The 144,179-nt window shown below is 40.2% G+C and overlaps 1 protein-coding gene across 1 annotated transcript; it reads right to left on the bottom strand.

Moving 5' to 3' along the window:
* Positions 1-65,087: 65,087 nt before the first annotated feature.
* On the bottom strand, positions 65,088-135,832 carry LOC137250567 (uncharacterized). Its single transcript, XM_067783613.1, has 6 exons — positions 135,722-135,832; positions 120,666-120,783; positions 117,807-117,952; positions 69,606-69,688; positions 69,422-69,541; positions 65,088-65,364 (listed from the first exon to the last, which is right to left on the bottom strand). The coding sequence occupies exons 1-6, from the start codon at positions 135,742-135,744 to the stop codon at positions 65,183-65,185; spliced, it is 672 nt and encodes a 223-aa protein (XP_067639714.1). The 5' UTR covers positions 135,745-135,832; the 3' UTR covers positions 65,088-65,182.
* Positions 135,833-144,179: the final 8,347 nt, after the last annotated feature.

The raw sequence follows: 144,179 nt of genomic DNA, 5'->3' as shown, positions 1-144,179 counted from the left end.
ATATTTCGACTTCAGTCTGAAGTCATCCTCAGGAATCTTAAGCTACGCTTTGAAGACTTTGGAGATTTTGAAGTCTTCAAAGCGTAGCTTAAGATTCCTGAGGATGACTTCAGACTGAAGTCGAAGAATTGAAAAATAAAAACAAAATAAAATACACATCCAAGTGTTTTATTTAACAAAACCCGGCCTTGAGCTCAACCAAAAATTTCAGTTTTTATTTAAAAATTATATCAAAACTAAACATCCAGTTAGGAGTGTATAATATTATACTATTCATGGAAATCATTATACATAAAACATATACAGAAAAGTAAATTAATAAAAGATAATACAATCTAAGATAAGTAAGTAATTAATAGTTTTATAGGTGGCCAATTTAAGCAAATTATGTTGAAAAATATTGATAAATAATTTGTCTATAGTTCCTTTGGTTTATACGGTTCTTTGTGGCAGCCGGTATGGAATTCCAAGTGCGTATAGTATTTACAAAAAAGAGTCTTGTTGAAGCCACAAAGTCGAAATTCGGCACGATTAAATCATTCAAACGACTAGACCTAGGAAAAACAAGCTTTTCATATAGATAAGGGGGCGTTTTTGTGGCAATCAGCTGAACAAGAAAAATACAACTTCCCATTTTCAAATAAGCATGGATTTCACAACCAAGAAGCTTAGTTCTCCAAGCAGAAATATGGTCATACTTACATAGGCCATACACATATCACGTTATGTGGTTGAACGCAACATCAATTGTATGAGCGGAACAGGAATCTATTTTATTGCATACCAACTCTGAATAGGTTATTATCGGCAACAATAGTTGAGCTGCAAGTTTTTTACGTATGGCAACTGGCGTAAATATTGACGACTGTCTTAGATTTCAGAGTGTGCAGTATACCCCCCCTACCATGAAATTAACATGATCAACGCAAGTAAGACTGGAGTTAACAACAAATCCCAGGTTTTTAACCTTGTTAACAATATTAGTCACGTTGTTATCAATATGTATGATAGGTAGATTACCAATATTACCAATAACGATATACCTGCGTTGAGGCAGAGACCATCTGTGCTTGGCTCTAAATAGTATTTTTTGTGCAATATACAGTTTTAGTGTTTTATTTCAATCATTAAATGTGAGGAGTGATGAGAAAACATATTGAGTAAAAAGTGTTAGGTCTGGAGAAAAAATTCGTTATGAGTGCGGAAATTGTGCTAAGTCATAAAATAGCTGCTGGGTTGGCAGACATGACTTTTATTTAACTTTTTTAAAGCTTCTACACTCAAAAGCATTGCAATTAAGGTATTTTCATTCACAGTTTTGGAAAAAAGAAGGTTATTTCAAAAGTTATTAAGTTTTTTTCGTCTCCTGTAAAATTCGTAAAAGTTGCTTAGCACATTTTCACATTAAGCTAACGATATGTAGTTTCCCTCACGTGTTCTATATAAAATTTCTTTCCACTTTTGAGTTTCAGTGATTAGCTGTTCATTAATAAGTATATCAATTGTAGCCTCTTTTTATACTCAGTTGAGCAGAGCTCACAGAGTATATTAAGTTTGATTGGATAACGGTTGGTTGTACATATATAAAGGAATCGAGATAGATATAGACTTCCATATATCAAAATAATCAGGATCGAAAAAAAATTTGATTGAGCCATGTCCGTCCGTCCGTCCGTCCGTCCGTCCGTCCGTCCGTTAACACGATAACTTGAGTAAATTTTGAGGTATCTTGATGAAATTTGGTATGTAGGTTCCTGAGCACTCATCTCAGATCGCTGTTTAAAATGAACGATATCGGACTATAACCACGCCCACTTTTTCGATATCGAAAATTTCGAAAAACCGAAAAAGTGCGATAACTCATTACAAAAGACAGATAAAGCGACGAAACTTGGCAGATGGGTTGATGTTATGACGCGGAATAGAAAATTAGTAAGATTTTGGACAATGGGAGTGGCACCGCCCACTTTTACAAGAAGGTAATTTAAAAGTTTTGCAAGCTGTAATTTGGCAGTCGTTGAAGATATCATGATGAAATTTGGCAGGAACGTTACTACTATTACTCTATATGCGCTAAATAAAAATTAGCAAAATTGGATGAAGAACACGCCCACTTTTTAAAAAAAAAATTTTTTAAATTCAAATTTTAACATAAAATTTAATATCTTTACTGTATATAAGTAAATTAAGTCAAAATTCAACTCCAGTAATGATATGATGCAACAAAATACAAAAATAAAAGAAAATTTCAAAATGGGCGTGGCTCCGCCCATTTTCATTTAGTTTGTCTAGAATACTTTTATTGCCATAAGTCGAACAAAAATTTACCAATCCTTCTCAAATTTAGTAGGAGCATAGATTCTATGACGGTAACTGTTCTCTGTGAAAATGGGCGAAATCGGTGGAAGCCACGCCCAGTTTTTATACACAGTCCACCGTCTGTCCTTCCGCTCGGCCATTAACACAATAACTTGAGCAAAATCCGATATATCTTTACTAAACTTAGCCCACGTACTTACCTGAGCTCACTTTTTCTAGGTATAAAAAATGGGCGAAATCTGACCACAACCACGCCCACTTTATCGATATCGAAAATTACGAAAAATGAAAAAATGCCATAATTCTATACCAAATACGAAAAAAGTGATGAAACATAAATAAATATAACTTTGGAAAAAACTTTGTAAAATGGGTGTGACACCTACCATATTAAGTAGAAGAAAATGAAAAAGTTCTACAAGGCGAAATCAACAGCCCTTGGAATCTTGGCAGGAATACTGTTAGTGGTATTGCATATATAAATAAATTAGCAGTACCCGACAGATGATTTTCTGGATCACCTGGTCCACATTTTGGTCGATATCGCGAGAACGCCTTCACATATACATCTAAGGGCCACTCGCTTTTAAAACCCTCATTAATACCTTTAATTTGATATCCATATCGTACAAAAACATACCAGAGTCACCCCTGTCCCACCCTAATGGCGATATCTCGAAAAGGCGTCCACCTATAGACCTAGTGCCCCATCCCTCTTAAAATGCTCAGTAACACCTTTCGTTTGATACCCATATCGTACAAACATTCTAGAGTCACCTCTGGCCCACCCTAATGGCGATATCTCGAAAAGGCGTCCACCTATAGACCTAGTGTCCACTCCCTCTTAAAATGCTCAGTAACACCTTTCGTTTGATACCCATATCGTACAAACATTCTATAGTCACCCCTGGCCCACCCTAATGGCGATATCTCGAAAAGGCGTCCACCTATAGACCTAATGCCCACTCCCTCTTAAAATGCTCAGTAACAGCTTTCGTTTGATACCCATATAGTACAAACGTTCTAGAGTCACACCTGGCCCACCCTAATGGCGATATTTCGAAAAGGCGTCCACCTATGGAACTAAGGATTACTCCCTTTTAAAATACTCATTACCACCTATCATTTGATACCCATATCGTACAAACACATTCTAGAGTCACCCTGGCCCACCCTAATGGCGATATCTCGAAAAGGCGTCCACCTATAGACCTAATGTCCACTCCCTCTTAAAATGCTCAGTAACACCTTTCGTTTGATACCCATATCGTACAAACATTCTAGAGTCACCCCTGGCCCACCCTAATGGCGATATCTCGAAAAGGCGTCCACCTATAGACCTAATGTCCACTCCCTCTTAAAATGCTCAGTAACACCTTTCGTTTGATACCCATATCGTACAAACATTCTAGAGTCACCCCTGTCCCACCCTAATGGCGATATCTCGAAAAGGCGTCCACCTATAGACCTAATGCCCACTCCCTCTTAAAATGCTCAGTAACACCTTTCGTTTGATACCCATATCGTACAAACATTCTAGAGTCACACCTGGCCCACCCTAATGGCGATATCTCGAAAAGGCGTCCACCTATAGAACTAAGGATTACTCCCTTTTAAAATACTCATTACCACCTTTCATTTGATATCCATATCGTACAAACACATTCTAGAGTCACCCTGGCCCACCCTAATGGCGATATCTCGAAAAGGCGTCCACCTATAGACCTAATGCCCACTCCCTCTTAAAATGCTCAGTAACACCTTTCGTTTGATACCCATATCGTACAAACATTCTAGAGTCACCCTTGGTCCACCTTTATGGCGATATCTCGAAAAGGCGTCCACCTATAGAACTAAGGATTACTCCCTTTTAAAATACTCCTTACCACCTTTCATTTGATACCCATATCGTACAAACACATTCTAGAGTCACCCCTGGCCCACCCTAATGGCGATATCTCGAAAAGGCGTCCACCTATAGACCTAATGCCCACTCCCTCTTAAAATGCTCAGTAACACCTTTCGTTTGATACCCATATCGTACAAACATTCTAGAGTCACCCCTGGCCCACCCTAATGGCGTTATCTCGAAAGGGCGTCCACCTATAGACCTAATGCCCACTCCCTCTTAAAATGCTCAGTAACACCTTTCGTTTGATGCACATATCGTACAAACACATTCTAGAGTCACCCCTGGCCCACCCTAATGACGATATCTCGAAAAGGCGTCCACCTATAGACCTCATGCCTACTCCCTCTTAAAATGCTCAGTAACACCTTTCGTTTGATACCCATACCGTACAAACATTCTAGAGTCACCCCTGGCCCACCCTAATGGCGATATCTCGAAAACGAGTCCACCTATAGACCTAATGCCCACTCCCTCTTAAAATGCTCAGTAACACCTTTCATTTGATTCCCATATCGTACAAACACATTCTAGAGACACCCCTGGTCCACCTTTATGGCGATATCTCGAAACGGCGTCCACCTATGGAACTAAGGATCACTCCTTTTCAAAATACTCATTAACAGCTTTCATTTGATACCCATATCGTACAAACACATTATAGAATCACCCCTGGTCCACCTTAATGGGGACATCTCGAAAAGGCGTCCACCGATAGACCTAAGGCCCACTCCCTCTTAAAATGCTCAGTAACACCTTTCATTTGATTCCCATATCGTACAAACAAATTCTAGAGTCAGCCCTGGTCTACCTTTATGGCGATATCCCTAAATGGCGTTCATCCATAGAACTATGGCCTACTCTCTCTTAAAATACTCTTTAATACCTTTCATTTGATACACATGTTATACAACCACATTCCAGGGTTACCCCAGATTGATTTTCCTTTTCTTGTCTCCATAGCTCTCAACTGAGTATGTTATGTTCGGTTACACCCGAACTTAGCCTTCCTTACTTGTTGAATTAGATTTTGTAAAGATCGCCATTGAATATAACATTTAATGTGATCTTGAGTATTTTCGTGTGCTGGCAGTTTATCGTATAGCTTCTTCCCACCTGCAATTTCGAATATCTGCCAGGACAACAAATTTTAGGTCGATTTAAAGTATTAGTGCTTAACAGACGATATGGTAGGCAATAAAAAGCATTGCTATTATTCCGCATCAACCAGTCACGCTCCACTTTCTCTCCATTTGGCAAGATTCTGTTTAACAACGAGGTAGGAAATGCCTCGTCCTGACGATCACGTGGAAAATACAGGACACTTTTTCGTCGATGAAATATTTCGTTCACTTCTTCAGATCGCAAAAACTCATTATTCACGGTACCGATGTCGAAGTCGTTTAAATAATCTGCACTTTGATACAGAGTTGGTGGTATTGTTGGAATACTTTTTCAAGATGAACCTTCATTAGTGTTGTGGGTTTTAGACCACTTAAAATGAGAACACCACTATTTATTTTTGATTTGAAATTTTATTATAAAATATTTTTATAGTTTAACTCCCGAAAGTATGCTTATGTAAGTGTCCGCACGAAACTTTACGATTTCGGATTCATGTAAACATATATTTTTGTTTGATGTTTTTATTGTCTCCTCACTGTTCGAAGGCCCAGGCAAAAAATCATTAACAATAGTCGAACGGGATGCAGAACCTGAATGGTTTTGTGCCAGCTGCCAAATGAAATATTTATTCTTAAATTTTAAGGAAAAGAACTTTTCTAATTATTTTTCACACTTCACTATAATATTAAAACGAAATGCTTTTGAAATTCGGCTTAAAAATTGCACATGGAAGAACTAAAGACTCCGGAATTAAAAAAAAAATGTCTTAGTACCTCTAAATCGCGGCCCCTCAGAAACGACAGGCCCGGGGGCTTAAAGGCTTGCCAGTTTTCTATATATCCTAATATGGCCGAAAGAGATATCCAATATTTCGAATAGACATCCTTCATATACGTATACAATATTTGGCATAGTGAACCTAGGTATAAAGAAAACGGGTTGGGGGTGGGTTGGTTAGTCGGGCAGCATTGGGAGATACCGGACCCAAATAGCGCTCTAGGCGCCATTTTGATATACTTTCAGTGTTTGGTGAGGGTGGGGTGGGAATTATAGAAGGTAGGGTAGAGATAAAAGGAGAGCTGTAGAAGGATGGATATGGAACTTAAGAGCAGCATAAGATAGTGTTAGGGGCCGAAGTGAGGAAAAAAGGGTTTTTAAAAATGTTAAAGCAACACACACAACAGTTGTGACAGATCAAAATCCGCAGTCTGCTTGTTTCTCGTTTATTGTGAAATTTTGTTTTGTTTATTGTATCTTTCTTGTTTGGGTTTTTGTGTTTTATTGTTATGTTTTTTGGTATTTCTCTTTTTACACTTGCCTTGTTGTTGATTTTAATGCTATTTTTAAAGTGATGGTGCTTGTTATTTTGATAATGTTTGTGTTTGTTTATTGCTATTTCTGTAGATGTTTTTGCTATTGTTGTTTTTCTTCTTAGCTTGTTGTTTTAATTGTTCGTTCCTATAGCTGTTGGTAATATTTTTCCCACTTTTTGTCTGTTTGAAGCTTTTGTTTTTTAACGATACTCCGATACTCTATTTAAAATATTTTACCATCTTTATGAATTGAGATGTTTTTCTTTGTGACACAATCAATCCAAAACGGCTTAACAGATTTTGCTGATATTTTGAATTCAGATAGCGAATAGCCTGCAAAAGATCTCCTGGCTATATTCTTTCTCGAAAAAGAGGAGGTCCCACGCCTTAGTCATCCGAACTATTTCGAATTGATTTATAAATAATGTCGGCATCACTTCTAATCTGTTTTGGGATTATTTTTGAATTATCTCGGGATCACTTCGGTATTATTAACATTAGTGATTTTGGGATTATATCCGGACTATTTTCAAACCATTTTGGCATCATTGCGGGACTCTCTTCATGGGGTTGATTTCAAAAATACTGTACTATTTCGGAGCCATTTTGGCATCATGGTGTGACTATCCCAGATCTTATGGGCATTGTTTTCGGAAACACTGGAAAGTTTCGAAATCATTCCGGAACCGTTTGTGAATTATCTGCGGATTAATATGGGGTTTATTTCGAATATATTTCGGGATATTTTCACGATTATTCTCGGTATGGTTTCAGGACTATCTTCGGAGCATCTTTATCATCATTAATTGGCGCTTAACCACCTACGCAATTTTAGCTGATTCCTATCTGGGATAATTCTGGCCCCATCTGTGGATCATTTGGGAAATATCTTCACATTATTTTAAAATTGTTTGAATTATCATATTGCGATGGTGTCGACGCTTTCAGGATTGTTTTTTTTGGACTATTTCACTATCTTTATAAAAATCATATTGAGACTATATCCCATCTCCACTATTTACCTTCTTTTTCCTTGGACAGCCAGAGTTATTTGGAAAGAGAATGCACTGGAAAAATGCCTTGGTGTCAATTAAAAATTATTATCGCAAAGATAGCAAGATATTTGAAATAAAATACGGGTCAACTTTTGTCATAACTCCATTTTAATAATTTAATAAAATAGTATATAAATAAATATTGATAACAAGAAAAATTATATAAAAATAAATAAAAAATTTTAACGACGTCTTAAGCCACCAAAACCTCTAAAGCTTTCTCCGCCGAAATATCCTAACCCTTGACCGCCGAAACCACCAAATCCTCCACCGAAACTAGATGCCGACGCCGAAGCGCTTGCACCACCAAAACCACCAGCCCAACCACTGTTAGGCCATACTTCAGAGGACGCGATATATGAATTGGTACAGGCAAAAATTTCGTCACATGCACTGGAACTGGAACCGGTACCGGTACCTGCACTGGTGCCAGTTGAGAATTGTTTATAACATTGCTTGTGGCAAAGGCACCTGCATAACCACCTTCAAAGCCGCCACCACCGAATTTTTTGAAATGCGCTCTTATAGGTGAAGCAAATATTCCGACGAGCAGTTTTGCAGCAAGCTGGTGATTTTCTGAGGGTGAAAAAAATCATACATTACCATCATTTATTCATAAAAAAAAAACGAAACAAGATATGATCAAGATCAGAGTTCGCAAATAACAGCTCCGGAAACCGATATTTTCAATTAAAACAATTATTTAACGAGCACTCTTTGAATGTCGGTTAAATGCCTGTACTTATCGTTTCGGTTTCTGCATGGCTCAATTATATGGTTGGCTCATATCATCAGCTGATTTTATTTTTTTCTTTTCACTGGCATAGGGATTGTCAAAAGCAAATGGCAAACGCAAAATGTACCAAAACAAATTGTCAATTCGTTTTTGCCGTCGGGCTAAATTTTTTATTAACAAATATTTCACAACATTTTAAGTTTATTTTTAGTAAATGCATCTAATTTAGCGTCTTATATTCCCTCCATTCCATTCGCCTAACACCAACACACAGATTTTGACAACCTGAACAAAGGTATGTTGTTGCTGTAGAATGAGCCAATCATATAGTTGAACCATGAGTTTCTGACAGAGAAGCAAAATAAAAGAAATGGTCAGTGAACGAGAACAACCGATTACCGATAAAATACGCCCTGTTATACTGTGTACAAAAACACACCAAATTGGCAATTTATACCATTTGGCAAATTTATTACGCAATTTATCATATAATAAAATGCAAATTTAAAAAAAATTGCGTAATAAATTATTTCAAACTGCAAATGCAACCTTGTAAAGTGTGTTTATTGAGTAGATTTAAACGTTGATCGATTTGTTAATGAAAAAATATGGTTCCTTTATAGAAAAGTGTCGATTTGTTGTCGGAAAGGTATTGAACTTTTATCGAAAATATATCGAATTGATATCGTAAAAATATCGAAAGATTTCGATTTTATTTCGGAAAAATTTCCATTTTTTGTCAAAATATATCGATTATATATCGAAAATATTTCTATCGAAAAGTTACCGACAAAACATCGGTTTCGAAAACAAGTCGATATTTTTGCTATAACAATTCGATATTTTGAATATTTCTCACACAGCAAATATACTTTTTTTGGAACCAATCGATAACAAGAATAAATATTGATTTATCATCGGAAAAATATTAGTTTTTTATAGAAAATATATTCATTTGTTGTCGAAAAGTTGCGATAACAATTCGATATTTTACAGATAAATCCTCGAAGAAAAATTAAAATTTTTCCGATGGCAAACCGGTAATTTATCGATAACTAATCAATAAAAAATCGATATACTTTTGATAACAAATCTAGATTATCCGATAATAGTAAGACTTTTCGTATTTGTAAATGATTTTTTTCAAAATTATGCAAAATTTTTTATTATTAGTCACTATTGATCCAAAAAATATCCCGAAGCGATCTTAAATTAGTCCAAAAATAGACGACGAAATGTTCCCGAACGACTTCCTGAAAGCATTACTACAAAAAGTCTCGTAATGATTGTAGTAATTGAAACCACGTATTATTATTTTAACAAAACTTTAAATTATATTTTTTAAAACGCCTAAATGTATGCGTCTATTTTATTTTTTATTTTTCACAATAATGAAAATTTTTGAAAATTGAAAAATCAATATTTGAAAATTACAAAGTTCAAAGTAACTAAAATATAAAGTTAAATAAAAACAAGTAAGGAAGGCTAAGTTCGGGTGTAACCGAACATAACATACTCAGTTGAGAGCTATGGAGACAAGAAAAGGAAAATCAATCTGGGGTAACCCTGGAATGTGGTTGTATAACATGTGTATCAAATGAAAGGTATTAAAGAGTATTTTAAGAGAGAGTAGGCCATAGTTCTATGGATGAACGCCATTTAGGGATATCGCCATAAAGGTAGACCAGGGCTGACTCTAGAATTTGTTTGTACGATATGGGAATCAAATGAAAGGTGTTACTGAGCATTTTAAGAGGGAGTGGGCCTTAGGTCTATCGGTGGACGCCTTTTCGAGATGTCCCCATTAAGGTGGACCAGGGGTGATTCTATAATGTGTTTGTACGATATGGGTATCAAATGAAAGCTGTTAATGAGTATTTTGAAAAGGAGTGATCCTTAGTTCCATAGGTGGACGCCGTTTCGAGATATCGCCATAAAGGTGGACCAGGGGTGTCTCTAGAATGTGTTTGAACGATATGGGAATCAAATGAAAGGTGTTACTGAGCATTTTAAGAGGGAGTGGGCATTAGGTCTATAGGTGGACTCCTTTTCGAGATATCGCCATTAGGGTGGGCCAGGGGTGACTCTAGAATGTTTGTACGGTATGGGTATCAAACGAAAGGTGTTACTGAGCATTTTAAGAGGGAGTAGGCATGAGGTCTATAGGTGGACGCCTTTTCGAGATATCGTCATTAGGGTGGGCCAGGGGTGACTCTAGAATGTGTTTGTACGATATGTGCATTTAGGTCTATAGGTGGACGCCTTTTCGAGATATCGCCATTAGGGTGGGCCAGGGGTGACTCTAGAATGTGTTTGTACGATATGGGTATCAAATGAAAGGTGGTAAGGAGTATTTTAAAAGGGAGTAATCCTTAGTTCTATAGGTGGACGCCTTTTCGAGATATCGCCATAAAGGTGGACCAAGGGTGACTCTAGAATGTTTGTACGATATGGGTATCAAACGAAAGGTGTTACTGAGCATTTTAAGAGGGAGTGGGCATTAGGTCTATAGGTGGACGCCTTTTCGAGATATCGCCATTAGAGTGGGCCAGGGTGACTCTAGAATGTGTTTGTACGATATGGATATCAAATGAAAGGTGGTAATGAGTATTTTAAAAGGGAGTAATCCTTAGTTCTATAGGTGGACGCCTTTTCGAGATATCGCCATTAGGGTGGGCCAGGTGTGACTCTAGAATGTTTGTACGATATGGGTATCAAACGAAAGGTGTTACTGAGCATTTTAAGAGGGAGTGGGCATTAGGTCTATAGGTGGACGCCTTTTCGAGATATCGCCATTAGGGTGGGACAGGGGTGACTCTAGAATGTTTGTACGATATGGGTATCAAACGAAAGGTGTTACTGAGCATTTTAAGAGGGAGTGGACATTAGGTCTATAGGTGGACGCCTTTTCGAGATATCGCCATTAGGGTGGGCCAGGGGTGACTCTAGAATGTTTGTACGATATGGGTATCAAACGAAAGGTGTTACTGAGCATTTTAAGAGGGAGTGGACATTAGGTCTATAGGTGGACGCCTTTTCGAGATATCGCCATTAGGGTGGGCCAGGGTGACTCTAGAATGTGTTTGTACGATATGGGTATCAAATGATAGGTGGTAATGAGTATTTTAAAAGGGAGTAATCCTTAGTTCTATAGGTGGACGCCTTTTCGAAATATCGCCATTAGGGTGGGCCAGGTGTGACTCTAGAACGTTTGTACGATATGGGTATCAAACGAAAGCTGTTACTGAGCATTTTAAGAGGGAGTGGGCATTAGGTCTATAGGTGGACGCCTTTTCGAGATATCGCCATTAGGGTGGGCCAGGGGTGACTATAGAATGTTTGTACGATATGGGTATCAAACGAAAGGTGTTACTGAGCATTTTAAGAGGGAGTGGACACTAGGTCTATAGGTGGACGCCTTTTCGAGATATCGCCATTAGGGTGGGCCAGAGGTGACTCTAGAATGTTTGTACGATATGGGTATCAAACGAAAGGTGTTACTGAGCATTTTAAGAGGTAGGGGGCATTAGGTCTATAGGTGGACGCCTTTTCGAGATATCGCCATTAGGGTGGGACAGGGGTGACTCTGGTATGTTTTTGTACGATATGGATATCAAATTAAAGGTATTAATGAGGGTTTTAAAAGCGAGTGGCCCTTAGATGTATATGTGAAGGCGTTCTCGCGATATCGACCAAAATGTGGACCAGGTGATCCAGAAAATCATCTGTCGGGTACTGCTAATTTATTTATATATGCAATACCACTAACAGTATTCCTGCCAAGATTCCAAGGGCTGTTGATTTCGCCTTGTAGAACTTTTTCATTTTCTTCTACTTAATATGGTAGGTGTCACACCCATTTTACAAAGTTTTTTCCAAAGTTATATTTTGCGTCAATAAACCAATCCAGTTACCATGTTTCATCACTTTTTTCGTATTTGGTATAGAATTATGGCATTTTTTTCATTTTTCGTAATTTTCGATATCGATAAAGTGGGCGTGGTTATGGTCAGATTTCGCCCATTTTTTATACCTAGAAAAACTGAGCTCAGGTAAGTACGTGGGCTAAGTTTAGTAAAGATATATCGGATTTTGCTCAAGTTATTGTGTTAATGGCCGAGCGGAAGGACAGACGGTGGACTGTGTATAAAAACTGGGCGTGGCTTCCACCGATTTCGCCCATTTTTACAGAGAACAGTTACCGTCATAGAATCTATGCTCCTACCAAATTTGAGAAGGATTGGTAAATTTTTGTTCGACTTATGGCAATAAAAGTATTCTAGACAAACTAAATGAAAATGGGCGGAGCCACGCCCATTTTGAAATTTTCTTTTATTTTTGTATTTTGTTGCATCATATCATTACTGGAGTTGAATTTTGACTTAATTTACTTATATACAGTAAAGATATTAAATTTTATGTTAAAATTTGAATTTAAAAAAATTTTTTTTTAAAAAGTGGGCGTGTTCTTCATCCAATTTTGCTAATTTTTATTTAGCACATATAGAGTAATAGTAGTAACGTTCCTGCCAAATTTCATCATGATTCCTTCAACAACTGCCAAATTACAGCTTGCAAAACTTTTAAATTACCTTCTTGTAAAAGTGGGCGGTGCCACGCCCATTGTCCAAAATCTTACTAATTTTCTATTCTGCGTCATAACATCAACCCACCTGCCAAGTTTCGTCGCTTTATCTGTCTTTTGTAATGAGTTATCGCACTTTTTCGGTTTTTCGAAATTTTCGATATCGAAAAAGTGGGCGTGGTTATAGTCCGATATCGTTCATTTTAAATAGCGATCTGAGATGAGTGCTCAGGAACCTACATACCAAATTTCATCAAGATACCTCAAAATTTACTCAAGTTATCGTGTTAACGGACGGACGGACGGACGGACGGACGGACGGACGGACGGACATGGCTCAATCAAATTTTTTTTCGATCCTGATTATTTTGATATATGGAAGTCTATATCTATCTCGATTCCTTTATATATGTACAACCAACCGTTATCCAATCAAACTTAATATACTCTGTGAGCTCTGCTCAACTGAGTATAATAATAAGAACCCTACATTACTCCCCCTTCAAGAAAATTTATCATTAAACAAATGTAACTCTCTTTTTATGTAAATTCTTGGTGTTGTTTGTGTCCGTTGTTTCAATTATTGCAGGTTTTAATCTATCAATAGGAATAGTTTTAATATTATTATCTATTTGAAGTTTAAAACATTTTTGGTCTTTTTCCACAATTTTGTAAGGTCCTTCATATGGTTGTTGTAATGAATGTTTATTAATGACTCGAACAAAATCAAATTTACAAGTTTGAAGATCTTTTGGAACATAAATTCCAGTATCAGCATCTTTATGATGACTTAAATTTTATCTAACATTTCGAAAATGTTCACGTAAATTACTTAAAACCTCAGTTGATGAGAAATTTTTAGCTGATGGCACAACAGGTTCCCCTGCCAAACGTAAATTCTGACCGAAAACCATTTCCGCTGGTGTAGCCGAAATATCTTCTTTGTAAATAGATCGCAAACCAAGTAATATGACAGGTAACTCGTCATACCAATTATTTGTGTCCTCTCTAGCTATTATAGTAGTCTTTAATTGTCTATGAAACCTTTCAACGATACCATTTCCTTGAGGGTGATATGCGGATGTTGTATTTTGGTGACTACCAAGTAATTTAGTTAACTCTGAAAACAATTTCGATGTAAATTGGCTACCTTGATCAGTTGTTATCTTTAACGGAACTCCAAATCGAGAAATATATTCTCTAAAAAACTTATTTGCAATTGTAATTGCTGAAATATCTTTTAATGCATATGCCTCAGGCCAGCGGGTACATATTTCAATAATCGTTAAAATATAGCGATGTCCTTTTGAAATAGGTAATGGTCCAACTATATCTAAATGGATGTGTTCAAATATATTCTTGGGAATTTGAATTTTGACAACAGGGGATTTTGTATGACGATAAACTTTAGACTTTTGACAATTAAGACACTCTTTTGACCAAATATTAATATCCTTATTCATATTAGGCCAATAATATTTTTTAACTATGAGCCGTCGTGTAGCTCTTGTACCCGGATGTGCTATTCCATGTAAAATATCAAATACTGTCTTTCGCAAATTACTCGGTACAAATGGCCTAGGAGTGTCTCCTGAAATTTCACACCAAATATAAAAATTTAAAATGGGAATATTAATTAGTTTTAAATTTAGATATTGAGATTCAGATACAAGTTGATTTAAGTCATCATCTTTTTGTTGTTCAGTTTGTAAAATTTTAAAATTCAGTTCTGTATTATATATTGCATTAACCTCAAAAGCTCTAGATAGCGTATCTGCTACAACATTGGATTCTCCTTTAATGTATTGTATGTCATCAGTAAATTGTGCTATAAATTTCAAGTGTCTCGTTTGTCTGGGACTTCGTTCTGTTTTTGAATTTAAAGCAGTAGTCAAAGGTTTATGGTCTGTATAAACTGTAAATTGTCTTCCTTCCAACAGATATCTAAAATGTTTTATATTTAAGTAAATCGCCAATAACTCCCTATCAAAAGCACTATATTTTATTTCAGTTGGAGAAAGTATTTTAGAAAAGAATGCAATGGGCTCAATTTTATTATTGTAATTTTGTTGTATAACGCCCCCAATCGCTGTGTTAGATGCATCTACTATTAAAGATAATTTAGCATTTTTGTTAAAATGATTTAACAATATCGTAGATGCAAACTTATCTTTAATGCATTCAAAAGCTTCATTCGAATTCTCGTCCCATACCAAAGTTTTGTCACGTTTCTCACTTACTTTGTTAATTAGCTCATAAATTTTGTTTGTAAATTCTGCTAGTTTTGGAATGTATCTATGATAATAATTTACCATACCAATAAATTTCTGTTTGCTTAACTGATTTTGGACGTTCGAAATTGCGAATAGCTGATACCTTTTCATCGGAAGGTCGAATACCTGTTCCAGAAATGTTATGTCCTAAAAAATCTATATTTGTTACACCAAAAGTACATTTACTTGGTTTAATGTTTAAACCGTACTCTGTAAGGCGTTGAAAAAGGATACGTAAATCTTTTAAATGTTGTTCTTCCTCTTTACTTGCAATAAGTAAGTCGTCAATGTAAGCATATACAAAATCTAAGTCACCTACTACCTCATTTATAAATCTTTGAAAGGTTTGTGCAGAATTTCTAAATCCGAAAGGCATTCTCATGAATTCAAACATACCGAAAGGAGTTGTAATAGCAGTTTTATAAATATCTTCTTCAGTCATAGGAATTTGGTGATATGCCCTAACTAAATCTAATTTTGAAAATATATTTTTATTATGAAGGTATTTAAAATCCTGAATGTGAGGTAAGCGATAACGATCAGGAACAGTTACAATATTCAATCTTCTAAAATCACCACATGGACGCCAATCATTCATCTCTTTTTTAGGTACAAGGTGAAGTGGTGATGCTACTGAAGAATTTGAAGGCCGACAAATGCCTGTTTTAACTAAGAAATCAAACTCCGTCTTTGCGACTTTGTGTTTTACCGGATCTAAGCGCCTGGGCTTAGAAAATGGAAGACTACCTTCTGTTACAAGTCGATGTACTGTTGTATGTTTAACAGGTTTAGTATAATCTGGCTCTGAAATAAGTGACGGAAACTCTTTTAATAATTTTGTAAATTTATTGTCAACCACAAATAATTTAGGTAATGGCATATCACAAAAGTAGGATACTGTATTAACTGAGAGATTGGTTAATGGATCTACTAAACGTTTATGTTTAATGTCTATAAGAAGACCATATTTACAAAGAAAATCAGCGCCGATTATTGGCTTGGCTATATCCGCAATCAAAAATGTAAAGGGAAATTCACGTCTTAAACCCAAATTTACGTTTAAAAGCCTTTCCCGTAAGTGGCAATTGTTGAGCCATTAGCTGCAGTGAGAATTATGTCTGAACGTTTCGTACGAGGAAATTTAGACGCGGGTAATACCGAAATTTCTGCTCCACTATCAATTAAAAAATTTTGTGTGTTTTTTCTATCAAAAATAAATAAGCGACGCGTCGAAAATTCTAAATTTCCGTTGTTCGTCGCTGCAAAACGGAAGAATTTAGTTTGTTGAATCTTTGTTTTTGTTATAAGAACAAGGTTGTTCACAACTTCTAGCATTATTTCCAACTTGTAGTGAAATCTATACAACCAATTTGGATTATTACGCGAGTTAGAACGATGCCTAAAAGAATTTCTAAAATTATTCCTAGAATTAGAACGCGACCTAGATTTATTCCTATACACTTCTGTTTTAATTTCTGCTAACTCCAAAGAAAGTTTCTGAAAACTTTCACACATTAAAGAAGTGGTTCTAACTAGATTTTCAATAACTGAATTTGTATTTACTGAGATATTGTATTTACTGAGAAAACTTCTTTTTTATTCATAACTTCAAAAATGTTATCCGCTAATTTTACTAATTTATTAATATTATTAGAACTTGAGCTAGCCAAAATTGCATTTAAATTTTTGGGAAGTTTTCTCAACCAAATTCTCTTTAAAATATTTTCACTAAAATTTGAACCGGCTAACAAAATTAATGACCGATAAAATTCAGAGGGCTTGCGATCACCCATTTCAGAATCATATAAGATTTTGTCAAGCTTTGAATTTTCACTAAGAGAATGTCTTTCTATTAAAACTTTTTTGAGTTCACTAAACTTGTTAGTGAGGGGAGGATTTTGGATAAAATCTAAAATTGTTACTATTACGTCTTGTGGAAGTGCTGTTATAATGTGTTCGTATTTGGTATTCTCTTGAGTTATATTTTTGGTGCTAAATTGTGTTTCAGCGTGTATAAATCACGCTTCTGGACAACTAGTCCAAAATTGTGGAAGTTTGACAGATGTAGCACAAATTTCGCAATTATTTTGATCAATAAGCGAATCATTTAAATTTTGTGTGAGTGTAGAAGTGTGTGTATTGTCTCGTGGAGAATGAAACATTTTAACTAAATTGAAGAAGGAGTTTACAAATTTAGTAAAATATTAAATATCAATATTATAAAAAATATTTATATTTTATAATAACTGTTTAAATAAACAATATATATGTATTTAATTAGCGAGCTTTGCTCATATTGCTTTATACAATGGTTTTTGTAATTGATATTAGAGAAAAATTGTAAGTTTACAAACGGCGATGGTTACTAGGACATGTTTCTGAATTTCACTTCTTCATCAGCTAGCTTTTCGGGAGCTGAGCGTTGAACTCGAATCTCCAACATTCATATCAGTGCAAGCCTTTAGCTGCTACGCCACATGAATGTTCCGTTGTTCGCTGTATAATTGGTCTCTAAGAGTTGCCTTTTTGTTTATATGCCTTTTGATCACCATGTAGGCACATACACTCTGTATGTAGTTTATTCCTAATGGTGTGGATATGATTTTTAGGCGCGCTTTTGAAAGCTTAGTAACATTTGTTCGGATTTTTACAGTATTTGATTATAATACTTCCGCTGTTACTATTATATCAATATGATCATATGTATTTAATTAGCGAGCTTTGCTCATATTGCTTTATACAATGGTTTTTGTAATTGATATTAGAGAAAAATTGTAAGTTTACAAACGGCGATGGTTACTAGGACATGTTTCTGAATTTCTCTTCTTCATCAGCTAGCTTTTCGGGAGCTGAGCGTTGAACTCGAATCTCCAACATTCATATCAGTGCAAGCCTTTAGCTGCTACGCCACATGAATGTTCCGTTGTTCGCTGTACAATTGGTCTCTAAGAGTTGCCTTTTTGTTTATATTCCTTTTGAAGAAGTGAAATTCAGAAACATGTCCTAGTAACCATCGCCGTTTGTAAACTTACAATTTTTCTCTAATATCAATTACATAAACAATATATATATATTTAACTTAGAACAAACCAACCTCAAAATTCTTCTTCCAAAATTTTGTTCCCTTTTAATTGTGTAGTTGCTTTAAAATTGATTGATGAAATTTGACGATGGTTTTAATATTGTGCAATGGCTTTAAAATTGATTGATGAAATTGGACAATGTATTGTGCAATGGTTTTAAAATTGATTGATTAAATTATGCAATGGCTTTAGAAAGGATTGAGCCTCTGACAGATTGATTGATGCTGGTTTCACTATTTTGAAGCATTTGTATTTGACAAATGTGGACCTCCTTTTTAATAACTTTCGTTAATTTTATGTGATTTAATTAAGTTAAATATTTCAATAGAACGTTTCATTCGCACAAACGCATAAATGACTTTTGCTCAAAGAAATCATAGGTTCCAAATCAAAAATACATAGCAGGTGTTAGAAGCAAATGTCGATTATGATACGACTTAAATTGACTATATATATACTTTTCATAGAGTTATATTGTTTATTTAGTTTTTTTTTTTAATACTTATTGTATAATTTGTGGCGGTGTGCACTATATTGCGATTTTTATCGAATTGAACAGCCGTCTGAATTATCTTGGTCAAATTGACCTCAAAATAAAAACGTTTTTGATAATTCCACCACACCAAGTTACTGCAATGAACAAGAAAAATCGTCTACTTTGCAAAATTTTAATTTAAGAATGTTCCATAATAACTACAGTTGCGTTTAGGAATCCCGTATAATTTATATATTTAAAATCGTTTTAAATATTTGTATGATCAGACACACACTTTTTTAAAATAGGCAGAGATCGCCAATGTAGTAATTGAAACCACGTATTATTATTTTAACAAAACTTTAAATTATATTTTTTAAAACGCCTAAATGTATGCGTCTATTTTATTTTTTATTTTTCACAATAATGAAAATTTTTGAAAATTGAAAAATCAATATTGAAAATTAAAATATTTATAATACATTTGAAAATTACAAAGTTCAAAGTAACTAAAATATAAAGTTAAATAAAAATAATAAGAACCCTTCAATGATCTCAAAATTATCCCGAACAATTAAGAAATTGTTAAGAAATAGTGGCCGCGATCCGGACAAAGACGATATGCTGTTCACCTTGAAAAATAACAATTATTTGCATACCCTTATAATGTTAATTTTATCATAACAGAAGAGAGATTCACCATTACCGAAACCTATTACGGTCGCAACTTAACAGTTTTAAAAAGCCTAAAGGGCCCATTACTGATACTTAGCATAGACTTGACTCGACGCATACAATCTGGCATCATAATCAATAAATGCCAATTTGTTTGACAAAATGCCAAAATGAAATGGAAAGAAACAAATAGCATTTAAAATGTAAACGTCACTTAGAACTTACATCAAAATTCACCAGACTTCTAAATCGAGTTAAGTGTTGCTAAGTTTTGAGTGATCAGTAATATGTAATGTTCATTTAACAGAACTGTGACAGTTCTCAAGCCAAGTCAAGTCTATGCTAAGTATCAATAATGGGCCCTTTACGCAATAAATCACTATACACGATCTCAGTGATAGTGAGAAAACGTTTGAAAATAAAAATTAATCACTGACAAAGACCGAAATAATTAAAAACAAAACATATCTCACTGAGAAAGCCTTTTATTCTTCTTGTATAAAAGTTGTTATCCGCAATCACCCGAATTGCCTTTTCTGGTTAACCGTTAAATGTAATCGCTAAATGAGATTATAAGCTCGAAGCTTCTTCACCCGAGCTGTATGACAACGTGTATTAAAAAAAACTGTTTTGAATTTTTTCATCATAGTGTTCTTGTGAGGCTGATTCTGCAGTTTTTGGACTACAATTGTTCTAAATATTTCGATAATTTTCTCAAACACATTTTCATTTCGATAACTACTTCCGATTTGCCACCGGTAGATGAAAGAATTATATTTTTAGTATTAAATGTCCAAAGCAGATAAAACCCAACATTTATTCACGTACAACATTTCGCCGTCAACTTACGAAGCTTCCCATCATAAAACACGAATCCGGCAACAAAGCTTATTCACCAAAAATTTAAAACTGAACTGCACACAAAATGCGTATGAACTTTTATATTTCAGAGTCAATTTTTTGGCCAAAATGATCACTTATCTTTGACAATACAAATAGAACGTCAAAGAGGCAAGGGAATTCCGATTTAATAAGTCAAAGATGAAAATTTCCTGTTAGTCAAGCAGTGGCACACTGGCCCATATGGCCTTCACTAGCGGTTAAAAGTAAAAATTTTAGGTGTAATCAAGCGAGCATTTTTCATTTCCTATTGATGATAATGCCCAATTTTAGTAGTAAACTTTGTCAAAAACTGAAAAGCTAATGGAAAAAATGTATTTGTAAAAATTTTTAGGCAATTCGCAAAGTCTGCTATCCATCGTGATTTGTCATGTGTTCTTTATTGATGTTTCGGATATAAAATAAAAAAAATATAATTCAGCAGCTTGTGTACATTATACTGTAACGAATTTACTGCAAATCCTTCCTCTGTTGAATAAATAACTCCAATATTTAATAACGCAGAATGGCCTTTATTCAAGTACTTCACAATAAATAACTTTACTATTGCTCGACAGATAGCGTGCTTAATCGAAACTGATTGTAGCGCCTACGGTTGCTGCCTTATATACTCTTTGATTTCCTCATTGCATCTTCTAGGCGCTTCTGTTCTAGAATCTACTAGTTGGTTATCTGCTGTAATTATAACTACAGATGTACGTGTATAGCTCTCATATGTGCGTGTGTTTGTGAGCGACACTTCCACAATTATAATTGCATATCGCAGATAAGATATCTGCACGTGTTTGTGCGTTGCTTCTCCGCTGCGTGTACGTACATATGTGTAGACATAATGATTGATTCGTTTATGTAGATACATAATGATTGATTTATGGATGTGCATACATACAATCACTGCTTAGCATCGGCTTAGAGATGGCAGTACACCTTAGTGTTGCTAATATTCGTAACACTGCCCTCCACCTAAGTCTGATCGTCCCGATCAGACAAATCTCTCGATCTAAATGGTGCTAACATCTCTAAATGAACCACCCTTCTATTTCGTGGTTTCCCAATGGTTTAATTGCGGTAGATGGAATTACTGATCTTCTTCAGTAAACCACCAACTCTACACAGAGGAAAATGAAATAGCGCAGTCTTTGAATGACTATTTCATTGATAGTATATTGGAGATTAGCATGAATATTCCTACTTCTTTTAGTAATGAAGGTACTATAGATGAGCAAAATGGCCGTAATGTTTTTAAGTTTCAGAAAGTTTCCACTTCAGAGATAGTTGATATAGTAAGTAAGTTTAAAAATAAAATTGGAGGGAAGAAACTTGTGTCGGAAGGAGTCGTTAAAGATTCCATAACGTATACAGGTTTTTTCTATTCTCAGCTTGTTAATGAGAGCTTAGATAAAGGTCTCGTTCCTAGTTTATGGAAATCTTCTATAGTTGTGCCATTAGAAAAAGTGAAAAATACCATCAAAGCTGAGGAGATAAGACCTATTAACACGTTACAATGTGATGAAAAAATTTTGGAAACAGTGGTAAAAAATCAGCTGGTAAAATATTTAGAAGATAATGTAATTATTATACCTCAACAATCTGGTTTTCGAAAAAAACATTCATGTGAAAGTGCTTTGAATTTGGTTTTAGCTAACTGGAAAGAAGACTTAAGCAGGAAAAAACACATATTAGCTGTGTTTTTGGATTTAAAGCGTGCATTCGAGACGATCGACCAAAAATTAATGCTGAAAAAGCTTTCTTGCATTGGCGTTTCTGGTATAGAACTAAAATGGTTTCAAGACTTCCTAATTAACAGATACCAAAGAACAGTGATTGGAACGTCCGTATCGGATAAAAGGGAGGTACCTGTTGGTCTACCTCAAGGGTCTGTGCTGGCACCCATAATGTTCAATATATATATTAATGATATAACTAGCTCCATTAAGCACTGTGAAATAAAATTGTTTGCTGATGATACATTGCTGATGATAAGTGGGAACAATATTACTGAAATATATGCTAAGCTACAAGAAGATCTTAACAGCGTACATGGTTGGTTATGCGTAAACAGACTAAAAGTGAATGTCAATAAAACGAAATTTATGGTTATATCTAGACGCAATTTTCAAAACAATGAGCTACAAAACTTAAATATAAATAACGAACTAATTGAAAAAGTCAGCATTATAAAATACTTGGGAATAAAAATAGATGATAAGCTGAATTTCAACGAGCACGTGGATTATACGGTAGGAAAAATAGCGAAAAAGTTATATTTTACACAACGAACCTGCAAATATTTAATAGAAGGTATAAAATCATCGTCTACAGATCTATAATCGAACCTAATTTTATTTATTGCCCAACTATATTTTTCATCTTGCGAGATAGTCAGATATACAAGCTACAAAAGCAACAGAACCGCGCTATGAGATTCATTCTCAAAAAACGGTATGACACATCTATCAGAGACATGCTATGCTCTCTTAATTGGCTTAGCATTAGACAGCAACTTTTTTATTATACCATAAAATTTATTAAAAACATAATAGAAGGAACTTTGCCTGCGTATTTGAGGACTAATATAAAATATGTAAAAGATGTGCACTCTGTAAATACTCGTAATAAAAATGATTTTAATCTGCCGGCTTATAAAACTGAAGCAGACAAATGTAATCTGTATTATAAAGGTCTTAAATCATATAATGAACTACCGATTGATATTAAATCATGTCATTCCAATAAATTTAAACAAAAATTGTACAATTATTGCAGAACACTACCAATTTAGTGCTGGACAGGCGGACTTCCATAGCATCGATAGAAGTGCAGCGAAACTATACTGCTGTGTAGCGCCAAGACTTCCAAGCTCTTGTGCGCATACAAAAAAGGTTGCCGAAGCACATACTGAAACGCATCACTCGATTAACTCAGTGCATCGCCGTGCAGATGTTGCCTTCGCGCTTTACTAACATGCGTAAAATGCCTACATACTACATTATCGCAACGCTTTGTTCGCATGATCTGGAAGTCTCCCATCCATAGTACTCCAAGGTAGGACATAGATGTAACTATTCTAGATTGCATAGTCCAGAAGACAATTATAAACATGTAAAATAGATTTAAGTTAGGCTTAGGAAAGCCGTAATAAATAAATACATTACATTATACATTACATTACATTCACAACTCTGTATGGGCCTTCCCAACTGCACCGAAGTTTGGATGGAACACCTTTCCGCCGATGAGGGTTGTATAACAGTACCAAATCTCCCGCCAAGAAACCTTCCGAATTATTGTTCTCATCGTACCTGTGTTTCATCTTATTACTCATTACCCTGGTTCGTTCCCTCACACTCTGTTGTTTGGCCAATGAACTACTTTGTAGAGCTTGCGCTTGACGGATTTGCTTTGCATAATCAATATCGTTCCGACGCTTCACAACAGTAGTGTGCCCTGCTTGAAACCACCCTTGCATTCTTTCTGCGAAATCCTTTCCTTCGTTTTAGTACGTCCGTTGGGGCTTTTCAATACCAGAGTTTCACTCACAGGTACCTTCGGTTTTGATTTGTTTGGCCCATTTGTTCCATCAACCTTTGCTCGATCTACTTTCCTTGACTTTCGTGGTCTCTGTCGAATCTCCTCCACCAGCACTCGCTTACTGCTGACCCCTTTTTCCAAACTGAAGTTAAGTGGCACATCCTGGTTTTTATATTGTATAATCCTTCTATGCATATCGATCCTGATGTCATAGTCAACTAAGAAATCCACTCCCAATATGACTTCATCAACGATCTCTGCCACAACGAATTTGTGTACAACCATGACCTCCCCAATTAAAACTTCACATACCACTTCTCCCCGGACTTGGTTATACTCGCCAGTAATCGTACGCAATCTTGCTCCAGGGAATGGCTTTACTTTCCTGTTGACCAAATCAGATCGGATCAAGGAATGAGATGCGCCCGTATCTACAGTCAGTACACGCCCCTTGCCATCCACATTTCCTTTGACGGTAAGACTGCTCGATTTCCTTCCAGTTTGCGAGATAGGTATCACACGACATTCAATAACTGGGGCAAATTCTCGATCTTTACATTTGACTCGCTCTTGTTTATCTCCTCCAGCTTTGCGTTTACGACCAGCCAAGTTGGAACTACCATGACCGGTGCTGCAATGACGTGCAATGTGACTTGGGTTACCGCACTTGAAACACTTCATAACTCTGGCATTGTTTTGTTGTAATCCCTTCAGTGCTTCCAAAATTGTGTATACCCAATCTGGCCTTTTAATTTCCACGCGAATAGCTTTGTATGCGGGCTTACTCAAAAGTGACGCTGTTTCCTGGGTCAGTGCATGGAATACCGTTTCAGCAAATGTTGGCTTTGGGTTCGCGTATGTGGCTCGCTTCGTTTCGACGTCCCGTATGCCGTTAATAAAGCTCTGAATCCTTACCCTTTCAGTGTATTCCACGGGTGCGTCCGCATTTGCAAGATGAGCCAATGTTTCAACATCCGAAGCAAACTCCTGTAATGTCTCATTTGCTTTTTGGTAACGGTTTTGCAACTCAATTTGGTATATCTGTTTTCTATGCTCGCTTCCATAACGTCTCTCAACAGCGGCCATCAATGCTTCATAGTTGTTCCGCCCTCCTTCGGGAATCGTCTGTGGGATTTCGGCTGCTGGCTCCTTCAATGCTACGAATAGAGCATCAACTTTATCTTCAACATTCCAGTTGTTCACTGCTGACGGCTTCTCAAATTGAAGCTTGAATACCCCGAAAGGAACAGAGCCGTCAAAAGATGGAGTTTTTACCTTCGGATTGCTCGCTGGAACAGCTGGGCGATTTAGTTGTAACTGTTGCCTAAGACCTTTCAACGCTTCTATCTCGGCATCAATTTTGTCCTCGAGTTGTAAAATTTTTGCATCCTGCTCTTCCAGTTTCGCAAAGAGCTGCGATGATACCTGTTCCGAAATTTTTGTCGACATTCCAGATATACGTGCGTCTTGCGCTTGTAGTTGAGATGACATATATGTCTTCTGTTCTTCCAATTGAGATCACATTTGCGACGCCATTTCTGAAATGCGTGTTTGTACAGATATTGTGCTCGTCACTTTCTGCGGTGTTTCGTTTTTTTCTTCCATTTTTGTTGTTGTTTTGTCGCTATCATAATGAAAGACATACTCCTCAGCATTGATGATTCTTTCAAATACCATAGCTAGATACACTTAGTCGTTTTTGTAGCCGGGATTTATCGCCAAAAGTAGCCAATCCACGGACTTCCAACTCCTCCTTCAGTTGCTGGATCGTCAATTCCCTCAACTTTGCCATGTCCAAGTTGTATTCCCAATCTTCGGAATTTATTCAACAATCCCACTTCTGACACGAATTGTGACGAATTTACTGCAAATCCTCTTATTTGCAACCTTCTGCTAAGTTCGCATCACTAAACTGTTGAATAAATAACTCAAATATTTAATAATGCAAAATGGCCTTTATTCAAGTACTTCACAATAAATAACTCTACTATTGCTCGACAGATAGCGTGCTTAATCGAAACTGATTGTAGCGCCTCTACGGTTGCTGCCTTATATACTCTTTGATTTCCTCGTTGCACCTTCTAGGCGCTTCTGTTCTAGAATCTACTAGTTGGTTATCTGCTGTAATTATAACTATAGATGTACGTGTATAGCTCTCATATGCGCGTGTGTTTGTGAGCGACACTTCCACAATTATAATTGCATATCTCAGATAATATATCTGCATGTGTTTGTGCGTTGCTTCTCCGCTGCGTGTACGTACATATGTGTAGACATAATGATTAATTCGTTTATGTAGATACATAATGATTGATTTATGGATGTGCATACAATCACTGCTTAGCATCGGCTTAGAGATGGCAGTACCCCTTAGTGTTGCTAATATTCTTAACAATACATATATCGTGTTGTTTTTTTTTTTTTTAATTTGTTAATTTTTAAATGATTTTTTAACTCTAAAGTTTTTTCCGCGCTTCGAAAAAAATGTGTTCATTAACAAAAAAGACATTTTTTCATTTAAAATCAGTTTTTTACTTCTTAAATTTTTTCTATTTTACAAAAAATTATAATTATATATTGCCAAAATATAAAAAAACATATTTGTTACATATTTTGAGTTTTTGATTTTTTGTTTGTTTGTTCATTGAAAAAAAAAGAAAGAAAAATATATACTTATATTATGAATTCTGAAGTTTTCTCAGATTTGAGGACAAAAATTGTTCATTGTCAAAATGAAAACAAATAATTTTTTTATTGTTATATGTAAGCATTTTTAATTGACAAAACAAACACAAAAAAAATATTTCTATTTAAAAAACAACATGACTGAATTTTTTCCTTGCTGGGAAAAGAAAATTGTTCATTGTCAAAATAAAAAATAAAAAAACTTTATATTGATAAAACATTTTTTACTTCGTATATCTTTTCCGATTTAATAAAAATGAGTTAATTGACAAACGCATTAAAAAAATGACTAATTAACAAAGAAATTGTCGCGAAATTTTTACGTATTCCGAATGAAAATTCTTCATTGATTAAATAAGAACAAAAACAATCTACATTTTTTTAACCATTTAAAATTTTTAGAAATATGTGATCCGACCTATGAAAAGGTAGCTTATGACTCAAAAAAAAAGAAAACTACTAAGAAAATACATTGTTTATCTTTAACAGCTGTTTCTCACAATTTGGGTCATAAGCTACCTTTTCATAGGCCGGGTCACATATATTTATTTTACGAATATGTGGATCATTTGGGGATCCATTCGGGATAATTTGTGTATTGTTTTCGGGATCCCGTCAGGGCAATTTCGGGACTTATTTTGGTCTATTTCGGGATCATTTTGGGACCCTTTCGATCTCATTTCCGTATAGTTTACTGGATCCGTCCGGAATCCCGTCGGGGTTATTTTGGGACCATTTCGGAACTATTCCGGGATCACTAGGGGATCCTTCCCGGATTATTTCTGGATGGTCTTAGGGATCCCTTCAGTGTAATTTCCGGACTAATACGGGACCATTTGGGGAGCCTTCCGAAATCATTTCTGGACGATTTGCGGGATCCCGTCAGGGTAATTTCGGGACTTTTTCGGGATCATTTAGGAACCCTTCAAGAAATATTTCTGCATGGTTTTCGGATCCGTCTTGGATCCCGTCAAGATCATTTTGGGACTTCGTCGGGAGTATTTCGGGATCATTTCTGGGAAGTTTTCAGGATCCATCCGGGATCCAGTCAGGGTTATTGTGACTATTTCGGAATCATTTTGGGTCCCCTCCGGGATAATTTCTGGATGATTTACGGGATCTGTCCAGGATCCCGCTGGAGTTATCAGGATCATTTTGCGACCATTTCGGAAATGTTATAGCTAAATGTTATAGCTATGATTACACTCTTTGTAACCAACTAAATACCCGAAAAAGCAACATTATTTTCATCTAAAAATTCCCTTTGGTTTTAGCTAATTGTAGTTTCACCCCTTTGTTCTATGAGTAGTAATCCTATCACCCCTGACATATCAATTAATTTAACTTAAAAACAAAATGTATTTTCTTTATTTCGAAATAAAAAGATGATAAAAATATTTTAAGGACTACCTTTATATAAATGGACCAAAAAATGGAAGGCAATTTTTCGTTTAATACAGACATAGTCTTGTTGAATTTTGACTGAAAAACTTTAACAATAGTTCTTGTAAAAGAATTTTGGGATTTAAAATTATAAAGGTATAGCGCGTGTTTAAATTTTAAATAATCAATTAGTTAATCCCAAGTACATGGTTTACCTTAAATTGAAAGATTGCGCTCCACCTTTATAGGTTTAAATCCCAAAATTCTTTTACAAGAGCTTTTGTTATAATTTTTTAGTCAAAATTCAAGAAGACTATGTCTGTATTAAAGGAAAAATTGCCTTCTATTTTTTTGTCCATTTATATAAAGGTAGTCCATAAAATATTTTTATCATCTTTTTATTTTCAATTTTTTAGTACTGCCTACAAAAAGACAATTGCAATTTTGATGAGTAATTTCAGTAATTCCTAAGTGAAAATTCTTATCTTTATTTATTTGTTCAAAATAGATACCAGTTCTTTGGCGTTGCTCGGCCGTACTACGTCTACATCTATATTCGGCTTAGGTGACTGTAGAAAGATGTATGTGTGCTACATATAAATCGGAAAATTATTACAGCTGTTCGATGTTCTTGATATTGATGGAGCGGGTGAGTTGGACAAAGAGGATGAATGTGGTGAATGGTTCTTGTTGGCGATTATTCGACTCCAGCCGAAGCCGGATAGTGCAAAGCACCCGATGTTGGTGAATATGATCACAATTGTTGAGGGAGTAAGTTCAACACAATTGATGATGTGGTGAAGAGAATTCCACCTCGTTTGTCAGCTACTTAATTTGCACAGCTGAAAATCGTGGTGATACTCACATACGCCTGAAAGTCTAAAAGAATCGTGGTGAAAGTCGCGTATGCCTAAAACTATGCACGGACGTGCATTGAGTTGGGCCTTCAACGAGGTGGGATTCTACAATGCCTGCAACACTCAGGAGGCTAGCCATGAAGGTATGGCCTAATCTTCTAAATAGTTCAACTTGTGCGTTACGTAGCTCAAATTTTTTGATCAAACATTGCACTTTCACTGAGTTTTAAACTATATTTCAGGTTTCAAGTCTCTAGATATCCAGGAAGTTGGTTAAAAATCGATTGCAAGATTCCCAATTTAAAACTATTTTTCTCAATATTTCGATCCATGCGCCACCTAGCGGATTTTTTTTGATAAAATATTGCATTGTTACCGGGTTCTGACTTACTGCCCAAGTTTCATGTCTCTAGCTCATCGGGAAGTTACTCGAAAATCGATCGCAAGATTCCCCTCGTTTCTCAGGGATTTGTAGTTATCTCACTTAGCCCCCCACCTTAGCGGAATTTTGTTTTTTTGTAAACTGTATTGTCACCAAGCCTCGAACTGTGCGCCAAGTTTCAGGTCTCTAGGACACAGGGAAGTTAGTTAAAATGGATTGAAAGATACCCAAATCAAAATTAATTTTCTTAATATCTCGATCCATGCGCCACCTAGCGAATTTTTTTGACCAAATATTGCATTGTCACCGGGCTCCGACTTACGGCTCAAGTTTCATATCTCCAGCTCACCGGGAAGAATCGATTGCAAGATTCCCCTCGGTTTTAAAGGATTTGTAGTTATCTCAATTAGCGCGCCACCTAGCGGAATTTTGTTTTTTTTTGTAAACTGTATTGTCACCAAGCCTCGAACTTTGTGCCAAGTTTCAAGTCTCTAGGTAACCGGGAAGTTAGTTAAAAATGGATTGAAAGATTCCCAAATCAAAACTAATTTTCTTCATATCTGGATCCATGCGCCACCTAGCGAAATTTTTTTGATAAAATATTGCATTTTCATCGGGTTCTGACTAACGGCTCAACTGTCATATCTCCAGTTCATTTCCCTGCGTTTTTTCAGAGATTTTCAGGGATTTTCGTTTATCTCGATTCGTCTGTCACTTGGCGGTATCTTGTTTTCCACGAATTGTAGTGCCATCGGCTCGCAAACTATGTGTTAAGTTTCAAGTCCCTGGATCACCGAGAAGTTAGTTAAAAGTCGATGGCAAAATTGCCATTTTAAAATTAATTTTCTGTATATCTCGATCCGTGCGCCACCTAGCGGATTTTTTTCACTTGCATTGTAATGTCTCCCAGATCTGAACTATCTTCTAAGTATCAAGTGTCTAGCTCAACGGGAAGTTACCGAAAAGACTTTTCCGTGGGTCAAAAATTCGTATGGAAATGAGGTTACAAACATGAAAGGGACTTAATATATAGTATAATAATAATAAAAAAATTTAAAAACAATTTTTAAGTTCAACGGTTTTATTGAAAACAATACTTACATGAAGTAATAATAATACTAAAAGCTAGAAAATAATTAGGTAGGTTCTAGGTACTAGTCATCACACTCCTCATCAATATAGGGCGTTGATCAGATAATTAAATAAAAGCGTTGAGCACGTGAAATTTCTAAAAGTGTGAGGCGTAGCATAACCTGAATAAGGTACAGTTGGTCTTATATATGACTATCAATAGAAATTTGACGCGTCCAACGCTTTTATTTAATTGTCTGATCAACGCCGTAGATTGATGATACCTACTTATTTTCTAGCTTTTAGTATTATTATTACTTCATGTAAGTATTGTTTTCAATAAAACCGTTTAACTTAAAAAATTTGTTTTATTATTTTAGTTTCAAGTTTTTAGTCTTTATTTAATTGCCTATTATTTCTCTTTCTATTTAGTTCATTTAGTGACTCAATATTACAAGGATTTTTTCCTGACAATTTGTTACAATCTAAGTCCTGAATACATAATCCTTCGAAAGGCTTTACTCTACTCTGCGCCACGTATGCTTGTCCCACCTCCAACTCCAAAATATTTTGATGTCAGTTCTACCGGACTGTATGTAATATTTGTTCCACATATGAGCCAAATCGGACATCATAGGTCGCTTTCTATTCATGTATGTATTATGGTGTTCCAAATATGGACCAAATTGGACCACAAATACGTTTTTTTGAATATCTCGATCTTTGCGCCACCAAGCGGCGATTTTTTGTCATAGGTCGCTTTCTATTCTTGTATGTATTATATGTTCCAAATATGATCCAAATCGGACCACAAATACGATTTTTGTGAATATCTCAATTCTTGCGCCACCTAGCGGAGATTTTTTTTCATAGGTCGCTTTCTATTCTTGTATGTATTATGTGTTCCAAACAGACCTGTTAAATTTGAATTAGCATTAGTAATCAGTTAATTAGATGCCTTTTGTAATGGCCAATGATTATTTCAATTGTTTTCCGAAAAAACAATTACTAATTAATTACCATTAGAAAGAAATAAAAAATAAATCATCTTTTTTCCGATTATTGAAAAAAATCAAAAAAATCAAAAATAATGAAAAGTAACCAAAGTGATTACTTTTGATTACTTTTGATTTTTTCGATTACCTTTGGTTTTTTATACTCGGTTGAGCAGAGCTCACAGAGTATATTAAGTTTGATTGGATAACGGTTGGTTGTACATATATAAAGGAATCGAGATAGATATAGACTTCCATATATCAAAATAATCAGGATCGAAAAAAAATTTGATTGAGCCATGTCCGTCCGTCCGTCCGTCCGTCCGTCCGTTAACACGATAACTTGAGTAAATTTTGAGGTATCTTGATGAAATTTGGTACGTAGGTTCCTGAGCACTCATCTCAGATCGCTATTTAAAATGAACGATATCGGACTATAACCACGCCCACTTTTTCGATATCGAAAATTTCGAAAAACCGAAAAAGTGCGATAATTCATTACAAAAGACCGATAAAACGACGAAACTTGGTAGATGAGTTGAACTTATGACGCAAAATAGAAAATTAGTAAAATCTTGGACAATGGGCGTGGCACCGCCCTCTTTTAAAAGAAGGTAATTTAAAAGTTTTGCAAGCTGTAATTTGGCAGTCGTTGAAGATATCATGATGAAATTTGGCAGGAACGTTACTCCTATTACTATATGTACGCTTAATAAAAATTTGCAAAATCGGAGAAGGACCACGCCCACTTTTAAAAAAAATTTTTTTTTAAAGTAAAATTTTAACAAAAAATTTTATATCTTTACAGTATATAAGTAAATTATGTCAAAATTCAACTCCAGTAATGATATGGTGCAACAAAATACAAAAATAAAAGAAAATTTAAAAATGGGCGTGGCTCCGCCCTTTTTCATTTAATTTGTCTAGGATACTTTTAACGCCATAAGTCGAACAAAAATTAACCAATCCTTTTGAAATTTGGTAGGGCATAGATTTTATGGCGTTAACTGTTTTCTGTGAAAATGGGCGAAATCGGTTGAAGTCACGCCCAGTTTTTATACACAGTCGTCCGTCTGTCCTTCCGCATGGCCGTCAACACGATAACTAGAGCAAAAATCAACATATCTTTACTGAACTTAGTTCACGTACTTATCTGAACGCACTTTATCTTGGTATAAAAAATGAACGAAATCCGACTATGACCACGCGCACTTTTTCGATATCAAAAATTACGAAAAATGAAAAAAATGCCATAATTCTATACCAAATACGAAAAAAGGGATGAAATATGGTAAGGTAATTGGATTGCTTTATTGACGCGAAATATAACTTTAGAAAAAACTTTATAAAATGGTTGTAACACCTACCATATTAAGTAGAAGAAAATGAAAAAGTTCTGCAGGGCGAAATAAAAAACCCTTAAAATCTTGGCAGGTATTACATATATAAATAAATTAGCGGTATCCAACAGATGATGTTCTGGGTCACCCTGGTCCACATTTTGGTCGATATCTGGAAAACGCCTTCACATATACAAATACCACAACTCCCTTTTAAAACTCTCATTAATACCTTTAATTTGATACCCATATCGTACAAACTCATTCTAGAGTCACCCCTGGTCCACCTTTATTTCGATATTTCGAAAAGGCAAACACCTATAGAACGAAGGCCCACTCCCTTTTAAAAATACTCATTAACACCTTTCATTTGATACCCATATCGTACAAACAAATTCTAGAGTCACCCCTGGTCCAGAAAGGCCCACTCCCTCTTAAAATACTCATTAACTCCTTTCGTTTGATACCCATATTGCACAAACGAATTCTAGAGTCACCCCTGGCCCACCTTTATGGCGATATCTCGAAACGGCGTCCACCTGTGGAACTAAGGATTACTCCCTTTTAAAATACTCATTAACACCTTTCATTTGATACCCATATCGTACAAACGCATTCTAGAGTCACACCTGGTCCATCTTTATGGCGATATCTCGAAAAGGCGTCCACCTATAGAACTAAGGCCCACTCCCTCTTAAAATACTCATTAACTCCTTTCGTTTGATACCCATATTGCACAAACGAATTCTAGAGTCACCCCTGGTCCACCTTTATGGCGATATCTCGAAAAGGGGTCCACCTATAGAACTAAGCCCCACGCCCTTTTAAAATAATCATTAACACCTTTCATTTGATACCCATATCATACAAACAAATTCTAAAGTCACCCCTGGTCCACCTTTATGGCGATATCTCGAAAAGGCGAACACCTATAAAACGAAGGCCCAGTCCCTTTTAAAAATACTCATTAACACCTTTCATTTGATACCCATATCGTACAAACAAAGTCTAGAGTCACCCCTGGTCCACCTTTATTGCGATACCTCGAAAATGCGTCCACCTATAGAACTAAGGCCCACTCCCTCTTAAAATACTCATTAACCCCTTTCGTTTGATACCCATATTGCACAAACGAATTCTAGAGTCACCCCTGGTCCACCTTTATGGCGATATCTCGAAAAGGAGTCCACCTATAGAACTAAGCCCCACGCCCTTTTAAAATAATCATTAACACCTTTCATTTGATACCCATATCATACAAACAAATTCTAAAGTCACCCCTGGTCCACCTTTATGGCGATATCTCGAAAAGGCGAACATCTATAAAACGAAGGCCCACTCCCTTTTAAAATACTCATTAATACCTTTCATTTGATATCCATATCGTACAAACGCATTCTAGAGTCAACCCTGATCCACCTTTATGGCTGTATCCCTAAATGTCTCCCACCTATAGAACTATGGCCCACTCCCTCATAAAATACTCTTTAATGCCTTTCATTTGATACACATGTCATACAAACACATTCCAGGGTTTCCCTCGGTTCATTTTCCTACATGGTTATTTTCCCTTATGTTGTCACCATAGCTCTCAACTGAGTATGTAATTTTCGGTTACACCCGAACTTAACCTTCCTTACTTGTTATACTCAGTTGAGCAGAGCTCACAGAGTATATTAAGTTTGATTGGATAACGGTTGGTTGTACATATATAAAGGAATCGAGATAGATATAGACTTCCATATATCAAAATAATCAGGATCGAAAAAAAATTTGATTGAGCCATGTCCGTCCGTCCGTCCGTCCGTCCGTCCGTCCGTCCGTCCGTCCGTTAACACGATAACTTGAGTAAATTTTGAGGTATCTTGATGAAATTTGGTGTGTAGGTTCCTGAGCACTCATCTCAGATCGCTATTTAAAATGAACGATATCGGACTATAACCACGCCCACTTTTTCGATATCGAAAATTTCGAAAAACCGAAAAAGTGCGATAACTCATTACAAAAGACAGATAAAGCGACGAAACTTGGTAGGTGGGTTGACGTTATGACGCAGAATAGAAAATTAGTAAGATCTTGGACAATGGGCGTGGCGCCGCCCACTTTTACAAGAAGGTAATTTAAAAGTTTTGCAAGCTGTAATTTGGCAGTCGTTGAAGATATCATGATGAAATTTGGCAGGAACGTTGCTACTATTACTCTATATGTGCTAAATAAAAATTAGCAAAATTGGATGAAGAACACGCCCACTTTTTAAAAAAAAATTTTTTTAAATTCAAATTTTAACAAAAAATTTAATATCTTTACTGTATATAAGAAATTAAGTCAAAATTCAACTCCAATAATGATATGATGCAACAAAATACAAAAATAAAAGAAAATTTCAAAATGGGCGTGGCTCCGCCCATTTTCATTTAGTTTGTCTAGAATACTTTTATTGCCATAAGTAGAACAAAAATTTACCAATCCTTCTCAAATTTGGTAGGAGCATAGATTCTATGACGGTAACTGTTCTCTGTGAAAATGGGCGAAATCGGTGGAAGCCACGCCCAGTTTTTATACACAGTCCACCGTCTGTCCTTCCGCTCGGCCATTAACACAATAACTTGAGCAAAATCCGATATATCTTTACTAAACTTAGCCCACGTACTTACCTGAGCTCACTTTTTCTTGGTATAAAAAATGGGCGAAATATGACCATAACCACGCCCACTTTATCGATATCGAAAATTACGAAAAATGAAAAAAATGCCATAATTCTATACCAAATACGAAAAAAGGGATGAAACATGGTAACTGGATTGGTTTATTGACGCAAAATATAACTTTGGAAAAAACTTTGTAAAATGGGTGTGACACCTACCATATTAAGTAGAAGAAAATGAAAAAGTTCTACAAGGCGAAATCAACAGCCCTTGGAATCTTGGCAGGAATACTGTTAGTGGTATTGCATATATAAATAAATTAGCAGTACCCGACAGATGATTTTCTGGATCACCTGATCCACATTTTGGTCGATATCGCGAGAACGCCTTCACATATACATCTAAGGGCCACTCGCTTTTAAAACCCTCATTAATACCTTTAATTTGATATCCATATCGTACAAAAACATACCAGAGTCACCCCTGTCCCACCCTAATGGCGATATCTCGAAAAGGCGTCCACCTATAGACCTAATGCCCCCTCCCTCTTAAAATGCTCAGTAACACCTTTCGTTTGATACCCATATCGTACAAACATTCTAGAGTCACCCCTGGCCCACCCTAATGGCGATATCTCGAAAAGGCGTCCACCTATAGACCTAGTGTCCACTCCCTCTTAAAATGCTCAGTAACACCTTTCGTTTGATACCCATATCGTACAAACATTCTAGAGTCACCCCTGGCCCACCCTAATGGCGATATCTCGAAAAGGCGTCCACCTATAGACCTAATGCCCACTCCCTCTTAAAATGCTCAGTAACAGCTTTCGTTTGATACCCATATCGTACAAACATTCTAGAGTCACACCTGGCCCACCCTAATGGCGATATTTCGAAAAGGCGTTCACCTATAGAACTAAGGATTACTCCGTTTTAAAATACTCATTACCACCTTTCATTTGATAACCATATCGTACAAACACATTCTAGAGTCACCCTGGCCCACCCTAATGGCGATATCTCGAAAAGGTGTCCACCTATAGACCTAATGTCCACTCCCTCTTAAAATGCTCAGTAACACCTTTCGTTTGATACCCATATCGTACAAACATTCTAGAGTCACCCCTGGCCCACCCTAATGGCGATATCTCGAAAAGGCGTCCACCTATAGACCTAATGTCCACTCCCTCTTAAAATGCTCAGTAACACCTTTCGTTTGATACCCATATCGTACAAACATTCTAGAGTCACCCCTGTCCCACCCTAATGGCGATATCTCGAAAAGGCGTCCACCTATAGACCTAATGCCCACTCCCTCTTAAAATGCTCAGTAACACCTTTCGTTTGATACCCATATCGTACAAACATTCTAGAGTCACACCTGGCCCACCCTAATGGCGATATCTCGAAAAGGCGTCCACCTATAGAACTAAGGATTACTCCCTTTTAAAATACTCATTACCACCTTTCATTTGATACCCATATCGTACAAACACATTCTAGAGTCACCCTGGCCCACCCTAATGGCGATATCTCGAAAAGGCGTCCACCTATAGACCTAATGCCCACTCCCTCTTAAAATGCTCAGTAACACCTTTCGTTTGATACCCATACCGTACAAACATTCTAGAGTCACCCTTGGTCCAGCTTTATGGCGATATCTCGAAAAGGCGTCCACCTATAGAACTAAGGATTACTTCCTTTTAAAATACTCATTACCACCTTTCATTTGATACCCATATCGTACAAACACATTCTAGAGTCACCCTGGCCCACCCTAATGGCGATATCTCGAAAAGGCGTCCACCTATAGACCTAATGCCCACTCCCTCTTAAAATGCTCAGTAACACCTTTCGTTTGATACCCATATCGTACAAACATTCTAGAGTCACCCTTGGTCCACCTTTATGGCGATATCTCGAAAAGGCGTCCACCTATAGAACTAAGGATTACTCCCTTTTAAAATACTCCTTACCACCTTTCATTTGATACCCATATCGTACAAACACATTCTAGAGTCACCCCTGGCCCACCCTAATGGCGATATCTCGAAAAGGCGTCCACTTATAGACCTAATGCCCACTCCCTCTTAAAATGCTCAGTAACACCTTTCGTTTGATACCCATATCGTACAAACATTCTAGAGTCACCCCTGGCCCACCCTAATGGCGATATCTCGAAAGGGCGTCCACCTATAGACCTAATGCCCACTCCCTCTTAAAATGCTCAGTAACACCTTTCGTTTGATGCACATATCGTACAAACACATTCTAGAGTCACCCCTGGCCCACCCTAATGACGATATCTCGAAAAGGCGTCCACCTATAGACCTCATGCCCACTCCCTCTTAAAATGCTCAGTAACACCTTTCGTTTGATACCCATACCGTACAAACATTCTAGAGTCACCCCTGGCCCACCCTAATGGCGATATCTCGAAAAGGCGTCCACCTATAGACCTAAAGCCCACTCCCTCTTAAAATGCTCAGTAACACCTTTCATTTGATTCCCATATCGTACAAACACATTCTAGAGACACCCCTGGTCCACCTTTATGGCGATATCTCGAAACGGCGTCCACCTATGGAACTAAGGATCACTCCTTTTCAAAATACTCATTAACAGCTTTCATTTGATACCCATATCGTACAAACACATTATAGAATCACCCCTGGTCCACCTTAATGGGGACATCTCGAAAAGGCGTCCACCGATAGACCTAAGGCCCACTCCCTCTTAAAATGCTCAGTAACACCTTTCATTTGATACCCATATCTTACAAACAAATTCTAGAGTCAGCCCTGGTCTACCTTTATGGCGATATCCCTAAATGGCGTTCATCCATAGAACTATAGCCTACTCTCTCTTAAAATACTCTTTAATACCTTTCATTTGATACACATGTTATACAACCACATTCCAGGGTTACCCCAGATTGATTTTCCTTATTTTGTCTCCATAGCTCTCAACTGAGTATGTTATGTTCGGTTACACCCGAACTTAGCCTTCCTTACTTGTTTTTAATTATTTTTGATTGTTTTTAATTTTTTTTTTTTTAATTATTTTTGATTGTTTTTCCGCTTTGTTGAAAGAAAAATTCTCCTTTGTTGCATGCACGGGATAATTTAAGATGCAATAGTAAATCGTAAGGGCTTATCGAGGCGAATATATACATACTGTAACGAATTTGCTGCAAATCTTCTTATTTGCAATCCTCTGCTAAGTTCGAATCACTAAACTGTTGAATAAATAACTCCAATATTGAATAACGGAAAAATGGCCTTTATTAAAATACTTCAAAATAACACTCAAACTGTGCAACGAATAGCTTAATAACCAAACTCATATCTTAAAGGAAACTGACTTTCAAAATAATAGTGCTATTGCTCGCTAGATATCGTCTTACTCGTAACTGCTTGACAATTCAAATCAAACTGAATTACTTCTTACTCGCCTGCATCGCTTTTATAGTTTACGCTGCATACTTCTAGGCTCTTCGATTTCCAGAAGTTACTAGTTGTTTCGGCTACAAAATCGCCAGCCACAACTACGTGCACAAATTATTGCTCTCTCTTGTGACAACTCAGATAAGGTATATGCATGTGTTTGTAGTTTACAGTCCCCCACACACACATAAGCGTATAAGTAAATTCATCGGTGTGTGACATCTCATCTCTCGCTGCCTTGTATGTAAATGTTGCTCGTCGGAATGTGTACATATGTGTAGACGCAATTATTGATTCGTTTATGTAGATACATAATGATTGAATTATTGATGTGCATTCACGTCACTGCTTAGATCGGCTTAGAGCTGGCAGCACTCCTTAGTTTTGCTAATATTCGTAACACTGCCCTCCACCTAAGTCTGATCGTCCCGATCAGACAAATCTCCCAATCTAAACGCTGCTAGCATCGCCAAATGTACCACTCTTCTACTCCGTGGTATCTCAATGCTTTGTATGCGGTAGATGGTATCACTGAGCTTCTTCACAATCTTGTACGGGCCTTCCCAACTGCACCGAAATTTGGATGGAACAACTTTCCGCCGGTGAGGGTTGTATAACAGTACCAAATCTCCCGCCAAGAAACTTTTCGAATTATTGTTCTCATGGTACCTGTGTTTCATCGTACCACTCAATACCCTGGTTCGTTCCTTTACACTCTGTTGTTTGGCCGATGAACTACTTCGTAGAGCTTGCGCTGGACGGATTTGCTTTGCATAATCAGTATCGTTCCCACGTTTCCCCACAGTAGTGCGCTCTGGATTGAAACTACCCTCGCATTCCTTCTCGAAAATTCGTTGCTTCATTTTCCTGCGTCTTTTAGGTTTTGTCAATGCCAGTGTTTCTCTCGCAGGTACTTTTGATTTTGATTCATTTGGCCCATTCGATCTATCAACCTTTGCCTTCGACTTCCGTGGCCTTCGTCGAGTCTTCTCCACCAGTACCCGATTACTGCTGAACCCTTTTTCCAAACTAAAGTTAAGTGGCACATCTTGGTTCTCATAACGCATCACCCTTCTCTGCATATCGATCTTGACGTCATGGTCAACCAAGAAATCTACTCCCAATATAACTTCATCAACAATCTCCGCCACAACAAATTTGTGTAGGACCATGACCTTCCCAATCAATACTTCACATATCACTTCTCCCTGAACTTGGTTATACTCGCCAGTGACCGTACGCAACTTTGCTCCAGGTAACGGTTTTACTCTCCTGTTGACCAAGTCAGATCGGATCAAGGAATGAGATGCGCCCGTATCTACAGTCAGTACTCGTTCTTTGCCGTCCACATTCCCTCTGACGGTAAGACTGCTCGATTTTCTACCAATTTGCGACACAGATATCACAGGGCATTCAATAGCTGGATCTAGCTCTCTACCTCTTACTCGCTCTTGCTCATCTCCTCCAGCTTTGCGTTTATGGCCACCCACATTGTTGGAACTATTAGGACCAAGATCGCAATGACGTGCAATGTGACCTGGGTTGCCGCACTTGAAACATTTAATAACTCCGGCATTCTTCTGTTGAGATCCCTTCAGTGCTTCCAAAATTGTTTCTACCCACTCTGGCCTTTCTACTTCCACACGGCGTGCTTTGAAAACTGGCTTACACAGAAGCGACGCTGTTTCCTGTATCAGAGCATGCGATACCGTTTCAGCAAATGTTAGTTTGGGATTCGCATATGTAGCCCGCTTCGTTTCCACATCTCGTATGCCATTTATAAAACTCTGGATTTTTACCCTCTCGGTGTATTCCACGGGTGCGTCCGCATTTGCGAGATGAGCCAACCTTTCAACATCTGAAGCAAACTCCTGCAATGTCTCATTTGCTTTTTGGTAGCGGTTTTGCAACTCAATTTGGAATATCTGTTTTCTATGCTCGCTTCCATAACGTCGTTCTACAGCAGCCATCAATGCTTCATAATTGTTCCGCTCTCCTTCGGGAATCGTCTGCAGGATTTCCGCTGCTGGTCCCTTCAATGCCACGAACAATGCAGCAACTTTATCTTCCGCATTCCAGTTGTTCACTGCTGCGGTCTTCTCAAACTGTAGCTTAAAGACCTGGAAAGGAACAGAACCGTCAAAGGATGGTGTTTTTACCTTTGGATTACTCGCTGAAACTGCTGGACGATTTAATTGTAACTGCTCCATACGACCCTTCAAATCATCGACTTCTGCCTGAAATTGAGCGATTTTTGCATCCTGCGCTTCCAGCTTTGATGTTACCCTTGCTTCCTGTGCTTCTAACTGTGAAGACATTTGTGCCACCTGCAATGATAAGCGCTCCTCTTGTTCTTCAATCTTTGATGTTATACGGGTTTCCTGCGATTCCAGTTGTGAAGAAATTTGTGTCGACATTTCTGAAATACGTGTTTCTTGTGCTTCAATCTTCGATGTTATACGGTTCTCCTGCGATTCCAGTTGAGATGACATATACGTTTTCTGTTCTTCCAATTGTGATGCCATATATGTCTTCTGCTCTTCCAGTTGTGATGACATTTGTGACGACGTTGATGCTACTGTCGATGTTTGAGCAGATATTGCAGCCAAAATCATGTTCAAGTCTGTGCTGGTAACCGTCTGCGATGTTTCGTTTTTCTCTTCAATTTTTGTTGTCTCCTCGCCATCAAGGTGAAAGGCATACTCTTCCACATCAATTCCTTCTGCTTCCATTGCCTCTCGTAGCCGTGCCTGAAGTTCGAGTTTAACGCCGCTTGTATTCAATCCACGGCTCTCCAACTCCTTCTTCAGTTGCTGGATCTTTAATTCACTGAGCTTTGCCATATCCTTGTTGTCTTCTGGAATTTATTCAACAATTCCTCTTCTGACACCAATTGTAACGAATTTACTTGCAAATCTTCTTATTTGCAATCCTCTGCTAAGTTCGAATCACTAAACTGTTGAATAAATAACTCCAATATTGAATAACGGAAAAATGGCCTTTATTAAAATACTTCAAAATAACACTCAAACTGTGCAACGAATAGCTTAATAACCAAACTCATATCTTAAAGGAAACTGACTTTCAAAATAATAGTGCTATTGCTCGCTAGATATCGTCTTACTCGTAACTGCTTGACAATTCAAATCAAACTGAATTACTTCTTACTCGCCTGCATCGCTTTTATAGTTTACGCTGCATACTTCTAGGCTCTTCGATTTCCAGAAGTTACTAGTTGTTTCGGCTACAAAATCGCCAGCCACAACTACGTGCACAAATTATTGCTCTCTCTTGTGACAACTCAGATAAGGTATATGCATGTGTTTGTAGTTTACAGTCCCCCACACACACATAAGCGTATAAGTAAATTCATCGGTGTGTGACATCTCATCTCTCGCTGCCTTGTATGTAAATGTTGCTCGTCGGAATGTGTACATATGTGTAGACGCAATTATTGATTCGTTTATGTAGATACATAATGATTGAATTATTGATGTGCATTCACGTCACTGCTTAGATCGGCTTAGAGCTGGCAGCACTCCTTAGTTTTGCTAATATTCGTAACAATACATCATATAGGGCGAATGGTATATGAGCGTTGATCTAAACATATTCTCCGGTAAGTTTACACGCATGTGCATATTTTACTACACTCATTATATAAAATAACTAGCAGATCCGGCAGACGTTGTTCTTGCCTACCTGCATACATTTTAATAAGCTTTTTCCGTCTAACTCTGCCCTACCCCTCTACACTTTTTCCTAATCTTTTTATTCACTCCTCCTTCCGTCTTTTTTGCTTTATCTCCATCTTCGTCTCATTCCATCTCTTTCTCAGTCTCCTTCCCTCTTTTATCTTCCCTCAAGTTTTTTTCTTTCTTCTTCATCTCTTATTGCCAGCCCCGGAGGGTGGTATGTATTTTGTTCCAGTCCCATTCGGAGTCTCAGTCCCAGTCCCACTCGGAGTCTCAGTTTCAGTCCCAGTCCTAGTCCTAATACCAGTCCCAGTCCGTCTCTGGTATACTATAAAAAGCATCGTAAATACTAATATAGGCAAATTTATATACAAAATTTCATGCAAATCGAATAGGACGTATGTAAATAGGTATGTGGGTATTATTAATTCTTGTCTTTATTTCCGCTTCGCATGCATATTTTTCAGTTTTGCCAGGTTGATGCGACTAAATCGAATATCACAATGAACTTTAGAGCTCTTAGCAACAGCTTTCATTTGATATCCATAATACACACACATTCTAGGGGCATCCGGGTCCATGTTTTGGCCTATATCTCGAGACCCTAGTCACTCAGCGGTGTAAAACTTACTCTGTATTATAGCACACATCAACAACTTCAATTTGATACCCATAATATAAAAACACATTCTAGGTGTATCCGGGTCCATGTCTTGGGCTATATCTCGAGACCCTAGCGTCGCAGTTGTATGAAAATTATCCTGTACTATAGCACACATCAACAACTTCAATTTGATACCCATAATATAAAAACACATTCTAGGTGTATCCGGGTCCATGTTTTGGGCTATATCTCGAGACCCTAGCGTCCCAGTTGTATGAAAACTATCCTGTACTATATCACTCATCAACAGCTTTCATTTGATATCCATATTGTATAAACACATTCTAGGGGTACCCGGGTCCACGTTTTGGGCTCTATATCGAGACCCTAGCCTCCCAGTTGTATGAAAACTATCCTCTACTATAGCACTCATCAACAGCTTTCATTTGATATCCATATTGTATAAACACATTCTAGGGGTACCCGGGTCCACGTTTTGGGCTATATCTCGAGACCCTAGCCTCCCAGTTGTATGAAAATTATCCTGTACTAGAGCACTCATCAACAGCTTTCATTTGATGTCCATATTGTATAAACACATTCTAGGGGTACCCGGGTCCACGTTTTGATCTCAAGACCCTAGGCACGTAGCGAAAAAAAAGGTAGACGTTGGCCGATTTTCAGACCTACCCAACATGATCACAAAATTTCATGAGAATCGGTTCAGCCGTTTCGGAGGAGTTAAGCCTCTAACACCGTGACAGAAGAATTTTATATATTAGATAAAAAAAAAATCATAACTCAAGAATGGCTAAACCGATTTGGGATTTCAAAATCAACTAACCATCATCTCTCCTTCCTGTATCTTTCCTAAAAATTTCACGGCAATCTTTCTATCCGTTCTCGAGTTATGGAGTGACAATCAAAATGTACACTTCTTTTTATATATATAGAGAAGATGTATGATCGAAAACGGCGGTTTTTCTAATTGCCCAGACAATATGTAAAAAAATGTTGGATTCGTAGGTTGGCATCCAAAAGCTTTCATTTAGCAACGATTCTTTATGGTTTCATCCTTAAGTCTAGCCAATTTTGTTATATCCAAAATAAATTTATTAACATATGTCCATGTACATTAGATTGAAACTTGTTTTTATTTCCTTATGATTACGTGGATATTTCCTATAAAATTTTATGTTTTGCATAAAGAGCGATATTTGTATTACTAACAATAGAAATTCCAAACACATTTGTTTGCCAATCATACATTATTTTTTCGACATGGTTGGATATTTTCCATTGGGAGGGTGGAGCCGTGTGTAGAAGTCCACGAAAGTGGGGAAAGCTTCTGACCGCCATTCACCTGGGAATGGCCAGAGCGATTCTTTTGCATGTGGTTAAAGCAGCTCACTACTGCCGGTCGCTTGCGGCCAAGTATCCCCTGGGTAGCCGCTAAACATCCGTTCAGCGGTGAGCTAATGTGACAAGGCGACAACCTGGCTAGGTCACTCTGACATAATCGGTTTAAGGGCTAGCCGGGGGAGATCTCACCGGCAGCGTCTGTACACCTCTAGGTGCGGCTGCAAGCGGGCGTCTATTTTGGAGCAAGCGGCTCGCTATATAAACGTGCAAGTAGTATTTTCACCCCCGCTGAGCGGGTTGTGCGCTGGGCTTGGGACCCGCCACGTAAAACCATACTCCAATGAAATATAACAACAAGCCTCGGATAAATACACTCTCTATTGATGACGACCATGGCACACGCTTGAAGGACAATGAATTAAGGGCATGCACCTGGAACGTCCGCTCCTTGAATGGGATTGGTGCAGATGCCCGGCTGGTTGATGTCCTCGTCAAAGCAAAATCTGACATCACCGCCATCCAAGAAATGCGTTGGACGAAGCAAGGAAGAAAGAAGATCAAAAATTGTGACATCTATTGGAGTGGCCATACGAATAAGCGCAGTTTCGGTGTTGGATTCGTGTTGGGAGAGACACTTTGTCGCCAAGTGCTGGCGTTCACGCCTGTGGACGAGCGTCTCGCCGCTATCCGAATAAAAGCAAAATTTTTTAATATATCATTCATCTGCGCCCATGCGCCGACAGAGGAGAAAGGCGATGAGGTGAAAGACACTTTTTATGTACAATTAGAACGCACATGCGATCGCTGCCCCCGTCATGATATAAAAGTCGTGCTTGGCGACTTTAACGCCATGGTGGGCTAAGAAGGTGTTTTTGGCCCTACAGTCGGAAAGTTCAGCCAACACAATGAAACTTCTCCTAACGGACTGAGGCTGATTGACTTTGCCGGTGCTCGAAACATGGTCATATCCAGCACGAGGTTCATGCATAAAAAGATACATCAAGCTACATGGCTGTTTCCTGATCGAAATACTCGAAATCAGATCGATCACGTTGTGATAGACAGACGGCATGCCTCCAGTGTTTTGATTGTACGCACGATCCGAGGACCTAACATCGACTCGGACCATTATCTCGTTGCAGCCAAAATACGCACCCGCCTCAACGCGGCTAAAACCAAGGAACAAAAAACACAAGGAAAGCTAGACGTCGAAAAGCTTCAATCACAACAGACTGCCAATGATTTCGCAACTCGACTCTCACACCTGCTCTCTGAGAGCGCAACTCATCCTGAAGGAATACAGGAGCAGTAGGCGCATATCTCCAAAGCACTTCGTACTGCCGCCGAGGAAAAAATTGGCTACCGGCGGCCACGAAAAAACAACTGGTACGATGAAGAATGTCGCGTTGCAACCGAAAGAAAAGACGCTGCCTACAGGGCTACGTTAAAAGCGAGCGCGACAAGAGGAGTGTGTGAACGCTATCGTGAGTTTAAAAGGGAAGCGAGACGCCTTTTCAGGAAGAAAAAAGCAGAAGCAGAAAGGCGTGAGTGCGAGGAGCTTGAGCTGCTAGCCACCAGGAATAACGCCCGAAAATTCTACCATAAAATACGGCGACAGAAGGAAGGTTTTAAGACCGGGGCAAACTCCTGTAGGAATGAAAACGGCGACCTTGTAACTGATGTCCAGAGAGTGCTTAGATTATGGAGGGAATACTTCTCTGCTCTCCTAAATGGAAGCAGCAATTCACCGCGCAGAGATGAAGAACCCGATCCCGCAATCGATGATGATGGAACATATGTCCCCCCGCCCGATTATGACGAAGTTAGAATAGCAATAACCAGATTGAAAAACAACAAGGCCGTGGGCGCTGATGGATTGCCTGCGGAGCTATTCAAGTACGGAGGCGTGGAGTTGGTAAGGCGCATGCAGCAGCTTCTTAGCAAAATATGGGCGGACGAGTACATGCCCGACGGTTGGAATCTAAGTGTTCTTTGCCCAGTCCACAAGAATGGCGATACTGCAAAATGCACCAACTATCGTGGAATCAGCCTTCTTAATATCGCATATAAGGTCCTTTCAAGTGTATTGTGCGAAAGATTGAAGCCCACCGTGAACCGGCTGATTGGACCTTATCAGTGCGGCTTCAGACCTGGTAAATCTACCATCGACCAGATTTTCACAATACGTCAAATCTTGGAAAAAACCCGTGAAAAGAGAATCGACACACATCACCTCTTCGTCGACTTTAAAGCTGCCTTCGACAGCACGAAAAGGAGCTGCCTATATGCCGCTATGTCTGAATTTGGTTTCCCCGCAAAACTTATACGGCTGTGCAAAATGACGTTGAGCAACACCATCAGCTCAGTAAGAATTGGGAAGGACCTCTCCGAGCCGTTCGAAACTAAACGAGGTTTCAGACAGGGTGACCCCCTATCGTGCGATTTCTTTAATTTGATGCTGGAGAAAATTATGCTAGCTGCAGAACTTAACCGCACTGGAACAATATACTATAAAAGCGTGCAATTACTGGCATATGCAGATGACATTGATATCATCGGCCTAAACACCCACGCTGTTAGTTCGGCTTACTCCAAACTGGAAAACGAAGCGGTAAAGATGGGTTTAATGGTGCATGAGGACAAAACGAAGTACCTGCTGTCATCGAGCAAAGGGTCAGCGCATACGCGCCTTGGCAACCACGCTACTGTTGGCAGCCATAATTTCGAAATAGTAAAAGACTTCGTTTATTTGGGAACTAGCATCAACACTAGCAACAACATCAGCGCTGAAATCCAGCGAAGAATCAATCTTGCCAATGAATGCTACTTTGGACTAGGTAGGGAATTGAAAAGTAAAGTTCTCTCTCGGCGAACGAAAATCATACTCTACAAGTCACTTATCGTACCCGTCCTGCTATATGGGGCAGAAGCATGGATCATGACAACAGCAGATGAAGCGGCTTTGGGAGTGTTCGAGAGAAAAGTTCTTCGAAAGATTTATGGACCTCTACGCGTTGGCGATGGCGAGTACCGAAGAAGATTTAATGATGAGATGTACGAGCTATACGCAGACATCAACATAGTCCAGCGAATTAAAACGCAGCCGCTACGCTGGCAAGGCCATGTTATGCGAATGAATGATGATGCTCCGGCCAAGAAAGTGTTTCTATCGGAACCCGCCTATGGAAGAAAAGGTAGAGGGCGGCACCCACTCCGTTGGAAGGACCAGGTGGAAAACGATTTAAACTCCTTTCGTGTCACCAATTGGCGCGGGTTGGCGGAGCGAAGGAGCGACTGGCGCGCCTTGTTGGACGGCCATAACCGTTTAGGCGGTTAAGCGCCAATTAAGTAAGTAAGTAATATATTGTAACGAATTTACTGCAATTCCGCTTATTTCAAATATTATACTAAGGTTCGAATCACTAAACTGTTGAATAAATAACTCCACTTCTCAATAATGCAAAATGGCCTTTATTAAAGTACAATAACACTACTATTGCTCGACAGATAGCGTACTTAATTCAAAACTGATTGTAGCGCCTCTACTGTTGCTGCCTTTTATACTCTTTGATTTCCTCGTTGCATCTTCTAGGCGCTTCCAGAATTTACTTAGTTACAGCTATAAAATTATAACTACAAATGCACGTGTATAGCTTCTCATATGCGCGTGTATTTGTGAGCGAAACTTCCACAATTATAATTGCATTCTTTTGGGATCATCTCAGATAAGATATATGGATGTGTTTGTGCGTTTCTTCTCCGCTGCGTGTACGTACATATGTGTAGACATAATGATTGAATTATTGATGTGCATCAAGTCACTGCTTAGCATCGGCTTAGAGATGATAGTATCCCTTAGTGCTGCTAATATTCGTTACACTGCCCTCCATCTAAGTCTGATCGTTCCGATAAAACAAATCTCTCGATCTAAACGCTGCTAGCCTCTCCAAATGAACCACTTTCATTTTGGTTCGTGGTTTGCCAATGGTTTGTATGCGGTACACTACATCGTTGATCCGTTTTATAACTTTGTATGGGCCTTCCCAATTACACTGCAATTTCGGGGACAAACCTTTTTTTCGTTGTGGGTTGTATAACAGCACCAAATCTCCTTTCTGAAACCCTTCCGAATTAATTGCTTTATCGTACCTCGCTTTCATCTTGTCACTAATAATCTTTGCTCGTTGCCTTACCAGATCGTGTATCTCTCTCAGCTCTTCTTCCAAGACACCAGGAGATTTCTTGGCATTTCTCTCCGCATCGGCATCTATCCCATACTTCAAATCAGCTGGCAGTCGAAGGTCATTGCCAAAAATTACCTTTGCGGGAGTTTGGCCCAATGTCTCATGCCCTTATGGTACTTGTCTACTACTTTCCTTAAATGCTCCTCCAATGTTCTATTGAAAAGTTCCACCATACCATCGGACTGAGGATGCAATGCAGTTGTCCGTGTTTTTCGAATGCTCAACTTCTTGCACATTTCTTGGAACACAGCTGATTCAATATTCCTGCCTTGGTCAGAATGTAACTCCATTGGTACACCATACCTTGCAACCCAATCGTTTGTAACCACTTCTGCTACTGTTTCCGCTTCTTGATTTGGGATTGGGTATACCTCTGGCCATTTGCTGAAATAATCCATTACCTCCAGTACGTATTTGTTTCCGCGGTTGCTAGTAGGAAATGGACCTGCGACATTCATGGCGATCCTTTCTAATGGTGCACCTGAAATATACTGCTTCATCTGGCCATGACTTCGTGTTTTGGGCCCTTTCGCTCTGTTGCAAACTTCGCAGTTGGCAACCCACTCCGTTACCGACTGACGGCAACCAACCCAATAGAATATCTGCTTAATTTTCTTGAGCGTCTTCGTGATTCCAAGATGGCCTCCACTTGGACCATTATGCAGCTCGCTGAGCACGTCAGGATTCCTCTTTCTGGGAACAACTATCAGTTTCTTTTTGCATTGACCACCCTCACTCTCCCATACTCGATGAAGGCAACCGGATATCAATTCTAAACTGTTCCACTGTGCCCAATATGACTTCGCAATGGGACTCTCTGCTGACGTCTCTTCTCTGTTTGGTCTTTCGTTTCGTTCGAGCCATTGCATAACATGTGATAGATCTGTATCTTCTAGCTGACGCTTTCTTAGTTGTTCCTTGTCTCAATCATCCGTACACGTTATAGTCATTAGCCGGACATATATAATGTCTTCTTTAGCCTCGGCCTTTGAACAGTGCTTGCATTCCAAACTACATGGTCTTCGTGACATTGCATCAGTATTTCCATGGGTACCACTTTTCGATGCTCAATGGAAAAGTCATAGCTTTGTAGTCGCTCGATCCACCGTGCCAATTGTCCTTCCGTGTTACGGAACTGCAGAATCCATTTCAACGCTGCGTGATCTGTCCTGACACGGAATCGCTGGCCGTAGAGGTATTTGTGAAAATGTTTAATGCACTCTACCAATGCCAACAGCTCTCTCCGCGTAACGCAGTAGTTCCTCTCTGGTTTTCCAATCGAACGGCTGTAATATGCTGTCCATCGACCAGTTGTGACAAAACGGCTCCTATAGCATATCCACTCGCATTTGTATCTAGAATAAATGTTGCTCCTGGAATCGGATATGCTAACATTGGGGCAGTGCACAAACGCTCCTTCAGTGTTTGGAAAGCCACTTCTTGCTCCTTCTTCCATTCAAAAGCTTTATTTTTTCTTGTAAGCTCATGGAGGCTATAGGCTACGCTGGAAAAATTTGTTACAAATCGGTGGTAATATGTGCACAGCCCAAGGAAACTTCTCAATTCATGTAGGTCCTGTGGTCTTGGCAAATCCTTTACAGCCTCTATCTTTTCGTTCGCAGTGCAGATGCCCTCTGTCGTTACCTTGTGACCCAAATAATTTACTTCCTTTTTAAACAGCGCACACTTTTTGGGACTTAACTTCAGACCAGCGCCAGCTATTCTCTGGAAAACTTCCTCCAAGTTCTTAAGATGTTCATCAAAGTTCTCGCCCAATACGGTGATGTCGCCCAGGTACACCAAGCATGTTTTCCAATGTAGTCCTTTCAGTACGTGATCCTAAAGTCTCTCAAAAGTAACTGGTGCATTACAAAGTCCAAAAGGCATCACTGTAATTTGCCAAAGCCCATCACCGACACTGAAAGCTGTTTTCTCTTTATCTTCCTCCTTCACCTCAACTTGCCAGTAGCCGCTTTTCACGTCGAGTGTGGAAAACCATTTCGTACCAGATAGCGAGTCCAGAGTGTTGTCAATTCTTGGCAATGGGTAGCTATCCTTTTTCGTAACGTCATTCAACTTCCGGTAGTCCACGCAAAACCTCAACCTCGCAACCTCTTTACAAGTACTACCGGTGAGCTCCATGGACTAGCTGATGGTCGGTGACGCCGCTGTCGCCATTTCTTATATGAGTTGACTCACAAATTCCCGCTTCGCCAGTGGAACACTACGTGGAGCTTGACGGATCGGCCTCGCATCTCCAGTGTCAATATGATGTTTCACAACGTTGGTGCGGCCTGGTTTGGAACCATCCTGGTCAAATATGTTCGCATACTTTAGGAGCAGTTGTTTTGCCTTACTCTGATAGGCTTCCCCTAGCCCCTGCATCCATGCCGTGATGTCATTTGAAAGATCAGTATTACTAGATGAAACGTGTTCCTGGAGCTGTTCGCAGTTAATAACAAATTCAGCCTCTTGGCATCTTCCCAAAATAGCTCCTTTGGTCAGTTTGAGTGGTGACTTGAACTCATGGAGTACTATTACCGGAATACGTCCATCTTTTGTCATAGCCAGGGTTTTTCCTACAAGTATGTTGAGTGCTGATTTGTTTGCTGCTTCGACACCCCACAATTTGTTTGTCCCATAATCTCCATTAACCTTTGCCCAGATGACTGCTTTGGATTTTGGTGGTATTTGCGGGCTCTCTTCCACCAGCACTCGTTTATTGCTGTAGCCCTTCTCATAGCCGAAATTAAGTGGCACATCCATGTTCTTATATCGCATCGTCTTGCTTTGCATATCGATCTTGATGGCTTGGTCGATTAAGAAGTCCACTCCAATTATGATTTCATCAACAATTTCTGCCACTATAAAATTGTGTAGTACCGTGGCGTTCCCAATTGCTACTTCACATGCTACTTCTCCAATTACCTGGGTGTCCTCTCCCGTGGCTGTACGTAATCTTGCTCCAAGCAATGGTCTTATCTTCTTGTTGACTAAATCTGATCGAATGATGGAATGGGATGCACCCGTATCTACAGTCAGTAAACGTTCCTTTCCATCCACATGTCCTCCGACAGTAAGATTGCTTGACCTTCTTCCAATTTGCGAGATAGAGATTATGGTGCATTAAATTGAGGGAGCCAGCTGTCGCCCCTTGTGGCTGACTCTCTTGAGTTTAACGATTGAGTGGACTTGGAGATTTGCTCATCTCCGTCAGCTCTGCTACGGCCACCCAGATTGTTGGAACTATTAGGACCGGTGATGCAATGACGTGCAATGTGGCCTGGGTTGCCGCACTTGAAACGTTTCATAACTCCAGAGTTTTCTGTTGTGATCCCTTCAGTGCTTCCAAAATTGTGTCCACCCAATCTGGCCTTTCTACTTCCACACGATGGGCTTTGTACGCTGGCTTACTCAAAAGTGAGGCAGTTTCCTGAGTCAATGCATGGGATACCTTTTCAGCAAATGTTTGCTTTGTGTTCGCGTATGTGGCTCGCTTCGTTTCGACGTCCCGTATGCCGTTTATAAAGCTCTGAATCTTTACCCTTTCAGTGTATTCCACAGTCCGCATTTGCAAGATGAGCCAATCTTTCAACATCCGAAGCAAAATCCTGCAATGTCTCATTTGCTTTTTGGTAACGGTTTTGCAACTCAATTTGGTATATCTGTTTTCTATGCTCGCTTCCATAACGTCTCTCTACAGCGGCCATCAATGCTTCATAGTTGTTCCGCTCTCCTTCAGGAATCGTCTGAGATGCTCCCAAAAGTATGCAATTGTAATTGTGGAAGTGTCGCTCACAAATACACGCGCATATGAGAAGCTATACACGTGCATCTGTAGTTATAATTATATGGCAGTAATTAAGTAAATTCTGGAAGCGCCTAGAAGATGCAACGAGGAAATCACAGAGTATAAAAGCACCAACAGTAGAGGCGCGAGAGTCAGTTTTGATTAAGCCCGCTATCTGTCGAGCAATAGTAGAGTTATTTATTGTGAAGTACTTTAATAAAAGTCATTTTGCATTATTAAATATTGGAGTTATTTATTCAACAGTTTAGTGATTCGAACATAGCAGAAGGTTGCAAATAAGAGGATTTGCAGTAAATTCGTTACAATATATACATTTTAAAAGTCTATAACAGAGGTCGGTTACTAACACGCACCCTAAAAGACTTAGATTGACCTCAGTATTAATAATCCGAAGGCGGAAAACAAAAATTTTGAGTTTTTAATTGTGTATTACCGAAGAAAAATGCCGATATATGATAAAGCTCTCTAAATGGGACGAAGAACACTCACATAGTGGCGATGATATGAAACCAATATTATTAAAATAAAGCGAAAAATATGATAAACTTTGATTACAAAACAAGTGCATAGCCATAACTTAATCCAAAATAGCAGATATATTAATTTTTGATACAAAACAGCTTGACTTAAGGACGAAACCATTATTATTTTATATAATGAGAATATGTTTGAATCAACGCTCATATACTATTCGCCCTATATGTTGCCTGTATATATTCGCCTCGATAAGTGCTTACGATTTACCATTGCATCCTAAAATGTACTTGTATGTACTTTTGATTATTTTTGATTTTTTTATGATTTTTGATTTTTTATACTCAGTTGAGCAGAGCTCACAGAAGATATTAACTTTGATTGGATAACGGTTGGTTGTACAGGTATAAAGGAATCGAGATAGATATAGACTTCCATATATCAAAATCATCAGTATCGAAAAAAAATTTGATTGAGCCATGTCCGTCCGTCCGTCTGTCCGTTAACACGATAACTTGAGTAAATTTTGAGGTATCTTGATGAAATTTGGTATGTAGATTCCTGGGCACTCATCTCAGATCGCTATTTAAAATTAACTATATCGGACTATAACCACGCCCATTTTTTCGATATCGAAAATTTCGAAAAACCGAAAAAATGCGATAATTCATTGCCAAAGGCAGATAAAATGATGAAACTTGGTAGATGGGTTGACGTTATGACGCAGAATAGAAAATTAGTAAGATTTTGGACAATGGGCGTGGCACCGCCCACTTTTACAAGGAGGTAATTTAAAAGTTTTGCAAACTGTAATTTGGCAGTCGTTGAAGATATCATGATGAAATTTGGCAGGAGCGTTACTACTATTACTATATATGTGCTAAATAAAAATTAGCAAAATTGGATGAAGAACACGCCCACTTTTAAAAAAAAATTTTTTTTAATTCAAATTTTAACAAAAAATTTAATATCTTTACTGTAAATAAGTAAATTAAGTCAAAATTCAACTCCAGTAATGATATGATGCAACAAAATACAAAAATAAAAGAAAATTTCAAAACGGACTCGGCTTCGCCCATTTTCATTTAGTTTGTCTAGAATACTTTTATTGCCATAAGTCGAACAAAAATTTACCAATCCTTCTCAAATTTGGTAGGAGCATAGATTCTATGACGGTAACTGTTCTCTGTGAAAATGGGCGAAATCGGTGGAAGCCACGCCCAGTTTTTATACACAGTCCTCCGTCTGTCCTTCCGCTCGGCCATTAACACAATAACTTGAGCAAAATCCGATATATCCTTACTAAACTTAGCCCACGTACTTATCTGAACTCACTTTATCTTGGTATAAAAAATGGCCGAAATCCGACCATAACCACGCCCACTTTATCGATATCGAAAATTACGAAAAATGAAAAAAATGCCATAATTCTATACCAAATACGAAAAAAGGGATGAAACATGGTAACTGGATTGGTTTATTGACGCAAAATATAACTTTGGAAAAAACTTTGTAAAATGCGTGTGACACCTACCATATTAAATAGAAGAAAATAAAAAAGTTCTACAAGGCGAAATCAACAGCCCTTGGAATCTTGGCAGGAATACTGTTAGTGGTATTGCATATATAAATAAATTAGCAGTACCCGACAGATGATTTTCTGGATCACCTGGTCCACATTTTGGTCGATATCACGAGAACACCTTCACATATACATCTAAGGGCCACTCGCTTTTAAAACCCTCATTAATACCTTTAATTTGATATCCATATCGTACAAACATATTCTAGAGTCACCCCTGGCCCACCCTAACGGCGATATCTCGAAAAGGCGTCCACCTATAGACCTAATGCCCACTCCCTCTTAAAATGCTCAGTAACACCTTTCGTTTGATACCCATATCGTACAAACATTCTAGAGTCACCCCTGGCCCACCCTAATGGCGATATCTCGAAAAGGCGTACACCTAGAGACCTAATGTCCACTCCCTCTTAAAATGCTCAGTAACACCTTTCGTTTGATACCCATATCGTACAAACATTCTAGAGTCACCCCTGGTCCACCTTTATGGCGATTTCTCGAAAAGGCGTTCACCTATAGAACTAAAGCCCATTCCCTTTTAAAATACTCATTACCACCTTTCATTTGATACCCATATCGTACAAACACATTCTAGAGTCACCTCTGGTCAGCCTTAATGGCGATATCTCGAAAAGGCGTCCACCGATAGACCTAAGGCCCACTCCCTCTTAAAATGCTCAGTAACACCTTTCATTTGACACCCATATCGTACAAACAAATTCTAGAGTCAGCCCTGGTCCACCTTTATGGCGATATCCCTAAATGGCGTCCATCCATAGAACTATGGCCTACTCTCTCTTAAAATACTCTTTAATACCTTCCATTTGATACACATGTCATACAACCACATTCCAGGGTTACCCTAGGTTCATTTTCCTACATGGCGATTTTCCTTATTTTGTCTCCATAGCTCTCAACTGAGTATGTAATGTTCGGTTACACCCGAACTTAGCCTTCCTTACTTGTTTTTATTATTTTCAATAATCGGAAAAAATCATGATTTTTTTTTTATTTTTGTTTTTAATCAATTGAAAAGTAATCATTAAAAATAGAAAATAATGGCAAGAAATCATTAAATGGCGTTTCAAGAAAATAATCAATGGAACGGCTAATCATTACCATTAGTAATCATTATTTAACAGGTCTGGTTCCAAATATGAGCCAAATCGGAACACAAATGCGATTTTTGTGAATATCTCGATCCTTGCGGCACCTAGCGGCGATTTTTTTTTCATATTATTGCATTGTCATCGGGTTCTGAACTATACTCCAAGTTTCAAGCCTGTAGCTTATCGGGAAGTTACTTAAATTTCAATTACTAAATTCATGCCAGTCAAATCAACCTAAAGAAAAACGTTTAAGAATAACCTTTATTTTCGGAATCAGGGTGATTTTACATAGGAATTTCGAAGTACCGTCTCTGATGCATTTTGGCTGTAAACCAATGTAATTAGCTTCACTTTATTCACGGAATTACAACGTCAGGGTAATATCGAGACCCTTCCGGGATCATTTCTGGATGGTTTTCGGGATCCGTCCGGCATCCCGTCGGGGTAATTTTGGGACATTTTCGGGACTATTCCGGGATTATTTGGGGACCCTTCCGGCATCATTTCTGGATGGGTTTCGGGATCCGTCCGGCATTCCGTCGGGGTATTTTCAGGAAAAATTATTGATGGTTTCCAGGATCATTACGGGCCTATTTCGGGATCATTTATTTATTTATTTCAGTCATCGAAACAAGATTTCTTACAGACTATGATCATGTTTACATATTTAATTAAATAGTGCAAATATGCTTAACTTAAAACAATAAAGGCTGTCGTTAAAGTTTATTTGCGGAGCGAATGTGTTACACAGGCGAATGATTCTGGCTATCGGTTCATTATAAGAATAAAGCGACCTATGTGAACCCTCAGTAAACTTTCTGGGATTTCTGAGATTAATATTAGATTCCTGTACTCGAAACAGAATAAATATATCTGGGCAGTCAATATTGCCAGATAAAATATTGTAGGCAAATAACAGCGACAGATATGACCTTCTGTCCGCATGAGATTGTAAGCCAAGGAGTTTCCTCCTTGAGGCGTAACTTGGAATGTCATTTTCGATAAACACTCTTTTCATAGCAAATCTGGTAAATTTCCTCTGGATCATCTCTATTTTATCAGAGTACTTTGTATAGTATGGGTTCCAAAAGATCGTATAAAATACTCCGTACCAAAGCAATATAGAGTGTTTTCAGAGTCATATATTCCTTAAAATCTTTGGTGTTCCTGATTATGAAACCCACCATCGAGTACGCTTTAGAAGAGACTAGATCAATATGTTTAGAAAGAGTTAATGTTGTGTCAAAGATAATTCATAAATCCTTAATTTCGGATTTACGCAACAAATCAACGCCATCCAGAGAATAGTTGAAAGTATAGACATATGCGCGGCGGCAATAAGAGACAACGCAGCACTTGCTAATGTTTAGGCTTAGGTTATTGATGGTACACCAATTTAAGAAGAAGTCTTGCTGAAGTTTTTGGCAATCGAGAAGGCTGTTAATATTGAGGAATATTTTGGCATCATCTGCGAACATTAAGCACTTTGACGATATGATATAGGACGGTAAGTCGTTTATGAAGAGTAAGAATAACAGAGGGCCAATGTGAGTTCCTTGAGGAATACCCGATGTGGCATAGACTTCAATGTTCGAGCGTATTGAGTTTATTATCACCGACAATTTCCTACCAAAAAGAAAACTTCTGAAAAAGCTCAATAAAGTGCCGGAAACACCAAATTTATTGATCTTCAGTAAAAGAATGTTATGGTCTACTTTATCAAAAGCTTTTGTGAAGTCGGTATATATGACATCGAGTTACGAATATTGTTCCATTGCAGTGATAATGTTGTTTGAAATAAGAGATAGATTAGTGACTATTGATTTACCTGGCAACAACCCATTTTGGCAGCTAGTTAGGGCATGCTGAACATGTTCCAGAAGTTTTTTGTTTAGTATGTGATCGAAAATTTTTGGAAAGACCCCCTGCTTTACTATAGCTCGATAGTTGGAGATGAGGCTTTTGTTTTCAGATTTGAAGATGTGTTCAATTGAGCATGACTTCCAATAATCTAAGATTATTCCTTGGCGTAAACATGTCTTAAAGAGTTTGGTGATTGGTTTTACTAGAGAATCCACGCACCAAATGAAAAATATTGGGGGAAGACCATTAGTGCAGTTGAAGCTCGGTTTAAGGTCTAAGATTGCATCTGCAAAATCACCCTCAGTGATAATAAATGCGTCAATAAAATTAAAATCAATTGGTCTTGAAATTGTAGAAGGAGTGTCTTCGGACTGGTAGCTTTCATAAACTTCTTGAAAAAATGAGGCAAACAGATTGCAAGTCTCTAGCGTAGTATTGGATACACAGCCTTTGTATTCCATTCTATCAGGTATGCCGCATGATTTACGCCTAGAGTTCACGTAATTCCAGAACGAAGACGGATTGAGTTTCAGGCTGTCTTCAATTTTGGTTATATATTGATTAAAGAGATATTTATGAATTCTGTCAAATTCGCTTTTATAATTGTTGAAATTATGAAGGTCCACGGGAGACTTTGAGATTCTGTATTTTTTTAGAGCCTTATTTTTAATGTTCTTTAAATGGCTTAATTCCGCGTTGAACCAAGGCGGTTTATTTTTGGGCTTAGAGGATTTCGAAGGAACAAACTTGGTGACGGCATCAGAAAGAATGTCACAAATATTTGTATATATTAAGTCTGGATCTTCTATGAAAGCTAAGAAATCCCAGTTCGTGCAATAAAGAGAGTTATTCAATGCATCGAAGTTGGCTTTTCTAAAAGATAATAAAGGTTCGTGGTTCACATTAAGTCGCTGAAAACTTAGAAATTCGAATTTAATAGTTAAAGCTTTATGATGAATTGTGTTACGTGATGCAGGTGACAAATTCAATTCACATGCCAATTTGAGATCTTCTGTTGCGAATACTAAATCCAATATTTTATCATTAGAATTTGCAAACTAATTTAATTGTTGAAAATTGTTAGATAAGAAAAAACTAGTGACAGAAGATTCAATATCGGATTTAATATTAAAAGGTAGTAGCCAGCCATTGTCATATGACCAAATAATGTCAGGTAAGTTAAAATCACCCATAACTATTATCTGCCCATTTAGTGCAACAGATTTACTGACAAATTTTATGTTATTAATATGTTGTTCATAAACATTAAAACTAGAGTTAGGCGGTATATATGATATCAAGATGTAAATATGTTTGTCATTTGAAATTGATACATCTATGCAGACTTGTTCGACTAACATATCAGCAAAGGGCAAAACTAACAAACTGCTATTTAGGCTTGTTTTAGCTGCTAATAACACTCCTCCACCTCGAGCGCAGCCACTAGCAATAGGGCATCTATCATGGCGATAAACAATGTAATGGTTGTCAAAAAACTCGGAGCTGGAAATTTGTGCACAAAGCCAGGTTTCGGTGATAGCAACAATATCATATTCACGTAATGATGAAGCAATCCTAAATTCATTTGATTTTGTTCGCATACCACTTGCATTTTGATAGTATATTGAAAATGATTCAAGTGATATTGAGCCAGTTAGCCCGTTGACATTCTCCGCTCCCTCTTGAAAAGACTGAAATGGACGGATTTTAATATTAGCAGTCCATAGCTTTGCATCAAATATAGCATCATAGTGACATGGAGATACACCGAGTTTGAAGCTTATGCGCCTTAATTCATTGATATTTGCATCTTTCTTCACAAGCGCAAAACACGATAGATGGTCGCGAGTAATCCCAGTGTGCTTTGTAACGTAAGAGATAATATCCTCTCCTTTGACGGTATTTTTAAAATAAGAGAGGTGAATCCATCTTTTCTTAGCAACCACATCAAGCTCCAAATTAACGTTCATACCAACCACGGGGGCGGCATTTAGACTTTTTACGTTATCTGCATTTTTGGCAGTATTGGGTATTTTCCGGCATCATTTCTGTATGGTTTTCGGGATGCCGTTGGGGTAATTTCAGGACTTTTTCGCGAGTAATACGGAATCATTTGGGGACCCTTTCGGCATCATTTCTGGATGGTTTTCGGGATCAGTCCGGGATCCCGTCGGGGTCATTTCGGGGCTATTTCGTGATCATTTGGTGATCTTCCGGCATCATGGTTTTCGGAATCCGTCCGGGATCCTCTCAGGGTCATTTCGCGACTATTAGGGGATCATTTGAGGACCTTTCCGGCATAATTTCTGGATGGTTTTCGGTATTCGTCCGGGATCCCGTCGGCGTCTTTTCGGGATCATTCGGGGACTCTTCCGGCATCGTTGCTGGATGGTTCTCGGGATTCGTCCGGGATCCAGTCGGGGTCATTTCAGGACTTTTTCGGGATCATTTGGGGTCCCTTCCGGCATCATTTATATTGGTTTTCGGAATCCGTTCGGGATCCCGTCGGGGTCATTTCGGGACTTTTTCGCAACTAATACGGGATCATTTGGGGTCCTTTCCGGCATCATTTTTGGATAGTTTTCGGGATCCGTCCGGGATCCCGTCAGGGTCATTTCGGGACTATTGTGGGATCATTTGAGGACCTTTCCGCCATCATTTCTGGATTGTTTTCGGGATACCGTCGGGGTCATTTCGGGACTTCTTCGGGACTATTTCGTGATCATTTGGAGTATTTTCCGGCATCATTTCTGTATGGATTTCGGGATCCATCCGGGATCCTGTCGGGGTCATTTCGTGACTTTTTCGGAGTCATTTGGGGTTCCTTCCAGCATAATTTCTGTATGGTTTTCTGGATCCGTCAGGAATCCCGTCGGGGTCGTTTCGGGACTTTTTCGGGACTAATACGGGATAATGTGGGGAGTCTTTCGACAGCATTTCTGGATGGTTTTCGGTATTCGTACGGAATCCCGTCAGGATCATTTCGGGATCATTTAAGGATGGCTTTCACGTTTCGTCCGTGATCCCGTCAGTGTAATTTCTGGACTTTTCGGAGACTATTTTGGGACCCTTCCAAGATCATTCGGATTTCCGCATCTGTCCGGGATCAAGTCAGGCTCATTTAGGGATCCGTTCGAGATCCCGTCTGTGTCATTTCGGGACTTATTCGGGACTATTTTGGGATCATTTCTCGATGGTTTTCGGGATCCGTCAAGGTCATTTCGGCACACTTTCGGGATAATTTGGGGACCCTTTAGGGATCATTTCGTCACTTTTTCTGTATTATTTCGGGATCATTTGGAGACCCTTCCGGCATCATTTCTTGATGGTTTGCCGGATCCGTCAGGGTCATTTTGGGACCATTATGGGATCATTTGGGGACCCTTTCTGGGGAGTCCTTTTTTGGGAGTCCTTTCAGGATTTTTTGTTACTTTTTTGGGATAGTTTTGGGACCCTTCCGGGATCATTTCTGGATCCGTGCGGGATCCCATCGGGGTCCTTTCTGGACTATTTCGGGATCATTTTCGGAACCTTCCAGGATCATTTCTACATAGTTTTCACGATCTGTCGTGGATCGCCTCGGGGTCATTTCGGAACTTATTCTGAACTACATATGTCGGAATAATTTAGGGACCCTTCCTGTATATTTTCTGGATGTTGTTTGAGATCCGACCGGGAGCCCGTGAGGGTCATTTCGGAACTTTTTCGGGACTATTTCGGGATCATTTTGGTACCCTTCAGGGATCATTTCTGTGTGGTTATCTGGATAATCGTGTCGTTGTCATTTCCGGTTTTTTTGGGACTATTCCGGGAGCTTTTGGAGACCCTTCCTATCAGATTATGAGCTGATTTAGTTTCTTGTTTTTACTCAATCACAAAAATAAAATGCATTAGTTAGGAACAAATTGTTAAATAGATAACTTGATAAGCAGGCTATCGTGAATAGCCCATATATTTCATTTTTTCCTTGCGGACGGAGCCGCGGGTAAACGTCAGTAATATATATTTTGTATAGCTTATAACGTGTTAAAGCGTCAAAGTTTTAACAACATTAAAATTTACTTTAACGAGATTAAAAAATTATAACGTTTTAGAAGAAAAACCAAAAATCTTTTTATTTAAGAAAGAAAAAGTAAAGATTGTAGCGAAGAGAGACCAAGTGATTAGTTTGTATGCCATTCTGCACATTCCACCTTTAGACCTGATAGCAAGGAACATAGCGTCAACAACTGCATCCAGGCTCGGTGCCTCAGGGCAGCTTGAGCGCCGACCATACGGCCATAGTAGTATAGAGTCATTAATCTCAAAGCGAACAGACTACCTGATTCCCTATCTGCGCTTCGAAGGAGATCTTAAGGCCACAACAGAGGTGAATGGTTGGCGCAAGGGGGCTCAAATAGCGCACGAGGCGATACATGGGTACACGGATGGTTCCACAGTAGTGGAAGGAGTAGGGTCTGCGGTATCCTGTGGTGTACCGGAAATAAACAGATCCTACAGGCTGCCGGAATACTGTAGCGTTTTCCAAGCGGAAATATTAGCCGTAACCAAAGCAGTAGAAACCCAGGAAGAGAATAGCTTAAGCTGCAACTGTATGTGTTAACTTTTATATTGACAGTGGAGCAGCAATTATGACAATAATCTCGCATAGCACAGCATCTAAATGCATGTTAGAGTGTAAGCAGTCTCTGGAGAGAATTGGGACAGGGACAAACATACATTTATATTGGGTCGCAGGGCATAAGGGAATAGATGGGAATGAAAAAGCGGATGAACAAGCTAAAGAGGGCGCATCCCTTGAAGCTCCCAATTAGACTGGGCGAGAGGAAAGGCGTAGTTTCACGCGCGGGGCTGTAAAGTGTCGAAGATTATTTGTAGGTCTTATCACCTTAGACTAATAAAGTTGCTTCTATCATTAAAAAGAGAGGAATGTAGACTCATGACGGGTATTCTCACTGGACACTGCCCTCTGGCGTCACATGCTTTTAAATTAGGCTTGGTCAGTGATAGCAGATGTAGGAAGTACGGACTGGAGGAGGAAACGATCGAGCACGTTCTGTGCTCTTTCCCTGCGCTTGCCAGGCTGAGACTCCAGGAGTGATACAGCAATCAGATCTAGAAGCAGAAAGTGGCTTAAGTCCTAGGAAGCTTCTAATATACGCCAAGAGGAGGGTAAAACTACGGACTCATTGAATCTTTTTTTTATTTCCTCATGGACCGGCCAGTTCAACCTAACCTAACCTTATCCGAAAGGTTTACGTGTCTTCAACCGTCAATCCAATAATAATTGAAGCATTCGTGTCTCTTTGCTTCCATGAGGCATCTCGAGATTCACGAACAGGACTTTCAATGAAATCCCAAACCTTTTCCATCTTCATAATAAGCTTCATTCTATATTTTCACAGCTCGTGTTTATTGCGATATAATGTCGTAATCGCCAACCTTAGATCACCCATATCGTAAGGTTGGGTTAGATTTAACTGGCCGGTCCATGAGGACCTCACGTAGACTGATTGAGTCCGTAGTGTTACCAGAAGTTTGTTTTAACGACCAAACTGAAAACCCCTATCAAAAACGAGGACCTATGTTATAAAATAACTCCGTCCTCTTGGCAAATACTAGAAGCTTCCTAGGATTTAAGCCACTTGCTGCTTCTAGATCTGACAGCTGTGTCACTCCTAACAGCTGGAGTCTTAGCCTGGCAAGTGCAGGGCACGAGCTCGATGGTTTCCTCCTCCAACCCGCACTTCCTAAATCTGCTATCACTGACCAAGCCTAATTTAAAGGCATGTGACGCCAGAAGGTAGTGTCCAGTCAGAATACCTGTCATGAGTCTTCAGTCCTCTCTTTTTTAAGATAGAAGCAACTTTCTTAGTCTAAGGTTGTAAGACCTACAGCCCCGCGCATGAACCCACCCTTTCCCGCTTGGTCGATCATGTGCACCTCTGGCTTTTGCTTAATCTCGCCCAGTTCAATTGGGACGTCTACGGAGCAAGCTTCAAGGGATGGGACATTTTTAGCTAGCTCTTCTGCTTTTTCATTCCCATCTATTCTCATATGCCCTGGGACCCAATTTAGATGTATGCTTCTCTCTGTCCCCCTTCTCTCTAGAGACTGCTTACACTCTAACATGCACTTAGATGCTGTGCTATGCGAGATTATTGCCTTAATTGCTGCTTGACTGTCAATATAAAAGTTAACACGGTTGCAGCTTAAGCTATTCTCTTCCAGGGTTTCTACTGCTTTGGTTACGGCTAATATTTCCGCTTGGAAAACGCTACAGTAATCCGGCAGCCTGAAGGATCTTTTTATTTCCGGATCAGCACAGTATACCGCAGATCCTACTCCTTCCTCTACTTTGGAACCATCGGTGTACACGTGTATCGCCTCGTCCGCCATTTGCGCACCCTTGCGCCAACCGTCCACCTCAATTGTGGCCTTAAGATCTCCCTCGAAGCGCAGATAGGGAATCAGGTAGTCTGTTCGTCTTGAGATTGATGACGCTATACTACTATGGCCATATGGTCGGTGCTCTAGCTGTCCCGAGGCACCGAGCCTGGTTGCGGTCGTTAATGCATTGTTCTGTGCTACCAGGTCTACAGGTGGAATGTACAGAATGGCATACAGTGCAGCTGTGTGGGTTGTTTTCAGGGCTCCCGTAATGCTAAGCATTGATAGTCTGCATACCCCCTCTAATTTTTTGAGGTATGTTGTTTTTTGTGTGGCTTTCACAAAACCAAACAATAACTCCATAGTATAGAATAGGACTTACAATCGCTCCAAAAACACAATGAGGAAGAGAGGGCGATAGGCCCCCCGTACACCGCAGCATTGGCCCCCCGTACACCGCAGCATTATTTTACATGCATAGAGTGGCGTTGAACTCTTCTTGACCCTCTCCTCCACGTTGAGCTTATATGACAGCTTATTGTCTAGGATGATTCCTAGATATTTTGTGCAAGGTTTCTCCTGTAAGGTCACCCCTCCCAACTTAGGCCTGGTCAAATTTGGGACTTTGTACCTCTTTGTAAACAAGACCATATCCGTCTTCTACGCATTGACTTTCAACCCGACATTACATGCCCAGGTATGAATATCCCGAAGCGCCCGATCCATCAAAGAACTAATCGTTGGAAGGCACTTTTCACTTATGACAATTGCAACGTCATCTGCGTAAGCCGTAAGTACTACGGGCCCCTCATCGAATCGCCTGAGCAGTTGGTTGATGACCAGCGTCCACAGCAGAGGTGATAGCACCCCTCCCTGCGGCGTGCCCCTGTCCGCTGATTTCGTGGCCTCGTACAATCCCCATTGTGATGTAATATTTCTGCAATTTAACATGCAGCCGATCCATGTGATTAAGGCAGGATGTACTTTAATGTAATTAAGACCATCCATAATCGCAAATTTTGCAACATTATTGAAAGCCCCGGCAATGTACAAGAAGACTCCTAGAGCACACTCTTTATATTCCAGGGATTTCTCTATGCTTATTACCACCCTATGCAATGCGGTGTCTAGCCATATCGTACAGTGTCAATAGAATTACCGAACAAACAAATTACAAATGTAAAATATTTCATAATTCTCTATTTTGTAATCAGTTTAAAAAATTTACAGTTTTATAATAAAGTTTCTGACAATTACAAATGAAAACTAGATGTGTATAACAAGCAAAGGTGCTGCAGGCCGTGGTGGGACTTCATAATTTCTGCATTCCCTGTGATAGATTCGGTAGAGTTGATCTACGTCAATCCCTTTCTCCCTTAAATCATCCATGTACATTTGTTCAATCCAACGCCATGGAGTGCAAGATCGTGAATAAACCCAAACGAGTTCTAAATTTTGGAAGAGAAAATAATGTTATAAATATAATAATGATGTAGACGGAAAGTTGATTAAAATGATCTTTATTTCATGAGCTTCACTTTACATCTGATCTAAACCGAAATTCGAATGGAGCTTATGCCAATTTTCAAAGAGTTAACAATTTCGAATAACGGTATCCTTATAACTAATTAAAGTTAACTTCTCTCTTAATACTAAATTAAGAGAACTTAATACTACTTCTAACACAAGCTCATATGTGTATCCTTCTATACATAACTATATATTTATATGTGATTTTTGAATGGCATCTAAAATTATGACTACGTTCGTCCATTTGTGCAGCATTCTTCAAATTTTATTAAAGGTAGAAATGGATTGTTGAACTCTAATCCATTATGTAGACTTTTGGTTCAAAGACTATGTTGAAGATAAGTGTGGGAATGATTTACCCACATCCCTTTTGGAATTTGGTTTGTTAACGAAATTATTACGATGTTCATTGTCATTGTTCTTTCTGCATTCCAATATTTTGTAGAAAAAATAGCTAAAACATATTGCAAATACATAATACACGAAGCCCAACAATACATCTGTCTTTTGCTTATTGTTAATTTGAGAGTTGGTGAAAATCTCATATTAAAAACTTGCCTACCAATTGTTGTTTGAGTTTCTTTTTAGAGCTAACGTGTCAGATTTGAGAACAAGGCTAACGTTAATTTGGGATTTTTAATTAGAATTCCCAAACCCATCACAAACATGATGAATGAACAATGCAGAGAATCAAATTGGGATCCAAATTTTTCTACAACTTTTGAGAATTTTTGTTCTGTTCCTTTCTCGGAAAAATTGCCATTTGAAACTTATTGTAATAGTATTGGCGCTACTTTTGTCCTCTCTGCTATGCTGCCGAAGGCTTCCACAAAATAAATTAAAAGCGCTATTCTGTGCACTTGGACAAATTCACCATCTTGCTTCTTTGTCAAGTTTGACAATTTATGAAGTAGATAAATGCTATTCTATGTAAAAAATAAAAAGCTTTTTCGCTGACAAATTGTCAATAAGTCAAACGCTCTTGATAATTTAATTTATAGGGATAAATTTAAACTAGAATTCTGTTATTGTGCGATCGAGAGAAAATGGAAGAAGATTTATTACTTTTGCTATTATTGTGTGAAGATCCTCCTTGATTGGGTTTTGGGGGTAATTTCTGGGTGGTTTTTGAAACTCCCTCGGGGTCCTCCCTGGGTCATTTGGGGGTCGTTCCGGGATCTTTTCGGAGACTCTCTCGGGGTAATTCGGGTTCTTCCGGGATGGTTTTGGGGAGTCCCCAATGCCCACCAAATTAACCCGAGGGAGTCCCCATAACCATTCGGGAAGGTCCTCCAAATTACCCCAAGGGACCCCGATGAAATCCCCAAAATCATCTCAGAATGTCCCCCAAATGACCCCGAGGAAGTCCCCAAAACCATCCCGGAATGTCTCCCAAATCACCCCAAGGGAGTCTTCATAACCATCCCGGAAGGTACGGCAAATTACCCCCGAAGAAGTCCCCAAAACCATTCCAGAATGTGCCCCAAATGACCCCGAGAGAGTCCCCAAAAAGCTCCCGGAACGACATGCAAATGAACCCGACGGAGTCGCCAAAACCTCCCCGGAAAGATACCGAGGGAGTCCCCATAAACATCCCGGAACGACCCGTAAATGACCCCGAGGGAGTCCCCAAAATGATCCAGGAATAACCCCCAAATGACCCGAGGGAATCCCCAAAGTCATGCCGAAATGACCCCCAAAAATCCAGCGGATTATTTTTTCCTATTCCCATTTCGGGGTTAGCAGCACAAAATGAGATATATCGCTCCAATTGCTCATGCGTAGCACGTTCCACTTTTGATTTCCTTGAAAAAACTATGATTTTAAAATATTTGTTACAAAAAATAATGAACAATATTTACTTATGTTTTTTTCTTACGTTTTTTCCATTTCACGATTCTTGCACTAAACAGCTGATTTCTGTTTACTTTATTTAGTTCACCACAATATGATGAAAAGCACAAGTACTTTGATAAATTATTAAAAATGTATTTGATAAAAATAAGTAGCCATAAAGGAGTAAAAAAATTTAAGAACTTATAAAACTTGTTAATAAAAAGAAAAATAGAAAAGTTTTTGATGAAAACTTGATTTAATTAAAACGAGTACAGATATTTGATAAAAAAAAAATCGAAAAATAACTTTTTTATTTAGAAGTAGTAAAATAAATAAACAAAGAATTTTTTTGGAAATAATTAGTAAACACAAGTAAGGAAGTCTAAGTTCGGGTGAAACCAAACATTACATACCCAGCTGTACACTTGCAATGCTGTTGTTGTTTGTTTTGTGTTCTTAATATTGTTACAAGGCTGCACAATAATATATATGTATGTACATATGGTTCTATTCTGAACTAATTCTTCTTCGAGTTATGGTCCCGAAACTTGGGAAATGAAATGCTATTCATATAAAGCTATTTTTTGCAACGATATGGCTTATTTTATTCGTTCACGACCATTTTAAAAATATTTTATATAAAAGTGGGCGTGGTCCTTTACCGATTTCGTGAATTCTTCTTCAAAGCATTCCTTATAGTAAAGGCAACCTCTCTGCCGAATTTTGTTACTATAGGTTTCACGATTTTTGATTTATGATTAATAATATTTGTAAAATTAATTTTATCACAAGTGGGCGGTACCACGCCCATTTTAAAAAAGTTTTTAAAATTTTCACACGTCAAGTTCCAACATTCTAGGTATATTATTTACGATATAATCAGGATTTTTGTGTTTTCCAAAATGTTATATATATAAAAAGTGGGCGTGGTTACCATCCGATGTCGCACATTTTCAATACCAATCTATTCTGGGTCCAGATATGCTCGTGTACCAAATTTGGTGAATATATCTCAATATTTACTCAAGTTATCGTGTTAACGCATCGACGGACGGACGGACGGACATGGCTCATTCACATTTTTTTCGACACTGATGATTTTGATACGAGTATACGGAAGTCTATATCTATCTCGGTTCCTTTATACCTGTACAACCAGCCGTTATCCAATCAAAGTTATAACACTCTGCGTACAAGTACAGCTGAGTATAAAAACTAAGTAATTTTTTGTAATAAAAAATATAAACAGGTAATTAGTAACAAGAACAAAAAAATTTATAAAATTTGTGAAAATGTAACAAAGTAGAAAGAAGCCTTGATTTCATTAAAATTAGTAAAGAATATTGGTAAAAAAAATTTATTTAAAAGAAGAAAGAAATATGTAAATTTAGAAAAAAACATAAAAATAATTAGTAAAAAACGGCGGGCTCATTCATCCTATTTGACGTCCTCACGGATCGGCCAGATCAACTATACATTGCAATACATTTTAAAATACATGTCCTGTATGTGAGAGAGTCGTATTAGCGTGTGCTCCTATATCTTCTTTACTGCCTTTATGGCATAGGGAATGAGAGTAAGTTGGCGGAAATAATTTTTAGTAAAATAAGAATTTATGTATGTTTGTTTAATGGTGTGTTCAGTTTATACTTATATTTAAGAATTCATGAGCTTAACACCGGCTTATAATAATTGAATTTCAATTATTATGTTTTTTTCTAAGAGAAAGGCTACTGCAGTTTCACCATGTGATTCACGGTTCGAATCCCGGTGAAACCTTTGATAACATTACAAAATTGCCTGATGATGATTACGTTGGCGGTTTTCGAAATGGTCCATCGCAATATGCCAGTAAATGTTTCTTTCTTTTCAGTTTCTCTTAGAAAAAAACATAATAATTGAAATTCAATTATTATAAGGCGATGTTAAGCTCATGAATTCTTAAATATAAGTATAAAATAAGAATTGTATAACTGATTTTCCACCAATAAGAAAACCGCTTCTATTTATATTTATATCGCTCAAATGATCTTGCAGACCATTCGCTTTCGGTGACGAACATGCTTAATAGGGACCTGGTCTGGCGGCGTTCGGACACACACAAAATCGAAATGCTTAGTCAAATCAAAACTTACTAACCAGCGTGCTCTGACGACGATTCAAAATTCTGGCAGGCATAGATGATAAGGAACACTGAATGACTAGTTAGAACTTTGTACCTAAGATTAATCCAATCAATCTCTCCAGTTCCGGGATTAGCTGCAAAATATAAATAAAATTTATAGTTTACATTTCTTAGAAAGATATGATTATAATAACATACCTCTTGGCCAATATGTAATTCGAAATTGTGCTCCACAATTCGAAGGGAATTTAAGTGATCCGACGCTAACAATTGGGGTCTCCCTAGTAATTGTGAAAAAAATGTGTTAAGCTGCTGTGTATATTTTCAAAGTAAACAACAAGAAGAGTATGTGAACGCTACTGCGAGTTTAAAGAGGAAGTGAGACGCCTTTGCAGGAGGAAAAAAGCATAGGCAGAAAGGCATGAGTGTGAGGAGCATGAGCTGTTAGTCACCAGAATGACGCCTGCAAATTTTAGCAAACAAATTCGACGACAGACGAAAAATTCTTAGTCCGGGGTAAAATACTGTCAGAATGAAAACGGTTACCTTTTAACCGATGTTCAGAGAGCACTTAGATTGTGCAGGGAACACTTCTCTGACCTTCCAAATGTAGACAGCGATGTACCTATCGCCCAACTTTGAGCCCGCAATCGATGAACTTATGTTCCTCCACCCGACTATGACGAAATCAGAATATCAATAACCAGATTAAAAAACAACAAGACCTCGGACGATCAGTGACGTAGTGAGGTTTTCTTGCGCCCGGGAAAAATATTTTTTTGGTTTGCCCGCAAAACTGACGTTGAGCAACACCATTAGCTCAGTCAGAATTGGGAAAACCCTCTTCGAGTCGTTCGAAACTAAACGAGGTTTCAGAGAGGGTGACCCTCTATCGTGCGATTTCTTTAATTCGTTGCTGGAGAAAATTATACTAGCTGCAGAATTTAATTGCTCTGGAAAAATCTAATTCTAATCTATCTAATCTAATATCTAATCTAATATATATTATAAATGGCAAAGTTTGGATGTTTGGATGTTTAGATGTTTGGATGTTTGTCCAGACCTTTGTCTCTGTGACTCAATCACGCAAGAACGGCTGGACGGATTTGGATGAAATTTGGCACACATATAGCCAATAGTCCAGAAGGATATACTAGCTATATATTTTTCAAAAGGGGGGAGGTCCCCGCCCCCCACGAACAGTTATAATTTAATTATTATATTTTTTAGTCTTTGCGACTGAATCACGCCAGAACGGCTACACGGATTTTGATGAAATTTGGGACACAGACAGTAGTCTACTAGCGAAATTTTGTTCGAACATGGAAAGAGGGGTGGGGGTCCCACGACCCCTTCGAGCAATTACTTTTTAATAATTTTTACACATAATAACTTTACGTATACTGGCCTTCACCAATATCACAGACTCAATGGGTCAAATAAGTCGAGGGCTTACAAAGTGAGCAGTGACACCCTCCGCTCCCCCCCCCCCCCCTCCCTTTCTACCCCTCTGGTGTAAAACCTATAAATTGTTATAAATCGATATACATTTTCTCCTAAATCAATAGTTTTTGGTATCTGGCACACACAGATCGAGATCTAAACAATTTTGGAAAAACGAGCAGCGGTACTTCTCCTCTCGCCATCCGCCGCCCTCCATCAATTATTTTCATTAGCACGCTTTTGTTAGCTTTACCTGTATGTTTATTTGTAAATCTTCATTCGCTCCAACGCGCCTGATGCCTCATTAAAATGGTTCTACAATTAGCTTCGCCTTATTTGTAATCCCGTTGGGGTCATATCGAGACCCTTCCGGGATCATTTTTGGATGGTTTTCGGGATGCGTCCGGGATCCCGCCGGGGTCATTTCGGGACTTTTTCGGGATAATTTTGGGACCCTTCCGGGATCATTTCTGTATAGTTTTCGGGATCCCGTCGAGGTTATTTTGGGATATTTTAGGGACTATTCCGGTATCATTTCGGGACTTTTTCGCGAACATTTAGGGACCTTTCCGGCAACATTTCTGGATGGGTTTCGGCATCCGTTCGGCATCCAGTCAGGGTATTTTCGGGATCATTTGGGTACCTTTGAGAGATATATTCTTGATGGTTTCCGGGATCATTACGGGACTTTTTCGGGGTCATTTTAGGTCCCTTCCGCCATTATTTCTGGATGGTTTTCGGGATCCGTCCGGGATCCCGTCGGGGTCATTTCGCGACTTTTTCGGGATCATTTGGGGTCCCTTCCGGCATCATTTCTGGTTGGTTTTCGGGATCCGTTCGGGATCATTTCGGGACTATTAGGGGATCATTTGAAGACCTTTCCGGCATCCTTTCTGCATAGCTTCCGGGATTCGTCGGCGATCATTTCAGGACTATTAGGAGATCATTTGAAGACCTTTCCGGCATCATTTCTGCATAGTTTCCGGGATCCGTCGGGGATCTCGACGGGGTCATTTCGGGATCATTTCTGCATAGTTTCCGGGATTCGTCCGAGATACCGTCGGGGTCATTTCGGGACTTTTTCTCGACTAATACGGGATCATTTGGGGACCCTTTCGGCATCATTTCTGGATGGATTTCGGTATCCGTCCGGGATTCCGTCAGGGTAATTTCGGGACAAATAGGGGATCATTTTAAGACCTTTCCGGCATCATTTCTGCATAGTTTCCTGGATCCGTCGGGGCTCTCGACGGGGTAATTTCGGGATTATTTCCGGATCATTTGGGGCACCTACCGGGATCACATCTGGATGGTTTTTAGTATCCGTCCGGGATCCCGTCGCGATCATTTCGAGACTTTTTCGGGATCATTTGGGGTACCTACCGGCATCATTTCTGGATGGTTTTCGGTATCCGTCCGGGATGCCGTCGGGGTCATTTCGGGACTTTTTCGGGATCATTTGGGGTCCCTTCCGGCATCATTTCTGGATGGTTTTCGGTATCCGTCCGGGATCCCTTCGGGGTCATTTCGGAACATTTTCGGAATTTTTTGGGGTCACTTCCGGCATCATTTCTGGATGGTTTTCGGGATACCGTCGGGGTAATTTGAGGGCGTCATTTCTGGATGGTTTTAGGAATCCGTCCGGGATCCCTACGTGGTCATTTTGGGACTATTTCGGGATCAGTTTGGGGTACCTACCAGCATAATTTCTGGATCCCGTCGAGGTCACTTCGGGACTTTTTCTCGACTGATACGGGCTCAAATGGGGACCCTTCCGGCATCATTTTTGGATGGTTTTCGGGATACCGTCGGGGTAATTTTAGGGCGTCATTTCTGGATGGTTTTAGGAATCCGTCCGGGATCCCTACGGGGTCATTTTGGGACTATTTCGGGATCATTTTGGGGTACCTACCGGCATCATTTCTAGATGGTTTTCGGTATCCGTCAAGGATCCCGTCGGGGTCATTTCGGAACTTTTTCGGGATTTTTTGAGGTCTCTTCCGGCATCATTTCTGGATGGCTTTCGGTATCCGTCCGGGATCCCGTCTGGGTGAATTCGGGAGTTTTTTGGGATTTTTTGGGGTCCCTTCCGGCGTTATTTCTGGGGGTTTTGGGGATACCGTCGGGGTAGTTTCAGGACTTCTTCGAGATCATTTGGGGACCCTTCCGGCATCATTTCTGGATGGTTGTCGGGATCCGTGCGGGATCTCGTCGGGGTCATATGGGGACTTTTTCGGGATCGTTTGGGGGCTCTTCCGGCATCATTTCTGGATGGTTTTCGGGATCCGTCCGGGATATCGTCGGGGTCATTTGGGGACTTTTTCGGGATCATTTGGGGGCTCTTCCGGCATCATTTCTGGATGATTTTCGGGATCCGTCCGGGATCTCGTCGGGGTCATTTGGGGACTTTTTCGGGATCATTTTGGGGCTCATCCGGCATCATTTCTGGATGTTTTTTGGGATTCGTCCGGGATCCCGTCGGGGTCATTTCGGGACTTTTTCTCGACTAATACGGGATCATTTGCGGACCCTTTCGGCATAATTTCTGGATAGTTTTTGGAATCCTTTCGGGATCCCGTCAGGGTCATTTCTGTTTTTTTTCGGGATCATTTAAGGATGGCTTTCAGGATTCGTCCGGGAGCCCGTCAGGGTAATTTCTGGACTTTTCCGAGACTATTTCGGGATCATTTTGGGACCTTCCCAAGAACATTTCTGGATGGATTTCGGGATTTGTCCGGGATGCCCTCAGGGTCATTTTGGGACTATTAGGTGAGCATTTGAGGACCATTCCGGCATCACTTCTGGATGGTTTTCGGTATCCGTTCAGATTCCCGTCGAAATAATTGCGGGACTTTTTCGGGATCATTGGGGTCCCTTCCGGCATCATTTCTGGATGGTTTTTGGGATTCGTCCGGCATCCCGTCGGGGTAATTTCGGGATTTTTTCTCGACTAATACGGGATCATTTGCGGGCCCTTTCGGTATCATTTCTGGATAGTTGTCGGGATCCGTTCGGGATCCCGTCAGGGTCTTTTCGGAACTATTGGGAGATCATTTGAGGACCTTTCCGGCATCATTTCTGGTTAGTTTTCGGGATCCTTTCCGGGTCCCATCAGGGTCATTTCGGGACTTTTTCGGCATCATTTAAGATTGGTTTTCAGGATTCGTCCGGGATCCGGCAGGGTAATTTCTGGACTTTTCCCAGACTATTTCGAGATAATTTTGGGACCCTCCCAAGATCATTTGTGGATGGATTTCGGGATCTGTCCGGGATGCCGTCAGGGTCATTTTGGGAGTATTAGGTGATCATTTGAGGACCTTTTCGGCATCACTTCTGGATGGTTTTCGGTATCCGCTCAGGATCCCGTCGGAATTATTGCGTGACTTTTTCGGGATCATTTGGTGTCCCTTCCGGCATCATTTCTGGATGGTGTTTGGGATTCGTCCGGTATCCCGTCGGGTTCATTTCGGGACTTTTTCTCGACTAATACGGGATCATTTGCGGGCCCTTTCGGCATCATTTCTAGATAGTTGTCGGGATCCGTTCGGGATCCCGTCAGGGTCTTTTCGGAACTATTAGGTGATCATTTGAGGACATTTCCGGCATCATTTCTGGATAGTTTTCGGGATCCTTTCGGGGTCCAGTCAGGGTCATTTCGGGACTTTTTCGGGATCGTTTAGAGATGGCTTTCAAGATTCGCCCGGGAACCGTCAGGGTAATTTCTGAACTTTTCCGAGACTATTTCGGAATAATTTTGGGACCTTCCCAAGATCATTTCTGGATGGATTTTGGGATCAGTCCGGGATGCCGTCAGGGTCATTTTGGTATTAGGTGATCATTTGAGGACCTTTCCGGCATCACTTCTGGATGGTTTTCGGTATCCGATCAGGATCCCCTCGGAATCATTGCGGGAATTTGTCGGGATCATTTGGGGTCCCTCCCAAGATCATTTTTGGATGGATTTCGGGATCTGTCCGGGATCCCGTCAGGGTCATTTAGGGGTGCGTTCGAGATCCCGTCAGGGTCATTTCGGGACTTCTTCGGGACTATATCGGGATCATTTCTGGATGGTTTATGGGATCCGTCCATGACCCCTTAAGGGTCATTTCGGGACTATTAGGTGATCATTTGAGGACCTTTCCGGCATCACTTCTGGATGATTTTCGGTATCCGTTCGGGATCCCGTCGGAATCAATGCGGGACTTTTACGGAATCATTTGGGATTCCTTCCGGCATCATTTCTGGATGGTTTTCGGGATTTGTCCGGGATCCCGTCGGGGTTATTTCGGGACCTTTTCGGGGCTAATACGGGATCATTTGGGGATCCTCTAGGGGTCGTTTCGTGACTTTTTCTGTATTATTTCGGGATCATTTTGGGACCCTTTCGGCATAATTTCTTAATGGTTTGCCGGATCCATCAGGGTCATTTCGGGACCATTTTGGGATCATTTGGGGACCCTTCCGAGATCATTTCTGGATCCGTCCGGGATGCCGTAGGAGCCATTTCGGGATTTTTTGTTACTTTTCCGGGATAGTTTTTGCACCCTTCCGGGATCATTTCTGGATCTGTGCGGGATCTCATCTGGGCCAATTCCGGACTATTTCGGGATCACTTTGGAATCCTTCGGGAATCATTTCTGTATGGTTTTCGCGATCCATCGTGGATCCCCTCGGAGCCATTTCGGAACTTTTTCTGGAGTTAGTCGGGATAATTTAGGGACCCTTCCTGGATATTTTCTGGATGGTTTTTGAGATCCGCCCGGGAGCCCGTCAGGGTAATTTAGGAACCTTTTCGGGATCATTTTGGAACACCTTCAGGGATCATTTCTGTGTGGTTCTCTGGATACGTCTAGAATCGTTTCGCTCTCATTTCGGGTTTTTTTGGGACTATTCGGGGAACTTTTGGAGACCCTTTCGGGGCATTTATGGATGGTTTTCGGGATCCGTACGCGATAGCGTTGGGGTCATATCGTAACTTTTTCTGGATAATTTCGGGATCATTTGGGATCCTATCAGGTTATCAGCTCATTTATTTCTTTTTTTTACTCAATTACAAAAATAAAATGCATTAGACAGAAAACAAAATTTTAAACAGATAATAAGCAGGCTAACGCGAATAGCCCATATATTTAAAATTTTCCTTGCGGACGGGGCCGCGGGTAAAGGCTAGTCTAATATATATTATAAATGGCAAAGTTTGGATGTGAAGATGTTTGGATGTTTGGATGTTTAGATGTTTGGATGTTTGGATGTTTGGATGTTTGGATGTTTGTCCAGACGTTTGTCTTTGTGACTCAATCACGCAAGAACGGCTGGACCGATTTGGATGAAATTTTGCACACATATAGCCAATAGTCTAGAAGGATCTACTAGCTATATATTTTTCAAAAGGGGCGTGGCCTCCGCCCCCTAGGAACAGTTATAATTTAATTATTATATTTTTTCGTCTTTGCGACTGAATCACGCCAGAATGGCTACACGGATTTTGATGAAATTTGGGACACAGACAGTAGTCTACTAGCGAAATTTTGTTCGAATATGGAAAGAGGGGTGGGGTCCCACGACCCCTTCGAGAAATTATTTTTCAATAATTTTTACACATTATAACTTTACGTATACTGGCCTTCACCAACATCACAGACTCAAGGGGTCAAATAAGTCGAGGGCTTACAAAGTAAGCAGTGACACCCTCCGCCCGCCCCCTTTATCTCCCCCTCTGGTGTAAAATCTATAAATTGTTATAACTCAATATAAATTTTCTCCTAAATCAATAGTTTTTGATATCTGGTACATGCAGAACGAGATCTAGACAATTTTGGAGGAACGATCAGTGGTCCTCTCCTCTACTCCCGCCATCCGCCCTCCATCAATTGTTTTTATTAGCACGCTTTTATTAGCTTTACCTGTATGTTTCTATGTAACTTTTTATTCGCTCCAATGCGCCTGCTGCCTTATTAACATGGTTTTATAATTAGCTTCACCTTATTTGTAATCCCGTAAGGGTCATATCGAGACCCTTCCGGGATGATTTCTGTATGGTTTTCGGGATCGGTCCGGGATTACGCCGGGGTAATTTCGGGACTTTTTCGGGACTATTTGGGGATCATTTTGGGACCCTTCCGGGATCATTTCTGTATAGTTTTCGGGATCCGTCCGGGATCCCGTCGGGGTTATTTTGGGACATTTTCGGGACTATTCCGGAATCATTTCGGGACTATTTCGCGATCATTTGGGGACCCTTCCGGCATCATTTCTGGATGGTTTTCGGGATCCGTCCGGGATCCCGTCTGTGTACTTTCGGGATCATTTGCGTAACTTCGAGAGATAAATTCTTGATGGTTCCCGGATCATTACGGGACTTTTTCGGGTTTATTTTGGGTCCCTTTAGGCATCATTTCTGGATGGTCCTCGGGATTCGTCCGGCATCCCGTCGGGGTCATTTCGGGACTTTTTCGCGGCTAATACGGGATCATTCGGCATCATTTCTGGATGGTTTTCGGGATCCGTCCGGGATCTCGTCGGGGTCATTTGGGGACTTTTTCTGGATCATTTGGGGCTCTTCCGGCACCATTTCTGGATGGTTTTGGGGATCCGTCCGGGATCTCGTGAGGGTCATTTGGGGACTTTTTCGGGATCATTTGGGGGCTCTTCCGGCATCATTTCTGGATGGTTTTCGGGATCCGTCCAGGATCTCGTCGGGTCATTTGGGGACTTTTTCGGGATCATTTGGGGGCTCTTCCGGCATCATTTCTGAATGGTTTTCGGGATCCGTCCGGGATCTCGCCGGGGTCATTTGGGGACTTTTTCGGGATCATTTTGGGGCTCTTCCGGCATCATTTCTGGATGGTTTTCGGGATCCGTCCGGGATCTCGTCGGGGTCATTTGGGGACTTTTTCGGGATCATTTGGGGGCTCTTCCGGCATCATTTCTGGATGGTTTTCGGGATCCGTCCAGGATCTCGTCGGGTCATTTGGGGACTTTTTCGGGATCATTTGGGGGCTCTTCCGGCACCATTTCTGGATGGTTTTCGGGATCCGTCCGGGATCTCGCCGGGGTCATTTGGGGACTTTTTCGGGATCATTTGGGGGCTCTTCCGGCACCATTTTTGGATGGATTTCGGGATCCGTCCGGGATCTCGTCGGGGTCATTTGGGGACTTTTTCGGGATCATTTGAGGGCTCTTCCGGCATCATTTCTGGATGGTTTTCGGGATCCGTCCAGGATCTCGTCGGGTCATTTGGGGACTTTTTCGGGATCATTTGGGGGCTCTTCCGGCATCATTTCTGGATGGTTTTCGGGATCCGTCCGGGATCTCGCCGGGGTCATTTGGGGACTTTTTCGGGATCATTTTGGGGCTCTTCCGGCATCATTTCTGGATGGTTTTCGGGATCCGTACGGGATCCCGTCGGGGTCATTTCGGGAATTTTTCGCGACTAATACGGGATCATTTGGGAACCCTTTCGGCATCATTTCTGAATGGTTTCGGGATCCGTCCGGGATCCCATCAGGGTAATTTCGGGACTATTAGGGTATCATTTGGGAACCATTCCGGCATCATTTCTGGATAATTTTCGGGATCCGTCCGAGATGCCGACGAGGTCATTTCTGGACTATTTCGGGGCTAATACGGGATCATTTGAGGATCCTCTAAGGGTCGTTTCGTGACTTTTTCTGTTTTATTTCGGGATCATTTGGGGACCCTTCCGGCATAATTTCTTGATGGTTTGCCGGATGTTGTTGTTGTTGTTGTTGAAGAGATTTACAAGGTTTGCCGGATCCATCAGGGTCATTTCGGGACCTTTCCGGCATCATTTCTGGATAATTTTCATTATCCGTCCGGGATTCCCACGAGGTCATTTCGGGATTATTTTGGGATCATTTGGGATACCTACCGGCATCATTTCTGGATGGTTATTGAGATTCGTCCGGGATCCCGTCGGGGTTATTTCGGGACTTTTTCTCGACTAATACGAGATCATTTGCGGACCCTTTCGGCATCATTTGTGGATAGTTGTCGGGATCCCGTCACGGTCATTTCGGGACTATTAGGGGATCATTTGAGGACCTTTCCGGCATCATTTCTGGATAGCTTTCGGAATCCTTTCGGGATCCCGTCAGGGTCATTTCGGGGCTTTTTCGGGATCATTTAAGGATGGATTTCGGGATTTGTCCGGGATGCCGTCAGGGTCATTTTGGGACTATTAGGTGAGCATTTGAAGACCTTTCCGGCATCAATTCCTAATGGTTTTCGGTATCCGTTCAGGATCCCGTCGGAATAATTGCGGGACTTTTTCGGGATCATTGTGGTCCCTTCCGACATCATTTCTGGATGGTTTTTGGGATTCGTCCGGCATCCCGTCGGGGTCATTTCGGGACTTTTTCTCAACTAATACGGGATCATTTGCGGGCCCTTTCGGTATCATTTCTGGATAGTTGTCGGGATCCGTTCGGGATCCCGTCAGGGTCTTTTCGGAACTATTGGGAGATCATTTGAGGACCTTTCCGGCATCATTTCTGGTTAGTTTTAGGGATCCTTTCCGGGTCCCATCAGGGTCATTTCGGGACTTTTTCGGCATCATTTAAGGCTGGTTTTCAGGATTCGTCTGGGATCCCGTCAGGGTAATTTCTGGACTTTTCCGAGACTATTTCGGGATAATTTTGGGACCCTGCCAAGATCATTTCTAGATGGATTTCGGGATCTGTCCGGGATGCCGTCAGGGTAATTTTGGGACTATTAGGTGAGCATTTGAAGACCTTTCCGGCATCACTTCTGGATGGTTTTCGGTATCCGTTCAGGATCCCGTCGGAATAATTGCGGGACTTTTTCGGGATCATTTGGTGTCCCTTCCGGCATCATTTCTGGATGGTTTTTGGGATTCGTCCGGCATCCCGTCGGGGTCATTTCGGGACTTTTTCTCGATTAATACGGGATCATTTGCGGGTTCTTTCGGCATCATTTCTAGATAGTTGTCGGGATCCGTTCGTGATCCCGTCAGGGTCTTTTCGGAACTATTAGGAGATCATTTGAGGACCTTTCCGGCATCATTTCTGGATAGTTTTCGGGATCTTTTCGGGGTCCAGTCATGGTCATTTCGGGACTTTTTCGGGATCATTTAGAGATGGCTTTCAGGATTCGTCCGGGAACCCGTCAGGGTAATTTCTGAACTTTTCCGAGACTATTTCGGGATAATTTTGGGACCTTCCCAAGATCATTTCTGGATGGATTTCGGGATTTGTCCGGGATCCCGTCGGGGTTATTTCGGGAACTTTTCGGAGCTAATACGGGATCATTTGGGGATCCTTCCGGAATCATTTCTGTATGGTCTTCGCGATCCGTCGTGGATCCCCTCGGAGCCATTTCGGAACTTTTTCTGGAGTATGTCGGGATAATTTAGGGACCCTTCCTGGATATTTTCTGGATGGTTTTTGAGATCCGCCCGTGAGCCCGTCAGGGTCATTTCGGAACCTTTTCGGGATCATTTTGGAACACCTTCAGGGATCATTTCTGCGTGGTTCTCTGTATACGTCTAGAATCGTGTCGCTGTCATTTTGAGTTTTTTTGGGACTATTCGGGGAACTTTTGGATGCCCTTTCGGGGCATTTCTGGATGGTTTTCGGGATCCGTCCGCGATAGCGTGGGGGTCATTTCGTTGCTTTTTCTGGATAATTTCGGGATCATTTGGGATCCTATCAGGTTATCAGCTCAATTAGTTCTTTTTTTTACTCAATTACAAAAATAAAATGCATTAGACAGAAAACAAAATTTTAAACAGATAATAAGCAGGCTAACGCGAATAGCCCATATATTTAAATTTCTCCTTGCGGACGGGGCCGCGGGTAAAGGCTAGTATATTATAAATGGGAAAGTTTGGATGTTAAGATGTTTGGATGTTTGGATGTTTGGATGTTTGTCCAGACGTTTGTCTTTGTGACTCAATCACGCAAGAACGGCTGGACCGATTTGGATGAAATTTTGCACACACATAGCCAATAGTCTTGAAGGATCTACTAGTGGTCTACCGTGGTCCCCGCCCCCTAGGAACAGTTATAATTTAATTATTATATTTTTTCGTCTTTGCGACAGAATCACCCCAGAATGGCTACACGGATTTTGATGAAATTTGGGACACAGACAATAGTCTACTAGCGAAATTATTTTCGAACATGGAAAGAGGGGCGGGGGTCCCACGACCCCTTCGAGAAATTATTTTTCAATAATTTTTACACATTATAACTTTACGTATACTGGCCTTCACCAATATCACAGACAAAAGGGGTCAAATAAGTCGAGGGCTTACAAAGTAAGCAGTGACACCCTCCGCCCGCCCCCCTTTATCACCACCTCTGGTCTAAAATCTATAAATTGTTATAACTCAATATAAATTTTCTCCTAAATCAATAGTTTTTGGTATCTGGTACTTACAGAACGAGATCTAGACAATTTTGGAGGAACGATCAGTCGTTCTCTCCCCTACTCCCGCCATCCGTCCCCATCAATTGTTTTTATTAGCACGCTTTTATTAGCTTTACCTGTATGTTTCTATGTAACTTTTTATTCGCTCCAATGCGCCTGCTGCCTTATTAACATGGTTTTATCATTATCTTCACCTTATTTGTAATCCCGTAAGGGTCATATCGAGACCCTTCCGGGATCATTTCTGGATGGTTTTCGGGATCGGTCCGGGACTACGCCGGGGTAATTTCGGGACTTTTTCGGGACTATTTCGGGATCATTTTGGGACCCTTCCGGGATCATTTCTGTATAGTTTTCGGGATCCGTCCGGGATCCCGTCGGGGTCATTTCGGGAATTTTTCGCGACTAATACCGGATCATTTGGGAACCCTTTCGGTATCATTTCTGGATGGTTTTCGGGATCCGTCCGGGATCCCATCAGGGTAATTTCGGGACTATTAGGGGATCATTTGGGAACCTTTCCGGCATCATTTCTGGAAAATTTTCGGGATCCGTCCGGGATGCCGACGAGTTCATTTCGGGACTATTTCGGGATCATTTGGGATACCTACCGGCATCATTTCTGGATGGTTTTTGGGTTTCGTCCGGGATCCTATCGTGGTCATTTCGGGACTTTTTCTCAACTAATACGGGATCATTTGCGGACTCTTTCGGCATAATTTCTGGATAGTTGTCGGGATCCCGTCACGGTCATTTCGGGACTATTAGGGGATCATTTGAGGACCTTTCCGGCATCATTTCTGAATTGTTTTCGGAATCCTTTCGGGATCCCGTCAGGGTCATTTTGGGACTTTTTCGGGGCTAATACGGGATCATTTGGGGATCCTCTAGGGGTCGTTTCGTGACTTTTTCTGTTTTATTTCGGGATCATTTGGGGACCCTTCCGGCATAATTTCTTGATGGTTTGCCGGATCCATCAGGGTCATTTCGGGATCATTTTGGGATCATTTGGGGACCCTTCCGAGATCATTTCTGGATCCGTCCGGTCGGGATTTTTTTTTACTTTTCCGGGATAGTTTTTGGATCCTTCCGGGATCATTTCTGGATCTGTGCGGGATCCCATCTGGGTCATTTCCGGACTATTTCGGGATCATTTTGAGATGCTTCCGGAATCATTTCTGTATCGTTTTCGCGATCCGTCGTTGATTCCCTTGGAGCCATTTCGGAACTTTTTCTGGAGTATGTCGGGGTCATTTGGGTACTTTTTCGGGATCATTTGGGGGCTCTTCCGGCATCATTTCTGTATGGCTTTCGGGATCCGTCCGGGATCCCGTCGGGGTCATTTCGGGACTTTTTCTCGACTAATACGGGATCATTTGGGGACCCTTTCGACATCATTTCTGGATAGTTTTCGGGATCCGTCCGGGATGCCGTCGGGGTCATTTCGGGACTATTTCGGGATCATTTGGGGTACCTACCGGCATCATTTCTGGATGGTTTTCGGTATCCGTCCGGGATTTCGTCGGGGTCATTTGGGGACCTTTTCGGGATCATTTGGGGCTCTTCTGGCATCATTTCTGGATGGTTTTCGGGATCCGTCCGGGATGCCGTCGGGGTCATTTCGGGACTTTTTCGCGACTAATACGGGGTCATTTGGGAACCCTTTCGGCATCATTTCTGGATGGTTTTCGGGATCCGTCCGGGATCCCATCAGGGTAATTTCGGGACTATTAGGGGATCCTTTGTGGACATTTCCGGCATCATTTCTGGATAATTTTCGGTATCCGTCCGGAATACCGACGAGGTCATTTCGGGATTATTTCGGGATCATTTGGGATACCTACCGGCATCTTTTCTGGATGGTTTTTGGGATTCTTCCGGGATCCCGTCGGGGTTATTTCGGGACTTTTCTCGACTAATACGGGATCATTTGCGCACCCTTTCGGCATCATCTCTGGATAGTTGTCGGGATCCGTTCGGGATCCCGTCACGGTCAATTCGGGACTATTAGGGGGTCATTTGAGGACCTTTCCGGCATCATTTCTGGATAGTCTTCGGAATCCTTTCGGGATCCCGTCAGGGTCATTTCGGGGCTTTTTCGGGATCATTTAAGAATGGCTTTCAGGATTCGTCCGGGAACCCGTCAGGGTAATTTCTGGACTTTTCCGAGACTATTTCGGGATCATTTTGGGACCTTCCCAAGATCATTTCTGGATGGATTTCGGGATTTGTCCGGGATGCCGTCAGGGTCATTTTGGGACTATTAGGTGAGCATTTGAAGACCTTTCCGGCATCACTTCTGGATGGTTTTCGGTATCCGTTCTGGATCCCGTCGGAATAATTGCGGGACTTTTTCGGGATCATTGGGACCCCAATCCGACATCATTTCTGGATGGTTTTTGGGATTCGTCCGGCATCCCGTCGGGGTCATTTCTGGACTTTTTCTCGACTAATACGGGATCATTTGCGGGCCCTTTCGGTATCATTTCTGGATAGTTGTTGGGATCCGTTCGGGATCCCGTCAGGGTCTTTTCTGAACTATTGGGAGATCATTTGAGGACCTTTCCGGCATCATTTCTGGTTAGTTTTCGGGATCCTTTCCGGTTCCCATCAGGGTCATTTCCGGACTTTTTCGGCATCATTTAAGATTGGTTTTCAGGATTCGTCCGGGATCCCGTCAGGGTAATTTCTGGACTTTTCCGAGACTATTTCGGGATAATTTTGGGACCTTCCCAAGATCATTTCTGGATGGATTTCGGGATCAGTCCGGGATGCCGTCAGGGTCATTTTGGTATTAGGTGATCACTTGAGGACCTTCCCGGCATCACTTCTGGATGGTTTTCGGTATCCGATCAGGATCCCGTCGGAATCATTGCGGGACTTTTTCGGGATCATTTGGGGTCCCTCCCAAGATCATTTCTGAATGGATTTCGGGATCTGTCCGGGATCCCGTCAGGGTCATTTAGGGGTGCGTTCGAGATCCCGTCAGGGTCATTTCGGGGCTTCTTCGGGACTATATCTGGATCATTTCTGGATGGTTTATGGGATCCGTCCATGACCCCTTAAGGGTCATTTCGGGACTATTAGGTGATCATTTGAGGACCTTTCCGGCATCACTTCTGGATGATTTTCGGTATCCGTTCGGGATCCCGTCGAAATCAATGCGGGACTTTTTCGGAATCATTTGGGATTCCTTCCGGCATCATTTCTGAATGGTTTTCGGGATTTGTCCGGGATCCCGTCGGGGTTATTTCGGGACCTTTTCGGGGCTAATATGGGATCATTTGGGGATCCTCTAGGGGTCGTTTCGTGACTTTTTCTGAATTATTTCGGGAACATTTTGGGACCCTTTCGGCATAAATTCTTGATGGTTTGCCGGATCCATCAGGGTCATTTCGGGATCATTTTGGGCTCATTTGGGGACTCTTCCGAGATCATTTCTGGATCCTTCCGCGATGCCGTAGGAGCCATTTCGGGATTTTTTGTTACTTTTCCGGGATAGTTTTTGCACCCTTCCGGGATCATTTCTGGATCTGTGCGGGATCCGTCCGCGATAGCGTGGTGGTCATTTCGTAGCTTTTTCTGGATAATTTCGGGATCATTTGGGATCCTATCTGGTTATCAGCTCATTTAGTTCTTTTTTTTACTCAATTATAAAAATAAAATGCATTAGACAGAAAACAAAATTTTAAACATATAATAAGCAGGCTAACGCGAATAGCCCATATATTTAAATTTCTCCTTGCGGACGGGGCCGCGGGTAAAGGCTAGTATATATTATAAATGGGAAAGTTTGGATGTTTGGATGTCCAGACGTTTGACTTTGTGCCTCAATCACGCAAGAACGGTTGAACAGATTTGGATGAAATTTGGCACACATATAGCCAATTTTCTAGAAGGATCTACTAGCTATATATTTTTCAAAAGGGGGGAGGTCCTCGCCCCCTAGGAACAGTTATAATTTAGTTATTATATTTTTTCGTATTTGTGACTGAATCACGCCAGAACGGCTACACAGATTTTGATGAAATTTGGGACGCAGACAATAGTCTGCTAGCGAAATTTTTTTCGAACATGGAAAGGGGGTGGCGGTCCCACGACCCCTTCGAAAAACTACTTTTTAATAATTTTTACACATTATAACTTTAACTTTACTGACCTTCACCAATAATACAACTCAATAGGTCAAATAAGTCGAGGGCTTACAAAATGAGCAGTGACTCTCTCCGTCGCCTCTCCCCCTTCTCACCCTCTTTGGTCTAAAATCTATAAATTGTTATAACTCAATATAAATGTTCTCCTAAATCAATAATTTTTGGTATCTGGCTCATACAGATCGAGATCTAAACAATTTTGGAAAAACGATCGGTGGTGCTCTCCGTCTCTTCCCGCCATCCGCCCTCCTTCGATTGTTTTTATTAGCACGCTTTTATTAGTTATACCTGTATGTTTCTTTGTAACTTTTCATTCGCTCCAATGCGCCTGCTGCCCTATTAACATGGTTTTATAGTTAGCTTCACCTTATTTGTAATCCCGTTAGGGTCATATATAGACCCTTCCGGGATAATTTCTGGATGGTTTTTGGAATCCGTCCGGGATCCTGCCGGGGTCATTTCGGAACTTTTTCGGGATTATTTTGGGATCACTTTGAGACTCTTCCGGGATCATTTCTGTATAGTTTTCTGGATCCGTCCGGGATCCCATCGGGGTTATTTTGGGATATTTTCGGGACTATTCCGGGATCATTTCAGGACTATTTCGCGATCATTTGGAGACCCTTCCGGCATCATTTCTGGATGGGTTTCGGGATCCGTCCGGCATTCAGTCGGGGTATTTTCGGGATCATTTGCGCACCTTTGAGAGATAAATTCTTGATGGTTTCCGGGTTCATTAAGGAACTTTTTCGGAGTCATTTTGGGTACCTTCCAGCATCATTTCTGGATGGTTTTCGGGATCCGTCCGGAATAACCTGCGGCCAATTCGGGGCTATTTGGGGATCATTTGGGGTATCTTCCGGCATCATTTCTGGATGGTTTTCGAGATTCGTCCAAGATCCCGTCGGGGTCATTTCGGGACTTTTTCTCGACTAATACGGGTTCATTTGGGGACCCTCTCGGCATCATTTTTGGATGGTTTTCGGGAACCGTCCGGGATCCCTTCAGGGTCATCTCGGGACTATTAGGGGATCATTTGGCGACCTTTCCGGCATCATTTCTGGATAGTTTTCTGGATCCGTCGTGGATCCGGACGGGGTCATTTCGGGACTATTTCGGGATCATTTGGGGTACCTACTAGAGGTTTACGCCGATCACATCCTCGGCGGCGGCGGCGTAGGTTCTATTATATACCGGCGGCGGCGGCGTTGACGGCGCTCCGGCGTACGCCGGTGTTCTTACTTTAAACAGCTTGATTTTTCCATTTAAAAAAATAATATTTAGGAAAGGTTTTGTTTGTATGTATTTAAGGAAATCAACGTGGTGGCCATTTCGAAAGATCCGTGGCTTTTGCCTCAAGACCGTTCAAATATGTTCAGGCGCAGCTGCTTGCGGAGGGATTGTCCCTCGTTCACTTACTCCAGAGAGGCTTCAAACCTAACCCCGGTCTTTGGAATTGGTACTGCTGCGTCTGCAGAAAAGAAATAGATATACATCAAATATGCACATTTTTGTCTGTATATCTCGTGCAAAGGGTAGTTTCACCTAGTGTTAACTCCTAATAATCGTCGCGAACACAATTTCTCTAAACCATTGGTGGCTCCTTGGCGGTCACGCACAAAGGCGACTTACGGTTGCTATTAATGGTCTATTAATACTCATGACTCTCGTGGCACAGGGCGCCTCCAGTTTTTTCGGCTGTTTTTAAGAGTTACAATTCCCGATGTGCGAACAGTAGCAATCCCGCACACCAGTCGCTACCAAGGCTACTGACCCTCACACCATATGCCAGCACAGAACCTATAGGACTGCGACTTCGAACTCATACCTTCGTCGACGTCACTTTCCTAGAAGCTCTAGGTGTAGCTCTGAAGACTTTCCAACGGATGCTTTTGTCGCGTTATGCTGCCGAGCTACACCAGAGAAACATCTTGAAACGTTAGGGAGTGACTATTCGGCCAAGGATGCCGCCCTCGAAATCATAAGCAGTCTAAGTGGATGTTATTGCGTAATGTGTGAAAATCGTATAATCCTCGGCGCATCTACATAATTAAAATTTTACAAGGACCCCGGATAAAATTTTTAAAATTTAGACCAAAGTTTGCAGAGGTTTGTGTTCACAACATTGATTTCAATAGTCTTCGTTAAATCAAAACGATATTTTTATTTTGAAAGTCGACCGATTTTAACTTGAAAGATGTTAACTGCTGTTTTCCGGCCTTATGATATAAGAGCCCCTTATGAATGACCACGTAGCTTCAGTTTTCAGACTAGTTCGACTGTCCACTACGTTAGGGTAGTAGCACACACGGTCATTAGTTCGACTGTTTTGGGAAAGCTTTTGCTTCACCACTTTGAGTGTTCCTGCGAAGGACAAAGCCTCACCAGGTAAATAGTATATGTGCTTATGTATTCACAAGTGTAAAAGGAGCCGCAACGTGTAGGTGATATTTAAACTTGGGTGATAGGCTATAATCAATGTGATTCACTCCAAGGGACTAGTTTTGATTAGGGCCGCCAACTTTGTCAAAAAAGCGGGAGGTTTGGGTGTTGAAGGATGAAGTGTGAAAATCAAAATTAACATTTCAGACGCTATTTTATAGTTTCGCAAATGAACAACAGATATTTGAATGTAAACCCAAGTGATTTTTCAAACCCTTCTCATACGTACATAAATCCCCAACTTAAGTATGAGGTAAGTATCATTTCAAACGAGTGTTTATGCCCCTAGAACCTAGTAAAGGATTTGGCATCACTGATTTCGCTTATTCTTTCAGCCAATCGCAATATAAAATTAAAAAAAAAATCGCCACCTTTTTGGGTAACAACTTGAATTTGGAATTGGAAAACAAATTCGCCTTGGGTAATTTTATTTGAATTGATTGTTCATTATTAATTTTTTGAAAAAAAAATGTCCAAAATGAGCATATAAATTTATAATGTAGCTCTTCTTTTAGTGTTTTGTTTTAATAAGTCCGTGTTAAGCTAGCATTGAAAGTGCATGTTTTTTTAAATAACTTTTGAAAAGTTAGAAAGATTTAAATTTGGCAATTAGTTTCTTATAACTGGCAGCGATGCGCATCCGTTGATACCATTTTCGACCATATCCGACCAATTTTCGACATTAACAATAAATGGCCTAAACAGTCTTAAACTGCCGCCACCGCCGCGCCGATATTTTTGACAATCGGGGGCGGCGTGTGAAAAACGACCTAAATCGGCGGCGGCGGCGGCGTTTATCGGCGGCGTATATCTCTAGTACCTACCGGCATCATTTCTGGATGGTTTTCGGTATCCGTCCGGGATGCCATCGGGGTCATTTCGGGACTTTTTTGGGATCATTTGAGGTTACTTCCGGCATCATTTGTAGATGGTTTTCAGGATCCATCCGGGATCCCGTCGGGGTCATTTCGGGACTTTTTCTCGACTAATACGGGATCATTTGCGGACCCTTTCGGCATAATTTCTGGATAGTTGTCGGGATCCGTTCGGGATCCCGTCACGGTCATTTCGGAACTATTAGGGGATCATTTGAGGACCTCTCCGCCATCATTTCTGGATAGTTTGTGGAATCCTTTCGGGATCCCGTCAGGGTCATTTCGGGGCTTTTTCGGGATCATTTAAGGATGGCTTTCAGGATTCGTCCGGGAACCCGTCAGGGTAATTTCTGGACTTTTCCGAGACTATTTCGGGATAATTTTGGGACCTTCCCAAGATCATTTCTGGATGGATTTCGGGATCAGTCCGGGATGCCGTCAGGGTCATTTTAGTATTAGGTGATCATTTGAGGACCTTTCCGGCATCACTTCTGGATGGTTTTCGGTATCCGATCAGGATCCCGTCGGAATCATTGCGGGACTTTTTCGGGATCATTTGGGGCCCTCCCAAGATCATTTTTGGATGGATTTCGGGATCTGTCCGGGATGCCGTCAGGGTCATTTTGGGACTATTAGGTGATCATTTGAGGACCTTTCCGGCATCACTTCTGGATGGTTTTCGGTATCCGTTCAGGATCCCGTCGGAATAATTGCGGGGCTTTTTCGGGATCATTTGGTGTCCCTTCCGGCATCATTTCTGGATGGTTTTTGGGATTCGTCCGGCATCCCGTAGGGGTCATTTCGGGACTTTTTCTCGACTAATACGGGATCATTTGCGGGCCCTTTCGGCATCATTTCTAGATAGTTGTCGGGATCCGTTCGGGATCCCGTCAGGGTCTTTTCGGGACTTTTTCCGGATCATTTAGAGATGGCTTTCAGGATTCGTCCGGGAACCCGTCAGGGTAATTTCTGGACTTTTCCGAGACTATTTCGGGATAATTTTGGGACCTTCCCAAGATCGTTTCTGGATGGATTTCGGGATCAGTCCGGGATGCCGTCAGGGTCATTTTGGTATTAGGTGATCATTTGAGGACCTTTCCGGCATCACTTCTGGATGTTTTTCGGTATACGATCAGGATCCCGTCGGAATCATTGCGGGACTTTTTCGGGATCATTTGTCGCCCTCCCAAGATCATTTCTGGATGGATTTCGGGATCTGTCCGGGATCCCGTCAGGGTCATTTAGGGGTGCGTTCGAGATCCCGTCAGGGTCATTTCGGGACTTCTTCGGGACTATATCGGGATCATTTCTGGATGGTTTATGGGATCCGTCCATGACCCCTTAAGGGTCATTTCGGGACTATTAGGTGATCATTTGAGGACCTTTCCGGTATCACTTCTGGATGATTTTCGGTATCCGTTCGGGATCCCGTCGGAATCAAAGCGGGACTTTTTCGGAATCATTTGGGATTCCTTCCGGCATCATTTCTGGATGTTTTTCGGGATCCCGTCGGGGTTATTTCGGGACCTTTTCGGGGCTAATACGGGATCATTTGGGGATCCTCTAGGGGTCTTTTCGTGACTTTCTGTATTATTTCGGGATCATTTTGGAACCCTTTCGGTATAATTTCTTGATGGTTTGGGATCATTTTGGGACCCTTCCGAGATCATTTCTGGATCCGTCCGGGATGCCGTAGGAGCTATTTCGGGATTTTTTGTTACTTTTCCGGGATAGTTTTTGCACCCTTCCGGGATCATTTCTGGATCTGTGCGGGATCCCATCTGGGTCATTTCCGGACTATTTCGGGATCATTTTGGGATCCTTCCGCGATCCGTCGTGGATCCCCTCGGAGCCATTTCGGAACTTTTTCTGGAAAATGTCGGGATAATTTGGGGACCCTTCCTGGATATTTTCTGGATGGTTTTTGAGATCCGCCCGGGAGCCCGTCAGGGTAATTTCGGAACCTTTTCGGGATCATTTTGGAACACCTTCAGGGATCATTTCTGTGTGGATCTCTGGATACGTCTAGAATCGTGTCGCTGTCATTTCGGGTTTTTTGGGACTATTCGGGGAACTTTTGGAGACCCTTTCGGGGCATTTCTGGATGGTTTTCGGGATCCGTCCGCGATAGCGTGGGTGTCATTTCGTAGCTTTTTCTGGATAATTTCGGGATCATTTGGGATCCTATCAGGTTATCAGCTCATTTAGTTCTTTTTTTTGCTCAATTACAAAAATAAAATGCATTACACAGAAAACAAAATTTTAAACAGATAATAAGCAGGCTAACGCGAATAGCCCATATATTTAAATTTCTCCTTGCGGACGGGGCCGCGGGTAAAGGCTTGTATATTATAAATGGGAAAGTTTGGATGTTTGGATGTCCAGACGTTTGTCTTTGTGCCTCAATCACGCAAGAACGGCTGGACGGATTTGGATGAAATTTTGCACACATACAGCCAATAGTCTAGAAGGATCTATAAGCTATATATTTTTTCAAATGGGGGAGGTCTCCGCCCCCTAGGAACAGTTATAATTAAATTATTATATTTTGATGAAATTTGGGACACAGACAATAGTCTACTAGAGAAATTTTTTTCGAAGATGGAAAGGGGGGTGGGGGTCCCACGACCCCTTCGAAAAATTACTTTTTAATAATTTTTACATATAACTTTACCTTTACTGACCTTCACCAATATTACAAACTCAATACGTCAAATAAGTCGAGGGCTTACAAAATGAGCAGTGACACCCCCCGCCCCCGCGCCCTCCTTCTCTACCCTTCTGGTGTAAAATTTATAAATTGTTATAACTCAATATTTCTGTATTATTTCGAGATCATTTGGTGGCCGCTCCGGCATCATGTCTTGATGGTTTGCCGGGTCCATCAGTATCATTTCGGGACCATTTTGGGATCATTTGGGGACCCTTCCGAGGTCATTTCTGGATCCGTCCGTGATGCCGTAGGAGTCATTTCGAGATATTTTTGTTACTTTTTCGGGATAGTTTTACGACCCTTCCGGGACCATTTCTGTATGGTTTTCGCGATCCGTCGTGGATCTCCTCGGGGTCATTTCGCAACTTGTTCTGGACTATGTCAGGATAATTTAGGAACCCTTCCTGCATATTTTCTGAATGGTTTTTGAGATCCGTCCGTGAGCCCGTCAGGGTCATTTCGGAACTTTTCCGGGACTATTTCGGGATAATTTTGGTACCCTTCAGGGATCATTTCTGTGTGGTTCTCTGGATAAGTCTAGAATCGTTACGTCGTCATTTCGGGTTTTTTGGGAATATTCCGAGAACTTTTGGAACCCTTCCGGGGCATTTCTGGACGGTTTTCGGGATCCGTCCGCGATATCGTCGGGTCATTTCGTGGCTTTTTCTTGATAATTTCGGGATTCTTTGGGGATCGTATCACGTTATCAGCACATTTAGATCCTTTTTTTTTACTCCATTACAAAAATAAAATGCATTAGACAGAAAAAATTGTTTAAACCGATAACTTGATAAGCAGGATAACGTGAATCTAATATCTAATATATATTATAAATGGGAAAGTTTGGATGTTAAGTAGTTTGGATGTTTGGATGTTTAGATGTTTGGATGTTTGGATGTTTGGATGTTTGGATGTTTGGATGTTTGTCCAGACGTTTGTCTTTGTGACTCAATAACGCAAGAACGGCTGGACCGATTTGGACGAAATTTTGCACACATATAGCCAATAGTCTAGAAGGATCTACTAGCTATATATTTTTCAAAAGGGGCGTGGTCCCCGCCCCCTAGGAACAGTTATAATTTAATTATTATATTTTTTCGTCTTTGCGACTGAATCACGCCAAAATGGCTACACGGATTTTGATGAAATTTGGGACACAGACAGTAGTCTACTAGCGAAATTTTTTTCGAACATGGAAAGAGGGGTGGGGGGTCCCACGACCCTTCGAGAAATTATTTTTCATAATTTTTACACATTATAACTTTACGTATACTGGCCTTCACCAATATCACAGACTCAAGGGGTCAAATAAGTCGAGGGCTTACAAAGTAAGCAGTGACACCCTCCGCCCGCCCCCCTTTATCTCCCCCTCTGGTGTAAAATCCATAAATTGTTATAACTCAATCTAAATTTTCTCCTAAATCAATAGATTTGGTATCTGGTACATACAGAACGAGATCTAGACAATTTTGGAGGAACGATCAGTGGTCCTCTCCTCTACTCCCGCCATCCGCCCTCCATCAATTGTTTTTATTAGCATGCTTTTATTAGCTTTACCTGTATGTTTCTATCTAACTTTTTATTCGCTCCAATGCGCCTGCTGCTTTATTAACATGGTTTTATAATTAGCTTCACCTTATTTGTAATCCCGTAAGGGTCATATCGAGACCCTTCCGGGATCATTTCTGGATGGTTTTCGGGATCGGTCCGGGATTACGCCGAGGTAATTTCGGGACTTTTTCGGGACTATTTCGGGATCATTTTGGGACCCTTCCGGGATCATTTCTGTATAGTTTACGGGATCCGTCCGGGATCCCGTCGGGGTTATTTTGAAACATTTTCGGGACTATTCCGGAATCATTTCGGAACTATTTCGCGATCATTTGGGGACCCTTCCGGCATCATTTCTGGATGGTTTTCGGGATCCGTGCGGGATCTCGTCGGGGTCATATGGGGACTTTTTCGGGATCATTTGAGGGCTCTTCCGGCATCATTTCTGGATGGTTTTCGGGATCCGTCCGGGATATCGTCGAGGTCATCTGGGGACTTTTTCGGGATCATTTGGGGGCTCTTCCGGCATCATTTCTGGATGGTTTTCGGGATCCGTCCGAGATCTCGTCGGAGTCATTTGGGGACTTTTTCGGGATCATTTTGGGCTTATCCGGCATCATTTCTGGATGGTTTTCGGGATCCGTCCGGGATCCCGTCGGGGTAATTTCGGGACTTTTTCGCGACTAATACGGGATCATTTGGGAACCCTTTCGGCATCATTTCTGGATGGTTTTCGGGATCCGTCCGGGATCCCGTCGGGGTCATTTCGGGACTTTTTCGCGACTAATACGGGATCATTTGGGAACCCTTTCGGCATCATTTCTGGATGGTTTTCGGGATCCGTCCGGGATCCCATTAGGGTAATTTCGGGACTATTAGGGGATCATTTGGGAACCTTTCCGGCATCATTTCTGGATAAGTTTCGGGATCCGTCCGGGATGCCGACGAGGTCATTTCGGGGCTATTTCGGGATCATTTGGGATACCTACCGGCATCATTTCTGGATGGTTTTTGGGATTCGTCCGGGATCCCGTCGTGGTCCTTGCGGGACTTTTTTTCGACTAATACGGGATCATTTGCGGACCCTTTCGGCATAATTTCTGGATAGTTGTCGGGATCCCGTCACGGTCATTTCGGGACTATTAGGCGATCATTTGGGGACCTTTCTGGCATCATTTCTGTATTGTTTTTGGAATCCTTTCGGGATCCCGTCAGGGCCATTTTGGGACTTTTTTGGGGCTAATACGGGATCATTTGGGGATCCTCTAGGGGTCGTTTCGTGACTTTTTCTGTTTTATTTCGGGATCATTTGGGAACCCTTCCGGCATAATTTCTTAATGGTTTGCCGGATCCATCAGGGTCATTTCGGGACCATTTTGGGATCATTTGGGGACCCTTCCGCGATCATTTCTGGATCCGTCCGGGATGCCGTAGGAGCCATTTCGGGATTTTTTGTTACTTTTCCGGGATAGTTTTTGGACCCTTCCGGGATCATTTCTGGATCTGTGCGGGATCCCATCTGGGTCATTTCCGGACTATTTCGGGATCATTTTGGGATCCTTCCGGAATCATTTCTGTATGGTTTTCGCGATCCGTCGTTGATTCCCTCGGAGCCATTTCGGAACCTTTTCTGGAGTATGTCGGGGTCATTTGGGGACTTTTTCGGGATCATTTGGGGGCTCTTCCGGCATAATTTCTGGATGGTTTTCGGGATCCGTCCGGGATATCGTCGGGGTCATTTGGGGACTTTTTCGGGATCATTTGGGGGCTCTTCCGGCATCATTTCTGGATGGTTTTCGGGATCCGACCGGGATCCCATCAGAGTAATTTCGGGACTATTAGGGGATCATTTGTGGACCTTTCCGACATCATTTCTGGATAAGTTTCGGTATCCGTCCGGGATGCCGACGAGGTCATTTCGGGATTATTTCGGGATCATTTGGGATACCTACCGACATCATTTCTGGATGGTTTTTGGGATTCGTCCGGGATCCCGTCGGGGTCATTTCGGGACTTTTTCTCGACTAATACGGGATCATTTGCGGACCCTTTCGGCATAATTTCTGGATAGTTGTCGGGATCCGTTCGGGATCCCGTCACGGACATTTCGGAGCTATTAGGGGATCATTTGAGGACCTTTCCGGCATCATTTCTGGATAGTTTTTGGAATCCTTTCGGGATCCCGTCAGGGTCATTTCGGGGCTTTTTCGGGATCATTTAAGGATGGCTTTCAGGATTCGTCCGGGAACCCGTCAGGGTAATTTCTGGACTTTTCCCAGACTATTTCGGGATCATTTTGGTACCTTCTCAAGATCATTTCTGGATGGATTTCGGGATTTGTCCGGGATGCCCTCAGGGTCATTTTGGGACTATTAGGTGAGCATTTGAGGACCGTTCCGGCATCACTTCTGGATGGTTTTCGGTATCCGTTCAAATTCCCGTCGGAATAATTGCGGGACTTTTTCGGTATCATTGGGGTCCCTTCCAAAATCATTTCTGGATGGTTTTTGGGATTCGTCCGGCATCTCGTCGGGGTCATTTCGGTACTTTTTCTCGACTAATACGGGATCATTTGCGGGCCCTTTCGGTATCATTTCTGGATAGTTGTCGGGATCCGTTCGGGATCCCGTCAGGGTCTTTTCGGAACTATTGGGAGATCATTTGAGGACCTTTCCGGCATCATTTCTGGTTAGTTTTCGGGATCCTTTCCGGGTCCCATCAGGGTCATTTCGGGACTTTTTCGGCATCATTTAAGATTGGTTTTCAGGATTCGTCCGGTATCCGTCAGGGTAATTTCTGGACTTTTCCCAGACTATTTCGGGATAATTTTGGGACCCTCCCAAGATCATTTCTGGATGGATTTCGGGATCTGTCCGGGATGCCGTCAGGGTCATCATTTGAGGACCTTTTCGGCACCACTTCTGGATGGTTTTCGGTATCCGCTCAGGATCCCGTCGGAATTATTGCGGGACTTTTTCGGGATCATTTGGTGTCCCTTCCGGCATCATTTCTGGCTGGTTTTTGGGATTCGTCCGGCATCCCGTCGGGTTCATTTCGGGACTTTTTCTCGACTAATACGGGATCATTTGCGGGCCCTTTCGGCATCATTTCTAGATAGTTGTCGGGATCCGTTCGGGATCCCGTCAGGGTCTTTTCGGAACTATTAGGTGATCATTTGAGGACATTTCCGGCATCATTTCTGGATAGTTTTCGGGATCCTTTCGGGGTCCAGTAAGGGTCATTTCGGGACTTTTTCGGGATCATTTAGAGATGGCTTTTAGGATTCGTCCGGGAACCCGTCAGGGTAATTTCTGAACTTTTCCGAGACTATTTCGGGATAATTTTGGGACCTTCCCAAGATCATTTCTGGATGGATTTTGGGATCAGTCCGGGATGCCGTCAGGGTCATTTTGGTATTAGGTGATCATTTGAGGACCTTTCCGGCATCACTTCTGGATGGCTATCGGTATCCGATCAGGATCCCCTCGGAATCATTGCGGGACTTTTTCGGGATCATTTGGGGTCCCTCCCAAGATCATTTCTGGATGGATTTCGGGATCTGTCCGGGATCCCGTCAGGGTCATTTAGGGGTGCGTTCGAGATCCCGTCAGGGTCATTTCGGGACTTCTTCGGGAATATATCGGGATCATTTCTGGATGGTTTATGGGATCCGTCCATGACCCCTTAAGGGTCATTTCGGGACTATTAGGTGATCATTTGAGGACCTTTCCGGCATCACTTCTGGATGATTTTCGGTATCCGTTCGGGATCCCGTCGGAATCAATGCGGGACTTTTACGGAATCATTTGGGATTCCTTCCGGCATCATTTCTGGATGGTTTTCGGGATTTGTCCGGGATCCCGTCGGGGTTATTTCGGGACCTTTTCGGGGCTAATACGGGATCATTTGGGGATCCTCTAGGGGTCGTTTCGTGACTTTTTCTGTATTATTTCGGGATCATTTTGGGACCCTTTCGGCATAATTTCTTGATGGTTTGCCGGATCCATCAGGGTCATTTCGGGACCATTTTGGGATCATTTGGGGACCCTTCCGAGATCATTTCTGGATCCGTCCGGGATGCCGTAGGAGCCATTTCGGGATTTTTTGTTACTTTTCCGGGATAGTTTTTGCACCCTTCCGGGATCATTTCTGGATGGTTTTCGGGATCGGTCCGGGATTACGCCGGGGTAATTTCGGGACTTTTTCGGGACTATTTCGGGATCATTTTGGGACCCTTCCGGGATCATTTCTGTATAGTTTACGGGATCCGTGCGGGATCTCGTCGGGGTCATATGGGGACTTTTTCGGGATCATTTGGGGGCTCTTCCGGCATCATTTCTGGATGATTTTCGGGATCCGTCCGGGATCCCGTCGGGGTCATTTCGGGACTTTTTCGCGACTAATACGGGATCATTTGGGAACCCTTTCGGCATCATTTCTGGATGGTTTTCGGGATCCGTCCGGGATCCCGTCGGGGCCATTTCGCGACTTTTTCGCGACTAATACGGGATCTTTTGGGAACCCTTTCGGCATCATTTCTCCCATTAGGGTAATTTCGGGACTATTAGGGGATCATTTGGGAACCTTTCCGGCATCATTTCTGGATAATTTTCGGGATCCGTCCGGGATCCCGTCGGGGCCATTTCGGGACTTTTTCGCGACTAATACGGGATCTTTTGGGAACCCTTTCGGCATCATTTCTCCCATTAGGGTAATTTCGGGACTATTAGGGGATCATTTGGGAACCTTTCCGGCATCATTTCTGGATAATTTTCGGGATCCGTCCGGGATGCCGACGAGGTCATTTCGGGACTATTTCGGGATCATTTGGGATACCTACCGGCATCATTTCTGGATGGTTTTTGGGATTCGTCCGGGATCCCGTCGTGGTCATTTCGGGACTTTTTCGCGACTAATACGGGATCTTTTGGGAACCCTTTCGGCATCATTTCTCCCATTAGGGTAATTTCGGGACTATTAGGGGATCATTTGGGAACCTTTCCGGCATCATTTCTGGATAATTTTCGGGATCCGTCCGGGATGCCGACGAGGTCATTTCGGGACTATTTCGGGATCATTTGGGATACCTACCGGCATCATTTCTGGATGGTTTTCGGGATCCGTGCGGGATCTCGTCGGGGTCATATGGGGACTTTTTCGGGATCATTTGGGGGCTCTTCCGGCATCATTTCTGGATGATTTTCGAGATCCGTCCGGGATATCGTCGGGTTCATTTGGGGACTTTTTCGGGATCATTTGGGGGCTCTTCCGGCATCATTTCTGGATGGTTTTCGGGATCCGTCCGGAATCTCGCCGCGGTCATTTGGGGACTTTTTCGGGATCATTTTGGGGCTCATCCGGCATCATTTCTGGATGGTTTTCGGGATCCGTCCGGGATCCCGTCGGGGTCATTTCGGGACTTTTTCGCGACTAATACGGGATCATTTGGGAACCCTTTCGGCATCATTTCTGGATGGTTTTCGGGATCCGTCCGGGATCCCGTCGGGGTCATTTCGGGACTTTTTCGCGACTAATACGGGATCATTTGGGAACCCTTTCGGCATCATTTCTCCCATTAGGGTAATTTCGGGACTATTAGGGGATCATTTGGGAACCTTTCCAGCATCATTTCTGGATAATTTTCGGGATCCGTCCGGGATGCCGACGAGGTCATTTCGGGACTATTTCGGGATCATTTGGGATACCTACCGGCATCATTTCTGGATGGTTTTTGGGATTCGTCCGGGATCCCGTCGTGGTCCTTTCGGGACTTTTTTTCGACTAATACGGGATCATTTGCGGACCCTTTCGGCATCATTTCTGGATAGTTGTCGGGATCCCGTCACGGTCATTTCGGGACTATTGGGGGATCATTTGAGGACCTTTCCGGCATCATTTCTGTATTGTTTTCGGAATTCTTTCGGGATCCCGTCAGGGTCATTTTGGGACTTTTTCGGGGCTAATACGGGATCATTTGGGGATCCTCTAGGGGTCGTTTCGTGACTTTTTCTGTTTTATTTCGGGATCATTTGGGGACCCTTCCGGCATAATTTCTTGATGGTTTGCCGGATCCATCAGGGTCATTTCGGGACCATTTTGGGATTATTTGGGGACCCTTCCGAGATCATTTCTGGATCCGTCCGGGATGCCGTAGGAGCCATTTCGGGATTTTTCGTTACTTTTCCGGGATAGTTTTTGGACCCTTCCGGGATCATTTCTGGATCTGTGCGGGATCCCATCTGGGTCATTTCCGGACTATTTCGGGATCATTTTGGGATCCTTCCGGAATCATTTCTGTATGGTTTTCGCGATCCGTCGTTGATTCCCTCGGAGCCATTTCGGAACCTTTTCTGGAGTATGTCGGGGTCATTTGGGGACTTTTTCGGGATCATTTGGGGCTCTTCCGGCATCATTTCTGGATGGTTTTCGGGATCCGTGCGGGATCTCGTCGGGGTCATTTGGGGACTTTTTCGGGATCATTTGGGGGCTCTTCCGGCATAATTTCTGGATGGTTTTCGGGATCCGTCCGGGATATCGTCGGGGTCACTTGGGGACTTTTTCGGGATCATTTGGGGGCTCTTCCGGCATCATTTCTGGATGGTTTTCGGGATCCGTCCGGGATCCCATCAGGGTAATTTCGGGACTATTAGGGGATCATTTGTGGACCTTTCCGGCATCATTTCTGGATAATTTTCGGTATCCGCCCGGGATGCCGACGAGGTCATTTCGGGATTATTTCGGGATGGTTTTTGGGATTCGTCCGGGATCCCGTCGGGGTCATTTCGGGACTTTTTCTCGACTAATACGGGATCATTTGCGGACCCTTTCGGCATAATTTCTGGATAGTTGTCGGGATCCGTTCGGGATCCCGTCACGGTCATTTCGGAACTATTAGGGGATCATTTGAGGACCTCTCCGCCATCATTTCTGGATAGTTTGTGGAATCCTTTCGGGATCCCGTCAGGGTCATTTCGGGGCTTTTTCGGGATCATTTAAGGATGGCTTTCAGGATTCGTCCGGGAACCCGTCAGGGTAATTTCTGGACTTTTCCGAGACTATTTCGGGATCATTTTGGGACCTTCCCAAGATCATTTCTGGATGGATTTCGGGATTTGTCCGGGATGCCCTCAGGGTCATTTTGAGACTATTAGGTGTGCATTTGAGGACCGTTCCGGCATCACTTCTGGATGGTTTTCGGTATCCGTTCAGATTCCCGTCGGAATAATTGCGGGACTTTTTCGGGATCATTGGGGTCCCTTCCGACATCATTTCTGGATGGTTTTTGGGATTCGTCCGGCATCCCGTCGGGGTCATTTCGGGACTTTTTCTCGACTAATACGGGATCATTTGCGGGCCCTTTCGGTATCATTTCTGGATAGTTGTCGGGATCCGTTCGGGATCCCGTCAGGGTCTTTTCGGAACTATTGGGAGATCATTTGAGGACCTTTCCGGTATCATTTCTGGTTAGTTTTCGGGATCCTTTCCGGGTCCCATCAGGGTAATTTCGGGACTTTTTCGGCATTATTTAAGATTGGTTTTCAGGATTCGTCCGGGATCCGTCAGGGTAATTTCTGGACTTTTCCCAGGCTATTTCGGGATAATTTTGGGACCCTCCCAAGATCATTTCTGGATGGATTTCGGGATCTGTCCGGGATGCCGTCAGGGTCATTTTGGGACTCTTAGGTGATCATTTGAGGACCTTTTCGGCATCACTTCTGGATGGTTTTCGGTATCCGCTCAGGATCCCGTCGGAATTATTGCGGGACTTTTTCGGGATCTTTTGGTGTCCCTTCCGGCATCATTTCTGGATGGTTTTTGGGATTCGTCCGGCATCCCGTCGGGTTAATTTCGGGACTTTTTCTCGACTAATACGTGATCATTTGCGGGCCCTTTCGGCATCATTTCTAGATAGTTGTCGGGATCCGTTCGGGATCCCGTCAGGGTCTTTTCGGAAATATTAGGTGATCATTTGAGGACATTTCCGGCATCATTTCTGGATAGTTTTCGGGATCCTTTCGGGGTCCAGTCAGGGTCATTTCGGGACTTTTTCGCGATCATTTAGAGATGGGTTTCAGGGTTCGTCCGGGAACCGGTCAGGGTAATTTCTGAACTTTTCCGAGACTATTTCGGGATAATTTTGGGACCTTCCCAAGATCATTTCTGGATGGATTTTGGGATCAGTCCGGGATGCCGTCAGGGTTATTTTGGTATTAGGTGATCATTTGAGGACCTTTCCGGCATCACTTCTGGATGGTTTTCGGTATCCGATCAGGATCCCCTCGGAATCATTGCGGGACTTTTTCGGGATCATTTGGGGTCCCTCATTTCTGGATGGATTTCGGGATCTGTCCGAGATCCCGTCAGGGTCATTTCGGGACTATATCGGGATCATTTCTGGATGGTTTATGGGATCCGTCCATGACCCCTTAAGGGTCATTTCGGGACTATTAGGTGATCATTTGAGGATCTTTCCGGCATCACTTCTGGATGATTTTCGGTATCCGTTCGGGATCCCGTCGGAATCAAAGCGGGACTTTTACGGAATCATTTGGGATTCCTTCCGGCATCATTTCTGGATGGTTTTCGGGATTTGTCCGGGATCCCGTCGGGGTTATTTCGGGACCTTTTCGGGGCTAATACGGGATCATATGGGGATCCCTTAGGGGTCGTTTCGTGACTTTTTCTGTATTATTTCGGGATCATTTTGGGACCCTTTCGGCCTAATTTCTTGATGGTTTGCCGGATCCATCAGGTTCATTTCGGGACCATTTTGGGATCATTTGGGGACCCTTCCGAGATCATTTCTGGATCCGTCCGGGATGCCGTAGGAGCCATTTCGGGATTTTTTGTTACTTTTCCGGGATAGTTTTTGCACCCTTCCGAGATCATTTCTGGATCTGTGCGGGATCCCATATGGGTCAATTCCGGACTATTTCGGGATCATTTTGGAATCCTTCCGGAATCATTTCTGTATGGTTTTCGCGATCCATCGTGGATCCCCTCGGAGCCATTTCGGAACTTTTTCTGGAGTTAGTCGCGATAATTTAGGGACCCTTCCTGGATATTTTCTGGATGGTTTTTGAGATCCGCCCGGGAGCCCGTCAGGGTCATTTCGGAACCTTTTCGGGATCATTTTGGAATACCTTCAGGGATCATTTCTGTGTGGTTCTCTACATACGTCTAGAATCGTGTCGCTCTCATTTCGGGTTTTTTTGGGACTATTCGGGGAACTTTTGGAGACCCTTTCGGGGCATTTCTGGATGGTTTTCGGTATCCGTCCGCGATAGCGTTGGGGTCATTTCGTAGCTCTTTCTGGATAATTTCGGGATCATTTGGGATCCTATCAGGTTATCAGCTCATTTAGTTTTTTTTTACTCAATTACAAAAATAAAATGCATTAGACAGAATACAAAATTTTAAACAGATAATAAGCAGGCTAACGCGAATAGCCCATATATTTAAAATTTTCCTTGCGGACGGGGCCGCGGGTAAAGGCTAGTAGCCCATATATTTCATTTTCTCCTAGCGGAGGGGCCGCGGGTAAAGGCTATATTCTATAAAAACGTGCAATTATTGACATATGCTGATGACATTGATATCATCGGCCTAAATACCCGCGCCGTTAGTTCTGCTGACTCCAAACTTGAAAAAGAAGCGGTAAAGACGGGTTTGATGGTGAAGAGAACAAAACGAAGTACCTTCTGTCATCGAGCAAAGAGTCAGCGCATATGCACCTTGGCAACCACGCTACTGTTGCCAGTCATAATTTCGAAAAAGTAAAAGACTTCGTGTATTTGGGAACCAGAATCAACACTAGCAACAACATCAGCTCTAAAATCAGGCGAAGAATCACTCTTGCCAATAAATGCTACTTTTAACTAGATAGACAATTGAAAAGTAAAGTCCTCTATCGGCAAAGGAAAATCAAACTATAGAAGTCACTTATCGTACCCGTCCTGCTTTATGGAGATAAAGCAGCTCTGGGAGTGTTCGAGAGAAAAGTTCTTCGAAAGATTTATGGACCTCTACGCCTTTGCGATGGCGAGTACCGAAGAAGATTTAACGATGAGCTGTACGAGCTCTGCGCAGACATCAACATAGTCCAGCGAATTAAAAGGCAGCGGCTGCGCTGGTTAGGCCACGTTATGCGAATGAAAGATTACGCTCCGGCCAAGAAAGTGTTTCTATCGGAACCAGCCTATGGAAGCAGAGGTAGAGGGTGGCCCCATTCCGCTTTAAGGATCGGGTGGAAAACAATTATACTTCCTTGGTGTGACCAATTTGTGACGGTTGGCAGAGAGGAGAAGCGACTGGCGCACCTTGTTGGACGGCCATAAACGTTTTAACGGTTAAGCGCCAATTAATTAAGCAAAATAAGCCGTGTAAATCTTGTACGTATTTCTTTTTGGAGACGATCGAGAACACTTTTAATTATGCGAGAAATTTCACATTCTGCGGAAAGACCAACATCTCTAGCCGATTCTCCAGGCATTTTGCGGTGCCTTCTTACACGTTTTACTATATCAATATCGCATTTTTCAAAAAGAGACTTCGCTTTTTCTATTACTTCTTCACAGAAAGTGTCTTGAATAGTTCAGTCGCTAATGATTAAGATAATGATACGCTTCCTTCTCTAAAATTCATCCCCGGATCTTGTAATCTGAGCTGCACACGATCAATACTCCTTAAGATTTCATACCAGAAACAAACTAATGTTATGAAACTAAAATTTAGTATATTTTGGAAAGGATTGTTCTATGTGTTCTCCTACATTCTCTAGCCCATCGAGGATAACGCTAAGCGCTTGTATTCTGGCGCTGCATCGTGTATCATATTCACGTTTGACATCGTAACGTTGAACGTGAGAAAAAACATATATGCTTTCAATTATTCCAGAACCTGTCGCAAGTATTCCGGATATATGCATGCATTTTTTTGTATAGAAAATTTTTTACAGAAATCAATATTTTCCAGAAATCAGTTATAATAAAAATACAAATTATCCAGGAAGTTCTGCTTTGCGAACCATTTGGCGCCCCTGTGTGTAGCGCCCGGTGCAAATGTTCCCTTGCCTGCCCCCCACTTTCCACTTGTAGAACTTATTCGTGGCGAGGATGTGTTTTCAAATACCCCTAAATTAGATCATCGATATATCCTCCGGAGATCTGACTAACTTAGAACAAAATACCATAACCTAGCGGCGAACCTTTAAAGAATGTATCGACAACATGATTTAATATCATCGTCCTCAATGCAGCCTCAACACGAAGAGGTTTTGAGTATTCGTCAGATCCCTAATGAATATTATCGGAAACCTAATCACCAGGGCTGCTTGAGCCTTGTTGAGAGCAATCATTTAGGTAGACCAGTTCCTCAGTCCAATGTTTGTTTGGCTGATTTTTGGCTCAATTTTTTATTTTACACGAAATTTACCCCTAACCAGCATGTCTAGATCATCTATGCAGGCAAACACTTGGCAGCAATTGTTTATAAAGTTGCAGTGTAGAGCATACTGAACTCAGCTCTAATCCCTCTCCACTACGTAATGAAAATCGGGCCATATCTATATCATAATCACATCATAATATTGTGGCGATTTTTAGCATCACTAAGCTGTTAGTAAATAATGGCTCACCAACAGTAAAGCAAGCTGCCACTCTTGTGTACCCGAACACATCAATTTAATCCATTTACACACGTTCATAAAAGGCGACGAAGAGATATCTCACACACACAGATGTAGTCATCGTCGAAGTAGTTACTCGCACATGCATACGCATATGGCCAGTAGAAAGGCATTAACTACAAATATACGTCTATATAGGTGGTAACTAACCAGGAGATCCAACATTTCTAGAAGGTGAAACGTCAAGACCTTTGGAGAAATATGCGGACGAGCCAACAGAGAGTATAAAAGCAGCGCCATCTGAGGAATGTTTACTCAGTTTGATTTAAACACGCTTTTGTTAAGTAAGTCATATTGAAGTACAATTATACTACACCCAAAGTAATCTAAATAAAGACCAGTTTGCAATACTAAAAATTGGAGTGAACTATTCAACAGTTTACCCATTCGAACGTTAGCAGAAGGTTTGGAATAAGCGGAATTTCACCGAAATTCGATAAAATTGGTGTCAGAAGTGGAATTGATTTATTTGTTTATTAAGTTAACGAACACAAGTTCTTGCAGACTACCAATTCAAAAATTATACAACATACTATTATCAAAATTCTTACTGGCTACTAACAATTTTCATACAATTAAAGAACAGACTACAATTAAGAAATACTAAAATTTAACAAGTCAATGAAAAACTAGCACTTACAGACTAATATAAAAGTATTGATAACTAAAAAACACACTTTAATAAATTAATAAAAACATTCTTCACAAAGAGAAATCAAGCTCGATAAAATATGAGATCTTATTAATTTCACTCACAGCGCGGGTAATTAATTGGGGCATTTCTCGCATAATTCGGTTACTATTAATGCCATAAAAAGGGTAAAAGCTTCTAAGTTCTCTTCTGGAAACATTAAAATAAATTTTCTTAAGAAGAGCAGCACAATCTGTATCCCCATGGATGATGCAATATAAAAGGTCAAAGAAAGAATAGAACTTCTCGCTTCTAAAGGTTTAATATTTAAAAGAAGTAAACGTGCATTATATGCGGGAAGCGGGCTAGTATATCTAAGCGACCGCAGACAGTATTTAAGAAAAACTTGTTGAACTCGCTCAATCCTGTTAATTGCAAACTGTTGGAACGGTCGCCAAATGATAGTGGCATACTCGAGATGAGATCGTACAAATGAATTGTAGAGCAGTCTAAGTGTATACGGGTCAGAAAACTCGGAACTATTACGCCAAATAAAACCAAGCATTGCATACGATTTGGCTATGATAAAGTTTACATGGCTGTTGAAAGAAAGTTTGGTATTATAAACCACACCATGGTCCTTGATTTTATCAACAGTCTGCCCTGGATTGTTATCAATGGTATATGAACTATTAAACTTAAAGCTCAATTTAGAGTAGGTTACGTGAAAGCATTTACTAATATTTAAAGAGAGGTGCGATCTTACGCACCAGGAATGGAGACTATTATTTTCATACTGAAGTTCGAAAATATCACGCGAAGACTTTATATAGAAGAAAACTTTAAGATCATCACCATACAAGAGAAACCTAGCATTCGAAAAGCAAGCGCTGATGTCCTTGACGAGCAGGACAAAGACCAAGGGTCCAAGAATACTGACTTGCGGAACGCCGGAAGTCGCAACGTAAGGATCGAATGATACACCATCAATGCAGACAATACACCATCTGTTAATTAAATATGATTTTAGCCACTACAGAAAAATTGAGTGAAAACCAAAACAGGAAAGTTTATGAATAAGTGATACCTTATCTAAAACTTTGGAGAAGTCAGAATAAGCACAATCTACCTGGTATCCAGATGCAAAAGCAGATATACAATACTCACTAAACTCCACTAGTTTGGTGACCCTCGAACGTCCCGCAACAAAACCATGCTACTTGGCACAAATTAGGCTCTTCACTGAAAAGTATAACTTGTCTTTTACAACACATTCAAATAACTTCGAAACAGTAGTGAGCTTTGATATAGGTCTGTAGTTACAGACATCACTCTTATTTCCAGATTTGTAGATAGGAGTTTTCGATGCAAGTTTCCAAGCATCAACAAACTCCCCGCACTAAAGTTAATATGTCAACAGGATCTCAAGAGGCAAAACTAAGACCGGACAACCTTTAATCAAGGCACTTGAGAGACCATCAGAATCTGTCTTGACCGATTGCTTTAATTTAGTAATAACACTTGAGATATCGTCACATGAAATTGACATTGAACCGAAATCCAGAGAAGAATTTAAATCAGAAAGAAGGGGCATCAGTATAGCATGCAAAATTAGCACTAAAAAGTCCGCAAACAGGGTCAATACCGCACTAGGATTTTTAGCTACATTATCTTGGTAAAAGACAAAAGCAGGAACCGAGGAGCAGGTCCTTTTAGATTTAAGAAAATTCCAAAATGTTTTAGGATTGGACTTAATGTTTATCTGAAAGCTAAGAATATAGTTATTGTAAAGAAACTTATCCAGACAGTTAAACTCCTTTAGATACTGTTGATACTTCTCGTAAAAGGACAGACTCTTGGTCTGACTAAACTTTTGTAGTATTTGTTTCGCAAATTCCTCAATTTTTTTAAACCCTTTGTTAAAGACTGGAACATGCCTTAAACATAGGTCAAAAAGCTATGATATAAATATTTCATAGGAAATGCTAACATCTGAGGAGGAAAAAAGATCAGCCCAGTTAATTTCCGAGAAAACATGGTTAAGGATAGACATATCGCACCGTGCAAAATTAAAAGCGATATCATCATTTATATAGGGTACACAAAACTCATAAAACTCAAGTTTAAGAACAATAGTAGTATGATGCATATCCGACGGAGCAAATGGTGCATGGCATTCGGATATGTTAAAATTAATATTATCACTGAGGAATATAAGATCTAATATTCTGTCAAGCCTTTTAGTGAAGTTATTGATTTGCAGTAAGTTTAAGCTTAGCATGTTATCTAAAAAATAAGCCTCAAAGGCTTATTAAGAACTACAGACGAAATATTGTCAGCATGAGCTTTATAAAGATCTTCAGAACTATTCGGCGGAATATAAGATGCCATCACGAATAGAGAGCCGGAGTACGTAGAGCCACTAACATTAACACAGAGCTGGTCAAGTAGCGAATCGTTATTATCCAGCTGAATTAGGGAAGTATTATACTTGCGTTGAACTGCAATAAGTACACCTCCACCTCGCGAACGCCCAGTTTTCCTGCATCCCTGTCTTTACGGAAAACGACTAACAAATTGGGGTCGAAGAATTAGCCAGCAAAAAAATCTGGAGTCAGCCAAGTTTCAACAATGACAAAGATATCGTCAGAGAGGATAGATAGAATAAGAGACGTCATTTCAATTTTTATTTGTAATGTACCTGATTGGCGGGTATTAGAAAATTGGCTTCTACACATTTTTATTTTTCGTTATACCCAGCTTTTCTGGAGGGGTAGGGATTGGTCTCATATAACCACTCACCTAATTTCAGTCGTCTAGCCTTAATACTTTCAGATATATTGACTACGAAAAATTCCAGTTGTATGGGAGGTGTTACGCCCCCTTGTCGAAAACTATTTTTATATAGCCTCCCATAGATTGACGCACTCAGGGTATGTCATGGCAAAATTTCGTTCGATTCCATTCTGCGGTTTAGGTTGCAAGTCCAAACATACATACAGACATACTTTCACAAATATATAGTAGATGTACCTGATTGGCGGATATTAGAAAATTGGCTTCTACACATTTTTAAGAAGTGTATATTAATATATATTGTGATTGTTGGAAAGAGGATGAATTGCTTAATTAACACAATTCTTTAAAACAATCAAAAATACCTCATGAAATTACCCCTCAAATGGGACATTACAAATAAATTTCGCAAAAAGTATGAAATGACGTTACTTATTCTATCTATCCTCCCTGGTTGATGCCAAATTCGAAGACGAAGTTGAAATTGATGTCGAACACGAAGCAGTGCTAAAAATAAGTGCGTCATCATATATCGTCTTTACAATGCCAAAGTCGCGAATGTGCCATTTTTGTTCAAACGAAATATTATATGTGTCAAATTTTGCAAAGCCAAAACGAATGTGCATTTTTTGAAAAAAGTGTCTTTAAACATAACATTTATTTACATTGCTATTATATCAGGCCAATTCTGAATAGTAAAACGACATTGATTTCGACTCAGTTTCTATTTGGTGTTCTCAATTCCGATTGTAAAAAATCGATTCGAAGTCGATTTCGAATCGTTTTCATTCCGATTCGATAACCAGTTTAATCAGCTGTTTTTGTTTATCAGCCGTTCTGAATTCCGATTCCGATCAATTTTTTCGGAATCGAAATGGATTGGTGTTCTCAATTTCGATTCCGACCAAAAATTATCGGTTTGAAAAGTATTGCCTCTGAGCAGTCGGAATGAAAATTAATTGGCAGATTATACACAAATGTTGCGATATTTGTCTTTCAAATAATTTTTTTTTAATTCTTCATTTTATTTGGAAGAGTTGTGTGTATTTTTTTGTTTAAATTTGAGTTAAATTGGCATAATAAATCTTTCTTTAGAAACTTCTATCAAGAAATCTATTAGGCAAACAAATCGATTCTGATCGAAATGAAGTCGACCTGTTCTGAACTCCGATCCATCGCATTTTTACGATTCGCACGCACAATAGCACGTCTTCTTGCGTCTGCGCATCCAAAAACCATATCTGCAGGCATTTTTTAATTAAAATAAAATTTTGTGATCCTCTGCCTGCTTGTTTATTTGGAAGATGTAGAACTGATCTTCCCCCGTAGGACGAGATACAGTAAGTACCTCCCCATCCTTTGTCGGTATGTTCGGATTCTGATTCTGCAGAAGTCGAAGTGTATCCTCCGACGTCACCACGCATGGTATCCACACCTTAACTTTTGGTACCGTTGTGATTTGAGCTTTATCTACCACCTCAAACCGCGCGATCGTGCCTTGCCTTTGGAGGTTTGGAACCACTTCTTCCAGCCATCGCAGGCTCGCGATGCTTTCGCACGCTGACATCTCACACCAGACTTATGAAGCATTAATGGCCGCTGTTGAGAGACGTTACGAAGGCGAGCACAGGAAACAGATATACCAAATTGAGTTGCAAACCGCTACCAAAAACGAATGAGACTTTGCAGGAGTTGCGTCGGATGTCGAAAGGCTGGCCCATTTAGCAAATGTGGACGCAACCGTGGAATACATCGAGAGGGTAAAAATCCAAAGCTTTATAAATGGCATACGGGACGTGGAAACGAAGCGAGCTACATACGCAAATCCAAAGCCAACATTTGCTGAAACTGTATCCCATGCACTGACTTAGGAAACAGCGTCACTTTTGAGTAAGCCCGCATACAAAGCTCATAGCGTGGAAGTAGAAAAGCCAGATTGGGTAGACATAATTTTGGAAGCACTGAAGAGATCACAACAAAAAAATGCCGGAGTTATGAAATGTTTCAAGTGCGGCAACCCAGCTCACATTCTACGTCATCGCAGCACCGGTCCTAATAGTTCCAACAATGTGGGTGGCCGCAAACGCAGAGCTGAAGGAGATGAGCAAATCTCCAAGTTTACTTAATCGTTAAACTAAGCGAGTCAGCGGAAATTGAACGCCCCATAATCTCTATCTCGCAAATTGGAGGAAGGTCCAGCAATCTTACCATCGGGAGACGTGTGGTTGGAAAGTAACGTTTACTGACTGTAGAAACGGGTGCATCTCATTCCATCTTTCGATCGGATTTAGTCAACGAGAAGATAAGACCATTGAATGGAGCAAGATTGGTTACAGCCACTGGAGTAGACACCCAGGTTCTAGGAGAAGTAGCATGTGAAGTCGCAATTGGGAACGTCACGGTACTACAGAATTTTTTAGTGGCAGAGATTGTTGATGCAATCATAATTGGAGTGGACTTCTTAATCGACCAAGGCATCAAGATCGACATGCAAAGCAAGAAGATGCGATATAAGAACATGGATGTGCCACTTAATTTTGGCTACGAAAAAGGCTACAGCAGTAAACAAGTGCTGGTGGAGGAGAATCAGCAAATACCACCAAAATCGGAGGCGGTCATTTGGGCAAAGATTGATGGAGATTGTGGAAAAAACAAATTGTGGGCTGTCGAGGCAGCAAACAAATCAACAACGAAAATACTTGTAGGAAAAACCCTGGGTACAACTAAACAAGATGGACGTATTCCGGTACGAGTACTCAATGAGTTCAAGTCACCATTCAAACTGATACTATATTGGGAAGATGCCAAGAGGCTGATGTAATTATTAACTGTGAATAGATCCAGCAAAACGTTTCAACAAGCAACATTGATCTTTCAAATGACATCACGGCATGGACGGAGGGTATAGAGGAAGACTATCAGAATAAGGCAAATCAACTGCTCCTAAAGTACGCAAATATATTTGGCCAAGATGGCTCCAATCCAGGCCGCACCAATGTTGTGAAACATCAAATTGGCACTGGATATGCGAGGACGATCAGTCAAGCTCATCGTAGTCTTTCACTGGCGAAGGGGAAAGTTGTGAGTCAAATCATACAAGAAATAAGCGACAGCTAGTTCATTGAGCTCACCGGTGGTACTTGTGAAGGAGAAGGATGGAAAAATGAGGTTTTGCGTGGACTACCGGAAGTTGAATGACGTTACGAAAGAGTATAGGTACCCATTGCCAAGAATTGACGACACTCTGGTGTCGCTCTCTGGTACGAAACGGTTTTCCACACTGGACTTTAAAAGCGGCTACTGGCAAGTGGAAGTGAAGGAGGAAGACAAGGAGAAAACAGCCTTCAGTGTCGGTGTTGGTCTTTGGAAATTTACAGTCTTTTGGACTATGTAATGCACCAGCTACTTTTTAAAGATTTATGGATCAGGTGTAATGTATCCAAAGTGACTGCATACATACATATCTACACACATAACACACACGGTGTCTAAGTTGTTTAGTCTGTAACTAAGAATTTGCTGACACCGCGTATTCCTCTACTCCAACAATTTCACACGCTTTCAGCAAGTACATTGAAGCAACTTATGAATGTGTGTACGAATGTGTATGCATACGCTTGGCTACATGACTTTTGTTATTTTGTTAGACTTAGTAAGAATGTAAGAATTAAGAGTAAATATGTATATGTTTATATAGTAACTAAGTAGCGCATAAGAATTATGTATAAATACGCTGAAGTTTTTATTAATAAAGAAGATTCGGTGTCTCCACTCAAATAAATAATTTAATATATTTTACACAGGAACTGAAAGGACTCCATTGGAAAACATGTTTAGTGTACTTAGACGACAATATCGAATTGGGAAAGAACTTTGAAGAACATCTTAAGAACTTAGAGGAAGTTTTCCAGACAATACCTGGCGCTGGTCTGAAACTAAGTGCCAAAAAGTGTTCGCTGTTTGAAAAGGAAGTAAGTTATTTGGGTCACGTGGTAACGACAGAGGGCATCTACACTGCGAACGAAAAGATAGAGGCTGTAAAGGATTGGCCAAGACAACAGAACCTGCATGAATTGAGAAGTTTCCTTTGGCTGTGCACATATTACCGCCAATTTGTACCAAAATTTGCCAGCGTAGCCCATAGCCTCCATGAGCTTACAAGAAACAAGTAAGGAAGGTTAAGTTCGGGTGTAGCCGAACATTACATACTCAGCTGAGAGCTATGGTGACAACATAAGGGAAAATAACCATGTAGGAAAATGAACCGAGGGAAACCCTGGAATGTGTTTGTATGACATGTGTATCAAATGAAAGGCATTAAAGAGTATTTTAAAAGGGGTAATCCTTAGTTCCATAGGTGGACGCCGTTTCGAGATATCTCCATAAAGGTGGACCAGTGGTGACCCTAGAATTTGTTTGTACAATATGGGTATCAAACGAAAGGTGTTAATGAGTATTTTAAAAGGGAGTGGGCCTTAGTTCTATAGGTGGACGCCGTCTCGAAATATCGCCTTAAAGGTGGACCAGGGGTGACTCTAGAATGTGTTTGTACGATATGGGTATCAAATTTAAGGTATTAATGAGGGGTTTAAAAGTGAGTGGTGGTAGTAGTATAGGTGGTCGCCTTTTCGAGATATTGCCATTAAGGTGGACCAGGGGTGACTCTAGAATAAGTTTGTATAATATGGGTATCAAACGAAAGGTGTTAAGGAGTATTTTAAAAGGAAGTGGGCCTTAGTTCTATAGGTGGACGCCTTTTCGAGGTATCGCAATAAAGGTGGACCAGGGGTGACTCTAGACTTTGTACGATATGGGTATCAAATGAAAGGTGTTAATGAGTATTTTAAAAGAGCGTGGGTCTTAATTCTATTGGTGGACGCCTTTTCGAGATATCGCCATAAAGGTGGACCTGAGGTGACTCTAGAATGTGTTTGTACGATATTGGTATCAAATTAAAGGTATTAATGAGAGCTTTAAAACGGAGTGGTGGTAGTTGTATATGTGAAGGCGTTTTCCAGATATCGACCAAAATGTGGACCAGGGTGACCCAGAACATCATCTGTTGGATACCGCTAATTTATTTATATATGTAATACCTGCCAAGATTTCAAGGGTTCTTTATTTCGCCCTGCAGAACTTTTTCATTTTCTTCTACTTAATATGGTAGGTGTCACAACCATTTTACAAAGTTTTTTCTAAAGTTATATTTCGCGTCAATAAACCAATCCAATTACCATGTTTCATCCCTCTTTTCGTATTTGGTATGGAATTATGGCATTTTTTTCATTTTTCGTAATTTTCGATATCGAAAAAGTGGCCGTGGTCATAGTCGGATTTCGTTCATTTTTTTCCCAAGATAAAGTGAGTTCAGATAAGTTCGTGAACTAAGTTCAGTAAAGATATGTCGATTTTTGCACAAGTTATCATGTTAACGGCCATGCGGAAGGACAGACGGACGACTGTGTATAAAAACTGGGCGTGGCTTCAACCGATTTCGCCCATTTTCACAGAAAACAGTTAACGTCATAATATCTATGCCCCTACCAAATTTCAAAAGGATTGGTAAATAGACAAATTAAATGAAAAAAGGGGGAGCCACGCCCATTTTGAAATTTTCTTTTATTTTTGTATTTTGATGCACCATATCATTACTGGAGTTGAATGTTGACATAATTTACTTATATACTGTAAAGATATTAAATTTTTTGTTAAAATTTTACTTTAAAAAAATTTTTTTTTTTATAAGTGGGCGTGGTCCTTCTCCGATTTTGCTAATTTTTATTAAGCGTATATATAGTAATAGGAGTAACGTTCCTGCCAAATTTCATCATGATATCTTCAACGACTGCCAAATTACAGCTTGCAAAAGTTTTAAATTACCTTCTTTTAAAAGTGGGCGGTGCCACGCCCATTGTCCAAAATTTTACTAGTTTTCTATTCTGTGTCATAAGGTCAACCCATCTACCAAGTTTCATCGTTTTAGCTTTCTTTGGTAATGAATTATCGCACTTTTTCGGTTTTTCGAAATTTTCGATATCGAAAAAGTGGGCGTGGTTATAGTGCGATTTCGTTCATTTTAAATAGCGATCTGAGATGAGTGCTCAGGAACCTACATACCGCATTTCATCAATTTACCTCAAAATTTACTCAAGTTATCGTGTTATCGTGTTAACGGACGGACGGACGGACATGGCTCAATCAAATTTTTTTTTGATCCTGATTATTTTGATATATGGAAGTCTATATCTATCTCGATTCCTTTATACCTGTACAACCAACCGTTATCCAATCAAACTTAATATACTTTGTGAGCTCTGCTCAACTGTGTATAAAAATAAAGCAGGCATGCTTAACCAACGAAACGATATCATTTCGTTACAATAATCAACGTTAATAAACGAAACGAAGTCATTTCGTTTCGTTTATTAACGTTAAGATCGTCAAATTAACGAAATCATTTCGTTTCGTTTTCTGCCATATCAAAACGAAATCAAATCGTTTATGTTGATTATTAATTTCAAACTATGCTGGCAAAGCTGATTGATGGCGGAGTCATTAAAGGTGAAAGCATTAGCCAAGCTGATTGCAACTTTTCTGATGAATTTTGACAGTACAAACATTTCTCAGAGTATTTTTGACATTACCACCAACGAATTACACAAACAAATTACATAGAGTTTGTGTGTGTATGTGCGCTTGTTGTTGCCACCTTACGGCTTCACCATGGCTATAGCATTGCCAGCACAATTCAAACATAAAGTATCACGTTTTTGTTAACGTTTTTAACGTTAACGAAAGCTTTTCGTTTCGGTTAAAAACGAGATACAATTTATCTTGATAATTTCTTTATCGATAATATTTCGAAGTGTTTCAACGGAAACGGTGGAAATTTTTTGATAAACGATTAGCTTAACGTTAAGGTGCATCCCTGAAATAAAGTTTCTGAATGGAAGAAGGAGCAAGATGTGGCCCTCCAAACATTGAAAGAGCGTTTGTGCACTGCCCCAATGTTGGCATATCCGATTGCAGGAGCAACATTTATTCTAGATACAGATGCCAGTGAATATGCTATAGCAGGCGTTTTATCACAACTAGTCGACGGAAGGAGATTTCAGCCGACGAACTGGAAAACCAGAGAAGAACTATTGTGTTACACGCAGAGAGTTGCTGGCATTGGTAGAGTGCATTAAACATTTTCACAGCGATTCCGCATCAGGACAGATGGCGTTGAAATGGCTCCTGCAGTTCCGTAATTCACAAGGTCAATTGGCACGGTGGATCGGGCGACTACAAAGCTATGACTTTTACATTGAGCATCGGAAAGGTAGTACCCATGGGAATGGCGATGCAATGTCACGAAGACCATGTAATTTGGAATGCAAACACTGTTCGAAAGCTGAGGCTAAGGAAAACATCATAGATGTCCGGCTTATGACTATAATGTGTTCGGATGAATGGGCCATGGAACAACTAAGGAAGTGTCAGCAAGAAGATACAGATCTGTCACATGTTATGCGAGGGCTCGAAAGAAACGAAAACCAAATAAAAGATGTCAGCAGAGAGTCCTATTGCGAAGTCATATTGGAACAGTTTGGATACAGGATGGTCAATGTAAGAGGAAACTAGTAGTTGTTCCCAGGAAAAGGATTCCTGACGTTCTCAACGAGCTACATAATGGTCCAAGTGGAGGTCATCTGGGGATCACGAAGACGCTTCAGAAAATTAAGCAGAGATTCTATTGGGTTCTTTGCCGTCAGTCGGTCATGGAGTGGATTGCCAACTGTGAGGTTTGCAGCAGAGCGAAGGGGCCCGAATCCCCAAGTCGTGGCCAGATGAAGCAATATAACTCAGGTGCACCATTTGAAAGGATCGCTATGGATATCGCAGTACCATTTCCTACTAGCAATCGCGGAAACAAATATGTACTGGTGGTTATGGATTACTTTAGCAAATGGCCAGAGGTATACTCAATCCCAAATCAAGAAGCTGAAACAATATCAGAAGTGTTTGCAAATAATTGGGATGGAGGTGTACCGATGGAGTTATATTGTGACCAAGGCAGGAATTTTGAAGCAGCTGTGTTCCAAGAAATGTGTAAGACATTGGGCATTCGAAAAACACGGATACAGTTGTATTGCATCCTCAACCCGTTGGTATGGTGGAACGATACAATAGAACCTTGGAGGAGCGCTTGAGGAAAGTAGTGGACAAGTTCCATAAAGAGTGGGATACATACATATTATTATTCTTGATGGCTTACCTATCGGCAGTGCATGAAACAACGGGCCAAACTCCCGCAAAGGTAATTTCTGGCAATGACCTTCGACTGTCAACTGATTTGATGTTTGGGATAAATGCCGATTCGGAGAGAAATACCAAGAAATCCACTGGCGTCTTGGAGGAAGAGATGAAGGAAATACACGATCTTGTAAGACAACGAACCAAGATTATGAGTGACAAGATGAAAGCCAGATATGATAAAGCAATTAATTCAGAAGGCTTTCAGGAAGGAGATTTGGTGCTGTTATACATCCCACAACGAAAAAATGGTTTGTCTCCGAAATTACAGTGTAAGTAGGAAGGCCCATAAAAATTGTAAAACGAATCAACGATGTAGTTTACATCATACTAACCACGAAAGAAAATGAAAGTGGTTCATTTGGACAGGCTGGCAGTGTTTAGATCGGGCCGAGCCGACTTAGGTGGAGGGCAGTGTGGCGAATGTTAGCATAACTAGACTGTTAGTAAATAAAGGCACAACAACAATAAAGCAAGCTGCCACTCTTGTGTACACGAACACATCAATTTAATCCATTTACACGCGTACATAAAGGCGACGAAGAGATATTCCACACACACAGATGTAGTCATCGCCGAAGTAGTTACTCATACATACACACGCATATGACCAGTAGAAAAGCATTGACTACAAATATACATGTACATATATAGCTGGTAACCAAGCAGGAGATACAACAGTTGCAGAAGGTGAAACGTCTAGACCTTTGGAGAAATATGCGGAAGAGACAATAGATAGAATAAAAGCAGCGCGAGCTGACGAACGAGTAATCAGTTTGAGTTAAACACGCTTTTGTTAAGTACTTGATATTGAAGTATAATTGTACTACTCCCAAAATCTAAAGAAAGACCAGTTTGAAATACTGAAAATTGCAGTGAATTTTTCGACAGTTTAGCGATTCGAACGTTAGCAGAAAGTTTGAAATAAGCGGAATTTCCCCGAAATTCGTTCCAATTTAAAGAAAAGTGTAGTTATTTGGGTTGAAAGAAATTTTTTTCAAAATCAAATTTTATAAATTGTTTTTCTTGTTTCGTTCTCGATAAATTGCACTAAAGATGGCACAATGCCGAAACCGGTTTGTCTCCGTACCAAACATGACGCGGAATGGCGGGAAATGGTTCCAATTCAAGTAATTGCTGTATATTGGAACAATTTTCCATCATTCCTTGTCAAATTTGATTTGAAAACGAACCGGGTTCGGTGTTGTGCCATCTTCAGTGCTATTTTTTGAGAACGAAAAGGGAAACTAATATTTTACCTATGCACTTGGTATTTGAGAAAAGTTTCTTTTGACACAAGTCTTCACTTTTGCACCCTATCGAAAAATCAACAACATAAAAGACAACATAACTTTCAACTAAAACCAAAAGCTTTGCCTGCAATTAAAAATACTTACCCTCTATTACGTATTCTGAATGCTTCTGCTCTATACCCCGTTTCGTCTGCGTTTATATATAAATACGTGAAATTCATTCTTCGGCAGCGGAAATCCCTAGGATCGTCGAGGGTCATTCCATGGTGCATATACCAGATACCTTCGAACTGTAAATAATTAAAGCATAACGTCGCTGCGCTCCCAAAAACAGTTATGTGTTTTTCAGTAACTTTTCAGGAGATCAAAAACACTTATTTCTGGTGTCCATTGGCAAAATTATGCAAATGTCGTATTTTGGAATATTTTATGGAAAGTACGTTATGATGTGTGAAGGAAAAAATCATTATTTTTAACCAATTACGACGTGATAAATATTTGCGCCGTTTTATAGCACATAGCTGCTTTCAAACATGATTCAAATTTGCTTTCGGCGGTAGGGAAATGCATGCAATTTTTGCCGTTACTCCTCATTATGATTACGGAGATTACCCCTTAAGCCCATGGGAGGTGTAGCTTCATCAATCAGATGTCTGTTGGGCTGCCCAGGTTTCTGGGTATTCAACAGAAACAGAACTGTTTGGGAGTACTCTCGCCGCATTGTGTACGTGTTGTTCTGGGGACGTAAGAAAACAGGCCGTAGCGGTTCTGAGAGCAGTATTATGGCAGGCCTGTATTTTCTTCCAGTGAGTAACCTTTAGGCTTGGCGACCATATCGGGACGCGAAGCATGCAACCGGCCGGCCAATTGCTTTGTAAGTAGTAATGGGTGTTTCTTTGTCTTTACCCCAAGTGCTGCTGGAAAGAGGTTTGGCGATTTTATTACGGCTCTGGATTTTCGGTACAATCCAAAATGTAGATCCTGATCGAACGTCACACCCAAGATTTTAGGGTGTAAGACAGTCGGTAGCGTAATGCCGATGTCGGGATTAAATAGATTATATTGCACTGTGTGGTGGGTGATAAACGCGAGACCGCCTGCATTTCCGCTCTCGCGATCTCTTCTGTGGACGTTATGTCCAGAGCAGGTCCTCAGCAGATCTTGCTGTATGTTTGGTCTCTTGGATCGCTGCAATGCGCATGTTATGCCGCTTCATGAAATCAACTACATATCTCCGTGATCTTCCCAGTTAACCCATAACAGTTTACCTGCAGAATTTTGAAGTGCAACAGGGTAAACGTCGTCACTCTGGTGGTAAGAGATTGGTGACTACGTCTGAGTTGAGGGAGGCCAGGTTGCAATTGCTGTTGTGGCCTTGGAACTAGACTTTCCTGGGTAAGCATTTGGGTACCCGGTGTAGTTGGGTTTGCGTTCTAGCAGTATGGCGTGATAAAACCCGTCGGAGGATTGCCGTCGCTGAGACCAGAACATCTAGGAAAGTGGCATCGTCCAAGGCAGGAGCTGCATTGGGAAAATGTTGCAACCATATATATTCTGTGCTGGCAAACGGTGCAAAAGGTGGTAGAGCCCAAAGAATTTGTTTCTATGACCTACTCGAGTGCTAGTGCCGGCAAAAGGGGGAGAAGAAGACGGGGGCGGGGGCTGATGATCGGCATTGCTACCGACTCTACTACGGAGATTGTAGTTATGAGGAGGAGCGATGTTGTTGTTGTTGTAGCGATAGGGTTGCTCCCCGAAGGCTTTGGGGAGTGTTATCGATGTGATGGTCCTTTGCCGCATACAGGTCCGGTACGCTGCGGTACCACAGCACCATTAAGGTGCTAGCCCGATCATCTCGGGAATGATTTATGTGGCCACATTAAACATTCAGGCCATCTCCTCCCTCCCCACCCCCAAGTTCCGTGAGGAGCTTGGGGTCGCCAGAGCCTCGCCTGTTAGTGAAACAGGATTCGCCGCGATAGGTGAGGTTAACAATTGAGTTTGGAGAAGCTATATATTGCGATGGGAACCTGAAGGGTTGCGCTACACACCCCTTGAATCTGGTATTTTAGTCGCCTCTTACGACAGGCATACCTACCGCGGGTATATTCTGACCCCCTTACCCATCGGGGGAGGAGCGATCGTATGAGCTGGTGGCGCCATGGGGCCGGATCAGCAGTGGTTACTTGTTATGGCTTGCTGAGAAGCGGGGCAGCTAGAAGGAAGTGAACGCAGACTACGGGACTCCCTTGGGCGTAATCAGCAAGGAGCCAAATTTATAAAAGTTATGAGGGCTTCGGGTTTTGGGCTCTAGCCCAGAACATCCTGTCCGATGCAACCATCTCTTGCACGTGACACATTGACAAGAGTGTGCCCGTCCTAAAAAGATTATTTTCCGGCAAACGCAGCAAAACCATTTCTCTGCACCGGGGTCAGGTACAGGTCCTGGATTGCGTTCGATACCCTCCCGGAGCAGGAGAATATTGCGCAGTCACGCTGCAAGGATCTGCTGGGAGGATGACAATTTGAGGGAGGGACGCAACAAATTAAATGGTGTTACACTGAATTGGTCGGGAAAAATCCGGAGTCGCTCCGGTTCATAGAACCTGCTGCCTTGGGGAGCGAGATGGTTTGTAATTATTTTTTACATTGAAATCAAAGCACTTTCGCCAGCGATTCAAAAAAATTATAAGCTAGTGAGTAAGTACATAACCGTTTTTCAGAGTACTTCTAGTACTGTGAGCACATAGTTGTTTTCATTCACTTCTAAACCAAAAGAGATATAAGAAAACTGTATATGCAGAAATGTGGGCTCTATATAGTGATAATAAAATATGTAATAAAAAAAAATTTTAAGAAAAACACATAACTGTTTTCGTTAGCGCAGCGACGATAAGCTTTTAAAATGGTTTTAAAGTCTATGCATAGTACTATAAAATTGGCCTAGCTATATACATAGAGCTGACACTTAATTTATTTAAGTATATAAAACTTCATACTCACATCTTCTCTGTTGACGCTTTGCAAATGTTGTATATCTGTTCGACACGAACCTGGCTTTCGACCTTGTCCGGCCACCAAATATGATGATGTCAAAAAAATTAAAACTAACAAAGGGGAACTGAAAAAAAAAATGAAATTAATTAAAAAACAAGTAAGGAAGGCTAAGTTCGGGTGTAACCGAATATTACATACTCAGCTGAGAGCTTTGGAGACAAAATAAAGTAAAATCACCATGTAGGAAAATGAACCTAGGGTAACCCTGGAATGCTTGTATGACATGGGTATCAAATGAAAGGTGTTCATGATTATTTAAAGCGTAGTGGGCCTTAGTTCTATAGGTGGACGCCTTTTCGAGATATCGCCATAAAGGTGGACTAGGGTAACCCAGAACATCATTTGTCGGGTACCGCTAATTTATTTATATATGTAATACCACGAACAGTATTCCTGCCCTGATTGCAAAGGCTTTTGATTTCGCCCTGCAGAACTTTTTTATTTTCTTCTACTTAATATTGTAGGTGTCACACCCATTTTACAAAGTTTTTTTCTAAAGTTATATTTTGCGATAATAAACCAATCCAATTACCATGTTTCATCTCTTTATTCATATTTTGGTATGGAATTATGGAATTTTTCGTAATTTTCGATATCGAAAAAGTGGGCGTGGTCATAGTCGTATTTCGGCCATTTCTATACCAAGATAAAGTGAGTTCAGATAAGTGCGTGGACTAAGTTTAGTAAAGATATATCGATTTTTGGTCAAGTTATCGTGTTAACGGCCGAGCGGAAGGGAAGGACGGTCGACTATGTATAAAAACAGGGCGTGTCTTCAACCGATTTCGCTCATTTTCATAGAAAACAGTTATCGTCATGGAATCCATGCCAATACCAAATTTCAAAATGATTGGTAAATTTTTGTTCGACTTATGGCATTAAAAGTATTCTAGACAAATTAAATGAAAAAGGGCGGAGCCACGCCCGTTTTGAAATTTTCTTTTAGTTTTGTATTTTGTTGCACCATATCATTACTGGAGTTGAATGTTGACATAATTTACGTATATACTCTAAAGATATTAAATTTTTTACTATAATTTGACTTTTAAACATTTTTTTTATAGTGGGCGTGTTCGTCATCCGATTTTGTTAATTTTTATTTGGCAAACATATAGTAATAGGGGTAGCGTTCCTGCTAAATTTCATCATTATATCTTTAACGACTGCCAAATTACAGCTTGCAAAATATTTAAATAACCTTCTTTTAAAAGTTGCCGGTGCCACGCCCAATGTACAAAATTTTACTAATTTTCTATTCTGCTGTCATAAGGTCAATCCACCCACCAAGTTTCATCGCTCTATCCGCCTTTGATAACGAATTATCGCAGTTTTTCGGTTTTTCGAAATTTTCGATATCGAAAAAGTGGGCGTGGTTATAGTCCGATTTCATTCATTTTAAATAGCGATCTGAGATGAGTGCCCAGGAACCTACATACCAAATTTCATCAAGATACCTCAAAATTTACTCAAGTTATCGTGTTCACGGAGAGAGAGACGGACGGGCGGACGGACATGGCTAAATGGATTTCTTTTTTCGCCCAGATCATTTTGATATATAGAAGTCTATATCTATCTAGATTAGTTTATGCCGGTACGGGGTACCGTTATGCGAACAAAATTAATAAACTCTGTGAGCTCTGCTCAGTTGAGTATAACAAGTAAAGGTGTCTAAGTTCGGGTGTAACCGACATTATATACTCAGCGTGAGCTTCAATTGTACATTTCATTTCTGATAAGTTACTTTTCTACATAACACGTGGCTCCGCCCGTTTAAAAAAAAATTCTCCCCATTTCCTCGTATAATAAAACTTGATAAGTGAAATAGCATTGATTCAAAACTATTTTTTGCTAAGTTATAGCTTATTATTCTAGTCTACGACCCTCTTAAGCTTATTTTATATCTAAGTTGCCGTAATCTTTAACCGATCCCGTCTATTTTTACTAGACATATTTTCTGCTATAAGGAAAATACGTCTACACAATTTTGTTACGATATGTTAATTTTTCTTCGAGTTATGGCTCCCGAAACAGAAAATGGCTTGGTCATAAAAGGGGCGCTACCACGCCCATTTTCTTAAATTTGAAGTTTTTCCTATTGATTGTTATAAATCTACTTGGGAAATGAAATATCATTATATAAAGTTCTTTTGCACAAAGATATAACTTATTTGTTCGTCCACGACCCATATGAAAGTGGGCGTGGTCTTTAAAAGATTTCGTTAATTTTTCTTCAAAGCATTCCTTATAGTAAAGCAACCTCTCTGCCGAATTTTGTTACGACAGGTTTAATGATTTTTGATTTAGGATTAAAAATATTTGTAAAATTGATTTTATCACAAGTGAACGCTGCCACGCCCAATTGAAAAAATTTTTCCAAATTTTTATCAAGAGTCTCAATATCAGTCCCATTTCAAATTTCAACATTCTAGGTGTATTATTTACTAAATTATCAGGTTTTTTGTGTTTTCCAAAATGTTATATATGTATATAAAAAGTGGGCGTGGTTATCATTCGATTTCGCTCATTTTCAATACCTATTCTGGGTCCAGATAAACTAGTGTGTCAAATTTGGTGAAGATATCTCAATATTTACTCAAGTTATCGTGCTAACGGACGGACGGACGGACGGAGAGTTTGCCAGCATCAGTTCTGCATGGCTTTCGGGATCAATCTGGGATCCCGTCAAGGTCATTTCGGGATCAATTAGGGACTCTTTAAGGATCATATCTGGATGGTTTCTGGGATCCGTCCGAAATTATTTCGGGATAATTTGCGGATCCTTTCGGGATCATTTCTGTATGGTTTTCGGAATCCATCTGGGATTTCGACGGGGTAATTTCGTGACTTTTTCTGGACTATTTCAAGATCATTTAAGCACCCTTCTGAGATCATTTCAGGATCTGCCCGGGATACCGTAAAGGTCATTTCGGAAAATTTTTAGCACTATTCCGGCATCATTTAGGGATGCTTCCTGTATCATTTCTTAATGGCTTTCGGGCTCCGTCTGGGATCCCGTCAGAGTAATTTCGGGAATTTTTTTAGACTATTTCGGGATCATTTGAAGACCCTTCTGGCATCATTTCTGGATGGTTTTCGAGATCTGTCCGGGATCCCGTCAGGGTCATTTCGGGACTTCTTCGGGACTTTCGGGATCTTTTCGGGACCATTCCGATATCATTACTGTATGGTTTTGGGGAACCGTCAGGGTAATTTCGGAACTTTTTCGGGATCATTAGTGTATGGTTTTCGGGACCCCGTCAGCGTAATTACGGGACTTTTTCGGGGTCATTTGGGCATCTTCACACAAAGTACCTACCTATTTTTATACTCAGTGTGCTTTGCACATCGAGAAAGATATAGACTTCCATATATCAAAATCATCAGTATCGAAAAAAAATGTGATTGAGCCATCACGAAATGACCCCGACGGGATTCCGTATAGTTCCCGCCTCCCCCCCCCCCCCCTTTTCAAAAAAATATAGCTAGTAGATCCTTCTAGACTATTGGCTACATGTGTGGAAATTTTATCCAATTCTGTCTGTTCGTGCGTTATTAAGTCACAAAGACAAACGTCTGGACAAACATCCAAACTTTCATATTTATAATATACATTAGATTAGACTAGATTAGATTAGATATTAGATTAGATTAGATATTAGATATATTCCACCGATCTCCATGATTTTTTCAGACAACAATATATGCTATATATGTGAGCATTTGGTGAAATTTGAAGCTTCTAACTGTTAAAATGGGGCTGAAATTGCGAAAAGTTTCTTATCTGAAAAATCGGTTGTATGAGATATATACTATATATACAACCGATCTCTATCATTTATTCACACAGCAGCATTTGTTGAAATTTGAATCCTCTAGCTCTTAAAATGGGGCAGTAATTACGAAAAGTTTCCTATCTGAACAATCGGTTGTGGGATATATGTGCTATATATACGACCGATCTCATCCATTTTTTCAGACAACAATATGTGCAATATACGAAAGCATATGGTGAATTTTGAAGCTTCAATCTGATAAATTGAGGAAGATATGAAAAAAATCCTCTTTTTCTTAAAAATTGGTTGTATGGAGGATATATGCTATAGTGGTCCGATCAGGTCGGTTCCAACAAATGTCTAATCGGACACCTAAATACACCCGCTCACCAAATTTTATTAAGATATCTCAAAAACTGAGGGACTAGTTTGCACACAAACAGACAGAGGGACAGGCGAACAGACGGACAGACGGACATGGCTAAAACAACTCAGCTCTTCATCTTAATTGTTTCGGTATACCCAGTGGTGGGTCTATCTATTTTCTTTTAAGAACTTACAATTTTAGTATTCGTGCCGAAATTAATATACTATTTCATTTTCATGAAAGGTATAAAAAGATAGTGAGGTTTGACCCACAGGAGAGCGCGAGCGTGAACGCAATATCCGCTTGCCTCCTTGCGACACCGAAGTATTTAAGGGCGATTGCCTATCTTGTCCAACTTTCCAGGACATGTTCACGGCCATATATATCAAGAAGAGTCCGCTTAGTGCCGAGAGGTTGTATTACCTCATTCAAAAGACTGATGGGGAAGCAAAGGAAATTGTTCTAGAGTACCAACTCACAAACGACGTTTTCACCACAGCATGGAAGAATTTAACTGACAGGTATCCTGACTAAAGTATCCTGATCAACACCCAACTAAAGATTTTATTTAGTTTAAACAAATTTTGAGTGAGTGTGGTAACTCGACGCAACGCGAGATCAATAATTATATCGCGTACCTTAAAACGCTCAGATCGACATCTCAAACTGGGATGCCATCATTACTTACCTATGCTCGACCAAGCTGCCAGAAAGCACCTTAGCTCTCTGGGAACAGACAGTCGCCAATAAGACAAAAGTCTCCATGTGGAAAGAAATGGACAAACTCTTCCCATAGATTCCAGGCACTGGAAACTGTTTCAGGCATTACCGGTAGCGATACTAGTAAAGCCCCGAAACAGCAGAACGGTAGACAGTCTACCGATTCTTCGCGCCGAAAGCTTGGCGCCTTTCAAAGAAGCGTGGCCAAGCGCGCGTGCAGTATTTGCAAGTCCAACGAGCCCAAACTCATAAGCTGTCCGATATCAGATTACACTTTATTAAAAGTAACAACAGTTGTATCAAGTGCCTCTCGTCGGGACATACTGTGTCTAAGTGTACTAGCTCATATAACTACAGCACTTGCCACCTACGACATCACATGCTCCTACATATTCAGGCAATTGCATCAACACCTACGGGTAGGTCAAAAGGATCATACCCCAATGACAACATCCCAAGCACTTCGGCCGAAGCAATGCAGAGGCGTGATGCGGCAAATAAGCACAACAACAATGTCAATAATGTCACATCATGTTTCTCAGCTTCCAATATAAAATACGGAAGCCTTACTAGGTACAGCACACGTCATCGTATTTGACAATAATAGAAATTTTTCGGCGCGTGCCTTAAATCAGAATCGCCCGAATGCACCTTTATTACAGAAAGGCTCAAAGGCCGTATCAACTTGCCGCCTACTAGGCTGTCACTGGTATCACTAATCAGGTATCCGCGAAAGTGAAACCTCCAAACCTGTCAGGCAAATCCAGCCGCATTACAAGCTTTCCCTAATATCATATTAGCGGACAAACGGTTCTTTATTAACGAATCAGTCGACCTTATTTTAGACGGTGACATTTACGTCCAAATCATGTTAGGGGGTATCAAAAAAGATAATCTAGGGACTCTCATCGCTCAAGAGACCGTATTTGGTTGGATCTGCTTCTCTACGAAGGCCATCCATGTGGAACGGAACTAACTTCGTCGGGGCAGCTCGGGTGCTTAGAGCAGAATTTGCCTTAAATTAACCGATGCCCGCCTCAAGATCCTAGCTCTTTACTCCCACCCAAGAAATAGCGTGGCTTTTTATCCATGCTGAGGCTGCTCACATGGGGGGGGGGGGGGGGGGGGGGGGGGGGGGGTTGTGGGAAGGAGGAATCAAAAGTTTCACAACACATTTCACGAAAATATCTCAAAACTCTAAATAAACATTCGAGGAATTTGCCACGTTATTGCGCAGAATGAAGTATTGTCTCAATTTTCGACCCTTAACCCCATCCTCAAATTATAAAGTCGATATGGAACCACTAACGCCTGTCATTTCCTAATTGAAAGGCACTACTTGCTCCTCCCCAACCCGATGCCAGCGAAAACCCACCATCGGTCATCAACCTAATCGAACTCCAAAAGCTTAACAAATGGAGGCACCCAAAAACAAATATGAAAATCGGGGATTTGATGAGCATAAAGGAAGACAACCTCCCCCCGAATGAATGGAGACTGGGCAGGATGGCCAAAGTCCACCTTGGCTCCTACGACCGAATTCAAGTGGTCGCAATCATGACCGCTCGAGGCCAAGTGACGAGAGCCCTCGTCGAACTGATACGCCTCCTTCCTGGCAATGAAGGAGAGGACCCTACAAAAGCACAATAATTATCTTAACTGTAACCGGAATTCCACTTCGCAAAATCGCAAAAAAACAAGTAAGTACGGGACTGTCTTCGGCTGTGCCGAAGACTTCATACCTTTCATGAATGGGGTTGAACAGTAATCTTATCCCATTCGTAATCTCCAAATAATTGGCTTTATAAGATAAGAAATATATAGTGAAGAGATGTACATATCTAAGCGATTTTTAAGGTAAATATAAAATATAACAAGTAAAGGTGTGTAAGTTCGGGTGTAACCGAACATTATATACTCAGGGTGAACTTTAATTGTTTATTTCATTTCAGATAAATTACTTTTAAAAAAAAAAAATGGCTCCCCATTTCTTCTTACAATAAAACTTGATAAGTAAAATATCATTGATTCAAAACTATTTTTTGCTTAGTTATAGCTTATTATTCTAGTCTACGACCCTTTTAAACTTGTTTTATATCTAATTTGCCGTGGTATTTAACCGATCCCGTCCATTTTTTACTAGGAATATTTTCTGCTATAAGGAAAATACGTGTTTCAGTAGGAGTGGAAGTGGACTTCTTAGTTGACCATGACATCAGGATCGATATGCAGAGAAGGATTATGCGCTATGCGAACCAGGATGTGCCACTTAACTTCAGTTTGGAGAAAGGGTGCAGCAGTAAGCGAGTGCTGGTGGAGGAGACTCGGCAAAGACCACGAAAGTCAAAGGTAAAGGTTGGTGGAACGAATGGGCCAAATAAAGCAAAATCAAAGGTATCTGCGAGAGAAACACTGGCATTGACAAAACCAAATGGACGCACTAAAACGAAGGAAAGAATTTCCCAGAAAGGATACAAGGGTAATTTCAAGCCAGGACGCACTACTGTTGTGAACTGTCAAGACTATACTGAGGATGCAAAGTCATTTCGTCAAGATAAAGCTCTGCGAAGTAGTTCATTCGCCAAACAACACAGTGTGACGGAACGGTTCAGGATAATGAGTAGTAGGATGAAACACAGGTACGACAAGAACAATAATCCGGAAGGTTTCCTGGAGGGAGATTTGGTACTGCTATACAACCCTCACCGGCGGAAAGGTGTTCCGTCCAAATTTTGGTGCAATTTAGGAGGCCCGTACAGAGTTGTGAAGAGGATCAGTGATGTCGTCTACCGCATACAAACAATTGGGAAACCACGAAATAGAATGGTGATTCACTTGGAGAGGCTAGCAGCGGTTAGATCGAGAGATTTATCTGATCGGGACGATTAGACTTAGGTGGAGGGCAGTGTGACGAATATTAGTATTCGTAAGCGATACTACCATCACTAAGCCGATAATAAGCAGTATGTACGTAAACAAATCAATCATCATGGACAAAAGGCAGCAGAGGGATACTCACCATCAGCTGAAGTAGTACTCACATATACACATGCATGTGGCTATGCGAGAGACTATAAACTACAAATATACATTTACATATATGTTTGATAACCAGGCGTGAAGTTCTCGAAGTTACTAGGCCTCAGTAGAAATGGGTGAACGAGCAACAGAGAGTATAAAAGCCTGCGAAAGCTGATTAGTCAGTAAGCAGCTTGATTTAAACACGCTATCAGTTGCGAAGTGAAGTATAATTGTGAAGTATAATTGTACTACTCCCAAAGTAATCTAATAAAGACCATTTTGCATTGCCAAATATTGGAGTTATTTTTTCGACAATTTAGCTATTCGAACTTTAGCAGAAGGTGTAAAACAAACGGAGTTTCACTAAATTCGTTACAATATTTACATAAATTATACGACGGAGAATTAACGGACGAGCATATGGGTCTAAGTGGAACTCCCTCTTTATGGATTTTCGTCAAACCATACAACCTAGGCGTATTGGCAGTGTACTGAGGAGACTATATTTTTCTTTTATATTTATCACATTTTTTTAAAAAGTTTTTCTACAATTTCATTATTCTTGTCCTGTAACTTGTTTGTGGGTCGCGTTTCAAACCCCGATATGAGGAAATATCGTTTACCATTTCCTGTAATTTTTTATCGTAATCAGATTTTTCCATCAGAACTGTTACGTTGCCCTTGTCAGCGTTCAGGACTAATAGTTCTTTATTGTTTTTTAAGAACTTCTTAGCCGACTGAAAATCTGGTGATTGGGGGCACCGCCTCGAGCGAACCCGCAACCACCACAACAAATCGCGAGGACCCGTGCAACACTTTGAGTGGGCATGGGGCCGATATAAAACTAGCACTCAGCGAGAGCGATACATACTCGGTATCTGAGATTGCGGGCCAGTTCTTTACTAGCATGGACGAGCAACTTCTGTTGAAATTAGATCCGTCGGATGCTGAATTCGACGATACTATCGTGGAGGAGGATACGACGATGCGGATCAGCGGAGGATGGACGTCGATGCTGAAACCGACCGTTAACGAGCGCGCAGGTACTGCAAATAAACCTGCACCACTCTAAGGCAGCTTCGGCTGCGCTAATATTATGCCACAGCACAACATATGAGGACGTCGTTCTAGCCCACGATCCTTTGGTCGTTGGCAGCAAGGTCTGTGTGCTCTGTTGTCATGGCAAGAATACTGTTCGTACATATATAAATAAATTAGCGGTACCCGACAAATGATGTTCTTGGTCTCCCTGGTCCACATTTTGGTCGATATCTTGAAAACGCCTTAATTTATAAAACTAAAGGCCACTTCCTTTGAAAACCCCCATTTATACCTTTAATTTGATACCCATAACGTACAAACACCTTCTTAAGTCACCCCTGGTTCACCTTATTGCGAAATAAGGCCCTCTCCCTTTTAAAATAATCATTACCACCTCTCATTTGATACCCATGCCATACAAACACATTCCAGGGTTACCCTAGGTTCATTTTCCTAAATGTTGATTTTCCCTTATTTTGTCTTAACCTTGCTTGTTTTATTAAAAACTTTTGATTTGATCGTCTAATGTATAATACACGAAACACTAGTAAGAATGCCATTTGTGGAGTTAGGCACTTTTGATATGTGTGGACTCATATTTAAAACAGAGAAAATATAGTACTTTCACAATCATTGTGTACAATACAAAGTGTGTTAACTAAGGGATAAATGTCAAAATTCAAACAGCCTCGCTCGTAAATCTCAGGTCTAGAGTTGCATTTTTTTGGTACGTAAGAGTACTTTAAGCTGAGTTGCATTTGATAGTTAAATAAAACTTTGTAGTAGATGAAACAGTTGCATATATTCCTACGGAAATATAAATAATAGAAGACTTGCAGCCTCCAAGAATGCGGAAACATACGGAAAGAAAAATATATTTAAATTAGAGTCAAAAAAGTCTAGAGAAACTTAACAAAATATAAAGTGCCACACGTGTAACATTGTTGTTTTTATACTCAGTTGAGCAGAGCTCACAGAGTATATTAACTTTGATTGGATAACGGTTGGTTTTACAGGTATAAAGGAATCGAGATAGATATAGACTTCCATATATCAAAATCATCAGTATCGAAAAAAATTTGATTGAGCCATACGTCCGTCTGTCCGTTTTGAGGTATCTCATCTGATATGTAGGTTCCTGGGCACTCATCTCAGATCGATATTTAAAATGAACGATATCGAACTATAACCACGCCCACTTTTTCGATATCGAAAATTTCGAAAACCCGAAAAAGTGCGATAATTCATTACCAAAGACGAATAAAGCGATGAAACTTGGTAGGTGAGTTGAACTTATGACGCAGATTAGAAAATTAGTAAAATTTTGGACAATAGGCGTGGCACCGCCCACTTTTAAAAGAAGGTAATTTTAATATTTTGTAAGCTGTAATTTGGCAGTCGTTGAAGAACGAAGAACGGCCACGCCCACTTAAAAAAAATTATCTGAACTCACTTTGTATTGGTGTAAAATATGGCCGAAATCCGGTTATGACACGCCCACTTTTTCGATATCGAAAGTTACGAAAAATGAAAAACTTCCATAATTCTATACCAAATACGAAAAAAGGGATGAAACATGGTAATTGGATTGCTTTATTGGCGCAAAATATAACTTTAGAAAAAAGCTTTGTAAATGGGTGTGACATCTACTTAATGTAGAAGAAAATGAAAAAGTTCTGCAGGGCGAAATCAAAAGCCCTTAGAATCTTGGCAGGAATACTGTTCGTGGTATTACATATATAAATAAATTAGCGGTACCCGACAGATAATGTTCTGGGTCACCCTGGTCCACATTTTGGTCAATATCTCGAAAACACCTTCACATATACAACTACCACCACTCCCTTTTAAAATACTCATTAACACCTTTTATTTGCTACTACCCATATCATACAAACAAATTCTAGAGTCACCCCTGGTCCACCGTTATGGCGATATTTTGAAAAGGCGTCCACCTATAGAACTAAGGCCCACGCCCTTTTAAAATACACATTAACACATTTCATTTGATACCCATATCGTACAAACAAATTCTAGAGTCAGCCCTGGTCCACCTTTATGGCGATATCTTGAAAAGGCGTCCACCTATAGAACTAAGGCCCACGCCCTTTTAAAATACACATTAACACATTTCATTTGATACCCATATCGTACAAACAAATTCTAGAGTCACCCCTGGTCCACCTTTATGGCGATATCTTGAAAAGGCGTCCACCTATAGAACAAAGGCCCACTCCTTTTTAAAATACTCATTAACACCTTTCATTTGCTACTACCCATATCATACAAACAAATTCTAGAGTCACCCCTGATCCACCGTTAGGCGATATTTTGAAAAGGCGTCCACCTATACAACTAAGGCCCACGCCCTTTTAAAATACACATTAACACATTTCATTTGATACCCATATCGTACAAACAAATTCTAGAGTCACCCCAGGTCCACCTTTATGGCGATATCTTAAAAAGGCGTCCACCTATAGAACTAAGGCCCACGCCCTTTTAAAATACACATTAACACATTTCATTTGATACCCATATCGTACAAACAAATTCTAGAGTCACCCTGGTCCACCTTTATGGCGATATCTTGAAAAGGCGTCCACCTATAGAACTAAGGCCCACGCCCTTTTAAAATACACATTAACACATTTCATTTGATACCCATATCGTACAAACAAATTCTAGAGTCACCCCTGGTCCACCTTTATGGCGATATCTTGAAAAGGCGTCCACCTATAGAACAAAGGCCTACTCCTTTTTAAAATACTCATTAACACCTTTCATTTGCTACTACCCATATCATACAAACAAATTCTAGAGTCACCCCTGATCCACCGTTAGGCGATATTTTGAAAAGGCGTCCACCTATACAACTAAGGCCCACGCCCTTTTAAAATACACATTAACACATTTCATTTGATACCCATATCGTACAAACAAATTCTGGAGTCACCCCAGGTCCACCTTTATGGCGGTATCTTGAAAAGGCGTCCACCTATAGAACTAAGGCCCACGCCCTTTTAAAATACACATTAACACATTTCACTTGATACCCATATCGTACAAACAAATTCTGGAGTCACCCCAGGTCCACCTTTATGGCGGTATCTTGAAAAGGCGTCCACCTATAGAACTAAGGCCCACGCCCTTTTAAAATACACATTAACACATTTCATTTGATACCCATATCGTACAAACAAATTCTGGAGTCACCCCAGGTCCACCTTTATGGCGGTATCTTGAAAAGGCGTCCACCTATAGAACTAAGGCCCACGCCCTTTTAAAATACACATTAACACATTTCATTTGATACCCATATCGTACAAACAAATTCTGGAGTCACCCCAGGTCCACCTTTATGGCGATATCTTGAAAAGGCGTCCACCTATAGAACAAAGGCCCACTCCTTTTTAAAATACTCATTAACACCTTTCATTTGCTACTACCCATATCATACAAACAAATTCTAGAGTCACCCCTGATCCACCGTTAGGCGATATTTTGAAAAGGCGTCCACCTATACAACTAAGGCCCACGCCCTTTTAAAATACACATTAACACATTTCATTTGATACCCATATCGTACAAACAAATTCTGGAGTCACCCCAGGTCCACCTTTATGGCGGTATCTTGAAAAGGCGTCCACCTATAGAACTAAGGCCCACGCCCTTTTAAAATACACATTAACACATTTCATTTGATACCCATATCGTACAAACAAATTCTGGAGTCACCCCAGGTCCACCTTTATGGCGATATCTTGAAAAGGCGTCCACCTATAGAACAAAGGCCCACTCCTTTTTAAAATACTCATTAACACCTTTCATTTGCTACTACCCATATCATACAAACAAATTCTAGAGTCACCCCTGGTCCACCGTTAGGCGATATTTTGAAAAGGCGTCCACCTATACAACTAAGGCCCACGCCCTTTTAAAATACACATTAACACATTTCATTTGATACCCATATCGTACAAACAAATTCTAGAGTCACCCCAGGTCCACCTTTATGGCGATATCTTAAAAAGGCGTCCACCTATAGAACTAAGGCCCACGCCCTTTTAAAATACACATTAACACATTTCATTTGATACCCATATCGTACAAACAAATTCTAGAGTCACCCCTGGTCCACCTTTATGGCGATATCTTGAAAAGGCGTCCACCTATAGAACTAAGGCCCACGCCCTTTTAAAATACACATTAACACATTTCATTTGATACCCATATCGTACAAACAAATTCTAGAGTCACCCCTGGTCCACCTTTAAGGCGATATCTTGAAAAGGCGTCCACCTATAGAACAAAGGCCCACTCCTTTTTAAAATACTCATTAACACCTCTCATTTGCTACTACCCATATCATACAAACAAATTCTAGAGTCACCCCTGATCCACCGTTAGGCGATATTTTGAAAAGGCGTCCACCTATACAACTAAGGTCCACGCCCTTTTAAAATACACATTAACACATTTCATTTGATACCCATATCGTACAAACAAATTCTAGAGTCACCCCAGGTCCACCTTTATGGCGATATCTTGAAAAGGCGTCCACCTATAGAACTAAGGCCCACGCCCTTTTAAAATACACATTAACACATTTCATTTGATACCCATATCGTACAAACAAATTCTAGAGTCACCCCTGGTCCACCTTTAAGGCGATATCTTGAAAAGGCGTCCACCTATAGAACAAAGGCCCACTCCTTTTTAAAATACTCATTAACACCTTTCATTTGCTACTACCCATATCATACAAACAAATTCTAGAGTCACCCCTGATCCACCGTTAGGCGATATTTTGAAAAGGCGTCCACCTATACAACTAAGGTCCACGCCCTTTTAAAATACACATTAACACATTTCATTTGATACCCATATCGTACAAACAAATTCTCGAGTCAGGCCTGGTCCACCTTTATGGATATATCTCGAAAAGGCGTCCACCTAGAGAACTAAGGCCCACTCCCTTTTAAAATACTCATTAATACCTTCCATTTGATACACATTTCATACAAACACATTCCAGGGTTACTCTAGGTTCATTTTCCTACATGGTGATTTTCCCTTATTTTGTCTCCATAGCTCTCATCTGAGTATGTAATGTTCGCTTGCACCCGAACACAAATATAAAGAACTTGGGTACAGAAATTCAGAAATCCTAGAAAATGTTTTACCGACTTACTTTGCTGTTGTGTTTAAAAAGTTTTTCACAATAATTAGAAAAACTATATGTTTTCTATGTTTTTTATACAAATGAAAGTGCAAAAGTGTGTGAAAGCATAGACTAGAGAAAAATTTTAAGTTTTGCAATTATTTGCAAAAAATCTCTGTTTGGACCATTCGCCATATAAATTATCGAAACAAAGAAAAATTCAAAACGCTACAGTTAACGATCGCCTAAATATCTGCTTAGAGGCCAAAATTCTGTCAAATTATTTATGAAATGAGTTTATATCGCCGTAGTAACTGCAAAACGTATCGAATTAGTTACTTTCTGGTGATAGACGATAAAATTATCTAAAAATATCTGGAAGGTAAACTTTGCAAAGGCATACATAGATATGTTTTTCAACCGACTGCAGAAATAAATCACCAATTTGATAACGTGGCCGAATCGATCCCCTCGGTATTTTAAAATTTAGTTTGCTTGTGAACGCATTGAATGTAGCCAATAGCCTATTAGAAATCAGATTCAGCGCGCTCAATAAAGTTATGTTAGCTGGTTGTGTTAACTAGCTGGTCTGTGAGGACCCCAAATATACCATATGCGTCCATTGTGTTTGTTTAACGATCAAACTGAGAAATAATATTTAAAAGCAGGACCTATCTTATAAAATAAGTTCGTCCTTTTGATAAAGCTTTCTAGGACCTATGCCACTAACTGTACTATATCTGATTTAAATAAAGGAAAAATGCAAAAACAGGATGTACATATATATTTCTCTAAATTTAAACCAAAGGACATATAGCAGTATGTGCTTTACTCATATATCGATTTGACTCTTAAAATATCTTTTAATTTACGATACTATTTTTTTCTGAAAGGATAATATAATTTAGTTACTTACTTAGCAATCAGATGTTTCAGCATTTTGTAAAGTATTAACTTGAAGAAATTACAACAAAATATCACTTACGTCTTCAACACTAAAACTGACAATGTGATATTAAAATTTTTCACACCTTTTATACTTGCAATCTATGCCGATTTTTTCAGCGAAATTTCCACACACACACAAAACACATTATACCATTCCAAATAACAAAACAAAAACAGAAAGTAGTCTAAGTTCGGGTAACATTGTATATACCCTACAGAAAAAATGAGAGACAATTTCGCAATAGATTTAGGTCCGTCCCTTTTTTCTAAGATACATATACAAATTGGCGGCCATCGTGGCGTGATGGTAGCGTGCTCCGCCTACCACACCTTATGCCCTGGGTTCCCATCCCGGGCAAAGCAACATCAAAATTTTAGAAATAAGGTTTTTCAATTAGAAGGAAATTTTTCTAAGCGGGGTCGCCCCTCGGCAGTGTTTGGCAAGCGCTCCGAGGGTATTTCTGCCATGAAAACTCATCTGCCTGCAGATGCCGTACGGATCAAGTAGGTCCCGTCCGGCCAATTTGTAGAGAAAATCAAGAGGAGCACGACGCATATTAGAAGAGAAGCTCGGCCTTAGATCTCTTCGGAGGTTATCGCGCCTTACATTTATTTTATTTACATGTACAAATTTCTATTGTCTACATACTCGCGTCTCTGTTATCTGCATTTCCTAACACAGTGTAAAAAAAGTAAACTGTTTGGCCAATTTTCGTGTATTCACAAAATATATTTTGTTCTACTTATCGATTTAACCCTTGGTAGGTCACCCTGTGACCAAATGAATCTATCTGATAGGTAGCTATCCTCCAGATAAGATCTAACTTGGCTGGAAATGGTAAAAAGCCCTTAATGACTTCCTCGGAACTGGTGCTAATCGGATGAATATCGGGAGACTGAACCAATTATGAATGCTTTAAAAATGTCTACACTGAACTTGCCTTTTGAACGCGTCGTTAACTAATTCAGTCGCAGGTGGTTTTGAAATAGTCGCAGCCTTTAATTAATTTATTTAAATATATAAATCTAGCTCGAACCTAAGCGCTACTGGTACAAGTGTGAGTACTAAATGTCACGCTCTTCATCCGATTTGTACCCGTTCAGCACCGTTCGTTTTTTCTGCTGGGTATTCATTTTTGTTCTAAAACTTATTGATTTTTATAATTCAGTAACACACAATACTACTTTAGTTTCCGTAAAGTGCTTTGAAAACGCAATTATAAGCTACAAAATATAATTATTTACCTTTAAGAGACACGTGTTGTTTAATTTATCCCATTCGTACACGTTTTTGCATATATTGATAATGAGCCAAGCAAGCAGAACATAAAAAGTTCTAAAAAGTAAAAAAAATCAATTTTCATATCATTTATCTATAAATATAAGCAGACCTGGCATACGTTGTTCTGTCTTAACTTTGATCTATCTACATAAGCTTTTGTCTCAAAATTTTCCTCCCCATTTTCCTTGTCCTTTTATTCACTCGTCCCTCTGTTTTTCTCTTTCTATACGTCCCTTTCTCCTTCTCCGTATTTTCTTCTCTATCTTCTTCGAACTCCATATCTTTCTCAGTTTCTTTCTCCGTCATTCTTTTCTCTCTATAGTTCTTATTCTTCACCATCCCTTATTCCCAGCCCCAGTTCCAGTTACAGTCCCAGCCCCAGTCAAAGCCCAAGTCCCCGCCGGAGTCCCTGTTTTAGTCCCAGTCAGTCCCTGGTCCGCTCCCCGGAAAAAGTCTCGTAAATACTAATCCAGACAAAGGGCTGCTTAAATACCTAATTTCAGGCAAATCGAACCGTGAATAGAATTAGTTGGAATGGATCGTTCCCGGGTCCCCTTTCCAGGAAGGGATTTGATAGGAATCCTCTTGAGTTTGCGATGAAGCGACCCTGCAAATTTGATCAAAATCGGGGAATGATTTCGGAGTACATAAGTTGTATGCAAACATACATCCTTCTTTATAAGTATATTTAACCTCTAACCATTTATGTTGCGGGAACCGAACATTTTGCAAATTTCCCCACCACTATAATATATACCTTCAAATTATATCGAAAATGCCAATCTCATCTAGCTTAGCTTTGAAATGCAGAAAACCGTTTTAAAATCGGAGCACTCTGTGTGAAGTGATGGGCCTACAATGACATTAGCGACTTTATTTTAAAAGATTTATATATGGATATAGATATATCATAAATTAAAGTCGGAGAGATGTAATCTGATACAATACTAAACGTATTGGATTGTAACTTGCTTTAAAAAAAATCTTAAATGTAGCTCTATGAAATAGCTACATAAAAGAAAAATGAGCCTTACAATTTTTTACACTACGTACAACATTGCTGCAAACGAACGCACTACAGCACTTAGTGACTAGAAGTATGATTGTGTGATTCGTAAATCAACAACCCTACGTTCTGTTAAAGTAAGTGCACGCTAACTAATAAAATGAAAAAGAAACTACGTATTTGGGCTATCCCATATGTAAAGTGAATTTTCTGAAAGTCAAGCCATGACGAAATCAATGAAGTGAAGGCAGTGTCAAGTTTAAGTCAGTTCGCTTTTCCACTATGCAACTGAATTTGGCAAATCCTGTAATGCTTGACCATGTCAACAAAAACGGTTTATATACAATGTCAAATGGTGTGCCGTCGATTTTAACTACAAAGTGACAACTAAGTTGACCAATAAATGAAAACAACAATTGCCCATTTACCATTAAAATTTCATTTGCTAACATGTTGGCACGGAAAATAATGAAATAGATTGTGAAATAAATGAACACAAAATTTTAGCATGGATTTTGACCATGAACTCCTTAATCGACTTTGAGTTAGTAATGTTCAGAATTAAACGGCTTTGACCCCAACTGACCACAGGGTCAGTCAGGGTCAGTCAAGCTACAGTTTTGATGTCAGTCATTTTGACCTAATAAAAACAAGCATTAGATATGTTTGTTTTGATTTGTTTTTCAATGCTTTTTATTGTTATACCTTTCATGAAAATGAAATGGTATATTAATTTCGTCACGAAACCGAAAATTGTAAGTCCTTAAAGGAAAATAGATAGACCCACCGTTAAGTATACCGAAATAATCAGGTTGAAGAGCTGAGTTGATTTAGCCATGTCCGTCTGTTCGTCTGTCTGTTTGTATGCAAACTAGTCCCTCAATTTTTGAGATATCTTGATAAAATTTGGTGAGCGGGTGTATTTGGGTGTCCGATTAGACATTTGTCGGAACCGACCGGATCGGACCACTATAGCATATATCCTCCATACAACCGATTTTTCAGAAAAAGAGAATTTTTGTAATATCTTACCCAATTTAACAGATTGAAGATTCAAACTTCACCATATACTTTCGTATATTGCACATATTGTTGCCTGAAAAAATTTATGAGATCGGTCGTATATATAGTATATATCCCCCACAACCGATTGTTCAGATAAGGAAATTTTCGTAATTACTGCCCTATTTTAAGAGCTAGAGGCTTCAAATTTCAACGAATGCTTACGTATATAGCATATATTGTTGTCTGAAAAAATCATAAAGATCGGTTTTATATATAGTATATATATGGTGGTATATATAGTATATATATATATATTTTTTCGCAAATTTAAGTCCCATTTTAACAGCTAGAAGCTTCAAATTTCACCGAATATTTACGTATATAGCATATATTGTTGTCTGAAAAAATCATAGAGATCGGTTGTATATATAGTATATATCTCATACAACCGATTGTTCAGATAAGAAACTTTTCGCAATTTCTACCCCATTTTAACAGCTATAAGCTTCAAATTTCACCGATTGCTTACGTATATAGCATATATTGTTGTCCGAAAAAATCATAGAGATCGGTTGTATATATAGTATATATCTCATACAACCGATTGTTCAGATAAGAAACTTTTCGCAATTTCTACCCCATTTTAACAGCTATAAGCTTCAAATTTCACTGATTGCTTACGCATATAGCATATATTGTTGTCTGAAAAAATCACAGAGATCGGTTGTATATATAGTATATATCTCATACAACCGATTGTTCAGATAAGAAACTTTTCGCAATTTCTACCCCATTTTAACAGTTATAAGCTTCAAATTTCACCGATTGCTTACGTATATAGTATGTATTGTTGTGTCAAAAAATCATAGCAATCGGTGATATATATAATATATATATGATGGTATATATAGTATATATGTATAGTATATATATATTTTTTTACGATTTCGGCCCCATTTTAACAGCTAGAAGCTTCAAATTTCACCAAATTCTTACGTGTATAGCATATATTGATGTCTGAAAAAATCATTGAGATCGGTGGTATATATATTATATACTTCATATAAACTGTCATTTTGACCCCTTTTTTACGGCTAGAAGCTTCAAAATTCATCAAATTTCATCAAATAGTTACGTTTACGTCATATATTTTTGAAATACGTGATTCGTAGTCACAGTTTTTACATGCAGACCACAAAAACCGTGAAGCTTTGCATCCTCACACAGATTACCTACCTATTTTTTATTTTATATTTATCTTAAAAATCGTTTAGATATGTTCAAATTTCACCAAATGCTTACGTGTATAGCATATATTGTTGTCTGAGAAAATCATAGATAGCGGTGGTATATATAGTATATATCCCATACAACCGATTGTTCAGATAAGAAACTTTGCGCAATTTCCTCCCCATTTTAACAGCTAGAAGCTTCAAATTTCACCAAATTCTTACGTGTATAGCATATATTTTTGTCTGAAAAAATCATTGAGATCGGTGGTATATATAGTATATATCCCATACAACCGATTGTTCAGATAAGAAACTTTGCGCAATTTCTTCCCCATTTTAACAGCTAGAAGCTTCAAATTTCACCGATTGCTTACGTATATAGTATGTATTGTTGTGTCAAAAAATCATAGAGATCGCTGATATATATAATATATATATGATGGTATATATAGTATATATATATATAGTATATATATATTTTTTTTGCGATTTCGGCCTCATTTTAACAGCTAGGAGCTTCAAATTTCACCAAATGCTAACGTGTATAGCATATATTGTTGTCTGAAAAAATCATAGAGATCGGTGGTATATATATTATATACCCCATATAAACTCTAATTTTTACCCCCTTTTTACGGCTAGAAGCTTCAAAATTCATCAAATTTCATCAAATAGTTACGTTTACGTCATATATTGTTGAAATACGTGATTCGTAGTCATAGTTTTTACACGCAGACCACAAAAAACCTGAAACTTTGCATCCTCACACAAAGTACCTACCTGTTTTTTATTTTATATTTATCTTAAAAATCCTTAAGGTATGTAGATCTGTTCACTATATATTTCTTATCTTATACATCCGATTATTCGGAGATTAAGAACGGGATAAGATTATTGTTCAGCCCCATTCATGAAAGGTATGAAGTCTTCGGCACAGCCGAAGACAGTCCCATTCTTACTTGTTTTTGTTATGTTTTCATTTAAATTTTCAGGAAATTTTCAGCGAATTTAACACGGAAAATATTTTTATTTGATAAAAAATAATACTTTTCTTATTTTATTTAATTAGGTTGGGTCGATTTGTATGGAAGAAAGTTAACCCATATCGCGCCATCGATCTTTCGATAGGATTTGTGCTCAGGAAAAAAAGTTCCACTACACATACCCTGCGAAATTTCATTTTTTGACTTTTTTCGACTTTGATTTTTAAGGTTTTTTTCATGACCTACTAAAAAAAATTTCATATGTATAACCTTTCCGACCCAAAAATGAAATTTCGCAGGCGTGGTGGAACTTTTTTTCCTTAGCCCAAGTCCTATCGAAAAATCGATGGCGCGATATCGGTTAATAAATCGACCCAGTCTCATGCATAGGCACTATTGCAATGACAAGACGCAAATCCCATTTGTGGATCAGCGACGAAATAATGAAAGTTTGCGGGTTACACATACGAATGTGCGTTGTCAGCGAAGGTGCAATAAAAAAAAATATAATGCAGTTCCTTATGAGTGAAGTGAAGTTTAAAGATCTATTTGGGTATCTATCATTGAGTTGTGTAACATCTAAAGAAGGCTGTGAAGGCATGGGAATTCTTGGTTCTCAATGCCTAAGTATCTAGGGCTTACATTTGTGTACTTATTATACCTAATGCATTCGTACAGTAAAGGATTTAGTTATAAACATGAAAGGGATCAGTGCAAGGATACAAACAAATTAAAGAATGTTCCAAAATCCTTTCAACTTTAGTCACTGACCGCAGAACGATTTTTTGCTATGGGTTCATTGGGAAACATTTTGTTATTTTTAAGTTATTATTTTTCTAGTTTTTGCCATTTGTTTATACAAACAAACAAAGCACATTAATTAAGGTTTCAATTATGATGTTTGACAATTAATCACCTATTTATTCGAACAAAAAAAAAATTGTTTTTAAGATATTTTTCACCTGTTCAAAAGTAAACAAAGAAGTATTTCATGAAAAATAAATAAAGTGGCATTTAACCAGCAGAAATTCTCATCTATTCCCAACATCAAATCCTTTGCAAATGACTAAATCCACGTTATAACAATCTATAGCTTGGTTTTCGCTTGGACAATTTTGGTCAAATCAATAAAAACGACTTGTCATACAACGTCAAAAGCGATAATTACATTGCTTGCTGATTATCGGCAAATTGTCTTTTAGAGATGCTTATCATATTTACGCACGGCGACTCTTTTTAAGCAACAGTCTGACATTTCATTTCATCTCATTCTAAAAAGTTGTTTTATTTATTTAAAATTTGAAAAATTGTTGTGAATCATTGGAAATACCTATCAATTAAAACCAAGGCGAATTCAGTACCAGATGTTGTTATCTCAACAGCTGGTTGCTTCTTCATGATTATTTGCCATGCAACGCCTTGTACAACAATATGTTAATTAATCGAAATCAATGAAAATTTTGTTTTGACGTTCTGATTGTTTGAATTCGCTTTGCCATCACCTTTTATGGAATCGCCTTGATTAAAACTTTAAAAATTTGTGTTTCAAATCAAAATAAAATTCTTCAATAAAAACAGTTTAAACAAGTAAGAAAGTCTAAGTTCGGGTGAAACCGAACATTACATACCCAGCTGTACACTTGAAATGCTGTTGTTGTTTGTTTTGTGTGCTTAATAGTGTTACAAGGCTGCGCAATAATACATATACTATAGTTCTATTCTAAACTAATTTTTCTTCGAGTTATGGCTCCCGAAACATAGCAAATTGCTTAGTCATAAAAGGCGCGGTGCCACGCCCATTCTTTAAATTTGAAGTTTTTCCTATTTATTGTTATAAAACCTCTTCGGAAATGAAATACCATTGATATAAAGCTCTTCTTTGCAAAGATATAGCTTATATTATTCGTCCACGATCTCTTACATAAAAGTGGGCGTGGTCCTTAAACGATTTCGTAAATTTTTCTTTAAAGCATTCCTTATAGTAACGCCAGCCTCTTTGCCGAATTTTGTTACGATAGGTTTAACGATTTTTGATTTATGATTAATAATATTTGTAAAATTGATTCTATCATATTTTAAAAAATTTTTTCAAATTTTTATCGAGTCTCAATATCAGTCCACACGTCAAATTTCAACATTCTTAAGGCTCCATTACTGATACTTAGCATAGACTTGACTTGGCTTGCGAACTGTCACTTACAGTTCTGTTAAATGAACATTGCATGCTACTGATTACTCAAAACTTAACTTTACTTAGAAGTCTGTTGAATTTTGATTTTCTATGTAAGTTCTAAGCGACGTTTACATTTTGAGATGCCATTTGTTTGATTCCATTTCATTTTGACATTTTGTCATACAAATTGACATTTATTTAAAAATAAATTTCAACGCTGATTATGATGCCAGATTTTATGCGCCAAGTGCAGTATAATCGTGGCTAAGTTGCCAAGTTTACGCCAAGTCAAGTCAAGTCTATACTAAGTATCAGTAATGGGGGCTTAAGTGTATTATTTACTAAATAATCAGGTTTTTGTGTTTTCCGAAATGTTATATAGTAAGCTGGGTCGATTTGTTAACCTATATCGCGCCATCGATTTTTCGATAGGTTTTGAGCTCATGAAAAAAAGTTCTACTACGCATACCCAAAAAAACATATATGTAATACTCCTATGTTGCTAATAGAAAATGCTCGCAATGTGTTTTGAATTCGAAATCAAAACAAGACAGCCTATAAAATTTTTGTGTTTTAGCAGCATAAGTGTGACAAGAAAAAATTTTAATTTAGGTACATTCGATTATTCAATATAAAAACAAAAACCTTTAAAAAGCAATACATAATATTATATCGGCACTCTGATGTTTGGGAATGTACCTAGCCTTTTGTAGCAATATAGGAGTATTACATATATGCAAACAAA

This window comes from Eurosta solidaginis, chromosome 1 (genome assembly GCF_040869045.1).
Source record: "Eurosta solidaginis isolate ZX-2024a chromosome 1, ASM4086904v1, whole genome shotgun sequence".
Classification (NCBI taxonomy): domain Eukaryota; kingdom Metazoa; phylum Arthropoda; class Insecta; order Diptera; family Tephritidae; genus Eurosta; species Eurosta solidaginis.
Note: the sequence above shows the minus strand (reverse complement) of the source record. Positions and strands in the feature narration are given on the sequence as shown.

Excerpts from the sequence above, each read along its gene's own strand:
- LOC137250567 (XM_067783613.1), bottom strand. The coding sequence starts at position 135,744 with ATGCTGAAACATCTGATTGCTAA. Across the intron at positions 117,953-120,665 it reads AAAGCGTCAACAGAGAAGAT|TTCGAAGGTATCTGGTATAT; the intron begins GTGAGTATGAAG and ends AATTATTTACAG. Across the intron at positions 69,542-69,605 it reads AATTACATATTGGCCAAGAG|CTAATCCCGGAACTGGAGAG; the intron begins GTATGTTATTAT and ends TATATTTTGCAG.